The sequence below is a fragment of the Petromyzon marinus genome, chromosome 79, assembly GCF_048934315.1.
Source record: "Petromyzon marinus isolate PM22_M1 ecotype Great Lakes invasive population chromosome 79, UKy_Petmar_22M1.pri1.0, whole genome shotgun sequence".
NCBI classification, from domain to species: Eukaryota; Metazoa; Chordata; class Hyperoartia; order Petromyzontiformes; family Petromyzontidae; genus Petromyzon; species Petromyzon marinus.
In genome coordinates, this window is record NC_133745.1 from 2,999,797 (window position 1) to 3,128,926 (window position 129,130).

Genomic DNA, 129,130 nt, shown 5'->3' on the forward strand with positions numbered 1-129,130 from the left:
GAGCCGTTTTGCTAGGAGTTGATGGATTTTGATTTAAATCTTTCGTGACCGGAGGGATTCATATTCTTGGTTCTTTCGGTAAAGTCACGTAGAAGGGAAACAATAAAATAGTGACATTGGTTTCTCCAAGACAGGTTCTTTCCAAGCCATCTGGCTACCATGAGAGATTATTTCATGAGGCTATCCACATATACAAACACAGACGATTTCAACCGAGAATATGGATTCTGGCGTAGCAATCATTGGAAGGATTTGATACACCATTTCGGGTCTTAATTGATTGATCACGCTTAAGGTGGCTTTCAGACCACGTCCATTAGCTTTCGTCTCCCCCCCCCCCCTCTTTTCCGAACATATATGGATATATGGACTCGTCCATCTGAACAAATTGTCAAATCGCTATCCGTTGTGCTAACGTAAAAAAAAAACGCACTTTTTTAAATTTTCTTTTGGTTTTCACACTTTATTGCTTGTGTTGCAGTCGAAACGTCGTGAGAATTGTATTGGTTTATTTTTTTTATTATTGTTTCCCTTCTACGTGACTTTGCCGAAAGTACCAAGAATAGGAGTTGATGGAGTTTACCGTTTTGGGTATATTTTGATTACAAGTGTAAACTGTGTCGTCGGAATATCTGACTACTTGTACTCCTTTTGGAGGAGTTCGTGGATCGTGGAGGTAGGTGTTGAACAGCGTTAGGGATATTATGGAACCTTGTGGTACTCCTGCATGGATGTTTCGTGACGATAATTAAATATCACGCAAGAGTGTGTGATTGGTGGCCCCTTAGGTAATTGGCAAGCCAGCAAGCAAGGCCTAATGGTAGCAGAGAACCCTAGATGATGTTGATGAGCGTGAGGTGGTTAACGGTGTCGAAAGCCTTTGGAAGGTCAAAGGAAGCGACGATAGTGCAGAATGGTGGCTTTTTCTCATTGAAACCGTTTGCAATTTGAGTGGTGAGGTTGAGAAGAGCTGTTGTTGAGTGTGCAGGGAGAAAGCCATGTTGATGAGATGGCAAGTTGGTGGTGATGACTGGAAGGATGAGGGCCTCTAAAATCTTGATTGATGGGCAAAGTAGGGAAATCGGCCTGTAGGATGTTGCTTGATTTTGGTGTTTGCCGGGTTTTGGAAGTGGGATGATTGTCGATTATTTCCAGATGGCCTGGAATGAGGTTGCACTGGAGTGAGGCGTTAATGGTAGAGACGAGAAACCTTATGCCAAGGTGTTTGAGGTGGGGCATAGGTATGCCATCGGGGCCAAATGTGGAATAATATTTGGCTTTTTTGATAGCTCGTTTCACCTCTTCAAATTTAAATTGTAGGGGGGGGGGGGGCGTCGTTTAGAGGTATTTCCTTGATTTGACGGATTTTTGACGGGCTGATTTCTTTTTTTTTTAATGATGGAACTCTAATTTGGTTCTTTTCATTGAGTACCCCATAGACATAGAGAGAGCCGTTCAAGATATCGGCAATAAGGTTGCCACGTGCATCTGAAAGGGAAGAGTGCCAAAGTTTGTTGTGGGCGTTGAAATCCCCAATAACAATTGAGTCGTTGTTTGGTAAAAGTCGATTTATATTGAACTGATAGTTGCGAGGACAGGAACTGGTCGGTGGGATGTAGATATTGATTATAGTGAGTGGGCCAGATGGGATTTGATACGGATGATTAGGACTCCTGTGGTGATATCAGAAGGAGGCATTGGGATTTCAATTTCTTCAAATTGAATGCAGTTATGGATGAGGAAAGCTAGACCGCCACCAGCTGTTGGTCAGTCTCGACCGAGGAAAGTGAAATTTTGAAATTTGGGCGGGCAAGAAGTGGATTTTAATTTTGTTTCTTGGATGGAGGTTTAAATTAATGGAATTTTGTTGTAGGAAGATGCTGATTTCAAGAGATTTGTTGTTGATGCCGTTAATGTTTAGTTGATGGATTTTTAGGTCGTTTTTGTTGTGGACGTTTTGTTGTGGTTCAGGTGGTGGTGCTAGTGTGGTTGTGCAAGGTGGAGTTGTTGAAGTGGATGATATACAATATTTGCAGAACAAGCCGGAATTTGAACTGGGGATGCGGGCTAAAGTAGTGCAGCGTTTGTGGTACGAAGCTTTACAACCGTTGCATTGGATAGAATTTGCATTGACGTACTTGCCGCAGCCGCCACAATGGAAAAACGGGGCCTGGATTAAATTCGACGTCCTCAGCAATAATGAGAAGCCAGCTCGAGAATGCTGGGAGGCCTGGGCTGGCTGGCGATAAAATAGGAAAGTGCGAGGGGTGATGTTTCTATTTGCAAGTCTATCCACTTCGAACAAGCGGCAACACTGGAGAGACTGCAGAATCATAAATGCATGAACGGGGGGGGGGGGGGGGGGGGCGTGAGCCTTCCAGTTGCCCAATGTAGTCTTTCGTGCTATGATGTGAAAGTCTGGAGCAGGGAATGTTGAGGTCTCGTTACCGTGCCACGTTTAGACCCCCCAAAGTGTCTCCTATGGACGAGGAGATGTTTGTGCCACATAGATCATTAAAAAAAAGCTTGTGATCTCATGGTGGATTTTTGCAAAATCTATGCAGAGCCAGAAGGCCTGAGGATATGTTTCTTCCGTGACCAGGGCACCTTGGACAGCCTGGTGAGTCCTCCCTGAATTATTTTTTTCCCTCATTCGTCAAGTATGCTCGTGTGAATTTAAACTAAATGAGTCTTTAAGTGACAGAGCTCTTGGACCAACTCTTGCGGCTCGCCAGATCTGTCCATATCTCTGCGGTATAATCTCATAGGGCACAAATGTCCCACAGTTTCTTGGACCCAAACCTAATGACAGAAACCCCTCCTCCATTGAGATAATGTCTCGAAATGTCTATATTTAACCCTTTAGTGCTTAACAGTGAATGATTGGATAAACTAAAGCCCCCCTCTTCTTATCAATGGATTTATTTATGGCTTCTCTAATCTGAAGGTCTCTGAAATTGAGTGCGGATATTAGAGCGTCTGCAAGCTTTTAAAAGACCACCCTCCCGTTTGCATGAAAGAGGTCATAAACCCTTTCCAGCCCAGAGTCCCAACTACAATAGAATATCCGGTGGCTTAACGGAGAAGGGTGCGCCCGATTTTCACGTAGTTATTTAACAAATCCAATTGGCAAATTTGTGTATGGCATGTTTATTGGTGTGTGGATTTTTTGTGTAAAAAAAAAACTGATATTAACATCAGTAAACATGCAAGCAGACAAAAATAAATATCCGACTGCAAACAATTACTGTATTTACTTTATCATACCACTGCAATCTCGAAGACTGAATAGGGTAATATACGTACTATGCTCTTGTTTCAATCGCATTTTACGATCGCTGGACTCCAGTAAATACACGCACTCTCTCCGGATCGCACTGCATATATACATATATATATATATATTTCCTGTTTGTATTGCTTCAGTTATTACTAATGAAAAATGTATATACGTGCAGTGTTTTAAATTGTTTAGGTTGTATGTATGTCGTGTATAAAGTACTGTATGATAATATTTGACACTGAAATCAAGCGTAGCTACTTTTTTGTCACGCAATTGGTGCCGATCGCCAGACTGGTAGAGCCTTTGGAGACGTTTTCTGGTGATTTCTCAATTGCATGCCGGTTTCGCCAGAAAGGCCCAGGACCGGCAGATAATCACGCGCCAGATAATCGATGAACAAGTGCAGTCCATAGTATGACTTAGCCCCCAATTTCAGTGTCCTGTTTTCTCATAGCGTCGATCCTGTGTGTAGCGGAGTTTGGAGGAGGGTTTTTGCCATCTTTACAGCTCGCGAGTGATGAGACCGTCCACAGTGACTGTATACCTAGTGGTCTATTACGTGTAGCCAGGGTGAACCCCTGCAGAGGAACACGCTTAACCAATTATTTCTCCCAACTCTCGGCATTCCCCTGCTTTGGGAAGTTACATTTGGGAATGCAGTGGTTTCCATGCCGAGCTCCAAACCCAGCCACCAGAGGTATATTCCTGGCAATGGCTAACCTTGGTGGTGAGCAACCTTTTTGAATACACCCTGTTGCACCCGTTTACGAAATAGAAGGCAAGGAAAATGCCCCCCATGACCTACACGATACGTGGAAGCCGTAGTTTAATGGATTCAGTCACTCGCTCCCTTTCTCTTCACATCTCCTGTGGTTATGTGGTAAGTGCTGTTCCAGTCCTTGTTCTGGGAGTGGCTGCACTGGTGATGGCTGTCGCAGTAAGTTCCACGGTGGCTTTGTTTGTTTCGAAGAGGCGTTGCACAACTTCTTCAAGGGAATTGGAAACGAACTTCTGATCTGCACATTTGCATTGCTAAACTTGTAATAAAACTCTGGTGCCTTACCTATGCTCTTATTCTGTCACTTTTTGCTTGTTGCGTTTTCGTTGTGTAACTGCACCATAGCCTGGGCAGTTAGCACGATTGTATTAACCGGTCCTAGCCGTCCCCTAGATCTACTTAGCCTCAAGTGCTGTGTAAACTTCGTCAATGGGGAGACAAAGGCGGCCGGGCGTGGTGCTGACCACCCATCCCTGCGTGTGACGATTCGGGAATCGAACCCAGGCCCCTTCTTGCTGTGAGGCCACACGAGATGTTACCACTGCCCTCCACCACCCTGCTCCTCTACGTAGACAACGCTCACAATATATGCATATACTCACACGCACACACACGTGCACTTATCCAAAAATACACACGCATACATAAACCTATCCACGTCCACATACATGGGTATGTGTACACACACCTATCGATGTGTAGAAGACTTTACAAAGAAAGTGCTAGAAAGCACACGTTAAGATAATTGGGAACAGGTGGCCGGAAGGCACTGTACTCATTCAGTAAAGAATATACGTGTTGCAGTCGAGTGGAGGGGCCATTGTCCGATAGGGGCGGGGCTGAGCAAGTATATGAGGAGGAGCGATGCCTGCCGACGGGGCACTTGTTCAGGGACTAATCGACGGCCAAGGTGGACGACATTGGGGCCGGCTGTTCGAGAACAACTAAATTGAACCGTCGGGACTGACTGTTCGAGAAACAACTGAAAGAAAATCATTGGGACTGACTGTTCATTAAACAATTTGGTGGAAACCATCGGGGCTGAAGATAGTCATAGTAATTACGAGTGTGGCGGTTATTACACTCGGCACTAAATACGTTTCAATAGAAATAAAGGTTCTACTTTTTAAAAAAAAATGGTGGCAGTGGTGAGATTCAGTCTAGCGTATCCCCAATAAAGATCCGGAGGGGAGCTCCCATAGAGGAAGAGGTGTCATCCCTAAGTGCCCCGGGTCCCCGAGAACTGGAACCCATCAGGAACCGGAACCCGCTGATAGCTAAATTCCCGAAAGAGGTGGAGGCCCCGCCACGGACTAGGGAACAAGTATCGCCAAGACAAAAAGACTAGCAACACATAGTTAAGAGACTGGACCGCCATAACTCCGCCTTTGATTGGTTTCTGACGGCGATCTTTGAGGAGAGAGAGGGGAAAGGAGTAGATACTGTGCAACTTGAGCAGCCGCCGATCCCCGCAGTTCTAGGAGCCGAGGTCGACAAGCCAGAACAACACCAAATTCCTATACTCATTGTTTTTTTCGGTAAAGTCACATATGTAGAAATCAAATAAAAAAATGTAACTAAATAAAATTAAATTTAAAAAAATCACTACGTTTCGAATGCAACACAAGCGATCATCATCAGGTGGACATGGGGTAAAACACACAGCGAGGGAACAAATAGGGTGGACATCACGCACATAGCACATAGAGAACGGTAAACTGCACGGAGGTAAATACAAGATGAGAGACGAGACCTCAACAAACCTTACAAACAAAATGTTACGCAAAACTAATAGGCCAACAACACGGTTAGACATTAACCTGGTTGACCACGTATTTCAAAAGACTGCTAAATTTCGTCTTCCATCGCCACGCAGCGGACAGAGACACAGGAGCCACAGCCGCTGCCGTCACTTGATACGCAGTGAGCTAGAGCCCCAGGGATGCAGCCACCGCTCCCCCTCGCAGCACATCAGGCGGGAGCCGACCGACCTTTCTGGCCGCTGCTACAAGCTGCATCGCGGACCTTGACCACCTCGCCTATGCAGGAGCTACGCCCAACAGCAATCCCGGATGAAGATGTGCCGCCAGAGATACCACCTCGGACCTTCACTGAACCAACTTGAGCCCTGGCGGAGCACACATGAAAGCTGGGTTCCATGAAGGCATTTTTTTGGTGACCGTGTGTTGGTGTTAAATAAATGTGTTGCCTCCAAGAGGACGTATGTGACTCAGTTGAACTCACTACACACATATGTGCAGAATGCAGGTGTAAGAGTACTTGCTCATACCCGTAAGCGTCATTATATTACACCCATCTTACGGCCCCTCCACTGACTACCTATTCAGTCCAGAATACATTTTAAGATTGCACTTACTGTTTTTAAATATCTATCTTTCACATCGCATTTCAGTTTATTCCCCACGTTGTGTTCTCCACTCTGCTTCACTATGTTTGCTGTCCACCCCACAGCTTAAACAAATAAATTGCTGGACAAGCATTCAAATGTGCAGCCCCGACAGTCCAGAAACATTCATCGGCTCCACATCCGACAAATCAATTCAATCAACTTAGAAAAATCTGAACTAAAGTCCTATGTTCTTGGTTCTTTCGGTAAAGTCACGTAGAACCAATAATATGAATTCCTGCAATCACGGAAGCTTTAAATAAAAAAAAGTCCTATTTGTCATGGCATATGCTGGGGTATAAGAATTTGCATGATCCAAATGACTTGTAACATTTTGGCCTCTCGACCATCTCTACAATGAAGGTTATCCAAAATCGGGGGATTGTGGTGTGGGGTATGGAGACTGATTAGATTTACTAAATTAACTTCATCTGCAAAAAAAAAACACACTTGCATATTTTTTTCTATCATTATTTATGTATTTGTTTGTTCACCTGGTACATGTGTAGTGAGTTCTCGGAGACGACTTGTAGAGGCAACGCGTTTATTCAATAAACGCTTAACAGCAACAGTCTCAGCCCTTTTAATGTATTACCTGGGGAGGTACAGCCTCCGGACTAGCACGTATTAACACCGGGCTACCGCTCTCAGGTCCTCCGGCTATGAGTCACCTAGGGGAGGCTATTTTGACCCGACCCAGCCAAGGTACAGGTCCCGACCACTGGCCCACTTGGACCCGGCCCTTACAAGGACATCGGGCCGGGGGTTCCCAGGGTCTCACCACTGGCCCACAGAGTACCGGCCCTTACATAGACAGCGGGGCTAGGGGTCCCAGGGTCCTGGCTAGCTGCTCTTCTGGCTTTTGTCTTGGACTGGCCCAGGACTCGTTGAGAGGTCCGCTTTTATACACCTCCCAAGTGTGTCCGTCTCTGGCCACGCCTCCCTTCCAGAGAGTTCCAGGGGGTGGGGGTCTCGGGGAATCCCAGAACACCCCGCAGCCCCATCCTGCTATTGGGTTGGAGAACGTAGCGACCACTCTGCCGGTGCAAGGTACTGCTCCTGATGGGCCCTTTATGCCACTGCAGGTAAGTGCCCACAGCCCAATTACAGCACGACACGTGAACCCAAACAGAGGCACTTTCTTCTCAGCCAGGTGGAAACTGAAATATTCAACGCACCTCTGCAGAGTCCTCGGCCATCAAATGCCAGTGTCATGCAAAGAGTCGCCATAAATTTAACATCGCAAAGTATCGCTATAACGTCACTGCCAACAGGAGCGTTGCGAGGCAATGCTCCTTCGGTTCGCAGTGTATGTGGACATAATGTATGGTAAGTCCTCGATTTATTGAGATGCGTGGCTGAGCGACACGATACAATACGTGCGATGATCGTGTACGTAGGGGCATACCCTCATATGTTCTTTGTATGCTGTATTTGTTTTAATTTGCAGAATTATTTTTTTCACTGCATCACAACGAGTGCTAAATGACCAAAAAGTTCTGCTTCTGCTTCAATCGCCAATAAGTGTAGGAAGGTGATCACTTTGCAAACCAAATTAGAAGTGGTATACTCTTTGGTTCTATTCGGAAAAAGTCACGTAGGTAAAAACATAACTAAACAAAAATCACGAGGTTTCGGCCACAACACAAGCAGCCTTCATCAGGTGAAGGGACCAGACTGTCTCGAGGACAGAGCTGGAGTGAACACAGCTAAGCTCAGACCGCGACCTTAAAGCTGTGTGAGAGGAATCAAGCTGCCTTGACAAAGGAATTAGCATAAAAATTAGCATTTAATTGGCGGACTTAGCATGATGAACGGTGTAGAAAGGGTGAACATGTGCAGACCGGCGAGGGGGGGAGGTGTGAAAAGGGAAGAAAAGGGAAGCTGCGAAAGTTTGGGGTACCACTACTTGAAAAAATATACTGTACCATTGAAAATTAGTTTAATATTTGGTTCGATTTAGAACATCTTTCCAATGGTTGCTTAATTTGAAACCATCTTCTCGGTTGAAATTGTGTCAATTTGTAAATCTGAATTGCCTCGTGAACAAATCTCTGATAAAAACCCGTGGGTTTGCAAAGAACCTTGGTATCGGAGAAAATTATATCGTGATGACCCACAGCGTTGTAACAGTGATCAGCTACGGCAGAAGAATTCGTTCTGCCGTGTTTTAAATCTGATTTGTGCTCGCGAATTCGGTCAGAGACATGTCGCTTCATCTCTGCGATATAGCAATAAACGCAGGTACAACTCAATTTGTAAACCCCGGGGTACTGTAAGTCAGGAATGACATCCTTCACGGATGGGATCAGAACACGGATTTTGTGTACTTATTGAACCGGAACTGGATCTTGTGTTTGTTTAGAATTTTGGAAATCTTTTTAGTAACGCCTGCTATATATGGTAGTGTGATGGTTTTGATCGGAGTATCAAGTGGTTGTTTCTGTATGGAGGGAGAAACAGCTTGACGGATGGTACGGTCAGAATATCCGTTCCTCTTGAGGGCCAGATGTACATGTTTTAATTCTCTGGCCAGGTGGTGTTGGTCCGAAATGCAATGAGCCATGTGGTATAACGTTTTGATGAAATAATTCTTTTGGGCTGGGTGGTGGTGGGAATCAGGTTTCTTGTAGGAATCTGTGTGGGTGGGTTTCCTGTAAACAGAATGCCCCAATGAGCCATCAGGTCTCCTCTCAAACAGAACATCCAAGAATGGTTGCTTGCCATCTTTCTCCACTTCCATGGTGAATTTGATGGCAGGGCATCTGGAATTAATGTGGTGTAAGTAAATGTTCAAAGCTGGGAGGCCATGTGGCCAAATGACGAAAGTGTCGTCTACATATCTCTTCCACAGGGAAGGTTTGAGGATGCCGTCCAATTCAAATTTCTCCATGAAAACATTGGGTATCACTGGCGACAAGGGGGAACCCATGGGGGTACCCTCATTTTGTTTGTAAAAGATGTCATTCCAAGTAAAGTAAGTGTTGAAAAGCGACAGGCGAGGTACAAAGCACCAAAAAGCTTTCCAAACGAGCTAAAAAGTTGATATAAAGCTTTCGTGAGTGCAGGGATTCATAATTCTTGGTTCTTTCAGTAAAGTCACGTAGAAAGAAAACATTAAAATAATAAAAAAATAAAATGACAATATTTTTATAGTTTCCCTTCTACGTGACTTTACTGAAAGAACCAAGAATGAGCTAGAAAGTGTTTTCTTAGCCCGTGCTGCAGAGGCAATTGTGCAGTCTGGCTTGTCTCCTTGCATGCTGTCCAGGATTGTCCTAAGCCTGTGCTCTTGCAACATTAATGGTGCTATCTCCGGCTTGTCTTGATGCAGGCTGCTCTGCAGTTTACACTCAGCCCGTGCTGCCAAACTTCATTGTTTGGTTGCTGTTGAGAGCCGCAGCTCCTCCTTTTGTTTTTCACGCCAAAACGCTGCCACTTTTTGTTTGGGAGGTTTTTTTAGTCATTTTTTTGTAAACAAAATGGCCACCGAGTCTTTAGCGCCACAGAACCTCCCGTCAACACCAAGCAACCGTTTGTATTGCTCGAGGCAACCACGCATGTGCAGATTGTTGTATATATAGGTGTTATGAAAATTGATGAAAATAATGAAAATTTAATGAAATTTGAGACTTGCATAATTTATCCGAAATTATGTTAATCAATGTAATTATGCGCATAAATTATGCTGATTCGAGAGATAATCGTATTAATTTCTGCGAGTGGGCCTGGTTATGATAATGCAGGTTGTTATGGATTATAAGGTCGAGCCTCGGTGACGAGGATTGTGTTATGAATTGGAATAACGCAATTAATCGTATGCAGTGACGCAGGCGTTGGGAGCGTGAATGAGAGAGAGTCGATTCGACTCTGCTCTTTAATTCCGTATTATCGATAAGGATACGATTACTCTCGATTGAACGTTACGAATTATGTGTGTTATGGATTATGTGTGGTGATAGTGTGGTTATGATAGGTCCCCAGGATTCAGATCTCATACGCAGATCAATATTAAGCAGAATTTCAGGAAGAATCACATACAAACCTTCTGCTTTGATCAATTTTATTTTCTAGCTAACTTTAATTTTTGGATAATATGAAAACTCAATCTCGGGATGTTGGAATTTCAACACAGCGTTAACATGATACCATCACGATTGCGTTGTTTCACCTCGATAGCGGCACCTGTGGTTAATTCCCGACGCGTAACGCAATCGATCGGTTGTTGAGAGAGAGATTAAAAACAAGCGAACTATTCTATCAAAACCTTAACCTTATAATATGCAAACTCGTATTCTTGAATGATTACACAACACGGCACTCGGTCTTTGATTCGTATCCAATCCTTAACACATTCTGATATGAGAAATTATTATGCTTGAAATCGTCAGTACAGTACCACGGCAATGTTCGTTCATTGATTCATCAACGATTATGCAATTAAAGCGTTCGACTGAAATAATTCTGATTGCCTCATCAACGTAACTCAATGGGTGGCGATGTTTTTCGTTATCAGCTAATAGTTGAAGGAGTTATCATAAGTCTTGTATCTTTAATGGGAGGGTTGTTGATTTCTTGCGTTGAGCAAACGCCTAGGTTGATTTCCTCGTCAAAAAAAATGTCTGTTCGTTGTGTAGCTGTGGGGGAGTGAGGAAGGAGTGTGGGGGAGGGGCATACGAACGACTGCCAGTTTCTGTCCACCGCTGGCTGGATGAGTCAGCACGACGCTCGCCGTCGTCGCGCCGATGGGTGTTGAGTGCGGGGCCGCTTCCCTCTCAGCCCTGGTGACGCGAAGTTGCGCGCTGTAGCACGCTGGTGGCACGCTGTTGGCACGCGCTGGTGCTGGTGGCACGCTGGTGGCGCGCTGTTGGCGCGCGCTCCCTCTCCTTGAAGATGCGCGAACGCGCCCGTGCTGATTCGCTGACAGCAGTTTCCTCCACTGCTGGATGAGCTGCGCCGGTGCGCGCTCTTTCCGCTGCTGTAGTATCTGACGCTGCGCTCGCGGGCGACAGGTCAAGATTTTCTTCTGCTGAGTGAGCCGAGTCGCACGCGCTCTCATTGTTGAGGTTGTTGGCGACTCTCTGAGAGCAGGTTTCCTCCACTGCTGTATGACTCAAGTCGCACGCGCTTGGTCACTGGTTTGCTGAAGTTGTTGGCGGCTGCTCGTGCTTTTCCGCTGCTGGTTGAGCCACGTTGCACGTGCTTTCTTTGTGGAGATGCTCGAGCGCTCTCAGCGCTGATTCGCTGATACTTTGTTGGCGGCTGGCCAAGCTTTTTCTTCAGTTGAGCGAGTTGAGTCGCACGTGCTCTCTCTGTTGAAGTGCGCAAACGCGCCCGTGCTGGTTCGCTGACAGCAGGTTTCCTCCACTGCTGTATGACTCACTTTTGTTGATACATCGCGACTCAGCGATCCCGCTACTCAGCGAGGCTCGGAGCCAGCCGCTCCATGCGACTGCTCGTCCTGTGGACGTCTTGACTCGCTGATCTGTCTTGACTCTTGACTTTTAACTTCACCGACTTTTGAAAATGCGGCTGACCGTCATATTCAAAGACAATTATCTCTGCGCAGTGGAAAAGGGGGGGCGGGGTCTGTGTGTGTGAGTTCGTGTGTGTGTACAGATGGATCCTGCGATAACAATCTGTTTGCCCTGGCGTGAAATTCCTCTCTCGCGCTCTTCGGGAGAGACAAAGGTGGTCGGGGTTGCTTGGGATATTGTTTAAACTCTTTCGTAAGTTTGCCCGTTTGCCTCATTCCTTCTCGAAAACCTTTGATGCAACTCTATTTTGTCTCCAAGCTTTGTTTTAACAGTCAAAGTATTAAAGGTGAAAATCATTTGATAGCGAATTAATTATTGGATAATAATTCACTGATGTATCTGGTGGCCTGGTCTTAATTGGAGTGAGCGCGAGGACCGTTAACTTTAGCTTATTCTTGTTATTGCATTTTAAATTTTTACCGTTTAAAAAAAATGGTTTAACCCGTGGGCGTCCTCATTTCTGGCTTGCGGAGGGCTTCCCTCTGCGTGACCTCCCTTAGGGCACAACAAACTCTTGTTCATCTGGAGATCTTCGCAGATAGCTGCTAACATCCTCGCCTCGAGAGTTTTATTATTTTTCTTTATTTATTAATGGCCTGTTTATGACCGACACCTGGTTTTGCGTGTGCCTGGCTTATGGGTTTTATTAATTATTATTTTTTTCGTTTGTTAAAAAATATGATATATATAACAGCAAATATTATTGTTAATATCAATTTTGGAAAAGGCTCATATACAACAAGATGCATCCTGTGGCTCAGTTATCATTAAAATCAGCATACATTGCAGTTTGATGTATTTAGTTCATCTTGGACCAAGGATACAAACAAATCGCGAGTGTTCATTTGGGGGCTTTAGTTTGGCTTTGTGCAAACCCAATAGTTTCAGTTTAAAACATCAAAAAGGAAGACCAATCATGTTCATTAGGCAAAGAGGGAGTTTATATGGGTGCCATTAGGCATTTATTTTACAAATGTTAGTTCAGGACAATGTTATTTTGTACCATGATATTTCAGGCTATAGGTCAAGAAGTTGTGGTTCGTGTATTTTCTATTATTTACAGGTAGGACTTGACGGAAATCACCGATAAAAATAGAGTACTGGTTCATTCGTCATCATGTCAGTTATTATGCAAGATTGAGCAAGTCCAGGAGAAATGGTATTTTCAGGTTGTCCGTCCTTCAAACAGTGTGAGGGCGTTTAGGAGAAACTGTTCAGGTTTACTTTTCAGGAAGGGAGGCTATGTCCAGGGAGATGGGCAAATGATTTCCAGGCCGTATTTGATGCAGCGGCCTTCATAACAGCCGAGTTTCAGGCAGATGGTTTAACACAGTTCAGGCAGTTGTAGACATGAGACTCCTGGCTATCAGCATTTGTGGTGGCCATGCCCAAAGCGTTAACCATTGAGGAACCGAGTTGAGGCAGAGTTTCTCCAGCAATCACCCTAATGCAGCTAGAGACGACACGTCGCCACTGTATCAGCATATAGGTGTCTGAAGCACCAAGCCGCTCTTGCACAAGGCCACAAAGAATGTCTAGTCAAGCCTCCATAGCGTGGTGGGGTGCTTGTCTTTTCCAGAGGAAAAGCACTTTTGACAATGTGGACAGATGCTTTGTAATGCCACAACCTAACCTTTACTTAAAGCTAGTTAAACTTGACAGCATACCTTTACCCCTTGCCCTACATTCTTCATGGACCTTTGATATAGTTCGTTAGGTGTGCGATGGAAATATCCCTGGAACATAAGGTCCACATTTGCATGTTTTAGGGGAAAAAGATTCATTAAGTAATAAAATACATCTGGATTCAGATTCATTAAGCATGGCAAGGTGCTTATGTTTGAAGGCAATGGCATAAACCTTGGTACAAGTTGCCACTATTGAGGGACTTGGCCAAATGCGGCACTAATTCTGCACACATACAATCCTTGTGAAAGGACAGAACAGCAGTAGCGAATTTCAGCATTTTATTTTATTAGACCACAATGGTCAGCAAGACATGCAAGTTCCAGCAAATCACAAATAGTCGTGATCAATAGCCACTCCCGTCAAGCGCCACAGCCCGGCTCCTGTGCCTCCTGACGGCAATGGCAGCAGACAGGAGAGCAACGACGGCTGTGGCAATGACGAGGAGAAAGGACAGAGTCCCAGCCGAGGCCCATGATGAGGAGGGAGTCTCCAGCAACAGCAGAGCTGCATCGTTAACATGAGCTTCTTCAAAGAGCACGGGGCCCTGCAGTGACACCACGTGCTTTCCTACCACGCTTGAAGCGTCAGAGACGGTGTTGCGCTCTGGAACAAAAACAGAAATTGGTTGATGACCACTGGCCCATACAAAAGGACGCTATATGCTTCAGGTCAAGTTCCTCAGAAACTCAAACGAGTAGGTCATTAATGGCATGCCACGGCTTGTCGAAAACGAGTCTGCAAAGTCACAGCTAATGTGATCTAAATAAGAACATAGCAACATTACCACAAGCAATGAAAACCCCTTTGTCATCTTGACAAAGGGTTACTCTGCGAGTCTTTGCTGGGTAAATAAGCGCAAGATATTTAATAGAGGTCGCGGTGGTACTCACTGTAGCGCCTGGTCTGCCCACACTGCCGATTGCACTCGGTGACAAAGTTGGGGCTGGAGCTGTCGCACACCACGATAGAGCAGTGTAGATAAACCTGTGGCAGACAGAATGCATCGCTCCAGTAAGTAAAGGTTCCCATGTTTTAGGTAGTCCTTCTGGCTGTCCAATTGTACAAAGTACACGTCATATTCTGGGTTTGTTCAGTAAAGTCACGTAGAAGGGAAATAATAAAAGAAAATAAAGTTACGTTTCGATTGCAACACAAGCAATTAGGTGTGAAATCAGTAACAATTTTGAAAAAAGCGTCAGTTTTAGCCAAATTTTCTTGCTGTTGTTTTCACACACCGATTGCTTGTTGCAATCGAAACGCCGTGAGAATTTGTTTTATTTTTATTATTTCCCTTCTACGCGAATTTACTGAAAGAACGTAGAATGAATCCCTGCAGTTATGAAAAGCTTTAAAAAAAACGAAATTAAAAGTACACTTCATCCAGGGGTGGAGCCAGGGGTGACATTCTACGTATAAGTGTACGACACTCGGTCTGGCGTACTCCGTGCAACTGCATTGTCAGAGTGTGTCACCAACCGATGGCGTCTAGTTCAGCCGACTCTGATGATTCTTGAGACTATAATGTTGAATCTCAGCCCGGCCTGAAATCCTGGCTCCGCCCCTGACTTCATCCCTCCATGGGGACCTGGTTTCTAATGGATGGAAAGAATCGGGCACTCACGAGGTCACGGGTGGTGCTGCGGTCAGAGTTCATGAAGACGAAGGCCTGGAGCGCCAGGCGCTTGTAGTGAGAAGGCAGCGGCAGGTCAGCGACACCAGGGAAGGAGACACTGCAACAAGGAGACTGCACGGGGCAGCTGCACAGGAAACAGTGCCGTTAAACCCTCAATTCTAAGCAAGTGTCATGTATCGGATTGAATGCACGCATCTTTATTTAAAATCTGCACGCGAGGATGAAGGCCAGCTTTAAAGTCAGGACGTGCTCACGACCAGCAAGGCAGCCCAATTGTCAATATGCATTGCACCATGTCCGATGCAACCATCACTGCATGTAGTCGGCCTTGTACAAACCACCATCTCTGGGATGCAGATGGTGGCCGTGTTAACATCCAGAACATCAACCCAAGGAGCATTGTGGTCATCGACATTTGGGGATGGCACTGTAATCTTGTTTAAAACGACACCAGTACTTGGTCACCATTACACGAACCGTTGTCATTGAAAAAGGGCCGTAATTAGCACAACTCTGCTTACGTGGGGGAAAAAACAGCTAACCAATGCCTTGAACGAGGTTGCCTCTGCAGGCCCTGCTGTGGCAGTGAGAGAGGGTTTAGAGAGCACTACCCCGCCCCCAGCCTTACCCATCCGCCACAAGCTTCCACTGCGTGGGGTCGGCGTCATCTGCCGTGGGCGTGGCCCAGCAGTCCTTCAGGAAGAGCGCCAGCGTGGGGTCAGAGCGGTGCAGCAGTGACGCCTGCACGTAGAGCGGCGTGCCCAGAAGCTTCACCAGTGGGTACTGCCATGGCTGGTACGGCGTGGTGTAGGAGTTGTCTGGCAGCGTGTGGAGACGGTTCACAAGGCATGTGGATTAGTGGTGTAAAAGGTCCTGTTTACAGCACATGGACAAGGCAAAAGCACAAAGCCCTCTAAAACGTGCGCATAACTTTGAATTGTAACTCGGGCACACATTATCGCAACATTTTCCTGGTATAGAAAGTGGTTAACATTTAACTTGTATTTTCAGAATAAATTCTGTCACCCTCACCTCCGATTAGCATGGTTGGCTACATGACGTGTATACAACAGCATCTCTCAATGTCTGTAGATGTTTTAAAGGGGCACGTGGTTTCACACGGAAGTGGTGGGAATCGGGTGGCAACAGTTGGCCAAGCTCCAAGTCCCATTTTTAGCCAATTGGTAACTAATTAAGCTATTGAAAAGTATTTGTTCAAGCAAAGGTGACCTGCACAAATGAGGCCAAGAAAGCAGTCCAATTTTCCTTCAAACAATGCCCTCAAGGAGACCGTTTTGGTTTGTGGGTTGTGCAAAAGACGCATTTGGTAGCACCATGGCAATTAAGGGAATTGTCATCCCTTTCAAGGTCGGCCCAACACTAACAAAAACGGTTTCAGCTGGTAGCTGCTAGATTCAAAACCTCAGCAGAAATTAGCATTTAAAGTTGCACGTCGTACCATGGAGAATGTGCAAGGCGTTCTAGTTCACTTGTGGCTGTGAACTCTGTTGGCAGGTTCACAATACTCTGGCAGCACGGCCTAGCATGTCATCCGTTTGTTGCAGTGGTTTGCAATTCAAGTCGAGCAGCCATGCCGATTAATGCTGCAGATGCATCCAAAAACCTCATGCAGCCTGCAATCGGTGGACATTAAACCAGCGTTGAGCTCCATCTCAGCACTGGATAAAATAAGCTCGAGCTAGAGCTAATACGGAGAAAACGACCCAAGTCTTTCCTGGGTAGAGCGACATCACAACCCGTGTTCCCCAAGGTGGCATTTGTTTGCTCCGAGGTGCATGGTGTGGGAGAGGGTAGCACTCACCAGTGAAGACCTGGAGCAGCAGGGAGAGGGGTCCAGTGGCAGTGGCTGGAGGTGGTGGTGGGAGAGTGCTCACCTGCACTCCAAGCTGCAGGTCGCCACTTCCAAGGAAGCGGCATTGAAGAACCATCCTGGTAAACAGACACCACCCGCCAAAGGCATGCACCACGCCCTCACGGCAGAAAGATTGCAGGGCGTTTTGCAGACGTACCAGTGAAGGGACCCACCTTGGTTAACACCGTGTTTACATTAGCCATAAACCACATTTCTACTTCTTCGGGAGACGTTAAAGATCCTGTGACAAAGACAAGATGCCCTTGTGCGTTGAATGTCCCAATTTGAAAATTAAATCGTTCAATATGGAAGCTCAGATTGGTCATGGTTCTGCAAATATTTAATGTCGCAGGGACAGTGGCGGGGGTGGGTCTCCTCTGCAAGACTCATGCTTGACCCTCATGAGCAGAGCACTTGCAGAGGGGTGGTGGCAGTGCTTACTTGTATGTGGACGACTTGGTGATTGCGACGTTTCCATCGACGCAGAGCTCCCGCTCAGAGGCCAACAGTAACTCGTACACGAGCTCTTGCCCACTCCACTGGACACAAAAAGTAGGTCACACAAAACGATAATGCCATCGAGTGATCAAGCAGAAGCATGATACCTGGTATTATCCAAGAGTCGAGATGGCTCAAAATGAGATATTATGATCCCCATAAATTCTGCTTGGCACTCGATTCATTTGACACTCAATCATAAAGGGACCCTGCTGTTCTTTAGAAACTCGTGCATTATTGTGCTCTGCACATCAAGGAGTTGTGCATCGTGAAGGGTCTGATGCAGCACGCGCCATCGTGTCTGTTCACCCATTTGATCTGGCACGTGGTGTTGTGTAATATACAAATAAACGTGCTTCTAAATGCACACACCTTAATAGATGGCATTCAATTAACAAACGTATTCTGTAGCGTCTTTCGTCTCGGAGATCATTTGCCCACCAATGTTTTAAATAGCTTGCTTGGATGGAAAAGTGTTCGAGAAAGTATGTCCTACAATTGATAAAATGTGTAGTTTAAGAAAATAGTTTAAATATTGTTCCTTGTAAGTATGTTAGGTTTCGTTGAAATTGTTTCTAAAATACGTGAAATTGATTATTGTAAGATAATAAATCATAAAACATCAAGTTTGTAATCTACAGTTGGCTGGCTCAAACATGGGCTGCATTTTTTACGAAAACAAGCCAGCTGGTTCAAACATTCAATACAAAAATGTTCCTTTAAGTCGGTGTGTTTAATTTGTTTTGATAGCATGGTAAAAATATTAAAGTTAAGGTGTTCTCCCTTTCCATAAGTTTGTGATTTTCATGGAGAGGTATGTACTTTTTCAGGTTCACAATTCTGCAAGACTTCCTGGAGCAATGATACTGAAAAATGTCGAATTGGTTCGATTTCTAATTTGTTCTGAGGAAATCTAACGTAACACATATCCATTAAGATAGCGACTCTATGGACAAAGCGACTATTTTTGGCTCGCTACGTCATTCCCTTACCGAGTTGCCAAAATCGACCTTACCTATAAGTGGGTTAAAGGCCAATACAGTGTTAGCACGTGATATATTACTCACAATTACCCACAGTGTTACCACGTTATACATTACTCATAATACCCCTACAGTGGTATCACGCGACACATTACTCACAATACACCCACAAGTGTTACAAAGTACCAAGACCTATGCAAAGTACTTGCGATAGTCTTCAGCAATGAATTAGCTATGATTGATATGGCCGCATCTAACTTGAAGGGACCACATTTTCCTGGTCCGACAGAGTTTGATGAACCTGGACACAACGCAAAACCAGACCAACGTTGGTGGTAGAAGTTTCGATATTTTTCGTAAGCTTGCCAAAAAAACCATCTCGACATGTCCATTCCCAAATCGTAAGTGGACGCACACTAGTGCAACGGATTGTCCACCTGGAAAATATTTCGTTCGGCGAGGGCTGTTTCCCAGACCAGTGTAAAATAATGAATGCAACACCCCTTTAAAATGTTGGCTTGAGCCATAGTGATCCCACCAACTAGTGCCCCATCCCACAGGTGATAAGTCGAGGGTCAGAGTGCATGTGAAGTAGTTTCTTGGCAATGTTGCTGCAACAGGCAGATTCAACCCATTGCAGTATTGATCTACCCGAAGTTATATAGAACGGAGGTAGCTTAACTAAAGAGCCCCAGTTAGGTCTCCAAGATCTTATATGACTGGATCACACGATATTTTGACACCATTGAACGAGGGCTACTAAAATCAGGCTTCCAAGGTTCGGTTTATCCAGTACGGCACTGGGGTGGATTGTCTCATAACTATATGGTCGATCAATTTATCAAGCTAGATGACGGCCATTACTTAGTTGGTGGACTACAAGAATCAATTCTCGGGCCCTTACCATTTTAAAGCATAGGTCTTTGTTTGCCAATATCATATTATCGCATGACAAAGTGCCATATGCCGACGATACACCGCAGTGAAGTCAATATTTGATATGGAGCCTCAGGAATATTGTAGATACACTAGCAGTGCACGAAACAGATGAATCGAGAAAACTATAAAAGGTTCTGCAGGTTGACATTGGAAAACCATTTGTGGGATGAACAGGCTTGGCAGACGCCAACTCCAAGATTGTTTGATACTCTTTTAGAGCCTTGGGCACCATACAACCCAAAAAGTTCAATTAACACCTTATGCAAAATATAGTCAGGTCCTGACATTTTTCATATCAGGCTCTACAACATACTAGACCATCATTGAGTCGTCACAGCCAAGTGGCATATAGCATCGTATCGACAAGGCGTGACTATTGCACTTCTCCATCTTACAGATCATCTGGTAGAAACATTATCACGCTGAAAAATGTACGAAGCGCTTTGGTACGTGTAGTTATGGTACTGCAAAATCCAACCAAATCCTTCCAGTGCTTGCCGTTCTGTACTCCCTTTCGGTTAATAAGTGAAGTTTAATTCGATTAATTTATGCTCTATTGCGACGTTTACCTGTGGCTACCAGAAGCATGACCATCAACCAGAACACCAAATTATGTCTGCAAGAATTGATTGTTCTCATTTGCGCAAGTCAAATCCTGTGCAATTAGCAAAATGTGCAAGCCACGACTAAGGAAAACATGGCAGCGAGTACATTACTGCATCAGGCACAAGTCCACTCGACCAGGAGTGAAGGCGTTGGGCTTGTTCACTGAAGGTTTTAGAATCGAATTCCGGATACCATAGTCATGAAATGAATTGCATTAAAGGGCAACCTTAATGACTGCACAAATTGGCACACGACATGTTCCCATGTGGTGCATTTAATCCCATTTCCCAGTTGGCATGAAGGTACGTCAATGCTATGAAGATTCAGGCATGCCGAACCAGTCGCTGGGTTTCATCATGGTCACTGCACCACAAGTTACCCATTTAACTACATCAAGATGGGGGCAGGGCAAAGCAGAGTACAGGAGCGTAGTACCTGCACAGTGGCACCACACGCTGCCATGGGTACATCAAAGACTGCAAGGTCTGCAGACACCAGCACAGGGCTGCACTGCGCACCGCTACCGCCAGTCAGGTGCACGGTGCTCAAGTCCAGCGGTGGAGACGTTAGGTTCCGAGACACAGGCACGACAAAGCGCCCATCTGTGGTGCACACTGTGTGGAGCATGGTGGGAGGGTATGGGAGAGTTCGGTGAATCACGAAAGATGCCCCATGTAACCCGTGGTGATGCAAAAAGTTCAAAAACCAGCACAGCAGGATGCAACTGTGCACCAACATAGAACCTCACAGCAAGAGTATAGTTCAGGTAAAGAATTATGGAACTTCCGTTGAATAAGCTACATACCAGCTTCACTGTAGAAGCAGCGGCGTAGAGTGGTGTCGTAGCAGCAGCCACTCTGTGCACAGACGTCCGCGCTCAGCACACTCTGCACAGAGTTGCATGGGAAGTTCCTGCTCTGACCAGAGCACGTGGCGATCTCTAACAGCAGGAGCACAACAGGTGATCGTACAAAAACCCACGTACTTAAATAAGTCATCGTTTGAGCCACGTGTCAAGTATGTGAATGAGTGTTACTTGGCACATGACCAAATCACTCGGGCAATGCACCCAATCTCGGAAGCGGAGCAGGGTTGTGTATAGCAAAGATAGGCAAACACCGTGCTCACTGGCTGTAAAGGCTATAGCAGTGCAGCACAGTTAGTTGCATTGCAGGTCAGTGCCACTCAACCTTTGCCAACGAGGAGCAGCGTCGTGAAGCATTGTCAATTTAACCCTCAAGACCCAGGGGCAGCACCAACCAGCAGTGCATTAGGCAAACGCGTTCATATGGTGCAACCATTGCAATTGCCCATTGGGGGAAAGTGCATCGAAAAGGATTCAAAACAGCAAGTTTGTCCAGTAAAAGCCAAGGGCATGAAACGCACTTGCAGGAAATGCAAAAGCACCAGGAGAGATGATCTAGGTCGATACAAAAGGCAGCCGTTGACCCAGACCAATTCTATAGCACCAAGTCATAGGCAGTGCAGTCTGTACGTCCGATTAGCAGAGTCAATGATACTGACCTCCGGCCCTCGCCGATCTTAGGTTCTCAGGGCAGTCGATGGTGAAAGCCCAGACGTGTCCATTTAGTCCCTGCCGCAACTCCACCTGGACCTTCCTTCTGCCGTCCTGGTGAAATCAGCAGCCCTCAAATCGGACTCGGGGCCAGCGCTCCACGAAGGCTCAAACAAAATCAGTAGATTTAGTGCATTCTAAATGTTTGGGTGAGGCCAGGTTAATGACAAGTAAGACTGTCGATAGGAAACCCGTCACCACCTGCCAGCCAGACAAAGATAGGCAGACCGCACGTGGGGGTTGCATTCCTGGGTCCGTAATCACTTTCCCAGGTTAACCGTTGTTATTGTACAAACGGACGCTGCCCTGCTCTCTACGCGTGTAATACACTTTCCATATTTACCTTTCCACAAAACCTCCATTGCTCTTCCCACAAACCACAGCACACAAATTATCACCCTTCACACGGGCATCACGATCCTTGGGCAGATAGCTCATTAGGTGTCAACGACACATTTATTATTTATTTTAACTTTCATGTTTTCTGCAAGCAACCTCAATTAGTGCACATCTTTCTGCACAAAGCTCGTATGTTGGTTAGGTCTTCAACTTACATTTTGCTGTTATACACCATACATGTCCAAGTTCGCCCTGTGTGCAATATTTTTCTTACATCTACGTTGGTCTCTTAGAGGCCAGCTTGGATAGTGACCTTTTGTAGTAATACATAGTGCCGTTTATTCTATACCTTGCATCAAACTGGTCCGATTCCATTCTTTGCATCGAATAGTATTGCGAAAGCTGCATCCATTGGCAGGCGTGAAATACACTGAAAGATTGTTTTCGTGTATTGTGATATAAACAACAGTTAACCGTTTACATAGTGCCTCTATCAAGGTGGCCACTTGGTGACATGGTCGTCTGGATGGCAAATCTTTACCGTTACGCACAGGTGGAGACCACTTATGCTAGAGATAATAATGATGGGACGGAGACTAAAGACAAGAAAGCAATGCAATGAAACTAGGACATGAGCAATAAAAGATACTTACTAATGGTTGGGAGAGTAATGTAGCAACATGGCATAACAGTGAGCAAGAAGACAAACCAAGGTAAACTGGTAAAAAGACGATGGCAAGATCTTGATAACAAGACAGATGGAATGAGCATGGCATCGATTGTACGGGAATACCAGTCAAGAGAAAGAGCTGCTGTATAAACCAGAAACAAAGTAGCTACCACCGAGGAATGATCGAATTCATAACATCTTAAGAAAAAATAGAAAAGGCAATAAAACCCATCTGAAAACAAATTCCAGAGTGGACGGTACGAGCTAAAACAAAGATTAAATCTTGGAAACTTTAAAAATGCACGAGCCAAGCAAATGTGGAGGGAAAATAACACGGTAGACAAAATCCAATTTGATTAAGGCCAGAAAACATCGTTGGCACGTGATAGCTGAACGGTTATGGATTGCAAAACATCAAATTCGCTACTATCACATCAGCCCCAGCGGGTACTAGTATCGACGCAAGTCACAACGGTCTCCTCGTGTTCACCTCCACGTGCACGTGGCAGGCATCACCAGCAGCGGTGAAGTGGAGCCCAGCACCGTCCCTCGCGATGGAGAAGCCGCACGCCCCCTGCAAAGACTCCACATCCACGGCCTCATTCCGCACCGCTGGACACAAGAACAAAGTTAGAAAAACCTTCGTTTGGATGGCTTGTACACCACAAGTTAATGTAGGCAGTGTGACTGCAAGGAGAACAATGGATGGTGTCAGTGTCAGCTCGAATAGGAAGTCTCCACAGTACCAGGAACGTCTTTAGGACACAGGATCCTCAAGACGCTGCTGGAATCACGGTACTCTCAAAACCTGCACAACGACCTTGTCTAATAGTTGCTAGCAAATAAGGCTGCGTGTCAGATTTCGCGACAAGATCTCCCAAGTAGTCAACTGAGGACTCAGGTGGGAAATGCAGACGATGCGAGTAGAGAACCAGAATCTGACAGGAGTCACCAGGTTCAGTTTACAACGAAAGTCGTCACCTTGCATGAAATGTTCCAATGAAACGAAGAGCCCATTGCACAGACACGCACAATGTGGCATTGATGAATAAGGGAATAACCCATCTAGTAAAAACACGCAATTATCCTATGGAAGAATAAGATAACATTTGATTCTCGTCATCTGCTGCATTAGACTATTTGAAATGAACCCCGAAGCCAAATCATTACCATGCTTCGAATCCCAGATTCTTAAATGTTCCATTGTTCATGTGAATTACATTTCACAACGCAGAATGAACCAAGAAACCTAAACAGCGACACCATAGAAGAGAAACTGCAGAGGTAAGAGCACATCGAAAACAAAGCAGTTGGGACCAAACAAGTGGCCAGAGAATTTCAGTCCAGAAGCAATTTGATCGTATCCTTGAGAAGCTCCATGTAAAGTCATCATACAATGGATCAAGATGCTTAATTTTTTCATCACGATTGAAGTGAACGCTCGTGGACTCACTCCGTACAAAGACACGGTAATCGTTGTCAGAGGAGCTGCTCCATCCCACAGAGAAACCCAGAGTGGAGGAGAGGCATTGCTTCAGCAGACCTGGGGGAGGCAGTTCAGAAGTTGGACAGGTCAACTACACCTTATGGAAAAATTGAAAAAAACAGCCCGTGCCGGTTGCTGGCTGGGCGCACATCAGTCCCTTCACTTGTCTGTGCACACAAGTCTGTAAGGTGCTGCGTTGTTCTAATTTGGCGCAAATTCCAAAAGGTCACGTGCACGACCCGACAGTATGAACCTCACACCAGAGATCGTCAACCTGCAGCTTCGAAGCCGCAGGTTGAAACATGGCTCATGATGTTTTGTTCATGGACGCCCCGCATTAGACTCTTGAAATTGTAGTGGAAAGTTTCCAAGGTAGATCCTAATATATGCAAATTATCAACGCGCGTGCACAGTTCGCCGTTACTACAATAGAAAGGAACTAGGCCATGACGATTTTGCCACGTGAGTGGTACGTATAGGTCGTGTGCGGTCAAACGGCGTACAATTGACTGTTTTAAGTAAAGTTGGAAGAGCCGTGCCAATCAGTCACAAGCCACATTTTTCGAAAGCGTTATTATCGTTAAAAGGAACGTGCATGGGAGCGTTAATGTCCCCGAACAACCCCTTTCCAATGCACTGGGGGACTATTAATCATCCCCATGGCGGCCACGTGCCCAGCAGCAGTGACGTCGGGTCACGTGACTGCTGCAGCGCACAACAAAGTCACCCCCCCCTCTTCGTCCAGGCAGCGCTCTCGTGGGCTACTCATGTCACCGGTCGCGTCTTCCAAGTCACCGAGACGCCGCCATTCTAGTTTTGCACACGGCAGTGTCTGTACACACGAGGTGGTATTGAGAGAATGGGCGATGTGGTTTGTCACGTGGCTATGGCAGCAGCAGCAGCGCCCCCTTACCACTCGGCTCCCCCAGCGTCCGCGGTCCCAGCGACTGGCGAAGCCTCGCGAGGACGGAGCCCAGGCAGAGGAAGCTGCGGTGGGGGGGGGGGGGGGGCACGAGAAACGTGACCGCCAAGACGAGAGAACGCAGGGGAAGGAGGGAGGCAAACACCGCCCCCCAAAAAATGTAGTGGCCAGTGGCGATTTTAGGGAGCACCTATTCAAGGCCACCACGGTGCACGATGGAGTTGGCGTGAACAGCGCCACGCAAAGCCACCTTTGGAACCCCTGCCACCCACAAATGGTGCACGCGAGACATTTCAGGACCGCATTTTTATCTCAATGCATTGAATGGACTTTGTATTTATTTACAATAATGTATAATAGTGTATTGCTCTTTGCTTTGTTTTACCATTTGTTGTTTCAGTGTATGTAATAGCAGAGATTAGGGATTAATAAAGTGCAACCATAACCACAATCATATAAACATAAATATATTTTACAGCAATATATGGGGGGGGGGGGGCGGGGGGACATTTTCAGCATATTTGAATATTGGGGGAGATATGTCCCCCCCAATATACATTACAACTACGCCCTTGGCCCTCTTATAAAAACTTACACAAGCCTTGATTAACCAGAGCTGTTGAGACACTAAAACCCGCCACCACTAAAACCCGCCACCACTAAAACCCGCCACCACTAAAACCCGCCACCACTAAAACCCGCCACCACTAAAACCCGCCACCACTAAAACCCGCCACCACTAAAACCCGCCACCACTAAAACCCGCCACCACTAAAACCCGCCACCACTAAAACCCGCCACCACTAAAACCCGCCACCACTAAAACCCGCCACCACTAAAACCCGCCACCACTAAAACCCGCCACCACTAAAACCCGCCACCACTAAAACCCGCCACCACGCTCCTCAGGCCTCCTCACCTGGTCAGGAGCAGTAGAAGAACTCGCAGGTTCGCCATCGTTAAACAAATCGGCTGCGTCGCCTCCCTTCGCCCACGGCACCCCCTTTTATATTGAGAGCCCTCAGCGATCCCGATCCAGATTAGATCAGAGCCACCCACGCATTGTCTCATCAGCGAGATTTTATCAGAGCGGATCCACTCACTCATTGTCACATCGGTAGATGTTTGCTCGATGTCGGCACAAGTGCATGGGTGAGAGCTGCACCGCAATCACGCAGCACGTACGCAGGAGTTAATTGGCTCATTACTGAAACCGAATGAGCCCGCGCGCAGATAAAAGCCACGAGTCGGGACAGTGGCTGCGTTGGCTCTGCTGGTGCCGTGCTAAGTCTCGGTTTTTGTTGTCCTTGCGATGGAGACTACGAGGGCTTTGTTCGCGGTCTTGGGGTTGTTATGTCTTGCCTCTGGTAAGTGGAGTTTGGTCGAAATATGCACTTACGAACTTGTTTTTTGTCGTTCTATGCAACTACCGTGTTGCCTGATAAGAACACCATAATATACCCGTACTAACAATGGGTTTGCTAATGTGGCGTGGTGGTTAATTCACTGTTCCATATACCTGAACACCAATTTGCGTCCCGGTAATGTTAACATCGGCGACAAGTGTCTAGACCTGGGCTTTGCCCTAATTCAGCCCGTACTGATCTGTATGGTCAAACTGACGACAGCAGTGTGCAAGACTTGATCCAATAGTGGATTGCCAAAACGTATTCTTAACCTGTCTTAACGCGTGTATTAAGTTACTGAGGTGCTACTGGGGAATTCGAACCCTAGTATTCGCAGCTCCGTGTGGATGATTGTGACTGCGAGTTTCTGAGACTTTCTACGGCTTCACTGACCACCTGTGTCACTGTTTGGGTAACTCTCGCGCCTCGTCCCGTGTGGCACTGCCAGCTACAGTGGCCACCTCCGCCACGGTGAGTGTGGTGTGTGACGAGGCGACGCTCACGCTGACCGTGAGCAGGGACCTGTTCGGCACGGGTCACCTGGCCCAGGCGAGTGACCTATCCCTGGGGGTGCCAGCCTGCCCCGTCACTGGGAGCGACGCGCTTGCTGGGACGGTGACGTTCCTCTACGCACTGGAAAGCTGTGGCAGCAGCCTCCAGGTAACTGGCTGCTAATGCTGCTGTAACATAATCTTCGCAATCCAACTGCTTTATTTTTTTGGCCGAGTGTAGATGCATAAGAACTACAATTCCGCATTCGAGTCGAGCCAGACTTCTTCAATAACAGCGGGGTGTATTGCTTTGAAGTCCCCTTGGTATTTGTAGATCGGTCATTGTATTATTATAAGGTCTGTTCTGGATGATCAGTCGTTCATTAGAGCGTTTTTATTCTCCCATAATACATCAGGAATCTGCATTTGCCATGGTTTGTGTGGATGTGTTTTTTTATGGTGGACATGAGCTAGGTAAATTATTTAAACCAAGGAACTGCTGCATTGGGTCTTTCAAGTTGTTTGAACTTTTATTTTATTCCAATAGTATCTCACTGGGTAATAAATCCCACGTCTTCCTCTCTTCTTAGATGAGTGCAGAGCTGCTGTCTTACGAGAACTACCTCTACTACCGCCCCACGTCCAACACGGGCATTATCCGCACAAACTACGTCGCCGTGCCGGTCGTTTGCCGCTATCCCAGGCGAGTTGACCAACAGTCTCTTGTTGAAAATTGCTTAATTTTGATCTCCAGCTAAACTTCTTGCTATTCTACCTCTGGCGTTAAAACTCCGTGCCTTTTTCTTATTGTTTAGCTTTGCAAGGCCTGAATTGCAATAAAGCCAAAATGACAGCGAATTAATCCACGCATGTAAAGTCTCCCTGTGCAGTCTGTCATGGTTTTTGGTGCAAAATTTACTATGCGTACACAGCAATCGCCTTTGTCGTGCCCTGCCTAAAACATCCTGCCTTGCACGTATCCACGCCTGAAGTGGTGCATGCATTGCACACTGTGTGAACCACGGTCCCCTTAATTCTACTCCATTGCATAGCATTCTTTGCACCAAGTTTCATACTTGCTCTTATTTGGTCCTCATCGGTTATACTTCTTGCACTTTGCGATGGTAAATATACTCTGAAAATATGGTTATGTATATCTTCGCTTGTCTATTTTTTGCAAGATGTTAACGGCATTGCCACAATAATCTGGTCACAATTAGTGCTATTGAGAATCACCCACCTCTGCTCGTTGTAGAGAATGTATGCCTGATCTTCTCCTCGCTGCAGGAAGGGAAACGTGTCCAGCAATGCCATCAAACCCACATGGATCCCCTTCAGCAGCGCCAAGGTTATGCAGCAGCAGCTGAGCTTCACGCTGAGGCTCATGACCGGTCAGTGGTGATGTTAGGACTTTGCCTATTCTGCACATGGCTGCTACAAAGGATGGCAGTTTAGATTATAAACCCTTCAAGATGTTTGCTTTGTATTAAAGAATAGGTCCGATATATGACCGAGGTCCCTAAAACTTTGAGGTTTAAGAATAGGTTTCTCTTTTCTGCCAACAAAACAGGTGTTAAGATGTTAAAACGCCAAACTGAAACGTTTTGCAAGGAATCTTGTCTGCATTTAAACACAATGCTTGTGGTCAGAATTCAAATAATAAATGCATTGCCTTTAAAACTGGTCCACACCAGACGGCTTTCTTTTGAGCCTAGAGACTCCGGTGCAAACCAGAGCTTTTTTTCGAGCAATCGGTTTATAAGTTAATGCATATATTATAAGAGTATTCTATTTCCATTATGACCACATTTTGTGGTTAATGCAGACATCATTCCTCGTTAAAGGTTTCAGTTTGGTGTTTTGACATCTTAACACCTGTTGCCAAAAAAAGGTAAACCTATTCTCATTTTGGTACTGACAGAAGATCCCATGATTTATCTGGGATTCTTCCACAAGCAGTGGCGTGAGCAAGCACTTTCCTAGCTGCGCTTTGAGTCTGCACTCGGCCTTGGTAATTGTGTTTTGATAGTGTCTAATTGTTTGTTTTTATTTAGACGACTGGAGTGTGGCGCGACCTTCCACCGTATACCAGCTGGGCCAGACTCTGAATGTCGAGGCGAGCGTGCAGACGGTGAACCACGTTCCACTCAGGATCTTCGTGGTCAGCTGCTTTGCAACCCCGGTTCCAGACAGGAACTCTCCCCTCAGCTACCAAATAATTTCTAACTCTGGGTGAGATTTCTCTCTCTCTCTCCTAATCCTGTCTGAATGTTTATGCTCCTTGTCGGAAAGGTGGCATTCCACTGCTTGAGCATACAACAGAGCCTGACCTTGGAATGTTGCTGAATCTTGCTGATGGTTAAGCCTGCCCAGGTATATGGTGAATGCTTTTTGTCATGGTGTCGGTCAATACACTACTGATCAGAGATGTTGTATTGTGCGTCATTGACTGCTTTGGTTTGTGGGTGGGAGGAGCCCCTGAAGCGGTGGGGCTCGGTGCAGCATTATACAGTGGAAGAGGAGTATGACATCTCCTAGCGCTGGCTTTCTGCTAGCCTGCCCTATGTAAAGCCACGTGTCATACGTCTACGGTGTCTGTGCAGGTGTCTGGTGGATGGCAAAGTCTCGTATGATGCTCACCTTACTTCTGGGTTCCTGCTCCGGCAAAGTGACAACGTCCTTCGCTTCTTCATAGATTCCTTCCGCTTCCTTGCGACGTTGACCAACAATGGCGATCAGGTGATCCACCGTCATGCAGGCTTCTACAGAAACCACGTTTCAACCACGTGGTAGGCAGTGTGGTTGAGTGAGAACCCATCTTCCTCTTCTCGGTCCAGGTTTTTGTCTTCTGCCAGCTGAAGGTTGCAGATGTTGCAACATCTCCAACGGCTGTCAATAAAGCTTGCACCTACAGCCCCTCGGCTGCATACAGGTTGGTCTGCTTCCTTGCATTGCCAAGAAATCTGTTTTTTTAGCGTCTCCCATACAATAGCTCAATCCATGCCTTGCATGTAGACTACCATATTGCATGCATGTGTGCTTAACTAGGATCCCCTAGACCTGACTTGGGTTTCTAGCTGCAACTGGTATCACAACAATTCCTGTGTAGTCCCGCGGGTCTGCTCTTGTTTAGATGTATTCAGGTGGCTATTGGTCATAGCCTGCACTTGTCTTGAGTTCAGCAACAAGTGCAGAAGCCTGCATGCGATGTCCGTAATTTGTTTGAGCTCGTTTTTAAAAATCTCGGAGCCTGGTAGACAGAGTTCAAATCTCACTCGTGGCTAATGTCAGGAGCATCATCTGAGATCTGCCTTCGTAGATTTTTCTCATGCTAATCACTTGGGCTGGCCACAGGCTGCCCCTTGATGCTACAGATACTTGCAATACTTTTCCTTGAAGGCTCTGACTTTACAGGTCGGGTGCTGTCCATACAGTTTAACAAAACTCCGCCCACAGTTGGATTCCTGGCCACTGCTCCCATCGAGTATGGTATTGTCGCCATCGGTCTGGTCGAACGTGGTGCTGGACAAATGGTACACCACTGTACGTTGCTTGCCCTAAACAGATGCTCGATTGGCACTTTCCTCAAATGTGAACAGATACGCGTGAGCATTGCCTGTGCAACTACAGACGCCGTTTGTGTGCAATGCAGGTGGGTCTCTGCTGATGGCTCGGACTCGGTGTGCAGCTGCTGCGAGTCCACGTGCCCCAGTGGAAGAAGGCGCAGGGATGTGGCAGCAGTGACTGGTGAGTACAACCGTTGTAATCGGCCATTTAGTCTTGTACAGAAGACCCTTGAATATCAAGGGAGTTTAGTTCATGGAAAGTGTCATTTAAAGCCAAACTGACTTTCACTATGTAAGCCTTGCCTAAATAATGGTGTTAGGTATGTGGCCATTAAAAATGGAGGCATCACCATTGAAATAAGTACTATAATGTGCCAAGTAAACTAAATTGACATTGTAAAAACATTCCCATACAATAAATGGCAGGTAAATACTGTCCTTGCAATATAAAGCAATTGCATGCGCGGATGAAGTAGTAGTACAATGCTAAAAACTCTCCAACCAGAAATCAATTTCTGCTTCTCCCTCCCCCCGCCCCAACACCAGGTAATGCTGCTCCGAACTGGTCTTGGGCCTCCCCAAGGTCTATTTAAGCCTTGTTAAATGAATACTTGGTGCAATGTGTAAAATGTCGCCCCAAGTGAAACCAACATGGCCAAGTCCAATTCTGTCTAACGGCACTTGCCCCAACAATGTAATAGGCAAGATGCTTACACGGCAAAGGTTGAAGTGTCACTGCCTGCCTCGCATCTGTCGTCCGCTCTGCATTTCTATTGGCTGATGATGCAGGAAATGTGGGAAAAAATATACCCATGGAAGGCTGACGCAAGCCCCGGTAATGGCTAAATTGGTATACAAAGCAATTGTGCATGATTGCTCAAACTATATAAAGCTACGGCATTTACGGGTCGCCTGTACTGCAAATTGCGTGGCATATGATTTGTGGGGATTTCCCTAGTAGGATGACTTTATTTTTGCAAAACGATGATGCTTTATGAAAGGACATTAATGTAATTTTCTTGCGTCTGAATTTGAGAGCTTGCATACAAAGGCTTTTAACATTAAGCTTTCCCGCGTAGGATTCTTTGCAAACTGCAAGTACTTAACACTTCCTCTGGAGCCGCATTAGGATGTGCCAATGCCCCTCCTACACTCCAAATGAACGCTGCTGTATATATTCTTGAGAAATTTTTTTTTAAAGTAATGAAATTATGTCAATTCATGGTCTGTATTACCAAATATTGCCAGTACAATGATTCTCGCTTTAACTGATTGTGTTTGAGTAATTCTGTGAGGTCCCAGAATTCAGATCTCACCACGGTCTAATTAAGATTACTATGCATGCACTTAGGAACCACTCACTCTTCTGTGCTAAGCAACCGTAATATCTAAGAACACTTTAATATGCGAACACCCTTATCGGAATTGTCAACACGGTACTCCTGAAAATGGCCTACTCATCCGTACAATTAACCATCATGGTTACGTTTGTTAATACTGAGCAACAGAACAATTGAACAACTCCTCGGAGCAGCGCGATAATAGATGTCTGTAACAATGACTATTCATACGGAACGTGCTAAAGAACATGTGCCCAAGGGCAAAAGTAAACGTCAATGAATTCATTGGTAAGATTGTGCACTTAACGAAATGCCCTGAAACAGTAGTGCGGATATGTGTGCCTGTTTGGCTATCAGATACTTAGCAATTGGATAATGGGGCATCAAAAAGAAGAATCTCAACGCCATAGTATTCCAATGAGTGGTAAATTCGTAACATAGATGCTTGTATATATTTAGCGTCAGCAATTAATTAATTGGTAAGGTTATGCAATTAACAAAACGAATGACTAAAATTACTTTTAAACGACCGTATTCGTGTAACGCAAGCGACGGAACAATGCTCTCCACGATCGGAAAATCCTTAACGTGCCACCTTGGCATGGCAACCCTCTTTGAAACGCAGAACTTTTTGTAACAATCTTCGTCCCATTATGCGCGTCTTGCCAACTGAGTTGGCGGCTTCCGAGGTTGTGGCATTCTTTCTACCGAAAATGCCTCTGTTCGGCGTGTCACACACGGCGCCCTCGCCTGCTGTTTGTCAGTCTCTCAACTGCCTGGTGGTTGAGTCGCCACGATGCTCATGCTGTCATCGGTGCCCGTGCTGGCAGGGATGATTGGGGTCTGCCTCGGGCTGCGTCAATGTGCGTGATGATGACGTCGGCACTCGCAGCTCATCCAATGGCTGCAAAGCTTCACCCCCCCCCCCCCCCCTCCTTGGCACCAGACCCTGTTGATCCTTGTAGACGCGACCTTTGCTGGAGTTTGCTCGGGTTTGCGAGTCCGCACGCGCGTGGTTAATCATTAGCTGCTGCGTTGCTGGTCCTCCGAAGTAGCAGCTGGCTAGCGCGACTACCCTTCCTTCAGGAGGGTTCCTGCCGCTGTCGGCTGCTATTCACAGCTCCTCGCTGAATTTTCAGACTTCTAAACATGTATTTGCACGCCATCTTAGCTTCTCGCAACTCTTTGAACTTGGTGCCAATACAACTGGTGGCAGTCTGCAACTCAACATCACGATGAAAGTAAAATAAAACATTCAGCAATACTCTGTCAGAGCCGCACTTGGCAACACGTCGCCCCTCTTCTGCGAGACTCCACATCCATGGTTGATTTCGCGGACCATACACGAGAGCTTGCCGTTGCAAGACTGATTTTCTTATTTGGCTTCTTAATTATATCCGAATTTCTCCCACCTCGGCTCGTCTTCTCATGGACTGGAATTCCTTTGATTTTTCGGCCAGCCGTTCTGACCGTTTGTTCGGTGTGCCTTCGAATTTATTTTTCAAGTAATTTCCTAAATCGCATCAAGGCCTGGCACCTCTTTCCCCCCTTCCTCCAGCCATCTGTGGAAACGTATGCTTTAAATTGCCACAAAGTAATTCTAGTTTCACAACTTTCAGCAGCAGTTGTGACTGACCATTTATGTGCCCCAGTGCTATAAGCCGATTAAATCATGAGAAAAAGAAATGGGCAAAATCACTAGTAATATGGACTACAAAAAAACCAAGCTCTAAAGCCTGGGCATTCGCCACATGACCAATGTGGTTCTCTTACTCAGGACCGTCGTATGCGGTTGAAGATGTGATGCTGGGCCCCATCGTGATTGCCAAGCCCTTCTCAGATAATGCTGAGCCAAGCAGCCCTGCAAAACAGCAGCAGCCACGGGTTTCTGCATCCAAAGGTAAAGCTACCAGATTTTTTTCATGGCACTTTTCCAGTCTCGGGGTAAAAGCAATTAGTTTTCATACTTTGATGCTGGCATGAAGGTGATGTATCTGCTCACCCAGAGATCTAAATGCTCTGATGCATGGATTGTCTTTGTACTGTTCGCCTTTTGCGGTTTTCTGGTTTGACTCGGACTAGGCCATGAAGGTTGTCTCTGTAGACCAATTCGTTTCAAAGATGATACCTTTATGTAAAAAGACTGTTCACCAAAAGTACGTGTGGTTAATCCAGACTTAATTCCTTGTAAAAGGTATCTATTTGGTGTAAATATATGACCACCTGTTTTATTGCCAGAAAGGATAAAACCTTTTTTACATACCAGCTGATTCAATTAAGGCTATACCAGGACGTCCATGAGGCAATGACTCTCTGGTTGACCTCTTGGATTAGCAGTCTGTAATACTTAATCTCTATACGGAACTTTATGCAATTTGGGGAGGAAGCAATTTTGTTTTTCGAGGTACAAAACACGGATATTACAGCAGTGCCTAACAGATATTGCCATGATCCTCCTTAAATGTCCTTTGGACGTCAGCTGTAAACATATTTAAGATAGCAAGCTGTTTTTTAAATGAGCTAAGATGTGTGACCATGCTGAACTCAACCCATCCACCAGTGTAAAATGGCCAACCCTTGGTGAGTGACATATTTGAACGGCACGCCTTTCACACCTTGACAAATACTTGGACAGGTCAAATTCCCCCACAACCTCCGGCATGTGGAAACCCTAGCTTAACAGCTCCGCAGTTAGCCACCAGCCCTTTCTCTCAATTGGTGTTTTACAGGTGCTGCTCCCATCCTTGGTCTGGGAGTGGCTGCGCTGGTGATGGCTGTCGCGGCAAGCGCCACGGTGGCTTTGTTTGTTTCGAAGAGGCATCACGCGACTCCTTCAAAGGGATTAGAAACGAGCTTCTAATCTTCAGTTGCTTTGCTTAACATATGATAATAAAACTCTGGTGCATTACTGCTTCTGGTCTTGTGGGGTCTTTGCTTGGTGTTGCGAGCACTTCGTGTAACTACGCCATACCGCAGTTCATGAGGGTGAGTATGGAAACGATTAGGTGGTCTCCAATTCATGCGTGCCAGGACTAGTGGGATGTACCTAAGTATGGACAATTTTTTTTAAACCTTCCCAATTGTCCTAACTGGCAGTCTTTCTTTGCCATGTACAATGGAGCAGTTGACCAATTTCACGTAAGAAATGCATTCTTATGCCACTTTACTCTGCTATAAAATGGCGCCTGAAGTTTACAACGGTTGCAGTAATTGGGCATTGTTGGTACATTACAAAGACGGGCAATGTGTAAGGTACAACAACCGTGCAAAAAAATAGGAGGGGGGCATGGGGGTAGATGGGCATTTCAAATGGAGGGTGTGAGGGGAAATGTAGCGAACCGAATGTGGGAGACTGAGGGCGGAGAAGGAAGAGTGGAAGGGGGGTGGGCAAATGAGGCCCCTAAAATCAAAGCATGTAGCTGATGGGCATATTATACTATCCGTACACCATTCCGTTTGTGCTCCTGATTTACCACTGAGGGGCTAGACCCCTCTTCGGTCCCTGGCTCCCCCAATCCGGCCAGCTCGTATCGGGCTCTGTATAAGAGGGGACCACCTGGCCTAGAACCTCTCCTTTTCCTTACGCTTAGAACTCAAATGTTCAAGGACTGCATGTGCTGTTTCTTTCTTCGCACTTTCTGTTTATAGGTGGCGTAGCCACTTCGAAAGGGTTTAGCCACAGATCAATCCATTACATTTTTGGTCCGCGTTTTGGGCAACTGAGAAAATTGGAGACGTTTTCTGGCGTTGCTTGGCACAAAGGGCAGCAGTTTGGGTCGATTCCATTTTGGTGATTGGCTAGCGCATGGAGCAGTAACCTGAACATAGTCGAGCCAGTTTTGTGCGAGTTGCCCGGGTCAGGGATTTTTCGTGGTCTCCTATGGGTGGGGGGCCAACCCCCTCACACAAAATTGGGGGCTTGTAGGTGTTTAGGCAGTGCATGGTGGCAGCGGTGTGCAAGTGGTTCAAATTTGATTTGGTGGTGGAGCGTTTAAAATAGATTGCACTTTGGCAGAGCTGAAAGAATGCAAGGCGTTTCGTTTTCCTAGCAGGTTGCAAGGATGCGTTGTAGAGTGGTATGAATCCAGATATTGATCGGTGAGAAGCTTGCAGTGCTTTTGAATCAGAACTTTGGTTTCTTGGTGGAGATTAATGGCCGCCATGATGTGGCATCCTGTGGCTAGGTGAAGTGCCTGGGGTTTTGGGCGGTTTGTAGCTTTTGGTAACCTGCAGAGGAGAGGTTTTGGACACCAACTGGAACTGGCAAAATTGATGATGGGACGTCCAATGGCTGTGTAGGTTAGGAGTAACGTTTCATTTTGTTGACCCCAAGATGTGCTGGCTATAGCTCGTAAGATGTCATTTCGTTTGGTAACTTTTGCATGGACGTTTCTGCCGTGTTGAGCAAAGCTGAACATGGTGTCAAAGGTTACACCTAGAATTTTGGGAGGTTTCGATAGTGGGAGGTGTTGGTTTATAATGACGTTGGGATGTAAGTTGGCTTGATGAGGATCAGGTGTGAAAAGGGTGACTTGATTTGGATGTTGAAAGTTGAAGCGATTAATTGGCTAGGAAAGTGCCGAGCCGTTTTGCTAGGAGTTGATGGATTTTGATTTAAATCTTTCGTGACCGGAGGGATTCATATTCTTGGTTCTTTCGGTAAAGTCACGTAGAAGGGAAACAATAAAATAGTGACATTGGTTTCTCCAAGACAGGTTCTTTCCAAGCCATCTGGCTACCATGAGAGATTATTTCATGAGGCTATCCACATATACAAACACAGACGATTTCAACCGAGAATATGGATTCTGGCGTAGCAATCATTGGAAGGATTTGATACACCATTTCGGGTCTTAATTGATTGATCACGCTTAAGGTGGCTTTCAGACCACGTCCATTAGCTTTCGTCTCCCCCCCCCCCCTCTTTTCCGAACATATATGGATATATGGACTCGTCCATCTGAACAAATTGTCAAATCGCTATCCGTTGTGCTAACGTAAAAAAAAAACGCACTTTTTTAAATTTTCTTTTGGTTTTCACACTTTATTGCTTGTGTTGCAGTCGAAACGTCGTGAGAATTGTATTGGTTTATTTTTTTTTTATTGTTTCCCTTCTACGTGACTTTGCCGAAAGTACCAAGAATAGGAGTTGATGGAGTTTACCGTTTTGGGTATATTTTGATTACAAGTGTAAACTGTGTCGTCGGAATATCTGACTACTTGTACTCCTTTTGGAGGAGTTCGTGGATCGTGGAGGTAGGTGTTGAACAGCGTTAGGGATATTATGGAACCTTGTGGTACTCCTGCATGGATGTTTCGTGACGATAATTAAATATCACGCAAGAGTGTGTGATTGGTGGCCCCTTAGGTAATTGGCAAGCCAGCAAGCAAGGCCTAATGGTAGCAGAGAACCCTAGATGATGTTGATGAGCGTGAGGTGGTTAACGGTGTCGAAAGCCTTTGGAAGGTCAAAGGAAGCGACGATAGTGCAGAATGGTGGCTTTTTCTCATTGAAACCGTTTGCAATTTGAGTGGTGAGGTTGAGAAGAGCTGTTGTTGAGTGTGCAGGGAGAAAGCCATGTTGATGAGATGGCAAGTTGGTGGTGATGACTGGAAGGATGAGGGCCTCTAAAATCTTGATTGATGGGCAAAGTAGGGAAATCGGCCTGTAGGATTTTGCTTGATTTTGGTGTTTGCCGGGTTTTGGAAGTGGGATGATTGTCGATTATTTCCAGATGGCCTGGAATGAGGTTGCACTGGAGTGAGGCGTTAATGGTAGAGGCGAGAAACCTTATGCCAAGGTGTTTGAGGTGGGGCATAGGTATGCCATCGGGGCCAAATGTGGAATAATATTTGGCTTTTTTGATAGCTCGTTTCACCTCTTCAAATTTAAATTGTAGGGGGGGGGGGGCGTCGTTTAGAGGTATTTCCTTGATTTGACGGATTTTTGACGGGCTGATTTCTTTTTTTTTTTAATGATGGAACTCTAATTTGGTTCTTTTCATTGAGTACCCCATAGACATAGAGAGAGCCGTTCAAGATATCGGCAATAAGGTTGCCACGTGCATCTGAAAGGGAAGAGTGCCAAAGTTTGTTGTGGGCGTTGAAATCCCCAATAACAATTGAGTCGTTGTTTGGTAAAAGTCGATTTATATTGAACTGATAGTTGCGAGGACAGGAACTGGTCGGTGGGATGTAGATATTGATTATAGTGAGTGGGCCAGATGGGATTTGATACGGATGATTAGGACTCCTGTGGTGATATCAGAAGGAGGCATTGGGATTTCAATTTCTTCAAATTGAATGCAGTTATGGATGAGGAAAGCTAGACCGCCACCAGCTGTTGGTCAGTCTCGACCGAGGAAAGTGAAATTTTGAAATTTGGGCGGGCAAGAAGTGGATTTTAATTTTGTTTCTTGGATGGAGGTTTATATTAATGGAATTTTGTTGTAGGAAGATGCTGATTTCAAGAGATTTGTTGTTGATGCCGTTAATGTTTAGTTGATGGATTTTTAGGTCGTTTTTGTTGTGGACGTTTTGTTGTGGTTCAGGTGGTGGTGCTAGTGTGGTTGTGCAAGGTGGAGTTGTTGAAGTGGATGATATACAATATTTGCAGAACAAGCCGGAATTTGAACTGGGGATGCGGGCTAAAGTAGTGCAGCGTTTGTGGTACGAAGCTTTACAACCGTTGCATTGGATAGAATTTGCATTGACGTACTTGCCGCAGCCGCCACAATGGAAAAACGGGGCCTGGATTAAATTCGACGTCCTCAGCAATAATGAGAAGCCAGCTCGAGAATGCTGGGAGGCCTGGGCTGGCTGGCGATAAAATAGGAAAGTGCGAGGGGTGATGTTTCTATTTGCAAGTCTATCCACTTCGAACAAGCGGCAACACTGGAGAGACTGCAGAATCATAAATGCATGAACGGGGGGGGGAGGGGGGGGGCGTGAGCCTTCCAGTTGCCCAATGTAGTCTTTCGTGCTATGATGTGAAAGTCTGGAGCAGGGAATGTTGAGGTCTCGTTACCGTGCCACGTTTAGACCCCCCAAAGTGTCTCCTATGGACGAGGAGATGTTTGTGCCACATAGATCATTAAAAAAAAGCTTGTGATCTCATGGTGGATTTTTGCAAAATCTATGCAGAGCCAGAAGGCCTGAGGATATGTTTCTTCCGTGACCAGGGCACCTTGGACAGCCTGGTGAGTCCTCCCTGAATTATTTTTTTCCCTCATTCGTCAAGTATGCTCGTGTGAATTTAAACTAAATGAGTCTTTAAGTGACAGAGCTCTTGGACCAACTCTTGCGGCTCGCCAGATCTGTCCATATCTCTGCGGTATAATCTCATAGGGCACAAATGTCCCACAGTTTCTTGGACCCAAACCTAATGACAGAAACCCCTCCTCCATTGAGATAATGTCTCGAAATGTCTATATTTAACCCTTTAGTGCTTAACAGTGAATGATTGGATAAACTAAAGCCCCCCTCTTCTTATCAATGGATTTATTTATGGCTTCTCTAATCTGAAGGTCTCTGAAATTGAGTGCGGATATTAGAGCGTCTGCAAGCTTTTAAAAGACCACCCTCCCGTTTGCATGAAAGAGGTCATAAACCCTTTCCAGCCCAGAGTCCCAACTACAATAGAATATCCGGTGGCTTAACGGAGAAGGGTGCGCCCGATTTTCACGTAGTTATTTAACAAATCCAATTGGCAAATTTGTGTATGGCATGTTTATTGGTGTGTGGATTTTTTGTGTAAAAAAAAAACTGATATTAACATCAGTAAACATGCAAGCAGACAAAAATAAATATCCGACTGCAAACAATTACTGTATTTACTTTATCATACCACTGCAATCTCGAAGACTGAATAGGGTAATATACGTACTATGCTCTTGTTTCAATCGCATTTTACGATCGCTGGACTCCAGTAAATACACGCACTCTCTCCGGATCGCACTGCATATATACATATATATATATTTCCTGTTTGTATTGCTTCAGTTATTACTAATGAAAAATGTATATACGTGCAGTGTTTTAAATTGTTTAGGTTGTATGTATGTCGTGTATAAAGTACTGTATGATAATATTTGACACTGAAATCAAGCGTAGCTACTTTTTTGTCACGCAATTGGTGCCGATCGCCAGACTGGTAGAGCCTTTGGAGACGTTTTCTGGTGATTTCTCAATTGCATGCCGGTTTCGCCAGAAAGGCCCAGGACCGGCAGATAATCACGCGCCAGATAATCGATGAACAAGTGCAGTCCATAGTATGACTTAGCCCCCAATTTCAGTGTCCTGTTTTCCCATAGCGTCGATCCTGTGTGTAGCGGAGTTTGGAGGAGGGTTTTTGCCATCTTTACAGCTCGCGAGTGATGAGACCGTCCACAGTGACTGTATACCTAGTGGTCTATTACGTGTAGCCAGGGTGAACCCCTGCAGAGGAACACGCTTAACCAATTATTTCTCCCAACTCTCGGCATTCCCCTGCTTTGGGAAGTTACATTTGGGAATGCAGTGGTTTCCATGCCGAGCTCCAAACCCAGCCACCAGAGGTATATTCCTGGCAATGGCTAACCTTGGTGGTGAGCAACCTTTTTGAATACACCCTGTTGCACCCGTTTACGAAATAGAAGGCAAGGAAAATGCCCCCCATGACCTACACGATACGTGGAAGCCGTAGTTTAATGGATTCAGTCACTCGCTCCCTTTCTCTTCACATCTCCTGTGGTTATGTGGTAAGTGCTGTTCCAGTCCTTGTTCTGGGAGTGGCTGCACTGGTGATGGCTGTCGCAGTAAGTTCCACGGTGGCTTTGTTTGTTTCGAAGAGGCGTTGCACAACTTCTTCAAGGGAATTGGAAACGAACTTCTGATCTGCACATTTGCATTGCTAAACTTGTAATAAAACTCTGGTGCCTTACCTATGCTCTTATTCTGTCACTTTTTGCTTGTTGCGTTTTCGTTGTGTAACTGCACCATAGCCTGGGCAGTTAGCACGATTGTATTAACCGGTCCTAGCCGTCCCCTAGATCTACTTAGCCTCAAGTGCTGTGTAAACTTCGTCAATGGGGAGACAAAGGCGGCCGGGCGTGGTGCTGACCACCCATCCCTGCGTGTGACGATTCGGGAATCGAACCCAGGCCCCTTCTTGCTGTGAGGCCACACGAGATGTTACCACTGCCCTCCACCACCCTGCTCCTCTACGTAGACAACGCTCACAATATATGCATATACTCACACGCACACACACGTGCACTTATCCAAAAATACACACGCATACATAAACCTATCCACGTCCACATACATGGGTATGTGTACACACACCTATCGATGTGTAGAAGACTTTACAAAGAAAGTGCTAGAAAGCACACGTTAAGATAATTGGGAACAGGTGGCCGGAAGGCACTGTACTCATTCAGTAAAGAATATACGTGTTGCAGTCGAGTGGAGGGGCCATTGTCCGATAGGGGCGGGGCTGAGCAAGTATATGAGGAGGAGCGATGCCTGCCGACGGGGCACTTGTTCAGGGACTAATCGACGGCCAAGGTGGACGACATTGGGGCCGGCTGTTCGAGAACAACTAAATTGAACCGTCGGGACTGACTGTTCGAGAAACAACTGAAAGAAAATCATTGGGACTGACTGTTCATTAAACAATTTGGTGGAAACCATCGGGGCTGAAGATAGTCATAGTAATTACGAGTGTGGCGGTTATTACACTCGGCACTAAATACGTTTCAATAGAAATAAAGGTTCTACTTTTTAAAAAAAAAATGGTGGCAGTGGTGAGATTCAGTCTAGCGTATCCCCAATAAAGATCCGGAGGGGAGCTCCCATAGAGGAAGAGGTGTCATCCCTAAGTGCCCCGGGTCCCCGAGAACTGGAACCCATCAGGAACCGGAACCCGCTGATAGCTAAATTCCCGAAAGAGGTGGAGGCCCCGCCACGGACTAGGGAACAAGTATCGCCAAGACAAAAAGACTAGCAACACATAGTTAAGAGACTGGACCGCCATAACTCCGCCTTTGATTGGTTTCTGACGGCGATCTTTGAGGAGAGAGAGGGGAAAGGAGTAGATACTGTGCAACTTGAGCAGCCGCCGATCCCCGCAGTTCTAGGAGCCGAGGTCGACAAGCCAGAACAACACCAAATTCCTATACTCATTGTTTTTTTCGGTAAAGTCACATATGTAGAAATCAAATAAAAAAATGTAACTAAATAAAATTAAATTTAAAAAAATCACTACGTTTCGAATGCAACACAAGCGATCATCATCAGGTGGACATGGGGTAAAACACACAGCGAGGGAACAAATAGGGTGGACATCACGCACATAGCACATAGAGAACGGTAAACTGCACGGAGGTAAATACAAGATGAGAGACGAGACCTCAACAAACCTTACAAACAAAATGTTACGCAAAACTAATAGGCCAACAACACGGTTAGACATTAACCTGGTTGACCACGTATTTCAAAAGACTGCTAAATTTCGTCTTCCATCGCCACGCAGCGGACAGAGACACAGGAGCCACAGCCGCTGCCGTCACTTGATACGCAGTGAGCTAGAGCCCCAGGGATGCAGCCACCGCTCCCCCTCGCAGCACATCAGGCGGGAGCCGACCGACCTTTCTGGCCGCTGCTACAAGCTGCATCGCGGACCTTGACCACCTCGCCTATGCAGGAGCTACGCCCAACAGCAATCCCGGATGAAGATGTGCCGCCAGAGATACCACCTCGGACCTTCACTGAACCAACTTGAGCCCTGGCGGAGCACACATGAAAGCTGGGTTCCATGAAGGCATTTTTTTGGTGACCGTGTGTTGGTGTTAAATAAATGTGTTGCCTCCAAGAGGACGTATGTGACTCAGTTGAACTCACTACACACATATGTGCAGAATGCAGGTGTAAGAGTACTTGCTCATACCCGTAAGCGTCATTATATTACACCCATCTTACGGCCCCTCCACTGACTACCTATTCAGTCCAGAATACATTTTAAGATTGCACTTACTGTTTTTAAATATCTATCTTTCACATCGCATTTCAGTTTATTCCCCACGTTGTGTTCTCCACTCTGCTTCACTATGTTTGCTGTCCACCCCACAGCTTAAACAAATAAATTGCTGGACAAGCATTCAAATGTGCAGCCCCGACAGTCCAGAAACATTCATCGGCTCCACATCCGACAAATCAATTCAATCAACTTAGAAAAAGCTGAACTAAAGTCCTATGTTCTTGGTTCTTTCGGTAAAGTCACGTAGAACCAATAATATGAATTCCTGCAATCACGGAAGCTTTAAATAAAAAAAAGTCCTATTTGTCATGGCATATGCTGGGGTATAAGAATTTGCATGATCCAAATGACTTGTAACATTTTGGCCTCTCGACCATCTCTACAATGAAGGTTATCCAAAATCGGGGGATTGTGGTGTGGGGTATGGAGACTGATTAGATTTACTAAATTAACTTCATCTGCAAAAAAAAAACACACTTGCATATTTTTTTCTATCATTATTTATGTATTTGTTTGTTCACCTGGTACATGTGTAGTGAGTTCTCGGAGACGACTTGTAGAGGCAACGCGTTTATTCAATAAACGCTTAACAGCAACAGTCTCAGCCCTTTTAATGTATTACCTGGGGAGGTACAGCCTCCGGACTAGCACGTATTAACACCGGGCTACCGCTCTCAGGTCCTCCGGCTATGAGTCACCTAGGGGAGGCTATTTTGACCCGACCCAGCCAAGGTACAGGTCCCGACCACTGGCCCACTTGGACCCGGCCCTTACAAGGACATCGGGCCGGGGGTTCCCAGGGTCTCACCACTGGCCCACAGAGTACCGGCCCTTACATAGACAGCGGGGCTAGGGGTCCCAGGGTCCTGGCTAGCTGCTCTTCTGGCTTTTGTCTTGGACTGGCCCAGGACTCGTTGAGAGGTCCGCTTTTATACACCTCCCAAGTGTGTCCGTCTCTGGCCACGCCTCCCTTCCAGAGAGTTCCAGGGGGTGGGGGTCTCGGGGAATCCCAGAACACCCCGCAGCCCCATCCTGCTATTGGGTTGGAGAACGTAGCGACCACTCTGCCGGTGCAAGGTACTGCTCCTGATGGGCCCTTTATGCCACTGCAGGTAAGTGCCCACAGCCCAATTACAGCACGACACGTGAACCCAAACAGAGGCACTTTCTTCTCAGCCAGGTGGAAACTGAAATATTCAACGCACCTCTGCAGAGTCCTCGGCCATCAAATGCCAGTGTCATGCAAAGAGTCGCCATAAATTTAACATCGCAAAGTATCGCTATAACGTCACTGCCAACAGGAGCGTTGCGAGGCAATGCTCCTTCGGTTCGCAGTGTATGTGGACATAATGTATGGTAAGTCCTCGATTTATTGAGATGCGTGGCTGAGCGACACGATACAATACGTGCGATGATCGTGTACGTAGGGGCATACCCTCATATGTTCTTTGTATGCTGTATTTGTTTTAATTTGCAGAATTATTTTTTTCACTGCATCACAACGAGTGCTAAATGACCAAAAAGTTCTGCTTCTGCTTCAATCGCCAATAAGTGTAGGAAGGTGATCACTTTGCAAACCAAATTAGAAGTGGTATACTCTTTGGTTCTATTCGGAAAAAGTCACGTAGGTAAAAACATAACTAAACAAAAATCACGAGGTTTCGGCCACAACACAAGCAGCCTTCATCAGGTGAAGGGACCAGACTGTCTCGAGGACAGAGCTGGAGTGAACACAGCTAAGCTCAGACCGCGACCTTAAAGCTGTGTGAGAGGAATCAAGCTGCCTTGACAAAGGAATTAGCATAAAAATTAGCATTTAATTGGCGGACTTAGCATGATGAACGGTGTAGAAAGGGTGAACATGTGCAGACCGGCGAGGGGGGGAGGTGTGAAAAGGGAAGAAAAGGGAAGCTGCGAAAGTTTGGGGTACCACTACTTGAAAAAATATACTGTACCATTGAAAATTAGTTTAATATTTGGTTCGATTTAGAACATCTTTCCAATGGTTGCTTAATTTGAAACCATCTTCTCGGTTGAAATTGTGTCAATTTGTAAATCTGAATTGCCTCGTGAACAAATCTCTGATAAAAACCCGTGGGTTTGCAAAGAACCTTGGTATCGGAGAAAATTATATCGTGATGACCCACAGCGTTGTAACAGTGATCAGCTACGGCAGAAGAATTCGTTCTGCCGTGTTTTAAATCTGATTTGTGCTCGCGAATTCGGTCAGAGACATGTCGCTTCATCTCTGCGATATAGCAATAAACGCAGGTACAACTCAATTTGTAAACCCCGGGGTACTGTAAGTCAGGAATGACATCCTTCACGGATGGGATCAGAACACGGATTTTGTGTACTTATTGAACCGGAACTGGATCTTGTGTTTGTTTAGAATTTTGGAAATCTTTTTAGTAACGCCTGCTATATATGGTAGTGTGATGGTTTTGATCGGAGTATCAAGTGGTTGTTTCTGTATGGAGGGAGAAACAGCTTGACGGATGGTACGGTCAGAATATCCGTTCCTCTTGAGGGCCAGATGTACATGTTTTAATTCACTGGCCAGGTGGTGTTGGTCCGAAATGCAATGAGCCATGTGGTATAACGTTTTGATGAAATAATTCTTTTGGGCTGGGTGGTGGTGGGAATCAGGTTTCTTGTAGGAATCTGTGTGGGTGGGTTTCCTGTAAACAGAATGCCCCAATGAGCCATCAGGTCTCCTCTCAAACAGAACATCCAAGAATGGTTGCTTGCCATCTTTCTCCACTTCCATGGTGAATTTGATGGCAGGGCATCTGGAATTAATGTGGTGTAAGTAAATGTTCAAAGCTGGGAGGCCATGTGGCCAAATGACGAAAGTGTCGTCTACATATCTCTTCCACAGGGAAGGTTTGAGGATGCCGTCCAATTCAAATTTCTCCATGAAAACATTGGGTATCACTGGCGACAAGGGGGAACCCATGGGGGTACCCTCATTTTGTTTGTAAAAGATGTCATTCCAAGTAAAGTAAGTGTTGAAAAGCGACAGGCGAGGTACAAAGCACCAAAAAGCTTTCCAAACGAGCTAAAAAGTTGATATAAAGCTTTCGTGAGTGCAGGGATTCATAATTCTTGGTTCTTTCAGTAAAGTCACGTAGAAAGAAAACATTAAAATAATAAAAAAATAAAATGACAATATTTTTATAGTTTCCCTTCTACGTGACTTTACTGAAAGAACCAAGAATGAGCTAGAAAGTGTTTTCTTAGCCCGTGCTGCAGAGGCAATTGTGCAGTCTGGCTTGTCTCCTTGCATGCTGTCCAGGATTGTCCTAAGCCTGTGCTCTTGCAACATTAATGGTGCTATCTCCGGCTTGTCTTGATGCAGGCTGCTCTGCAGTTTACACTCAGCCCGTGCTGCCAAACTTCATTGTTTGGTTGCTGTTGAGAGCCGCAGCTCCTCCTTTTGTTTTTCACGCCAAAACGCTGCCACTTTTTGTTTGGGAGGTTTTTTTAGTCATTTTTTTGTAAACAAAATGGCCACCGAGTCTTTAGCGCCACAGAACCTCCCGTCAACACCAAGCAACCGTTTGTATTGCTCGAGGCAACCACGCATGTGCAGATTGTTGTATATATAGGTGTTATGAAAATTGATGAAAATAATGAAAATTTAATGAAATTTGAGACTTGCATAATTTATCCGAAATTATGTTAATCAATGTAATTATGCGCATAAATTATGCTGATTCGAGAGATAATCGTATTAATTTCTGCGAGTGGGCCTGGTTATGATAATGCAGGTTGTTATGGATTATAAGGTCGAGCCTCGGTGACGAGGATTGTGTTATGAATTGGAATAACGCAATTAATCGTATGCAGTGACGCAGGCGTTGGGAGCGTGAATGAGAGAGAGTCGATTCGACTCTGCTCTTTAATTCCGTATTATCGATAAGGATACGATTACTCTCGATTGAACGTTACGAATTATGTGTGTTATGGATTATGTGTGGTGATAGTGTGGTTATGATAGGTCCCCAGGATTCAGATCTCATACGCAGATCAATATTAAGCAGAATTTCAGGAAGAATCACATACAAACCTTCTGCTTTGATCAATTTTATTTTCTAGCTAACTTTAATTTTTGGATAATATGAAAACTCAATCTCGGGATGTTGGAATTTCAACACAGCGTTAACATGATACCATCACGATTGCGTTGTTTCACCTCGATAGCGGCACCTGTGGTTAATTCCCGACGCGTAACGCAATCGATCGGTTGTTGAGAGAGAGATTAAAAACAAGCGAACTATTCTATCAAAACCTTAACCTTATAATATGCAAACTCGTATTCTTGAATGATTACACAACACGGCACTCGGTCTTTGATTCGTATCCAATCCTTAACACATTCTGATATGAGAAATTATTATGCTTGAAATCGTCAGTACAGTACCACGGCAATGTTCGTTCATTGATTCATCAACGATTATGCAATTAAAGCGTTCGACTGAAATAATTCTGATTGCCTCATCAACGTAACTCAATGGGTGGCGATGTTTTTCGTTATCAGCTAATAGTTGAAGGAGTTATCATAAGTCTTGTATCTTTAATGGGAGGGTTGTTGATTTCTTGCGTTGAGCAAACGCCTAGGTTGATTTCCTCGTCAAAAAAAATGTCTGTTCGTTGTGTAGCTGTGGGGGAGTGAGGAAGGAGTGTGGGGGAGGGGCATACGAACGACTGCCAGTTTCTGTCCACCGCTGGCTGGATGAGTCAGCACGACGCTCGCCGTCGTCGCGCCGATGGGTGTTGAGTGCGGGGCCGCTTCCCTCTCAGCCCTGGTGACGCGAAGTTGCGCGCTGTAGCACGCTGGTGGCACGCTGTTGGCACGCGCTGGTGCTGGTGGCACGCTGGTGGCGCGCTGTTGGCGCGCGCTCCCTCTCCTTGAAGATGCGCGAACGCGCCCGTGCTGATTCGCTGACAGCAGTTTCCTCCACTGCTGGATGAGCTGCGCCGGTGCGCGCTCTTTCCGCTGCTGTAGTATCTGACGCTGCGCTCGCGGGCGACAGGTCAAGATTTTCTTCTGCTGAGTGAGCCGAGTCGCACGCGCTCTCTTTGTTGAGGTTGTTGGCGACTCTCTGAGAGCAGGTTTCCTCCACTGCTGTATGACTCAAGTCGCACGCGCTTGGTCACTGGTTTGCTGAAGTTGTTGGCGGCTGCTCGTGCTTTTCCGCTGCTGGTTGAGCCACGTTGCACGTGCTTTCTTTGTGGAGATGCTCGAGCGCTCTCAGCGCTGATTCGCTGATACTTTGTTGGCGGCTGGCCAAGCTTTTTCTTCAGTTGAGCGAGTTGAGTCGCACGTGCTCTCTCTGTTGAAGTGCGCAAACGCGCCCGTGCTGGTTCGCTGACAGCAGGTTTCCTCCACTGCTGTATGACTCACTTTTGTTGATACATCGCGACTCAGCGATCCCGCTACTCAGCGAGGCTCGGAGCCAGCCGCTCCATGCGACTGCTCGTCCTGTGGACGTCTTGACTCGCTGATCTGTCTTGACTCTTGACTTTTAACTTCACCGACTTTTGAAAATGCGGCTGACCGTCATATTCAAAGACAATTATCTCTGCGCAGTGGAAAAGGGGGGGCGGGGTCTGTGTGTGTGAGTTCGTGTGTGTGTACAGATGGATCCTGCGATAACAATCTGTTTGCCCTGGCGTGAAATTCCTCTCTCGCGCTCTTCGGGAGAGACAAAGGTGGTCGGGGTTGCTTGGGATATTGTTTAAACTCTTTCGTAAGTTTGCCCGTTTGCCTCATTCCTTCTCGAAAACCTTTGATGCAACTCTATTTTGTCTCCAAGCTTTGTTTTAACAGTCAAAGTATTAAAGGTGAAAATCATTTGATAGCGAATTAATTATTGGATAATAATTCACTGATGTATCTGGTGGCCTGGTCTTAATTGGAGTGAGCGCGAGGACCGTTAACTTTAGCTTATTCTTGTTATTGCATTTTAAATTTTTACCGTTTAAAAAAAATGGTTTAACCCGTGGGCGTCCTCATTTCTGGCTTGCGGAGGGCTTCCCTCTGCGTGACCTCCCTTAGGGCACAACAAACTCTTGTTCATCTGGAGATCTTCGCAGATAGCTGCTAACATCCTCGCCTCGAGAGTTTTATTATTTTTCTTTATTTATTAATGGCCTGTTTATGACCGACACCTGGTTTTGCGTGTGCCTGGCTTATGGGTTTTATTAATTATTATTTTTTTCGTTTGTTAAAAAATATGATATATATAACAGCAAATATTATTGTTAATATCAATTTTGGAAAAGGCTCATATACAACAAGATGCATCCTGTGGCTCAGTTATCATTAAAATCAGCATACATTGCAGTTTGATGTATTTAGTTCATCTTGGACCAAGGATACAAACAAATCGCGAGTGTTCATTTGGGGGCTTTAGTTTGGCTTTGTGCAAACCCAATAGTTTCAGTTTAAAACATCAAAAAGGAAGACCAATCATGTTCATTAGGCAAAGAGGGAGTTTATATGGGTGCCATTAGGCATTTATTTTACAAATGTTAGTTCAGGACAATGTTATTTTGTACCATGATATTTCAGGCTATAGGTCAAGAAGTTGTGGTTCGTGTATTTTCTATTATTTACAGGTAGGACTTGACGGAAATCACCGATAAAAATAGAGTACTGGTTCATTCGTCATCATGTCAGTTATTATGCAAGATTGAGCAAGTCCAGGAGAAATGGTATTTTCAGGTTGTCCGTCCTTCAAACAGTGTGAGGGCGTTTAGGAGAAACTGTTCAGGTTTACTTTTCAGGAAGGGAGGCTATGTCCAGGGAGATGGGCAAATGATTTCCAGGCCGTATTTGATGCAGCGGCCTTCATAACAGCCGAGTTTCAGGCAGATGGTTTAACACAGTTCAGGCAGTTGTAGACATGAGACTCCTGGCTATCAGCATTTGTGGTGGCCATGCCCAAAGCGTTAACCATTGAGGAACCGAGTTGAGGCAGAGTTTCTCCAGCAATCACCCTAATGCAGCTAGAGACGACACGTCGCCACTGTATCAGCATATAGGTGTCTGAAGCACCAAGCCGCTCTTGCACAAGGCCACAAAGAATGTCTAGTCAAGCCTCCATAGCGTGGTGGGGTGCTTGTCTTTTCCAGAGGAAAAGCACTTTTGACAATGTGGACAGATGCTTTGTAATGCCACAACCTAACCTTTACTTAAAGCTAGTTAAACTTGACAGCATACCTTTACCCCTTGCCCTACATTCTTCATGGACCTTTGATATAGTTCGTTAGGTGTGCGATGGAAATATCCCTGGAACATAAGGTCCACATTTGCATGTTTTAGGGGAAAAAGATTCATTAAGTAATAAAATACATCTGGATTCAGATTCATTAAGCATGGCAAGGTGCTTATGTTTGAAGGCAATGGCATAAACCTTGGTACAAGTTGCCACTATTGAGGGACTTGGCCAAATGCGGCACTAATTCTGCACACATACAATCCTTGTGAAAGGACAGAACAGCAGTAGCGAATTTCAGCATTTTATTTTATTAGACCACAATGGTCAGCAAGACATGCAAGTTCCAGCAAATCACAAATAGTCGTGATCAATAGCCACTCCCGTCAAGCGCCACAGCCCGGCTCCTGTGCCTCCTGACGGCAATGGCAGCAGACAGGAGAGCAACGACGGCTGTGGCAATGACGAGGAGAAAGGACAGAGTCCCAGCCGAGGCCCATGATGAGGAGGGAGTCTCCAGCAACAGCAGAGCTGCATCGTTAACATGAGCTTCTTCAAAGAGCACGGGGCCCTGCAGTGACACCACGTGCTTTCCTACCACGCTTGAAGCGTCAGAGACGGTGTTGCGCTCTGGAACAAAAACAGAAATTGGTTGATGACCACTGGCCCATACAAAAGGACGCTATATGCTTCAGGTCAAGTTCCTCAGAAACTCAAACGAGTAGGTCATTAATGGCATGCCACGGCTTGTCGAAAACGAGTCTGCAAAGTCACAGCTAATGTGATCTAAATAAGAACATAGCAACATTACCACAAGCAATGAAAACCCCTTTGTCATCTTGACAAAGGGTTACTCTGCGAGTCTTTGCTGGGTAAATAAGCGCAAGATATTTAATAGAGGTCGCGGTGGTACTCACTGTAGCGCCTGGTCTGCCCACACTGCCGATTGCACTCGGTGACAAAGTTGGGGCTGGAGCTGTCGCACACCACGATAGAGCAGTGTAGATAAACCTGTGGCAGACAGAATGCATCGCTCCAGTAAGTAAAGGTTCCCATGTTTTAGGTAGTCCTTCTGGCTGTCCAATTGTACAAAGTACACGTCATATTCTGGGTTTGTTCAGTAAAGTCACGTAGAAGGGAAATAATAAAAGAAAATAAAGTTACGTTTCGATTGCAACACAAGCAATTAGGTGTGAAATCAGTAACAATTTTGAAAAAAGCGTCAGTTTTAGCCAAATTTTCTTGCTGTTGTTTTCACACACCGATTGCTTGTTGCAATCGAAACGCCGTGAGAATTTGTTTTATTTTTATTATTTCCCTTCTACGCGAATTTACTGAAAGAACGTAGAATGAATCCCTGCAGTTATGAAAAGCTTTAAAAAAAACGAAATTAAAAGTACACTTCATCCAGGGGTGGAGCCAGGGGTGACATTCTACGTATAAGTGTACGACACTCGGTCTGGCGTACTCCGTGCAACTGCATTGTCAGAGTGTGTCACCAACCGATGGCGTCTAGTTCAGCCGACTCTGATGATTCTTGAGACTATAATGTTGAATCTCAGCCCGGCCTGAAATCCTGGCTCCGCCCCTGACTTCATCCCTCCATGGGGACCTGGTTTCTAATGGATGGAAAGAATCGGGCACTCACGAGGTCACGGGTGGTGCTGCGGTCAGAGTTCATGAAGACGAAGGCCTGGAGCGCCAGGCGCTTGTAGTGAGAAGGCAGCGGCAGGTCAGCGACACCAGGGAAGGAGACACTGCAACAAGGAGACTGCACGGGGCAGCTGCACAGGAAACAGTGCCGTTAAACCCTCAATTCTAAGCAAGTGTCATGTATCGGATTGAATGCACGCATCTTTATTTAAAATCTGCACGCGAGGATGAAGGCCAGCTTTAAAGTCAGGACGTGCTCACGACCAGCAAGGCAGCCCAATTGTCAATATGCATTGCACCATGTCCGATGCAACCATCACTGCATGTAGTCGGCCTTGTACAAACCACCATCTCTGGGATGCAGATGGTGGCCGTGTTAACATCCAGAACATCAACCCAAGGAGCATTGTGGTCATCGACATTTGGGGATGGCACTGTAATCTTGTTTAAAACGACACCAGTACTTGGTCACCATTACACGAACCGTTGTCATTGAAAAAGGGCCGTAATTAGCACAACTCTGCTTACGTGGGGGAAAAAACAGCTAACCAATGCCTTGAACGAGGTTGCCTCTGCAGGCCCTGCTGTGGCAGTGAGAGAGGGTTTAGAGAGCACTACCCCGCCCCCAGCCTTACCCATCCGCCACAAGCTTCCACTGCGTGGGGTCGGCGTCATCTGCCGTGGGCGTGGCCCAGCAGTCCTTCAGGAAGAGCGCCAGCGTGGGGTCAGAGCGGTGCAGCAGTGACGCCTGCACGTAGAGCGGCGTGCCCAGAAGCTTCACCAGTGGGTACTGCCATGGCTGGTACGGCGTGGTGTAGGAGTTGTCTGGCAGCGTGTGGAGACGGTTCACAAGGCATGTGGATTAGTGGTGTAAAAGGTCCTGTTTACAGCACATGGACAAGGCAAAAGCACAAAGCCCTCTAAAACGTGCGCATAACTTTGAATTGTAACTCGGGCACACATTATCGCAACATTTTCCTGGTATAGAAAGTGGTTAACATTTAACTTGTATTTTCAGAATAAATTCTGTCACCCTCACCTCCGATTAGCATGGTTGGCTACATGACGTGTATACAACAGCATCTCTCAATGTCTGTAGATGTTTTAAAGGGGCACGTGGTTTCACACGGAAGTGGTGGGAATCGGGTGGCAACAGTTGGCCAAGCTCCAAGTCCCATTTTTAGCCAATTGGTAACTAATTAAGCTATTGAAAAGTATTTGTTCAAGCAAAGGTGACCTGCACAAATGAGGCCAAGAAAGCAGTCCAATTTTCCTTCAAACAATGCCCTCAAGGAGACCGTTTTGGTTTGTGGGTTGTGCAAAAGACGCATTTGGTAGCACCATGGCAATTAAGGGAATTGTCATCCCTTTCAAGGTCGGCCCAACACTAACAAAATCGGTTTCAGCTGGTAGCTGCTAGATTCAAAACCTCAGCAGAAATTAGCATTTAAAGTTGCACGTCGTACCATGGAGAATGTGCAAGGCGTTCTAGTTCACTTGTGGCTGTGAACTATGTTGGCAGGTTCACAATACTCTGGCAGCACGGCCTAGCATGTCATCCGTTTGTTGCAGTGGTTTGCAATTCAAGTCGAGCAGCCATGCCGATTAATGCTGCAGATGCATCCAAAAACCTCATGCAGCCTGCAATCGGTGGACATTAAACCAGCGTTGAGCTCCATCTCAGCACTGGATAAAATAAGCTCGAGCTAGAGCTAATACGGAGAAAACGACCCAAGTCTTTCCTGGGTAGAGCGACATCACAACCCGTGTTCCCCAAGGTGGCATTTGTTTGCTCCGAGGTGCATGGTGTGGGAGAGGGTAGCACTCACCAGTGAAGACCTGGAGCAGCAGGGAGAGGGGTCCAGTGGCAGTGGCTGGAGGTGGTGGTGGGAGAGTGCTCACCTGCACTCCAAGCTGCAGGTCGCCACTTCCAAGGAAGCGGCATTGAAGAACCATCCTGGTAAACAGACACCACCCGCCAAAGGCATGCACCACGCCCTCACGGCAGAAAGATTGCAGGGCGTTTTGCAGACGTACCAGTGAAGGGACCCACCTTGGTTAACACCGTGTTTACATTAGCCATAAACCACATTTCTACTTCTTCGGGAGACGTTAAAGATCCTGTGACAAAGACAAGATGCCCTTGTGCGTTGAATGTCCCAATTTGAAAATTAAATCGTTCAATATGGAAGCTCAGATTGGTCATGGTTCTGCAAATATTTAATGTCGCAGGGACAGTGGCGGGGGTGGGTCTCCTCTGCAAGACTCATGCTTGACCCTCATGAGCAGAGCACTTGCAGAGGGGTGGTGGCAGTGCTTACTTGTATGTGGACGACTTGGTGATTGCGACGTTTCCATCGACGCAGAGCTCCCGCTCAGAGGCCAACAGTAACTCGTACACGAGCTCTTGCCCACTCCACTGGACACAAAAAGTAGGTCACACAAAACGATAATGCCATCGAGTGATCAAGCAGAAGCATGATACCTGGTATTATCCAAGAGTCGAGATGGCTCAAAATGAGATATTATGATCCCCATAAATTCTGCTTGGCACTCGATTCATTTGACACTCAATCATAAAGGGACCCTGCTGTTCTTTAGAAACTCGTGCATTATTGTGCTCTGCACATCAAGGAGTTGTGCATCGTGAAGGGTCTGATGCAGCACGCGCCATCGTGTCTGTTCACCCATTTGATCTGGCACGTGGTGTTGTGTAATATACAAATAAACGTGCTTCTAAATGCACACACCTTAATAGATGGCATTCAATTAACAAACGTATTCTGTAGCGTCTTTCGTCTCGGAGATCATTTGCCCACCAATGTTTTAAATAGCTTGCTTGGATGGAAAAGTGTTCGAGAAAGTATGTCCTACAATTGATAAAATGTGTAGTTTAAGAAAATAGTTTAAATATTGTTCCTTGTAAGTATGTTAGGTTTCGTTGAAATTGTTTCTAAAATACGTGAAATTGATTATTGTAAGATAATAAATCATAAAACATCAAGTTTGTAATCTACAGTTGGCTGGCTCAAACATGGGCTGCATTTTTTACGAAAACAAGCCAGCTGGTTCAAACATTCAATACAAAAATGTTCCTTTAAGTCGGTGTGTTTAATTTGTTTTGATAGCATGGTAAAAATATTAAAGTTAAGGTGTTCTCCCTTTCCATAAGTTTGTGATTTTCATGGAGAGGTATGTACTTTTTCAGGTTCACAATTCTGCAAGACTTCCTGGAGCAATGATACTGAAAAATGTCGAATTGGTTCGATTTCTAATTTGTTCTGAGGAAATCTAACGTAACACATATCCATTAAGATAGCGACTCTATGGACAAAGCGACTATTTTTGGCTCGCTACGTCATTCCCTTACCGAGTTGCCAAAATCGACCTTACCTATAAGTGGGTTAAAGGCCAATACAGTGTTAGCACGTGATATATTACTCACAATTACCCACAGTGTTACCACGTTATACATTACTCATAATACCCCTACAGTGGTATCACGCGACACATTACTCACAATACACCCACAAGTGTTACAAAGTACCAAGACCTATGCAAAGTACTTGCGATAGTCTTCAGCAATGAATTAGCTATGATTGATATGGCCGCATCTAACTTGAAGGGACCACATTTTCCTGGTCCGACAGAGTTTGATGAACCTGGACACAACGCAAAACCAGACCAACGTTGGTGGTAGAAGTTTCGATATTTTTCGTAAGCTTGCCAAAAAAACCATCTCGACATGTCCATTCCCAAATCGTAAGTGGACGCACACTAGTGCAACGGATTGTCCACCTGGAAAATATTTCGTTCGGCGAGGGCTGTTTCCCAGACCAGTGTAAAATAATGAATGCAACACCCCTTTAAAATGTTGGCTTGAGCCATAGTGATCCCACCAACTAGTGCCCCATCCCACAGGTGATAAGTCGAGGGTCAGAGTGCATGTGAAGTAGTTTCTTGGCAATGTTGCTGCAACAGGCAGATTCAACCCATTGCAGTATTGATCTACCCGAAGTTATATAGAACGGAGGTAGCTTAACTAAAGAGCCCCAGTTAGGTCTCCAAGATCTTATATGACTGGATCACACGATATTTTGACACCATTGAACGAGGGCTACTAAAATCAGGCTTCCAAGGTTCGGTTTATCCAGTACGGCACTGGGGTGGATTGTCTCATAACTATATGGTCGATCAATTTATCAAGCTAGATGACGGCCATTACTTAGTTGGTGGACTACAAGAATCAATTCTCGGGCCCTTACCATTTTAAAGCATAGGTCTTTGTTTGCCAATATCATATTATCGCATGACAAAGTGCCATATGCCGACGATACACCGCAGTGAAGTCAATATTTGATATGGAGCCTCAGGAATATTGTAGATACACTAGCAGTGCACGAAACAGATGAATCGAGAAAACTATAAAAGGTTCTGCAGGTTGACATTGGAAAACCATTTGTGGGATGAACAGGCTTGGCAGACGCCAACTCCAAGATTGTTTGATACTCTTTTAGAGCCTTGGGCACCATACAACCCAAAAAGTTCAATTAACACCTTATGCAAAATATAGTCAGGTCCTGACATTTTTCATATCAGGCTCTACAACATACTAGACCATCATTGAGTCGTCACAGCCAAGTGGCATATAGCATCGTATCGACAAGGCGTGACTATTGCACTTCTCCATCTTACAGATCATCTGGTAGAAACATTATCACGCTGAAAAATGTACGAAGCGCTTTGGTACGTGTAGTTATGGTACTGCAAAATCCAACCAAATCCTTCCAGTGCTTGCCGTTCTGTACTCCCTTTCGGTTAATAAGTGAAGTTTAATTCGATTAATTTATGCTCTATTGCGACGTTTACCTGTGGCTACCAGATGCATGACCATCAACCAGAACACCAAATTATGTCTGCAAGAATTGATTGTTCTCATTTGCGCAAGTCAAATCCTGTGCAATTAGCAAAATGTGCAAGCCACGACTAAGGAAAACATGGCAGCGAGTACATTACTGCATCAGGCACAAGTCCACTCGACCAGGAGTGAAGGCGTTGGGCTTGTTCACTGAAGGTTTTAGAATCGAATTCCGGATACCATAGTCATGAAATGAATTGCATTAAAGGGCAACCTTAATGACTGCACAAATTGGCACACGACATGTTCCCATGTGGTGCATTTAATCCCATTTCCCAGTTGGCATGAAGGTACGTCAATGCTATGAAGATTCAGGCATGCCGAACCAGTCGCTGGGTTTCATCATGGTCACTGCACCACAAGTTACCCATTTAACTACATCAAGATGGGGGCAGGGCAAAGCAGAGTACAGGAGCGCAGTACCTGCACAGTGGCACCACACGCTGCCATGGGTACATCAAAGACTGCAAGGTCTGCAGACACCAGCACAGGGCTGCACTGCGCACCGCTACCGCCAGTCAGGTGCACGGTGCTCAAGTCCAGCGGTGGAGACGTTAGGTTCCGAGACACAGGCACGACAAAGCGCCCATCTGTGGTGCACACTGTGTGGAGCATGGTGGGAGGGTATGGGAGAGTTCGGTGAATCACGAAAGATGCCCCATGTAACCCGTGGTGATGCAAAAAGTTCAAAAACCAGCACAGCAGGATGCAACTGTGCACCAACATAGAACCTCACAGCAAGAGTATAGTTCAGGTAAAGAATTATGGAACTTCCGTTGAATAAGCTACATACCAGCTTCACTGTAGAAGCAGCGGCGTAGAGTGGTGTCGTAGCAGCAGCCACTCTGTGCACAGACGTCCGCGCTCAGCACACTCTGCACAGAGTTGCATGGGAAGTTCCTGCTCTGACCAGAGCACGTGGCGATCTCTAACAGCAGGAGCACAACAGGTGATCGTACAAAAACCCACGTACTTAAATAAGTCATCGTTTGAGCCACGTGTCAAGTATGTGAATGAGTGTTACTTGGCACATGACCAAATCACTCGGGCAATGCACCCAATCTCGGAAGCGGAGCAGGGTTGTGTATAGCAAAGATAGGCAAACACCGTGCTCACTGGCTGTAAAGGCTATAGCAGTGCAGCACAGTTAGTTGCATTGCAGGTCAGTGCCACTCAACCTTTGCCAACGAGGAGCAGCGTCGTGAAGCATTGTCAATTTAACCCTCAAGACCCAGGGGCAGCACCAACCAGCAGTGCATTAGGCAAACGCGTTCATATGGTGCAACCATTGCAATTTCCCATTGGGGGAAAGTGCATCGAAAAGGATTCAAAACAGCAAGTTTGTCCAGTAAAAGCCAAGGGCATGAAACGCACTTGCAGGAAATGCAAAAGCACCAGGAGAGATGATCTAGGTCGATACAAAAGGCAGCCGTTGACCCAGACCAATTCTATAGCACCAAGTCATAGGCAGTGCAGTCTGTACGTCCGATTAGCAGAGTCAATGATACTGACCTCCGGCCCTCGCCGATCTTAGGTTCTCAGGGCAGTCGATGGTGAAAGCCCAGACGTGTCCATTTAGTCCCTGCCGCAACTCCACCTGGACCTTCCTTCTGCCGTCCTGGTGAAATCAGCAGCCCTCAAATCGGACTCGGGGCCAGCGCTCCACGAAGGCTCAAACAAAATCAGTAGATTTAGTGCATTCTAAATGTTTGGGTGAGGCCAGGTTAATGACAAGTAAGACTGTCGATAGGAAACCCGTCACCACCTGCCAGCCAGACAAAGATAGGCAGACCGCACGTGGGGGTTGCATTCCTGGGTCCGTAATCACTTTCCCAGGTTAACCGTTGTTATTGTACAAACGGACGCTGCCCTGCTCTCTACGCGTGTAATACACTTTCCATATTTACCTTTCCACAAAACCTCCATTGCTCTTCCCACAAACCACAGCACACAAATTATCACCCTTCACACGGGCATCACGATCCTTGGGCAGATAGCTCATTAGGTGTCAACGACACATTTATTATTTATTTTAACTTTCATGTTTTCTGCAAGCAACCTCAATTAGTGCACATCTTTCTGCACAAAGCTCGTATGTTGGTTAGGTCTTCAACTTACATTTTGCTGTTATACACCATACATGTCCAAGTTCGCCCTGTGTGCAATATTTTTCTTACATCTACGTTGGTCTCTTAGAGGCCAGCTTGGATAGTGACCTTTTGTAGTAATACATAGTGCCGTTTATTCTATACCTTGCATCAAACTGGTCCGATTCCATTCTTTGCATCGAATAGTATTGCGAAAGCTGCATCCATTGGCAGGCGTGAAATACACTGAAAGATTGTTTTCGTGTATTGTGATATAAACAACAGTTAACCGTTTACATAGTGCCTCTATCAAGGTGGCCACTTGGTGACATGGTCGTCTGGATGGCAAATCTTTACCGTTACGCACAGGTGGAGACCACTTATGCTAGAGATAATAATGATGGGACGGAGACTAAAGACAAGAAAGCAATGCAATGAAACTAGGACATGAGCAATAAAAGATACTTACTAATGGTTGGGAGAGTAATGTAGCAACATGGCATAACAGTGAGCAAGAAGACAAACCAAGGTAAACTGGTAAAAAGACGATGGCAAGATCTTGATAACAAGACAGATGGAATGAGCATGGCATCGATTGTACGGGAATACCAGTCAAGAGAAAGAGCTGCTGTATAAACCAGAAACAAAGTAGCTACCACCGAGGAATGATCGAATTCATAACATCTTAAGAAAAAATAGAAAAGGCAATAAAACCCATCTGAAAACAAATTCCAGAGTGGACGGTACGAGCTAAAACAAAGATTAAATCTTGGAAACTTTAAAAATGCACGAGCCAAGCAAATGTGGAGGGAAAATAACACGGTAGACAAAATCCAATTTGATTAAGGCCAGAAAACATCGTTGGCACGTGATAGCTGAACGGTTATGGATTGCAAAACATCAAATTCGCTACTATCACATCAGCCCCAGCGGGTACTAGTATCGACGCAAGTCACAACGGTCTCCTCGTGTTCACCTCCACGTGCACGTGGCAGGCATCACCAGCAGCGGTGAAGTGGAGCCCAGCACCGTCCCTCGCGATGGAGAAGCCGCACGCCCCCTGCAAAGACTCCACATCCACGGCCTCATTCCGCACCGCTGGACACAAGAACAAAGTTAGAAAAACCTTCGTTTGGATGGCTTGTACACCACAAGTTAATGTAGGCAGTGTGACTGCAAGGAGAACAATGGATGGTGTCAGTGTCAGCTCGAATAGGAAGTCTCCACAGTACCAGGAACGTCTTTAGGACACAGGATCCTCAAGACGCTGCTGGAATCACGGTACTCTCAAAACCTGCACAACGACCTTGCCTAATAGTTGCTAGCAAATAAGGCTGCGTGTCAGATTTCGCGACAAGATCTCCCAAGTAGTCAACTGAGGACTCAGGTGGGAAATGCAGACGATGCGAGTAGAGAACCAGAATCTGACAGGAGTCACCAGGTTCAGTTTACAACGAAAGTCGTCACCTTGCATGAAATGTTCCAATGAAACGAAGAGCCCATTGCACAGACACGCACAATGTGGCATTGATGAATAAGGGAATAACCCATCTAGTAAAAACACGCAATTATCCTATGGAAGAATAAGATAACATTTGATTCTCGTCATCTGCTGCATTAGACTATTTGAAATGAACCCCGAAGCCAAATCATTACCATGCTTCGAATCCCAGATTCTTAAATGTTCCATTGTTCATGTGAATTACATTTCACAACGCAGAATGAACCAAGAAACCTAAACAGCGACACCATAGAAGAGAAACTGCAGAGGTAAGAGCACATCGAAAACAAAGCAGTTGGGACCAAACAAGTGGCCAGAGAATTTCAGTCCAGAAGCAATTTGATCGTATCCTTGAGAAGCTCCATGTAAAGTCATCATACAATGGATCAAGATGCTTAATTTTTTCATCACGATTGAAGTGAACGCTCGTGGACTCACTCCGTACAAAGACACGGTAATCGTTGTCAGAGGAGCTGCTCCATCCCACAGAGAAACCCAGAGTGGAGGAGAGGCATTGCTTCAGCAGACCTGGGGGAGGCAGTTCAGAAGTTGGACAGGTCAACTACACCTTATGGAAAAATTGAAAAAAACAGCCCGTGCCGGTTGCTGGCTGGGCGCACATCAGTCCCTTCACTTGTCTGTGCACACAAGTCTGTAAGGTGCTGCGTTGTTCTAATTTGGCGCAAATTCCAAAAGGTCACGTGCACGACCCGACAGTATGAACCTCACACCAGAGATCGTCAACCTGCAGCTTCGAAGCCGCAGGTTGAAACATGGCTCATGATGTTTTGTTCATGGACGCCCCGCATTAGACTCTTGAAATTGTAGTGGAAAGTTTCCAAGGTAGATCCTAATATATGCAAATTATCAACGCGCGTGCACAGTTCGCCGTTACTACAATAGAAAGGAACTAGGCCATGACGATTTTGCCACGTGAGTGGTACGTATAGGTCGTGTGCGGTCAAACGGCGTACAATTGACTGTTTTAAGTAAAGTTGGAAGAGCCGTGCCAATCAGTCACAAGCCACATTTTTCGAAAGCGTTATTATCGTTAAAAGGAACGTGCATGGGAGCGTTAATGTCCCCGAACAACCCCTTTCCAATGCACTGGGGGACTATTAATCATCCCCATGGCGGCCTCGTGCCCAGCAGCAGTGACGTCGGGTCACGTGACTGCTGCAGCGCACAACAAAGTCACCCCCCCCTCTTCGTCCAGGCAGCGCTCTCGTGGGCTACTCATGTCACCGGTCGCGTCTTCCAAGTCACCGAGACGCCGCCATTCTAGTTTTGCACACGGCAGTGTCTGTACACACGAGGTGGTATTGAGAGAATGGGCGATGTGGTTTGTCACGTGGCTATGGCAGCAGCAGCAGCGCCCCCTTACCACTCGGCTCCCCCAGCGTCCGCGGTCCCAGCGACTGGCGAAGCCTCGCGAGGACGGAGCCCAGGCAGAGGAAGCTGCGGTGGGGGGGGGGGGGGTGGGGGCACGAGAAACGTGACCGCCAAGACGAGAGAACGCAGGGGAAGGAGGGAGGCAAACACCGCCCCCCAAAAAATGAAGTGGCCAGTGGCGATTTTAGGGAGCACCTATTCAAGGCCACCACGGTGCACGATGGAGTTGGCGTGAACAGCGCCACGCAAAGCCACCTTTGGAACCCCTGCCACCCACAAATGGTGCACGCGAGACATTTCAGGACCGCATTTTTATCTCAATGCATTGAATGGACTTTGTATTTATTTACAATAATGTATAATAGTGTATTGCTCTTTGCTTTGTTTTACCATTTGTTGTTTCAGTGTATGTAATAGCAGAGATTAGGGATTAATAAAGTGCAACCATAACCACAATCATATAAACATAAATATATTTTACAGCAATATATGGGGGGGGGGGCGGGGGGACATTTTCAGCATATTTGAATATTGGGGGAGATATGTCCCCCCCAATATACATTACAACTACGCCCTTGGCCCTCTTATGAAAACGTACACAAGCCTTGATTAACCAGAGCTGTTGAGACACTAAAACCCGCCACCACTAAAACCCGCCACCACTAAAACCCGCCACCACTAAAACCCGCCACCACTAAAACCCGCCACCACTAAAACCCGCCACCACTAAAACCCGCCACCACTAAAACCCGCCACCACTAAAACCCGCCACCACTAAAACCCGCCACCACTAAAACCCGCCACCACTAAAACCCGCCACCACTAAAACCCGCCACCACTAAAACCCGCCACCACGCTCCTCAGGCCTCCTCACCTGGTCAGAAGCAGTAGAAGAACTCGCAGGTTCGCCATCGTTAAACAAATCGGCTGCGTCGCCTCCCTTCGCCCACGGCACCCCCTTTTATATTGAGAGCCCTCAGCGATCCCGATCCAGATTAGATCAGAGCCACCCACGCATTGTCTCATCAGCGAGATTTTATCAGAGCGGATCCACTCACTCATTGTCACATCGGTAGATGTTTGCTCGATGTCGGCACAAGTGCATGGGTGAGAGCTGCACCGCAATCACGCAGCACGTACGCAGGAGTTAATTGGCTCATTACTGAAACCGAATGAGCCCGCGCGCAGATAAAAGCCACGAGTCGGGACAGTGGCTGCGTTGGCTCTGCTGGTGTCGTGCTAAGTCTCGGTTTTTGTTGTCCTTGCGATGGAGACTACGAGGGCTTTGTTCGCGGTCTTGGGGTTGTTATGTCTTGCCTCTGGTAAGTGGAGTTTGGTCGAAATATGCACTTACGAACTTGTTTTTGTCGTTCTATGCAACTACCGTGTTGCCTGATAAGAACACCATAATATACCCGTACTAACAATGGGTTTGCTAATGTGGCGTGGTGGTTAATTCACTGTTCCATATACCTGAACACCAATTTGCGTCCCGGTAATGTTAACATCGGCGACAAGTGTCTAGACCTGGGCTTTGCCCTAATTCAGCCCGTACTGATCTGTATGGTCAAACTGACGACAGCAGTGTGCAAGACTTGATCCAATAGTGGATTGCCAAAACGTATTCTTAACCTGTCTTAACGCGTGTATTAAGTTACTGAGGTGCTACTGGGGAATTCGAACCCTAGTATTCGCAGCTCCGTGTGGATGATTGTGACTGCGAGTTTCTGAGACTTTCTACGGCTTCACTGACCACCTGTGTCACTGTTTGGGTAACTCTCGCGCCTCGTCCCGTGTGGCACTGCCAGCTACAGTGGCCACCTCCGCCACGGTGAGTGTGGTGTGTGACGAGGCGACGCTCACGCTGACCGTGAGCAGGGACCTGTTCGGCACGGGTCACCTGGCCCAGGCGAGTGACCTATCCCTGGGGGTGCCAGCCTGCCCCGTCACTGGGAGCGACGCGCTTGCTGGGACGGTGACGTTCCTCTACGCACTGGAAAGCTGTGGCAGCAGCCTCCAGGTAACTGGCTGCTAATGCTGCTGTAACATAATCTTCGCAATCCAACTGCTTTATTTTTTTGGCCGAGTGTAGATGCATAAGAACTACAATTCCGCATTCGAGTCGAGCCAGACTTCTTCAATAACAGCGGGGTGTATTGCTTTGAAGTCCCCTTGGTATTTGTAGATCGGTCATTGTATTATTATAAGGTCTGTTCTGGATGATCAGTCGTTCATTAGAGCGTTTTTATTCTCCCATAATACATCAGGAATCTGCATTTGCCATGGTTTGTGTGGATGTGTTTTTTTATGGTGGACATGAGCTAGGTAAATTATTTAAACCAAGGAACTGCTGCATTGGGTCTTTCAAGTTGTTTGAACTTTTATTTTATTCCAATAGTATCTCACTGGGTAATAAATCCCACGTCTTCCTCTCTTCTTAGATGAGTGCAGAGCTGCTGTCTTACGAGAACTACCTCTACTACCGCCCCACGTCCAACACGGGCATTATCCGCACAAACTACGTCGCCGTGCCGGTCGTTTGCCGCTATCCCAGGCGAGTTGACCAACAGTCTCTTGTTGAAAATTGCTTAATTTTGATCTCCAGCTAAACTTCTTGCTATTCTACCTCTGGCGTTAAAACTCCGTGCCTTTTTCTTATTGTTTAGCTTTGCAAGGCCTGAATTGCAATAAAGCCAAAATGACAGCGAATTAATCCACGCATGTAAAGTCTCCCTGTGCAGTCTGTCATGGTTTTTGGTGCAAAATTTACTATGCGTACACAGCAATCGCCTTTGTCGTGCCCTGCCTAAAACATCCTGCCTTGCACGTATCCACGCCTGAAGTGGTGCATGCATTGCACACTGTGTGAACCACGGTCCCCTTAATTCTACTCCATTGCATAGCATTCTTTGCACCAAGTTTCATACTTGCTCTTATTTGGTCCTCATCGGTTATACTTCTTGCACTTTGCGATGGTAAATATACTCTGAAAATATGGTTATGTATATCTTCGCTTGTCTATTTTTTGCAAGATGTTAACGGCATTGCCACAATAATCTGGTCACAATTAGTGCTATTGAGAATCACCCACCTCTGCTCGTTGTAGAGAATGTATGCCTGATCTTCTCCTCGCTGCAGGAAGGGAAACGTGTCCAGCAATGCCATCAAACCCACATGGATCCCCTTCAGCAGCGCCAAGGTTATGCAGCAGCAGCTGAGCTTCACGCTGAGGCTCATGACCGGTCAGTGGTGATGTTAGGACTTTGCCTATTCTGCACATGGCTGCTACAAAGGATGGCAGTTTAGATTATAAACCCTTCAAGATGTTTGCTTTGTATTAAAGAATAGGTCCGATATATGACCGAGGTCCCTAAAACTTTGAGGTTTAAGAATAGGTTTCTCTTTTCTGCCAACAAAACAGGTGTTAAGATGTTAAAACGCCAAACTGAAACGTTTTGCAAGGAATCTTGTCTGCATTTAAACACAATGCTTGTGGTCAGAATTCAAATAATAAATGCATTGCCTTTAAAACTGGTCCACACCAGACGGCTTTCTTTTGAGCCTAGAGACTCCGGTGCAAACCAGAGCTTTTTTTCGAGCAATCGGTTTATAAGTTAATGCATATATTATAAGAGTATTCTATTTCCATTATGACCACATTTTGTGGTTAATGCAGACATCATTCCTCGTTAAAGGTTTCAGTTTGGTGTTTTGACATCTTAACACCTGTTGCCAAAAAAAGGTAAACCTATTCTCATTTTGGTACTGACAGAAGATCCCATGATTTATCTGGGATTCTTCCACAAGCAGTGGCGTGAGCAAGCACTTTCCTAGCTGCGCTTTGAGTCTGCACTCGGCCTTGGTAATTGTGTTTTGATAGTGTCTAATTGTTTGTTTTTATTTAGACGACTGGAGTGTGGCGCGACCTTCCACCGTATACCAGCTGGGCCAGACTCTGAATGTCGAGGCGAGCGTGCAGACGGTGAACCACGTTCCACTCAGGATCTTCGTGGTCAGCTGCTTTGCAACCCCGGTTCCAGACAGGAACTCTCCCCTCAGCTACCAAATAATTTCTAACTCTGGGTGAGATTTCTCTCTCCCTCTCCTAATCCTGTCTGAATGTTTATGCTCCTTGTCGTAAAGGTGGCATTCCACTGCTTGAGCATACAACAGAGCCTGACCTTGGAATTTTGCTGAATCTTGCTGATGGTTAAGCCTGCCCAGGTATATGGTGAATGCTTTTTGTCATGGTGTCGGTCAATACACTACTGATCAGAGATGTTGTATTGTGCGTCATTGACTGCTTTGGTTTGTGGGTGGGAGGAGCCCCTGAAGCGGTGGGGCTCGGTGCAGCATTATACAGTGGAAGAGGAGTATGACATCTCCTAGCGCTGGCTTTCTGCTAGCCTGCCCTATGTAAAGCCACGTGTCATACGTCTACGGTGTCTGTGCAGGTGTCTGGTGGATGGCAAAGTCTCGTATGATGCTCACCTTACTTCTGGGTTCCTGCTCCGGCAAAGTGACAACGTCCTTCGCTTCTTCATAGATTCCTTCCGCTTCCTTGCGACGTTGACCAACAATGGCGATCAGGTGATCCACCGTCATGCAGGCTTCTACAGAAACCACGTTTCAACCACGTGGTAGGCAGTGTGGTTGAGTGAGAACCCATCTTCCTCTTCTCGGTCCAGGTTTTTGTCTTCTGCCAGCTGAAGGTTGCAGATGTTGCAACATCTCCAACGGCTGTCAATAAAGCTTGCACCTACAGCCCCTCGGCTGCATACAGGTTGGTCTGCTTCCTTGCATTGCCCAGAAATCTGTTTTTTTAGCGTCTCCCATACAATAGCTCAATCCATGCCTTGCATGTAGACTACCATATTGCATGCATGTGTGCTTAACTAGGATCCCCTAGACCTGACTTGGGTTTCTAGCTGCAACTGGTATCACAACAATTCCTGTGTAGTCCCGCGGGTCTGCTCTTGTTTAGATGTATTCAGGTGGCTATTGGTCATAGCCTGCACTTGTCTTGAGTTCAGCAACAAGTGCAGAAGCCTGCATGCGATGTCCGTAATTTGTTTGAGCTCGTTTTTAAAAATCTCGGAGCCTGGTAGACAGAGTTCAAATCTCACTCGTGGCTAATGTCAGGAGCATCATCTGAGATCTGCCTTCGTAGATTTTTCTCATGCTAATCACTTGGGCTGGCCACAGGCTGCCCCTTGATGCTACAGATACTTGCAATACTTTTCCTTGAAGGCTCTGACTTTACAGGTCGGGTGCTGTCCATACAGTTTAACAAAACTCCGCCCACAGTTGGATTCCTGGCCACTGCTCCCATCGAGTATGGTATTGTCGCCATCGGTCTGGTCGAACGTGGTGCTGGCCAAATGGTACACCACTGTACGTTGCTTGCCCTAAACAGATGCTCGATTGGCACTTTCCTCAAATGTGAACAGATACGCGTGAGCATTGCCTGTGCAACTACAGACGCCGTTTGTGTGCAATGCAGGTGGGTCTCTGCTGATGGCTCGGACTCGGTGTGCAGCTGCTGCGAGTCCACGTGCCCCAGTGGAAGAAGGCGCAGGGATGTGGCAGCAGTGACTGGTGAGTACAACCGTTGTAATCGGCCATTTAGTCTTGTACAGAAGACCCTTGAATATCAAGGGAGTTTAGTTCATGGAAAGTGTCATTTAAAGCCAAACTGACTTTCACTATGTAAGCCTTGCCTAAATAATGGTGTTAGGTATGTGGCCATTAAAAATGGAGGCATCACCATTGAAATAAGTACTATAATGTGCCAAGTAAACTAAATTGACATTGTAAAAACATTCCCATACAATAAATGGCAGGTAAATACTGTCCTTGCAATATAAAGCAATTGCATGCGCGGATGAAGTAGTAGTACAATGCTAAAAACTCTCCAACCAGAAATCAATTTCTGCTTCTCCCTCCCCCCGCCCCAACACCAGGTAATGCTGCTCCGAACTGGTCTTGGGCCTCCCCAAGGTCTATTTAAGCCTTGTTAAATGAATACTTGGTGCAATGTGTAAAATGTCGCCCCAAGTGAAACCAACATGGCCAAGTCCAATTCTGTCTAACGGCACTTGCCCCAACAATGTAATAGGCAAGATGCTTACACGGCAAAGGTTGAAGTGTCACTGCCTGCCTCGCATCTGTCGTCCGCTCTGCATTTCTATTGGCTGATGATGCAGGAAATGTGGGAAAAAATATACCCATGGAAGGCTGACGCAAGCCCCGGTAGTGGCTAAATTGGTATACAAAGCAATTGTGCATGATTGCTCAAACTATATAAAGCTACGGCATTTACGGGTCGCCTGTACTGCAAATTGCGTGGCATATGATTTGTGGGGATTTCCCTAGTAGGATGACTTTATTTTTGCAAAACGATGATGCTTTATGAAAGGACATTAATGTAATTTTCTTCCTTCTGAATTTGAGAGCTTGCATACAAAGGCTTTTAACATTAAGCTTTCCCGCGTAGGATTCTTTGCAAACTGCAAGTACTTACCACTTCCTCTGGAGCCGCATTAGGATGTGCCAATGCCCCTCCTACACTCCAAATGAACGCTGCTGTATATATTCTTGAGAATTTTTTTTTTAAAGTAATGAAATTATGTCAATTCATGGTCTGTATTACCAAATATTGCCAGTACAATGATTCTCGCTTTAACTGATTGTGTTTGAGTAATTCTGTGAGGTCCCAGAATTCAGATCTCACCACGGTCTAATTAAGATTACTATGCATGCACTTAGGAACCACTCACTCTTCTGTGCTAAGCAACCGTAATATCTAAGAACACTTTAATATGCTAACACCCTTATCGGAATTGTCAACACGGTACTCCTGAAAATGGCCTACTCATCCGTACAATTAACCATCATGGTTACGTTTGTTAATACTGAGCAACAGAACAATTGAACAACTCCTCGGAGCAGCGCGATAATAGATGTCTGTAACAATGACTATTCATATGGAACGTGCTAAAGAACATGTGCCCAAGGGCAAAAGTAAACGTCAATGAATTCATTGGTAAGATTGTGCACTTAACGAAATGCCCTGAAACAGTAGTGCGGATATGTGTGCCTGTTTGGCTATCAGATACTTAGCAATTGGATAATGGGGCATCAAAAAGAAGAATCTCAACGCCATAGTATTCCAATGAGTGGTAAATTCGTAACATAGATGCTTGTATATATTTAGCGTCAGCAATTAATTAATTGGTAAGGTTATGCAATTAACAAAACGAATGACTAAAATTACTTTTAAACGACCGTATTCGTGTAACGCAAGCGACGGAACAATGCTCTCCACGATCGGAAAATCCTTAACATGCCACCTTGGCATGGCAACCCTCTTTGAAACGCAGAACTTTTTGTAACAATCTTCGTCCCATTATGCGCGTCTTGCCAACTGAGTTGGCGGCTTCCGAGGTTGTGGCATTCTTTCTACCGAAAATGCCTCTGTTCGGCGTGTCACACACGGCGCCCTCGCCTGCTGTTTGTCAGTCTCTCAACCGCCTGGTGGTTGAGTCGCCACGATGCTCATGCTGTCATCGGTGCCCGTGCTGGCAGGGATGATTGGGGTCTGCCTCGGGCTGCGTCAATGTGCGTGATGATGACGTCGGCACTCGCAGCTCATCCAATGGCTGCAAAGCTTCACCCCCCCCCCCTCCTTGGCACCAGACCCTGTTGATCCTTGTAGACGCGACCTTTGCTGGAGTTTGCTCGGGTTTGCGAGTCCGCACGCGCGTGGTTAATCATTAGCTGCTGCGTTGCTGGTCCTCCGAAGTAGCAGCTGGCTAGCGCGACTACCCTTCCTTCAGGAGGGTTCCTGCCGCTGTCGGCTGCTATTCACAGCTCCTCGCTGAATTTTCAGACTTCTAAACATGTATTTGCACGCCATCTTAGCTTCTCGCAACTCTTTGAACTTGGTGCCAATACAACTGGTGGCAGTCTGCAACTCAACATCACGATGAAAGTAAAATAAAACATTCAGCAATACTCTGTCAGAGCCGCACTTGGCAACACGTCGCCCCTCTTCTGCGAGACTCCACATCCATGGTTGATTTCGCGGACCATACACGAGAGCTTGCCGTTGCAAGACTGATTTTCTTATTTGGCTTCTTAATTATATCCGAATTTCTCCCACCTCGGCTCGTCTTCTCATGGACTGGAATTCCTTTGATTTTTCGGCCAGCCGTTCTGACCGTTTGTTCGGTGTGCCTTCGAATTTATTTTTCAAGTAATTTCCTAAATCGCATCAAGGCCTGGCACCTCTTTCCCCCCTTCCTCCAGCCATCTGTGGAAACGTATGCTTTAAATTGCCCCAAAGTAATTCTAGTTTCACAACTTTCAGCAGCAGTTGTGACTGACCATTTATGTGCCCCAGTGCTATAAGCCGATTAAATCATGAGAAAAAGAAATGGGCAAAATCACTAGTAATATGGACTACAAAAAAACCAAGCTCTAAAGCCTGGGCATTCGCCACATGACCAATGTGGTTCTCTTACTCAGGACCGTCGTATGCGGTTGAAGATGTGATGCTGGGCCCCATCGTGATTGCCAAGCCCTTCTCAGATAATGCTGAGCCAAGCAGCCCTGCAAAACAGCAGCAGCCACGGGTTTCTGCATCCAAAGGTAAAGCTACCAGATTTTTTTCATGGCACTTTTCCAGTCTCGGGGTAAAAGCAATTAGTTTTCATACTTTGATGCTGGCATGAAGGTGATGTATCTGCTCACCCAGAGATCTAAATGCTCTGATGCATGGATTGTCTTTGTACTGTTCGCCTTTTGCGGTTTTCTGGTTTGACTCGGACTAGGCCATGAAGGTTGTCTCTGTAGACCAATTCGTTTCAAAGATGATACCTTTATGTAAAAAGACTGCATTAACCACACGTACTTTTGGTGACCAGACTTAATTCCTTGTAAAAGGTATCTATTTGGTGTAAATATATGAACACCTGTCGTATTGTCAGAAGGTATAAAACCTTTTCATACCAGCTGATTCAATTAAGGCTAAACCAGGACGTCCATTAGGCAATGACTCTGGTTGACCTCTTGGATTAGCAGTCTGTAATACTTAATCTCTATACGGAACTTTATGCAATTTGGGGAGGAAGCAATTTTTGTTTTTCGAGGTACAAAACACGGATATTGCAGCAGTGCCTAACTGATATTGCCATGATCCTCCTTAAATGTCCTTTGGACATCAGCTGTAACCATGTTTAAGATAGCAAGCTGTTTTTTAAATGAGATAAGATGTGTGAACATGCTGAACTCAACCCATCCACCAGTGTTAAATGGCCAACCTTTGAGTGACATATTTGAACGGCACGCCTTTCACTCCTTGACCAAAATACTTGGACAGGTCAAATGCCCCCACAATCTCCGGCATGTGGAAACCCTAGCTTAACAGCTCCGCAGTTAGCCACCAGCCCTTTCTCTCAATTGGTGTTTTACAGGTGCTGCTCCAATCCTTGGTCTGGGAGTGGCTGCGCTGGTGATGGCTGTCGCGGCAAGCGCCACGGTGGCTTTGTTTGCTTCGAAGAGGCGTCACGCGACTCCTTCAAAGGGATTGGAAACGAACTTCTAATCTTCAGTTGCTTTGCTTAACCTATGATAATAAAACTCTGGTGCATTACTGCTTCTGGTCTTGTGGGGTCTTTGCTTGGTGTTGCGAGCACTTCGTGTAACTACGCCATACCCCAGTTCATGAGGGTGAGTATGGAAACGATTAGGTGGTCTCCAATTCATGCGTGCCAGGACTAGTGGGATGTACCTAAATATGGACAAATGTTTTTTTTTTTAAACCTTCCCAATTGTCCTAACTGGCAGTCATTCTTTGTCATGTACAATGGAGCAGTTGACCAATTTCACGGAAGAAATGCATTCTTATGCCACTTTACTCTGCTGTAAAATGGCGCCTGAAGTTTACAACGGTTGCAGTAATTGGGCATTGTTGGTACATTACAAAGACGGGCAATGTGTAAGGTACAACAACCGTGCAAAAAAATAGGAGGGGGGGGGCATGGGGGTAGATGGGCATTTTAAATGGAGGGTGTTAGGGGAAATATAGTGAACCGAATGTGGGAGACTGAGGGCGGAGACGGAAGCGTGGAAGGGGGTGGGCAAAAGAGGCCCCTAAAATCAAAGCATGTAGCTAATGGGCATATTATACTATCCATACACCATTCCGTTTGTGCTCCTGCTTTACCACTGAGGGGCTAGACCCCTCTTCGGTCCCTGGCTCCCCCAATCCGGCCAGCTCGTATCGGGCTCTGTATAAGAGGGGACCACCTGGCCTAGAACCTCTCCTTTTTCTTACGCTTAGAACTCAAATGTTCAAGGACTGCATGTGCTGTTTCTTTCTTCGCACTTTCTGTTCATAGGTGGCGTTGTAGCCACTTCGAAAGGGTTTAGCCACCAATCAATCGTCCACGTACAAGTAAGCACTGCCACCACCCCTCAGCAAGTGCTCTGCTCATGAAGGTCAAGCATGAGTCTTGCAGAGGAGACCCACCCCCGTCACTGGCCACTGTCCCTGCGACATTAAATATTTGCAGAACCATGACCAATCTGAGCTTCCATATTGCACAATTTAATTTTCAAATTGGGACATTCAACGCGCAAGGTCATCTTGTCTTTGTCACAGGATCTTTAACGTCTCCCGAAATAGTAGAAATGCGGTTTATGGCTAATGTAAACACGGGGTTAACCAAGGTGGGTCCCTTCACTGGTACGTCTGCAAAACGCCCTGCAATCTTTCTGCCGTGAGGGCGTGGTGCATGCCTTTGGCGGGTGGTGTCTGTTTACCAGGATGGTTCTTCAATGCCGCTTCCTTGGAAGTGGAGACCTGCAGCTTGGAGTGCAGGTGAGCACTCTCCCACCGCCACCTCCAGCCACTGCCACTGGACCCCTCTCCCTGCTGCTCCAGGTCTTCACTGGTGAGTGCTGCCCTCTCCCACACCATGCACATCGGAGCAAACAAATTGCACTTTAGGGAACACGGGTTGTGATGTCGCTCTACCCAGGGAAGACTTGGGTCCGTATTTTCCGTATTAGCTCTGGCTCGAGCTTATTTTATCCAGTGCTGAGATGGAGCTCAACCCTGATTTAATGTCCACCGATTGCAGGCTGCATGAGATTTTTGGATCCATCTGCAGTATTAATCGGCAAACCACTGCAACAAACGGATGACATGCTAGGCTGTGCTGCCAGAGTATTGTGAACCTGCCAATATGGTTCATAGTTAGCCACAATTGAACTAGAACGACTTGCACATTCTCCATGGTACGACGTGCAACTTCAAATGCTATTTTCTGCTGAGGTTTTGAATCTAGCAGCTACCAGCTGAAACCATTTTGTTAGTGTGCAGCCGACATTGAAAGGGATGACGATTCCCTTAATTGCCATGGCGCTACCAAATGCGTCTTTTGCACAACCCATCAACCAAAACGGTCTCCTTGAGGGAACTTTGAAGGAAAATTGGACTGCTTTCTTGGCCTCATTTGTCCAGGTCACCTTTGCTTGTACGAATGCTTTTCAATAGCTTAATTAGTTACCAATTGGCTAAAAATGGGACTTGGCGCTTGGCCAACTGTTGCCACCCGATTCCCACCACCTCCGTGTGAAACCACGTGCCCGTTTAAAACATCTACAGGCATTGAGAGATGATGTTGTATACACAGCATGTAGCCAACCATGCTAATCGGAGGTGAGGGTGACAGAATTTATTCTGAAAATACAAATGAAATGTTAACCACTTTCTATACCAGGAAAATGTTGCGATAATGTGTGCCCGAGTAACAATTCAAAGTTATGCACACGTTTTAGAGGGCTTTGTGCTTTTGCCTTGTCCATGTGCTGTAAACAAGACCTTTTACACCACTAATCCACATGCCTTGTGAACCGTCTCCGCACGCTGCCAGACAACTCCTACACCACGCCGTACCAGCCCTGGCAGTACCCGCTGGTGACGCTTCTGGGCACGCCGCTCTACGTGCAGGCGTCACTGCTGCACCGCTCTGACCCCACGCTGGCACTCTTCCTGAAGGACTGCTGGGCCACGCCCACGGCAGATGACGCCGACCCCACGCAGTGGAAGCTTGTGGCGGATGGGTAAGGCTGGGGGTGGGGTAGTGCTCTCTAAACCCTCTCACTGCCACAGCAGGGCATGCAGAGGCAAACTCGTTCAAGGCATTGGTTAGTTGTTTTTCCCCCACGTAAGCAGAGTTTTGCTAATTACGTCCCTTTTTCAATGACAACGGTTCGTGTAATGGTGACCAAGTACTGGTGTCGTTTTAAAAAAAGATTACAGTGCCATCCCCAAATGTCGATGGCCACAATGCTCCTTGGGTTGATGTTCTGGATGTTAACACAGCCACCATCTGCCTCCCAAAGATGGTGGTTTGTACAAGGCCGACCACATGCAGTGATGGTTGCATCGGACATGGTGCACTGATATTGGCATTTGGGCTGCCTTGCTGGTAGTGAGCACGTCCTGACTTTAAAGCTGGTCTTCATCCTCGCGTGCAGATTTTAAATAAAGATGCGTGCATTCAATCCGATGCATGACACTCACTTGGACTTGATGGTTTAACGGCCCTGTTTCCTGTGCAGCTGCCCCGTGCAGTCTCCTTGTTGCAGTGTGTCCTTCCCTGGTGTCGCCGACCTGCCGCTGCCTTCTCACTACAAGCGCCTGGCGCTCCAGGCCTTCGCCTTCATGAACTCTGACCGCAGCACCACCCGTGACCTCGTGAGTGCCCGATTCTTTCCATCCATTTGAAACCAGGTCCCCATGGAGGGATGAAGTTAGGGGCGGAGCCAGGATTTCAGGCCGGGGTGACATTCAACATTATAGTTTCAAGAATGATCAGTCGGCTGAACTAGACGCCATCGGTTGGTGACACACTCTGACAATGCAATTGCACGGAGTACGCCAGACCGAATGTCGTACACTTATACGCAGAATGTCACCCCTGGCTCCGCCCCCGGATGAAGTGTACTTTTAATTTCGTTTTTTTTAAAGCTTTTCATAACTGCAGGGATTCATTCTATGTTCTTTCAGTAAATTCGCGTACAAGGGAAATAATAAAAATAAAACAAATTATCACGACGTTTCGATTGCAACACAAGCAATCGAGGTGTGAAAACAACAGCAAGAAAATTTGGTTAAAACTGACGCTTTTTTCAAAATTCTTACTGATTTCACACCTAATTGCTTGTGTTGCAATCGAAACGTAACTTTATTTTACTTTTATTATTTCCCTTCTACGTGCCTTTACTGAACAAACCCAGAATATGCCGTGTACTTTGTACAATTAGACAGCCAGAGGGACTACCTAAAACATGGGAACCTTTTATTACTGGAGCGATGCATTCTGTCTGCCACAGGTTTATCTACACTGCGCTATCGTGGTGTGCGACAGCTCCAGCCCCAACTTTGTCACCGAGTGCAATCGTCAGTGTGGGCGGACCAGGCGCTACAGTGAGTACCACCGCGACCTCTATTAAATATCTTGTGCTTATTTACCCAGCAAAGACTCGCAGAGTAACGATTTGTCAAGAGGACAAAGGGGTTTTCATGTTGGGGATAATGTTGCTATGTTATCGTTCCTATTTAGATCACATTAGCTGTGACTTTGCAGACTAGTTTTTGACAAGCCGTGGCGTGCCAAAAATGACCTACCCGTTTGAGTTTCTGAGGAACTTGACTTGAACCATTTGGCGTCCTTTTGTATGGACCAGTGGTCATCAACCAATTTCTGTTCTTGTTCCAGAGCGCAACACCGTCTCTGACGCTTCCAGCGTGGTAGGAAAGCACGTGGTGTCGCTGCAGGGCCCCGTGCTCTTTGAAGAAGCTCCTGTTAACGATGCTGTTCTGCTGTTGCTGGAGGCTCCCTCCTCATCGTGGGCCTCGGCTGGGACTCTGTCCTTTCTCCTCGTCATTGCCACAGCCGTCGTTGCGCTCCTGTCTGCTGCCATTGCCGTCAGGAGGCGCAGGAGTCGGGCTGTGGCGCTCGACGGGAGTGGCTATTGATGACGACTAATTGTGATTTGCTGGAACTTGCATGTCTTGCTGACCATTGTGGTCAAATAAAATGCTTAAATTCGCTACTGCTGTTCTGACCTTTCACAAGGATTGTATGTGTGCAGAATTAGTGCAGCATTTGGCCAAGTCCCTCAATAGCGGCAACTTGTACCAAGGTTTAGGCCATTGCCTTCTTCAAACATCAGCACCTTGCCATGCTTAATGAATCTGAATCCAGATGTATTTTATTGCTTGATGACTCTTTCTCCCCTAAAACATGCAAATATGGACATTATGTTCCAGGGGTATTTCCATCGCACACCTAACGAACTATATCAAAGGTACATGAAGAATGTGGGGCAAGGGGTAAAGGTATACTGTTAGCTTTAACTAGCTTTAAGCAAAGGTTAGGTTGTGGCATTACAAAGCATCTGTCCACATTGTCAAAAGTGCTTTTCCCCTGGAAAAGACGACCACCCCACCCCGCTATGGAGGCTTGACTAGACATTCTTTGTGGCCTTGTGCAAGAGCGGCTTGGTGCATCGGACACCTATATGCTGATGCAGTGGCGACGTGTCGTCTCTAGCTGCATTAGGGTGATTGCTGGAGAAACTCTGCTTCAAATCGGTTCCTCAATGGTTAACGCTTTGAGCATGGCCACCACAAATGCTGATAGCCAGGAGTCTCATGTCTACAACTGCCTGAACTGTGTTAAACCATCTGCCTGAAACTCGGCTGTTATGAAGGCCGCTGCATCAAACACAGCCTGGAAATCATTTGCCCATCTCCCTGGACATGGCCTCCCTTCCTGAAAAGTAAACCTGAACAGCGTTTCTCCTAAATGCCCTCGCACTGTATGAAGGACGGACAACCTGAAAATACCATTTCTCCTGGACTTGCTCAATCCTGCATAACTGACATGATGACGAATGAACCAGTACTCTATTTTTATCGGTGATTTCCTTCTAAGTCCTACCTGTAAATAATAGAAAATACACGAACCACGACTTCATAACCTATAGTCTGAAATATCATGGTACAAAATAACGTTGTCCTGAACTGATAACATTTGTAAAATAAATGCCTAATGGCACCCATATGCACTCCCTCTTTGCCTACTGAACGTGATTGGTCTTCCTTTTTGACGCTTTAAACTGAAACTATTGGGTTTACACAGCCAACAAACTAAAACCCCCGAATGAACACTCGCTATTTGTTTGTTTCCTTGGTCCAATATTAACTAAACGCATCAAACTACAATGTACGCTGATCTTGATGAGAACTGAGCCACATGACGCATCTGCACATGCGTGGTTGCCTCGAGCAATGCAAACGGTTGCTTGGTGTTGACGGGAGGTTCCGTGGCGCTAAAGACTCGGTGGCCATTTTGTTTACAAAAAATGTCAAAAAAAACCTCCCAAACAAAGAGTGGCAGGCATTGTGGCGTGAAAAACAAATAGAGGAGCTGCGGCTCTCAACAGCAACCAAACAATGAAGTTCGGCAGCACGGGCTGAGTGTAAACTGCAGAGCAGCCTGCATCAAGACAAGCCGGAGACTGCACCGTTAATGTGGCAAGAGCACAGGATTACGACAATCCTGGACAGGATGCATGGAGACAAGCCAGACTGCACAATTGCTTCTGTAGCACGGGCTAAGAAAACACTTTCCAACATGGACTGAACCCTGATGTACCTGCGCTGGTTATTCACTGCCTCACCAACACTTACTTTACCTGGAATGGTACCTTCTACAAACAAAATGAGGGTACCCCTATGGGTCCCCCCTTATCACCAGTGATAGCCAATGTTTTCATGGGGAATTTTGAATCGGACGCCATCCAGACATCCACCCTTCGTCCTTCCCTGTGGAAAAGATGTGGATGATACTTTCGTCATTTGGCCACATGGCCTCCCAGCATTAAACCATTTCCTAGACCACATCAATTCCAGACACCCATCCATCAAATTCACCATGGAAGTGGAGAAAGATGGCAAGTTGCCATTCTTGGATGTTCTTTTTGAGAGGAGGCCTGATGGCTCTTTGAGACATTCTGTTTACAGGAAGGTCACCCACACATTCCTACTTGAAACCTGATTCCCACCACCACCCGGCTCAAAATAATTATCTCATCAAAACACTATACCATAGGACTCATTGCATATCTGACCAACACCACCTGGCCAGTGAATTAAAACATGTACATCTGACCATCAAGATGAACGGATACTCAGACCATACTATCCGCCAAGCTGTTTCACCCACCATACAAAAACAACCACCTAGCAAAAAGTGTTTCGTTGGCTTATTAGCGTTGAGGCTTCTTTAGGGAGGCAGGGAAGGTGTTGCTTGTAGCAACCCGCCAGGATGGTGTGCTTGATGGTAGTTGCGATGATGTTTCTGAATTTTTCAGAGTTATGTGCGGATGTGTAGATATGGTTGATATTTTGAGCGATTAATGCTTCTGATTTCTGATGTAATAAATGGCCAGTTGGTTTTTTTAAAGTTGTAATACAAGCGGTTTTAAATAGTTTGTAAATGCTTGGTGGCGTTGAGGATCAACACAATAGGTAGGTGGTCGAATCCAAGGGCTGTAAAGACTTGCCAGTCGATTGATAAAAGAAGGTTTCCTAACGCAATTGAGATATCTGGTGAGGATGAAGGGCCAGATGACGGAATTATGGTTTGGTTCTTTTCATTGAGTACCCCATAGAGGGAGCCGTTCAAGATATCGGCAATGAGGTCGCCACGTGTATCTGAATGGGGAGAATGCCAAAGTTTGTTGTGGGCTTTGAAATCTCCAATAACAATTGAGTCGTTGTTTGGTAAAAATCGATTTATATTGAACTGATAGTTGCGAGGGCAAGAACTGGTCAGTGGAATGTTGACATTGATTATAGTGAATGGGTTTAGATGGGATTTGATACGGACGCTTGAGACTTCCGTGGTGATATCAGGAGGAGGCATTGGGATTTTAATTTCTTCAAATTGAATGCAGTTATGGATGAGGAACGCTAGACCGCCACCAGCTGTTGGTCAGTCTCGACCGAGGAAAGTGAAATTTTGAAAGTTGGGTGGGGGAGAAGTGGATTTTAATTTTGTTTCTTGGATGGCGGTTCATATGAATGGAATTTTGTTGTTGGAAGGTGCTGAGTTCAAGAGATTTGTTGTTGATGCCGTTAATGTTTAGTTAATGGATTTTTAGGTCGTTTAAGTTGTGGACGTTTTGTTGTGGTTGAGGTGGTGGTGCTAGTGTGGTTGTGCAAGGTGAAGTTGTTGAAGTTGATGATGTACAACATTTGCAGAACCAGCCGGAATTTGAACTGGTGATGCGGGCTAAATTAGTGCAGCGTTTGTGGTACCAAGCTTTACAACCGTTGCATTGGATAGAATTTGCATTGAAGTTTTTTGCATTAGCCGCCACAAGGGAAAACGGGCCTGGATTCAATTCTACATCCCGAGCAGCCAGCTCCAGTATTCTGGGAGGCCTGGGCTGGCTGGTGACAAAACAGGAAAGTGCGAGGGTTGATGTTTCCATTTGCAAGTGCTTTACTAGTCCCTTTGGTTCTATTCGGTAAAGTCACGTAGGTAAAAAAATAAAACAACAAAAAATCACGACATTTTGGCCACTTGGCCGAAACGTCGTGATTTTCGGCCACTTAGCCAAAACGTCGTGATTTTTGTTGTTTTATTTTTTACCTACGTGACTTTACCGAATAGAACCAAAGAGTATGGATCATTGCAGTCACGAAAGCTTCAAATCTAGAATTGCTTTCCGAGTACTTGTTCTCTCCACTTCGAACAAGCAGCAACACTGGAAAGACTGCATGTGCTTGGAGTGTTCTTTGCCACTTGTCATTAACGGGGGGGGGGGGGGGGGGGTGGGGGGGTGGGGGGTGATCCTTTCAGTTGCCCAATGTAGTCTTTCGTGCTATGATGTGAAAGTCTGGAGCAGGGAATGTTGAGGTCTCGTTACCGTGCCACGTTTAGACCCCCAAAGGGTCTCCTACAGACGAGATGTTTGTGCCACATAGATCATTAAAAAAAATCTTGTGGACTAATGGTGAAGTTTTGCAGAATCTAGGCAGAGCCAGAAGGCCTTTGGATATGTGTCTTCCGTGACCAGGGCACCTTGGAAAGCCTGGTGAGTCCTCCATGAATAATTATTTTCCTCATTCGTCAAGTATGCTCGTGTGTGACTTTAAACTGAATGAGTCTTTAAGTGAGAGCTATTGGAACAACTCTTCCGGCTCGTCAGATCTGTCCATATCTCTGCGGTATAATCTCATAGGGCACAAACCTGTCCCACAGTTTATTGGACCCAAACCTAATGACAGAAACCCCTCCTCCCTTGAGATAATAAGTCTCGGAATGTCTGTAATTAACCCTTTAGTACTTAAAACCAGTCAATGATTGGATAAACTAAAGCCCCCAGATTCTTATCTATGGATTCCTTTATGGCTTCTCTAATCTGAAGGTCTCTGAAATTGAGAGTGGGGATATTATAGCGTCCGCAAGCTTTTAAAAGACATCACCCTCCCGTTTGCATGCAAGAGGTCGTTAACCCTTTCCATCCCACAGGGAAGGGTGAGCCCGATTTCACGTAGTTATTTAAAATATATTTTTTTGGGGCAAATTTTGTATGGCATGTTTTTTGGTGCGTGGATTTTTTTGTGTTTAAAAATAATACTATGAAATTGACATCAATAAACATGCAAGCAGACAAAAACAAATATCCGACTGTCAACAGTTACTCTATTTACTGTATCATACTACTGCAATCTCGAAGACTGAATAGGGTGATATACATACTATGCATTTGTTTCAATCGCATTTGGCGATCGCTGGACTGATGCAACTTTTTAGACTGGTTCTCCAGTGAATACACGCACTTTTCTCCGGATCGCACTCCATGTATATTTCCTGTTTGTATTGCTTGAGTTATTAGTCATGAAACATTTATATGTGCAATGATTTTAATTGTTTAAGTTTTATGTATGTCGTGTATAAAGTACTGTATGATAATATTTGACACTTAAATCAATCGTAGCTACTTTTTTTGTCACGCAAATGGTGCCGATCGCCAGACTTTGGAGATGTTTTCTGGTGATTTCCCAATTGCATGCTGGTTTCGCCAGATAGGCCCAGGACCGCCAGATAATCACGCGCCAGATCATCGATGATCAAGTGCAGTCCATCATATGACTTTAGCCCCCAATTTCAGTGACCTGTTTCCCCATAGCGTCGATCCTCTGTGTAGGGGAGTTTGGAGGAGGGTTTATGCCATCTTTACAGCTCGCGAATGATGAGACCGTCCACAGTGGCTGTATTCCTCGTGGTCTATTATGTGTAGCCAGAGTGAACCCCTGCAGAGGAGCACGCTTAACCAATTATTTCTCCAAACTCTCGGCATTCCCATGCTTTGGGAAATTACATTTGGGAATGCAGTGGTTTCCATGCAGAGCTCCAAACCCAGCCACCAGAGGTATATGCCTGGCAATGGCTAACCTTGGTGGTGAGCAACCTTTTTGAATACAGCCTGTTGCACCCGTTTACGAAATAGTAGGCAAGGAAAATGCCCCCCATGACCTACACGGTACGTGGAAGCCGTAGTTTAATGGATTCAGTCACTCGCTCCCTTTCTCTTCACGTCTCCTGTGGTTGTGTGCCAAGTGCTGCTCCAGTCCTTGTTCTGGGAGTTGCTGCACTGGTGATGGCTGTTGTAGTAAGTGCCACGGTATTTTTTTTAAGAGGCGTTGCTCGACTCCTTCAAGGGAATTGGAAACGAACTTCTGATCTGCACAGTTTGCATTGCTAAACTTATAATAAAACTCTGTTGCATTACCTCTGCTCTTATTCTGTCACTTTTTGCCTGTTGCGTTTTCGTTGTGTAACCGGTCCTGGCCGTCCCCTAGATCTACTTGGCTTCAAGTGCTGTGTAAACATCGTTTCAGTTTCAGTTTATTTATTTGGCGTAGCCCTGTGAGCCATTCGGCTCTTGAATCGGGTGCAACCACAACAAACAAAAAAACACGAACAAGAATACATCTTAAAGTGACTATGTGACTGTGCAAACAGAAAATTCATGAAAAAAACAGCAACATATTCCTGAAAAAGCACCGTACACCAACGCTGTGTGCAAAAATCCCAGTGGGAAGCAAGTCAAACAACAACAACAACAACCACAAGAAAACTTAGATTAAGGCCATCAGTCTAACTCCATACTACAACAAAACAAACATGTCCAAACCAAAAAACGTTTTCGAAATCACCAAAAAATAAAGCAATAATTGCAATGTAACAGTGATCATAGGGACTGTGACCGAAATTTTTACAATAAACTACATACGTAACATTTAACACCAAACCCTAGAGCCATAGCTGGCTGCATGAGTTACTCCACAACAAATGAAGCATCAGTCGGAGTACCAATTTTTTCAATGCACCTCTAAGATCAGCACGCTAAATCAAAATACAGATAATACTTTGCAGCGTCATCCGTAGCGAAACATTTTATTTATTTTACGCCAATGAATCGCAGTGGTATCTAGGGGTGTACACCTCCTCTAGAGCAGCTTTGAGAGAAGATCTCATTTGTAGCGATTCAAGTTGCAGTTTATTGGTAATAGCATTCCAGACCCTGGGGGCATCAATAGCAAAGGCCCTTCCTCCAGTTTTTGTACGGCAATAAGGAATGTAGAGCTGGTAAATGAGTGAAGACCTGAGGTCAAATTAGTTATTTGAAACAGAGAGGAGATCCAGTAGGTGGTTTGCGGATTTTTTTGTAAGTACATCGTGAACAAAAAAGATCTGGTGCATAAGCCATCGAACATTAAGAGATGTAAAGATTGACCCAATGTAGAGATCACAGTGGTGAGTCCTATATGGGCAGTTCAATGTAAATCTTAAGGCTTCTTCAGTACAGTACTTGGGGCTCATTTATACACGATGTCACAGTAGTCAAGTAGAGGCAGTATGGTAGCTTTTATAAATTCCAAACGAAACATAGGGGGGAAGCAGTGCTTGTGTCGATACAGAAATCCTATTTTTATTTTTTATCTTTTTACCAATATAATCAATGTGATCGTCAAAATTCAGTTTGGAATCCAGGATGACCCCAAGATACTTATAGATCTTGACTTGCCCTATTTGATTATTATTTAAGGAATGTAATTGGGGAAAAATAACTTCCTGCTTTAGTCCTGGTGAGAAGCATAGCACCTTGGTTTTGGAGGTATTCAGGACTAGTTTAAGAGCAACTAGCTGATGTTGTAGTTTGTTGAAATCACCCTGTAGCATAGCAATGACGTCATCTGGAGAGCGGCCAGCAGTAATCAGTATCGTGTCATCTGCAAAAAGATTTACCCTGGAATGATCCAGGTCAGTGCCCAAGTCATTGACATAAAGAGAGAACAAAAGGGGGCCGAGGATGGAACCCTGTGGAACCCCTTTTGTTATCTTAACACTGTTTGACCTCCAACCATCTGTGAATACAGTTTGGGTGCGAGAAAAGAATTAATTTTGTAACCATTTTACTGCGTTTTCGGAAAAACCGAGGCAATTCAGTATACTAAGCAGGGTGTTGTGGTCTACTGTATCAAAAGCTTTGGACAGGTCAAGAAAAAGACAGGCACTTTACTACTTATTATCAAGGCTACTGAAAATGTGATTCAGAGAGTATAATGCAGCAGATGTGGTGCTGTATTATTTTCAGAACTCAGATTGTAATAGATGAAGTATATTGTTGGTGAACAGGAAACTGCTAATTTGGTAGTTCAATAATTTTTCAAAAATTTCATCAATGGGGACAAAATTGAGATAGGTCGGTAGTTATTTGGATCATCTTTAGGGCCCCCTTTGTGAAATGGACGGACATAGGAATGTTTCCATTCTAGAGGAACTGATGCTTCTTTGATGGGCAGGTTGAGAATATGGGCTATAGTTTTGTATATTAGGTGATCAACAGTTAGTAGAGCAAAGACGGGAATACTATCTGCTCCAGTAGAGGACCACCCTTTGAGATAGGACAGTTGTTTCAGAACATTACTTTCTTGGATTGGCTGGAAACTAAATTCGTTTAATGTTTGGACAGGGGTGTCGGAATTTGCATGAGCAAGGGTGACTCCCAATGCATTATCAAAAAGATTACCAGCTTCAGAAAAATGAAGGTTAAAATTGGCAAATATTTTTTTGGGATCTGAAAAATATTTCCCCATTTTGGTTAAGCTCAACGGGCAGATTGTCTGTTTTAGATGCCTATTCGATACATTTGATTGTTTTCCAGAAAATCCTGGCATTTCGATGTTATTCCAGGAGAGTGGAGGAAAAGTAGGCATTTTTTGCATGCCGTATTTTTCTGACGCATCTATTCCTTAAAATCCTGCATTCTAGCCAGTCATTGACCAAATTACTTTTCTGAGCACATGCCCAAGCCTTGTCCCTAGTTTTCATTAGCTTTGTAATCAAAGGATCAAACCATAGTGGGCGGTTACCTTTGTCGAGTGGAGAGGCCATTGTCCGATAGGGGCGGGGCTAAGCAAGTATATGAGGAGGAGCGAGGCCTGCTGACGGGGCACTTGTTCAGGGACTAATCGATGGCCAAGGTGGACGACATTGGGGCCGGCTGTTCGAGAACAACTAAATCGAACCGTCGGGACTGACTTATAGAAACAATTTAATGGAAATCATTGGGACTGACTGTTCATGAAACAATTTGTTGGAAACCACCGGGGCTGAAGATAGTCATAATAATTAAGAGTGTGGCGGTTATTACACTCGGCACTAAATACGTTTCAATAGAAATATAGGTTCTACTTAAAAAAATGGATGTCTGCAAAGAGCTTCTTTACACTTGTGGCAGTGGTGGGATTCAGTCTAGGGTATCCAAAAAGAAGACCCGGAGGTGAGCTCCCTTAGAGGAAGCGGTGTCATCCCTAAGTGCCCCGGGTCCCCGACAACTGGAATCCATCAGGAACCGGAACCCACTCATAGCTAAATTCCCGAAAGAGGTGGAGGCCCCGCCACGGACCAGTGAAGCAGTATCGCCAAGACAAAAATAATGGCAGAACATAGTAAAGAGACTGGACCGCCATTCCTCCACCATTGATTGGTTTCTGACGGCGATCGTCGAGGAGAGTGAGGGGAAAGAGTAGATACTGTGCAACTTGAGCAGCTGCCGATCCCCGCAGTTCTAGGAGCCGAGGTCGACAAGCCAGAACAGCAAATTCAGGTGGAGTACCGAGTCGACATCGTTGGCCTGGAGACGGAGCTGTCGATTCTCCTTGGCACACGTCAAGTGGAGCTCGTAGAGACAGAGCCGCCATCTGCACCCGCCATGTGGCGAGCTGGAGCTCCGAGGATGCAGCCACTGTCTTCCATCGGACGCAGTGGACAGAGACACCAGAGCAACAGCCGCTGCCGCCACTTGATACACAGTCAGCTAGAGCACCGGGGATGCAGCTACCGCTCCCGCTCGCACCACATCAGGCGGGAATCGACCGATCTTTCTGGCCGCTTCTACAAGCTGCATCACCTCGCCTATGCAGGAGCTACGTCCAACAGCAATCCCGGATGAAGATGTGTCGCCCGAGATACCACCTCGGACCTTCACTGAACCAAGTTGAGGCCTGGCGGAGCACACATGAAAGCTGGGTTCCATGAAGGAATTTTTTTGGTGACCATGTGTTGGTGTTAAATAAATGTGTTGCCTCCAAGAGGACGTCTGCGACTCAGTTGAACTCACTACACATATATGTGCAGAATGCAGCTGTAAGAGTACTTTCTCATACCCGTATGCGTCATTATATTACACCCATCTTACGATCCCGCCACTGACTACCTATTCAGTCCAGAATACATTTTAAGATTGCACTTACTGTTTTTAAATAATCTTAATGTGCTGGCCCCTGACAATCTTTCACATCGCATTTTAGTTTATTCCCCACGTCGGGTTCTCCACTCTGCTTCACTATGTTTGCTGTCCACCCCACAACTTAAACAAGTCAATTGCTGGACGAGCATTCAAAAAACAAGAATATGAATCCCTGCAGTCACGAAAGCTTTAAATCAAAAGTCCTATTTGTCGTGGCATATGCTGGAATATAAGAATTTACATGATCCAAATGGCTTGTAACATTTTGGCCTCTCGACCACCCCTCCAATGAAAGTTATCCAAAATCGGGGGATTGTGGCCTGGGGTATGGAGACTGATTGGATTTATTTAATTAAATTTATCTGCAAAAAAAACATTTGCGTAATTTTTTTTCTATCGTTATTTATGAATTCGTTTGTTCACCTGGTACATGTGTAGTGAGTTCTCGGAGACGACTTGTAGAGGCAACGCGTTTATTCAATAAACGCTTAACAGCAACAGTCTCAGCCTTCATTAAGGCAACAGCCCTTTTTATTTATTACCTGGGGAGGTACAGCCTCCGGACTAGCGCATATTAAAATCGGGCTACCGCTCTCAGGTCCTCCGGCTATGAGTCACCTAGGTGAGGCTATTCTGACACGACCCAGCCAAGGTATGGGTCCCGACCACTGGCCCACTCGGACACGGCCCTTCCAAGGACGTCGGTACATAGACAGCGGGGCTAAGGGTCCCAGGGTCCTGGCTAGCTGGTCTTCTGGCTTCTGTCTTGGAATGGGCCAGGACCCGTTGAGAGGTCCGGCTTTATTACACCTCCCAGGTGTGTCCGTCTCTCGCCACGCTGCCGGTGCAAGGTACTGCCCCTGATGGGCCCTTTATGCCACTGCAGGTAAGTGCCCACAGCCCATTTACAGCACGACACATGAACCCAAACAGAGGCACTTTCTTCTCAGCCAGGTGGAAACTGAAATATTCAACGCACCTCTGCAGAGTCCTCGGGCATCAAATGCCAGTGTCATGCACAAAGTCGCCATACATTTAACATCGCGAGGTATCGCTATAACGTCACTGCCAGCAGGAGCGTTGGGAGGCAATGCTCCTTCCGTTCGCAGTGTATGCAAGCATAATGTATGGTAAGTCCTCGATTTATTGAGATGCTTGGCTGAGCGGCACAATACAATACGTGTGATGATCGTGTATGTCGGGGAATACCCTCATGTTCTTTGTATGCTGTCTTTGTTTAAATTTGCAAACGTATTTTTTCACTGCATCATAACGAGTGCTAAATGACCAAAAAGTTATGCTTCCGCTTCAATCGCCAAGAAGTGTAGGAAGGTGATCACTTTGCAAACCAAATTAGAACTTGTATGCCGCTTTTGCAGAGGTAGATATTGACTGCCCTTTATCAGTGGATAACCGATTAAAATCAGGCACCTCATTATGCAGTTTACTGGTGATCCAGGCAAGAGGCATGACATTTGTTTGAGGACTTCAAGGCTCGTGAATCAGGCTATCATTGCAGATTGCAAAGCCGAGTGTAGAGCATGCCTTCAGTCATTTTTTCTTCATTTAACGATTGGTTTAATTGTCAAACTGATATAGAACGCTATACAAGCAGTATACATTTTTTTTCTAATTGGCATGATAATATAAACGTGTTCAAACTTTGCTTAAGAATTACATCGTTAATGCATTTAAATTCCTTGGTCTGTGGATTGATGAGAAGGTACATTTTAAGCCGCATTGAACGCATTGATCTTAAGTGAAGGCAGTATCTGGGTATTTGATATAATCACAAGTTGGCAATAAAACGTACAGCGATGCATAATTGATTTAAGGCAGTGATACTCCCCATCTTTGACTATGCCAATAAATTATATCAATGCAACGCAGTGAGGACCTTGCAGTCTTGTTGTTACATTTTATTGCCTCCATTTCATCTCAGATGCCAGGTACTTCACTCCACCAAAGCACCTTAAAGAGCACAATAAATAAAATCTCAACAGATCGAAGACAAAGTAAACATCTTGTTTACACACAAGATTTAACACGATAAAAAAATGTGTTCTAAATTATCATGAGTCAAAAAATACATTCTGTACTCCTCCAGCTTGATTAAGTTCAAGTACTACTTTTAAATTGCGATACTTTTCCTCACTGCACGTGGTATTTTAAGCAGCCTGATTGCCCGCTGTTAAAGACCATTGATAGCATTTTACGTTTGAAAACATGTTGTTTAATTATTTTTATTCATATATATGTAGTTTGTCTCTTAACTATGATTCCAAAATATATTATTGTTACGTTTAATGTTACATCAGAAACACTCAATCTGGGGTCTCAACTTGCTTGGGTCAAACGATGGGCCTACATTTTGCCCATTCCTGGTCAGTTATCTCAAACACATAAGCAAACAAAAGCTTATTACTTTTTCTGCAGTTCTAACAAGACTACAGGAATAATAGAGATGGGTTTTCTGGCAGTGTGGCACGGCCGCGTGGTAGTCACAAATTTAATTTCAAAAGGCAGGCACCTCAATCCACCCTCGTCACGTGCTGCTGGTACCGCAGTGCACTCGAGGAGTGCGACGCTGGGCTGGCTGCAGCATGGCGGGAGCTGCGGCCTGACGCCAAATGGAAGCCCGACCTCGCCTGAAAACACAAGCGAGGCGCCATCTTCCAGGAGCCGGTTTCAAACATCTTTATTTTATACTAGTAGGAAGTACCCCTTCTTTGCCTTGGGAAAATAGAAATATATTTGAAAACTTGTCCTCTCTCAAAAAAACATAACATATGCATGCAAACACTAAGCTAATATAAAAGTGTTCAGTTTGTCTGGACATTTGTCCATCAACAAAACTATGAGAGCCTTCCACAAGGCCTGAATAAAAAAGTTATAGAAAGTGGGGGTAAAAACTTTTTTTTCAACAGGTTTCCAAAAACTGTCGACCCCCCTCCAAAAAGTTTACCTCCCAGCCACTCAATTTTATTTAATGTTGTAGGCATATATACCTACACACCGTACATGCAATATGATCAGCAGTGTTTACCGACTCTATAGTAGTATCTACTGACTCTCGAATCGTATTTCCTGACTCTACAGTAGTATCTGTTGACTATAGTAGTATCTAATGAATATAGTGGTATCTACTGATTCCACAGTAGTATCTAATTACTCTACAGTCGTTTCTACTGCCTATGCGTTGGTGGTTGTCTCAAACACCAGGGTGAAGTTATGCACCTAGTGCAGTAATCATGATGAGCGTAGGTGTATGACCACTTGCTTGCTTGCCTGCCTGCTTGCTGTGTTGCTTGCATGCTCGCTTGCTTGCTGTGTTTTTCTACAAGTGCTGTCAAATGCTGCCAATGGATAGCCATCATCGTGAAACAGGAAACCGAGTGCATACGTTTTCCTTGGCAGTACAGAGCCTTTCCATCACCAAGACTCCTACTGTGCCTCCCCATTGGCAGCTCATGGAAACTGGTGTCCCACAACACCAGGCCAAACCAGTAGGGGATCTTGGAGCTGCAGTGGTCCCCAGAGGCATCTACAACTTGTGAACCACTGCCCCACTGCCTTATGGGTAAGCTTTGGCTAGTGTAAAAAAACTCTGACTCCAAATCTGTGGTTGGGACCTGCAACGGCGGTATTTAGCAAATTAATCTCCGATTGTCCCCTATAGCTCTGGCCAGATGAAGGTCGTCGTGAGTTCCTCATGCCACCTGAATCGGTTTGGCTTGACTGAAGATGGTGGGCGTAGGGACTGCGCACCCCTCCCCTCGCCTTAATCAACTTCTAGTGCAGGCTTCTTGACAGCAAATAGCGGAAGGTGCAGGTCAAGGATGTGACTGGAATATCTTTCCAAACTTTGCACAGATACGGGGAGGGCCAGCATGTCTCCTTGGCAGCTTCCATCGTTTCTGAACAGCCCCGCACTGCTCATCCCTGATGGGGAAGGTCCTAAAAAAGGTGATCTAAATTTATCTGTTCCACTCACTCCGGGTTGTTAGCCGCTACCACCAGGGCATCCCATTCAGTGTCTGAAACTCAAGTTAATCCAATACTTGTTTACCCCTTAAAGATGCTTCATGGAACGTCAGCACCCACCTGGACTCTGACGTAAAAAAAACGAGAGACCGCACAGAAGGACAGCCCTCGTGGCCCATGAACTCAGAAAATACAACATGAACATTGTAGCGCTTAATGAAACCCTCTTACATGGAGAAGACTCTCTCACAGAGGCTTGTGAGGGCTACTCCTTCTTCTGGAACGGTGATCCAGAAGATGCTCGCCACCTCCAAGGTGTGGGTTTTGCTGTGCAAACCTCAATCATCCAATGCGTCGCTGAATTCACTGTTGGTATTAGTGAGCGGCTGGGGAGAGGGCGCATTCCATTGGCCGGGGGGCGTTCTGCCACACTCATCAGTGCGTATGGGCCTACACTGGACGCAGACAATGATGCCAAGGAGGCTTTCAATAAAGCTCTCGTCACTGCCTTTAAAAACACACTGCGTACCGACAAGCTACTCCTCATTGGAGACTTTAATGCCAGGGTGTGCTCGGAACACCAGGCCTATGACCGTGTACTAGGTCGACATGGGCTGGGTAAGTAGAACAGCAGCGGGCTGCGGCTACTCTCCCCATGGTCCGAACAACAGCCTGTTCCAATTGAAGCACAAACACAATAACTCATGGCAACACTCCTGCTATAAACACTGACACCTGCTAGATGACATCATCAACCGTCAATGCGACAACAAGGGGGTGCTAGTAACCCGAGCCATGCGTGGAGTGGAATATTGGACTGATCACCGTATGATCAGAGCCAAGTTCCGCGTTGAGATCTGTCCAAGACATCCAAGGAAGGCCCCAAATAATAGACTGAACTTGCAATGCTCTCAAACATCCAGTTGTCACGAAAAAAAAAACTCCCCCCAAACGCCCTCGACTCAAACAACACATGGACTGAGTTGAATTCATTCATCCTAGAGGTTGCCTCCGAATCAGACCGGGAACATCAAAAGCATCACATAGACTGATTTGAGGAGAATGCTGCCAACATCCACACACCACTACAGACCAAATGCCAAGCCCACAAAGCTGTCCTTTCCGACCGAGACTCTGCCACTCTCCAATCCTCCCTCTCTAAGGTCAACGCAGAGTGCCAGTGTGCTCTCCATGCCATGGAGGACACCTGGTCCGTCCAAACAGCAGATGAGATCCAAAGCCGCCTCGCAGATGGAAACAACACCCAAGGGTTTTATGATGCCGTCAAAGCCCTCTATGGCCACCAAAACAAGTAATTACACCGGTCAGGTCTGCCGATGGCAACGCACTTTTCAAGGACCACCAAAAGTTCTTGGACAGATGGGCAGAGGATTTTTATAATCACCTCAACAACATAAACCCCACAGACCCACTCATCTTCGAGTCACTGCCTGATATCCCGCCCATTCATGAAATTGACACTCCACCGCGATTTTATAAGGTCGGCCAGGCAGTCAAAGGCCTGGAAAACAATGAAAGTGCTGGACCAAACGGCCTCCAAGCTGAGATGCCGAAGCACGAGGGATACCTTCTCCATCACTGCTTGCAACTTCTCATCAAGTTCATCTGGCTGTCTAAAACCATCCCACAGGAATGGAAGGACGTGAATATTGTAGTTATCTACAAGAAGAAGTTGACAAAGAGGCTTGCGGTAACAGCAGAGGTATCTCACTTATTTCCGTCGACGGGAAGGTCCTTGCCAGGATAATGCACTACTGGCTTTCAGAGCAGATATCCGAAAACATCTTCCCAGAATCCCAGTGGGGCTTCAGGAAAGGCAGATCTTTGTGCCACAACAACTGCAGGAAAAATGCCGGGATCAAGACAAAGAACCTCTTAAAACCTTTCATCGACCTCACCAAAGCATCCGAGACCATAAACAGCGAGATACCCTGGCAGCAGCTAATCAAACTTGGGGTGCTTCGCAAGTGCCAAAGCATTCTAAAACAGTTCAATGAACGAATGCCTGCCAGAGTGGTGCTTAATGGACTTCAATCAGAGCCCTTCAACGTGGAGGTCGGGGTCAGGCAAGGCTGTGTTCTGGCTCCGGTAATATTCAACATGCTCCTTGCTGCCATCACAAACCTTGCACACAACTCCCTCAACTCAATCGACAGAATCCAGCTACAGTACTATCTGGATGGAAATCTCTTCAACCTAAAACGCCTCCAAGCCCAAACAGAAACCAGACGCCAACAGTTATTTGAACTGCAATATGCAGATGACTGTGCACCCATGGTTCATACCCCAGAATCCATGCAACACGACCTCAACCGTGTCTCCTCCGACCACTCTGTCGACCTCCAAATCAATACTTAGAAGACAGAAATAATTGCTCAACTCTCATACACATGCACCTCACTGCCTATCTTCAATATCGGTGGTGTTCACCTCAAATTGGTTACCCCATTTCACCTATCTCGGTTCTGTCCTCTCCCCTACGTGCACCAAGTCTTCCTGCATTGAGGTAAGCATGGCTACATGACATCTCCACTTGCTTGACCATGTGATCCGCATGCCTGATCACCTGCTCCCCCGTCGCATTCTCTAACGACAACTCACCTCAGCCAAACGCTCAACTAAAGGACAGAATAAGTGCTTCGAGGACAACAGCAAGGACCTGCTGAAGCGCTGTAACATCAATCCCTCCAGCCTGGAACCTCTGGCGCTGGACAGGTTCACCTGGTGGTCCACCTGTGCCAAAGGGGTTCAGCACATGGAAGATGCCATGTCACTGTGGAGATGCGAGAGATGCACCCAGAGACACTCCCAGACACCAACGCACAACTGGGATAAGGCCATCCGAGATCCAACACACGTGTCCGATCTGCAGCATAGTGTGCGGTTGTCGCATCGGCATCCACAGCCACATGACGTGGCACAAACGCCGAAAGTGCAACCCACCCACAAGAGGAGCAATCGTCGTCTTTTTCGATGGACAGCCAAGAGAGAGGTCTAGTAACTATAGTAGTTTCTACCGACGATAGCAGTAACTACACATTTCAACGGGGGGAGTGGGGGTGGGAAGAGGACATCAGTGGGGGCGACAGGCGATGCACACAGCACCAAAAAGCCTTCCAACGAGCTAAAGTGTTTTCTTAGCCTGTGCTGCAGAAGATTTTGTGCAGTCTGGCTTGTCTCCATGCACGCCGTCCAGGATTATCCTCAGCGCGTGCTCTTGCAACATTAATGGTGCAGTCTCTGGCTTGTCTTGATGCAGGCTGCTCTGCTGTTTACAAAGCGCGTGCTGTCGAAATGCCTTCATTGTTTGGTTGCTGTTGAGCGCGGCAACTCCTCCTCGTTTTGCACGTCACAATGCTTCCACTCGTTTGTCGAGGTTTTTTTCTTGGCATTTTTTGTTAACAAAATGACCACCGAGTCTTTAGCGCCAGAACCTCCCGTCAACACTAAACAACCGTTTGCATTGCTCGAGGAAACCACGCATGTGCTGATGCGTCGTGGCTCAGTTATCATCAAGATCAGCGTACATTGTATTTTGAATTACTTTGTTTATATCCTTGGTCCAATACAAACTAACAGCGAGTGTTCATTCGGGGGCTTAATTTGTTGGCTTAGTGTACCTTATTGCAATGTAAACCCAGTTTCATTTTAAAGCGTTACAAGGCAGACAAAATGACGTTCACAGGCAGAGGAGTGCGTATATGTGTGCCAGGCATTAATATTACAAATATTATCAGTTCAGGATAAAGTAATTGAATACCATGATATTTCAAGCTATAGGGCAAGTATTTTGATTTAAAGCTTTCTTGACTGCAGTAATTAATATTCTTGGTTCTTTCGGTAAAGTCACGTTGCAGGGAAATAAAATATATGAAACAATAAAATTATCACGACGTTTCGACTGTAGCAAACTGTGTGTTAGCCGAAACGTCGTGAGCATTTTATATATATTATTATTTCCCTTCAACGTGACTTTACCGAAGGAACCAAGAATAGGTCAAGTAGTTAGTCATGCCTGTTACTAGAAAAATGCACCGAGATGGAATATTCAAATCTTCCCGACAAAATAGAGTACTGGTTCATGCGTCATCATACGTCTGTTATTATGCAGGATTGAGTCCATGAGAAATGGTCTTCACAGGTTGTCCGTTCTTCATACAGTGCGAAGGAGTTTTGTAGAAACGCTATTCAGGTTTACTTTTCAGGAAGGGAGGCCATGTTCTGTGAGGGGGTCCGATTTCCAGGCTGTTTGGATGCAAACGGTCTTCCTAACAGCCGAGCTTTCCAGGCAGATGGATTAACACAGGTCCCAGAGTTCAGGCAGGTGTAGACGGGAGACTCCTGGCTATTAGCATTTGTGGTGGCCATGCCCAAGGAATTGACCATGAGGAACCGCGTTGAGGCAGAGTTTCTCCAGCAATTACCCTAATGCAGCTAGAGACGGACGTGTCGCCACTGCATCAGCACCAAGGCACGCTTGCGCACGGCCACAAAGAATATCTAGTCAAGCGTCCATAGCGTGGTGGGGTGGTCGTCTTTTCCAGGAGACGAGCCCTTTTGACAATGTGGACATGCTTTGTAATGTCACAACCTAACCTTGATGCTAGTTAAAGTTAAGACTTCGTTTCTCCCCCCTTGCCCCACATTATTGATTGACCTTTGATATAGTTTGTTAGTGTGATGGGAAAGGTCCCTGGAACATAATGTCCACATTTGCATGTTTTAAGGGCATTTTTTTTATTACATATTAAATACAATAAATCTAGATTCAGATTATTTATGCATCGCAAGGTGCTCTTGTTTAAAGAAGCCAATGGCCGAAACGTTAGTACAAGTTGCTGCCATTGAGGGACTTTCATTTTAGGAAATGTGGCCAAATGCAGCACTAATACTTCCTACATATTGCATGCATTCAATCCTAGTAAATGGTCAGAACAGCAGTAGCGCATGTCAGAATTTTATTTGACAATGGTCAGCAAGCTATGCAAGTTCCAGCAATCACAGCCGTCATCAATAGCCACTCCCGTCGAGCACCACAGCCCGGCTCCTGCGCCTCCTGACGGCAATGGCAGCAGACAGGAGCGCAACGACTGCTGTGCCAATGACGAGGAGAACGGACAGAGTCCCAGCCGAGGCCCACGATGAGGAGGGAGCCTCCAGCAGCAGCAGAGCAGCGTCGTTAACAGGAGCTTCTTCAAAGAGCACGGGGCCCTGCAGCGACACCACGTGCTTTCCTACCACGCTGGAAGCGTCAGAGACAGCGTTGCGCTCTGGAGAAACAAGAACAATCGGTTGATGACCACTGGCCCATACAAAAGGACACCATTTGCTTCAGGTGAAGTTCCTCAGAAAAATCAAACGAGTAGGTTATTAATGGCATGCCACGGCTTGTCAAAAACTAGTCTGCAAAGTCAGTGAACGTGATCTAAATAAGAAAAACATAGCAACATTACCACCAACAATGAAAACCCCTTTGTCATCTTGGCAAAGGGTTACTCTGCGAGTCTTTTCTAGGAAAAGAAGCGCAAGATATTAAATAGAGGTTGCATTGGTGCTCACTGTAGCGCCTGGTCTGTCCACACTGCCGATTGCACTCGGTGATGAAGTTGGGGCTGGAGCTGTCGCACACCAGGATAGAGCAGTGTAGGTACACCTGTGGCAGACAGAATGCATCGCGCCAGCAAGTAAAGTTTGACATGTATTAGGTAGTCCTTCTGCCCTCTTCAGTTGTATAAAGTACATGTTATCCCTCCATGAGAACCTGGTTTTAAAGTGGAAATAATCAGGCACTCACGAGGTCACGGGTGGTGCTGCGGTCAGAGTTCATGAAGGCGAAGGCCTGGAGTGCCAGACGCTTGTAGTGAGAAGGCAGTGGCAGGTCAGCGACACCAGGGAAGAACACACTGCAACAAGGAGACTGCACGGGGCAGCTGCACATGCAAAAAAGTGCCGTTTACCCTTAAGCCAACGCAAGTGTCATGCATTGGATTGAATGCACGTATCTTTATTGAAATCTGCACGCGAGGATTAAGGTCAGCTTTACACAGTCAAGACATGTTCCCGATGAGCCAGGCAGCCCAAATGCCAATTTGCAGTGCATCTGTGCGATGCAACCATCACTGCATGTAGCCGGCCTTGTACAAACCACCAGCTCTGGGAGGCAGAGGGTGGCTGTGTTAACATTCAGAACATCAACCCAAGGAGCATTGTGGCCATCGACATTTTGGATGGCACTGCAATCTTGTTTAAACGACGCCAGTACACAAGCCGTTGTCATTTAAAAAAGGACGTAATTAGCACAACTCTGCTTACGTGGGGGATTAAAAAAAAGACAACCAATGCCTCGAACCAGGTTACCTCTGCAGGCCCTGCTGTGGCAGTGAGAGGGTTTAGCGCGAACTACCCCGCCCAGCCTCACCCATCCGTCACAAGCTTCCACTGCGTGGGGTCGGTGTCAACTGCCGTGGGCGTGGCCCAGCAGTCCTTCAGGAAGAGCACCAGTGTGGGGTCAGAGCGGTGCAGCAGTGATGCCTGCACGTAGAGCGGCGTTCCCAGAAGCGTTACCAGCGGGTACTGCCAGGGCTGGTACGGCGTGGTGTAGGAGTTGTCTGGCAGAGTGCGGACATGGTTCACAAGGAATTTGGATTAGAGGCGTAAAAGTCCTGTTTAGAGAGCACATTAGATAAGGCAAAGCACAAATCCTCCAAAACGTGTGCATTACTTTTGAATTGAACCAGGGCACAAGATCAACATTTTCCTGGCATAGAAACCATGGTTGATATTTCATTTGTATTTTCAAAATAAATTGTCACCCTCACCTCCGATTAGCATGGTTGGCAAAATACGGTGTATACAACGGCATCTCTAAATGACTGTAGATGTTGTAAGGGGCACGGTTTCACACGGAGGGGTGGGAATCAGGTGCTAAAAGTTGGCCAAGTTCTAGTCCCATTTAGGCAATTAGTAACCAATGAAGCTATTGGCAACCATTCGTTCATGCAAATGTGACCTGGACAAATGAGGCCAAGAAAGCAGTCCAATTTTGCTTTAAACAATGCCCTCAAGGAGACCGTTATGGTTGATAGTTTGTGCAAACAGATGCATTTGGTAGAGCCATGGGAATTAAGGGTCTTGTCATCCCTTTCAATGTTGACCCCACACTAACATGGTTTCAGCTGGTAGCTGCTAGATTCAAAACCTCAGCAGAAATTAGCATTTGAAGTTACACGTCGTACCATGGAGAATGTGCAAGTCGTTCTAGTTCACTTGTGGCTAACTAAGAACTATGTTTGCAGGTTCACAATACTCTGGCAGCACAGCCTAGCACGTTGTCCGTTTGTTGCAGTGGTTTGCAGTTCAAGTCGAGCAGCCATGCCGGTTAATTCTGCAGATGCATCCAAAAATCTCATGCAGCCTGAATAAGTGGAAATTAAACCAGGGTTGAGCTCCATCTCAGCACTGGATAAAATAAGCACGAATTACAGCTGGCATCCAGCCAGAGGAAATATGGAGAATACAGACCCAAGTCTTCCCTGGGTAGAGCGACACCACAACCTGTGTTCCCCTAAGGTGGCATTTGGCCACTCAGATGTGCACGTTGTGGGAGAGGGCAGCACTCACCAGTGAAGACCTGGAGCAGCAGGGAGAGGGGTCCAGTGGCCGTGGCTGGAGGTGGCGGTGGCAGAGTGCTCACCTGCACTCCAAGCTGCAGGTCGCCACTTCCAAGGAAGCGGCATTGAAGAACCATCCTGGTAAACAGACAACATCTGCCATAAAGGTATGCACCATGCCCTCACGGCAGAAAGAGATTGCAGGGTGTTTTGCAGACGTACCAGTCAAGGGACCACCTTGGTTAACACCGTGTTTACATTAGCTATAAATCATATTTATACTACTTCAGGATATGTAAAAATCACGTGAGACGAAGATAAGTCTCCCTTGTGCGTTGAATGTCCCAATTTGAAAATTAAATCGTTGATTATGGAAGCCGGTTGGTTATGGTTCTGCAGGCGAATGCTGCAAATATTTAATGTCGCAGGGACAGTGGCCATTGATTGGGGTGGGTCTCCTCTGCAAGACTCGTGCTTGACCCTCATGAGCAGAGCACTTGCTGAGGGGTGGTGGCAGTGCTTACTTGTATGTGGACGACTTGGTGATTGCGACGTTTCCATCGACGCAGAGCTCCCGCTCAGAGGCCAACAGTAACTCGTACACGAGCTCTTGCCCACTCCACTGGACACACCAACAAGTAGGTCACACACACGATAATGCCATCGAGTGATCAAGCAGAAGAATACCTGGTGCTAGCCAAGAGTCGAGATGGCTCAAAATTAGATATTATGATCCTCCTAAATTCTGCTTTGGCGCTCGATTCATTTGACACTCAATAATAAAGTGACCATGCTGTTCTTTATAAACTCGTGCATGATTGTGCTCTGCACATCAAGGAGTTGATCATCGCGAAGGGTCTGATGCTGCACTTCACCAAGACCTATGCAAAGTACTTGCGAGAGTTTTTAACAATAAAATAGCTATGATTGATGGCCGCATTTAACTTGAAGGGACCACATTTTCCTGGTCCGACATCCGAGTTTGAGGAACCTGGACAACGCAAAACCAGACCAACGTTATGGTGGTAGAGGTTTCGATATTTTTTGTAAATTTGCCAAAAAACATCTCGACACGTCCATTCCCAAATCGAAAGTGGACGCACAAGTGCAACGGATTGTCCACCTGGAAAATATTGCATTCGGCGAGGGCTGTTTCCCAGACCAGTGTAAAATAATGAATGCAACACCCCTTTAAAATGTTGGCTTGAGCCATAGTGATCCCACCAACTAGTGCCCCATCCCACAGGTGATAAGTCGAGGGTCAGAGTGCATGTGAAGTAGTTTCTTGGCAATGTTGCTGCAACAGGCAGATTCAACCCATTGCAGTATTGATCTACCCGAAGTTATATAGAACGGAGGTAGCTTAACTAAAGAGCCCCAGTTAGGTCTCCAAGATCGTATATGACTGGATCACACGATATTTTGACACCATTGAACGAGGGCTACTAAAATCGGGCAGCCAAGGTTCGGTTTATCCAGTACGGCACTGGGGTGGATCGTCTCAAGTATATGGTCGATCAATTCATCAAGCTGGATGACGGCCATCACTTAGTTGGCGGACTACAAGAATTAATCCTCGGGCCCTTCCCATTTTAAAGCATAGGTCTTTGTTTGCCAATATCATTATCGCATGACAAAGTGCCATCAATATGCCGACGATACACCGCAGTGAAGTCAATATTTTTGATATGGAGCCTCAGGAATATCGTAGATACACTAGCAGTGCACGAAACAGATGAAGAGAAAACTATCAAAGGTTCTGCAGGTTCACATTGGAAAACCATTTGTGGGATGAACAGGTGTGGCAGACGCCAACTCCAAGACTGTTTGATACTCTTTTAGAGCCTTGGGCACCATACAACCCAAAAAGTTCAATTAACACCTTATGCAACATATAGTTAGGTCCTGACATTTTTCATATCAGGCTCTACAACATACTAGATCATCATTGAGTCGTCACAGCCAAGTGGCATATAGCATTGTATCGACAAAGCATTTGCACTTCTCCATCTTACACTTATATTGCACTTCTGCATCTTACAGATCATCTGGTAGAAACATTATCACGCTGAAAAATGTACGAAGCGCTTTGGTATGTGTCATTATGGTACTGCAAAATCCAACCAAATCTTTCCAGTGCTTGCCGTTCTGTACTCCCTTTCGGTTAATAAGTGAAGTTTAAGTCGATTAATTTATGCTCTATTGCGATGGTTACCTGTGGCTACCAGAAGCATGACCATAAACCAGAACACCAAATTATGTCTGCAAGAATTGATTGTTCTCATTTGCGAGAGTCAAATCCTATGCAATTAGCAAAATGAGCAAGCCACGACGAAGGAAAATATGGCAGCGAGTACATTACTGCATCAGGCACAAGTCCACTCGACCAGGAGTGAAGGCGTTGGGATTGTTCTCTGAAGGTTTTAGAATCGAATTCCGGAGACCATAGTCATGAATAAATTGCATTAAAGGGCAACCTTAATGACTGCACAAATTGGCACACGCCACGTTCCCATGTGGTGCATTCAATCCCATTTCCCAGTTGGTATGAAGGTACGTCAATGCTATGAAGATTCAGGAGTGTGCCGAACCAGTCGCTGGGTTTCATCATGGTCACTGCACCACAAGTTACCCATTTAACTACATCAGGATGGGGGCAGAGCAAAGCAGAGTACAGGAGCGCAGTACCTGCACAGTGGCACCACACGCTGCCATGGGTACATCAAAGACTGCAAGGTCTGCAGACACCAGCACGGGGCTGCACTGCGCACCGCTACCGCCAGTCAAGTGCACGGTGTTCAAGTCCAGCGGTGGAGACGTTAGGTTCCGAGACACAGGCACCACAAAGCGCCCATCTGTGGTGCACACTGGGTGGAGCATGGTGGGAGGGTATGGGAGAGTTTGGTGAATCACGAAAGATACCCCATGTAGCCCGTGGTGATGCAACAAGTTCAAAAAACAGCACAGCAGGATGCTACTGTGCACCAACATAGAACCTCACAGCAAGAGCTGCATACCAGCTTCACTGTAGAAGCAGCGGCGTAGAGTGGTGTCGTAGCAGCAGCCACTCTGTGCACAGACGTCCGCGCTCGGGACACTCTGCACAGCGTTGCATGGGAAGTTCCTGCTCTGACCAGAGCACGTGGCGATCTCTAACAGCAGGAGCACAACAGGTGATCGTACAAAAACCCCCACGTACTTAAATAAGTCATCGTTTGAGCCACGTGTCAAGTATGTTAATGAGTGTTACTTGGCACATGAACAAATCACCCAGGCAATGCACCCAATTGCGGAAGTGGAGCAGGGTTAGGTGTACAGCAAAGATAGGCAACGACCGTGCTCATTGGCTGTAAAGGCTATGGCAGTGAAGCACAGTTTGTTGCATTGCATGTCAGTGAAACTCAACCTTGGCCAACGAGGAGAAGCATGGTCAAATTAACCCAAGACCTAGGTGCAGCACCAACCAGCAGTGCATTAGGAAAACGCGTTTATATGGTGCAACTATTGCAATCAGCCATTTGGGGAAATTGCATCGGAAAATTATTCAAACAGCAATTTGTCCAGTAAAAGCCAAGGGCATGAAACGCAGTGGCAGGAAATGCAAAAGCACCAGGAGAGATGTAGGTTGATACAAAAAGGCAGCTGTTGACCCAGCAGACCCATTCTACAGCACCAAGTCATAGGTAGTGCAGTCTGTATGTCAGATTACCAAAGTCAATGGTACTCACCTCCAGCCCTCGCCGATCTTAGGTTCTCAGGGCAGTCGATGGTGAAAGCCCAGACGAGTCCATTTAGTTCCTGCCGCATCTCCACCTGGACCTTCCTCCTGCCGTCCTGGTGAAATCAGCAGCCCTCAAATCAGACTCGGGGCCAGCGCTCCAGGAAGGCTCAAACAAGTCAGTAGATTTGTTAGTGCATTATAAATGTTTGTGCGAGGCCAGGTTAATGACAAGTAAGACTGTCGATAGGAAACCCGTCACCACCTGCCAGCCAGACAAAGATAGGCAGACCGCACGTGGGGGTTGCATTCCTGGGTCCGTAATCACTTTCCCAGGTTAACCGTTGTTATTGTACAAACGGACGCTGCCCTGCTCTCTACGCGTGTAATACACTTTCCATATTTACCTTTCCACAAAACCTCCATTGCTCTTCCCACAAACCACAGCACACAAATTATCACCCTTCACACGGGCATCACGATCCTTGGGCAGATAGTTGACACCTAATGAGCTACACATTTATTATTTATTTTAACTTTCATGTTTTCTGCAAGCAACCTCAATTAGTGCACATCTTTCTGCACAAAGCTCGTATGTTGGTTAGGTCTTCAACTTACATTTTGCTGTTATACACCATACATGTCCAAGTTCGCCCTGTGTGCAATATTTTTCTTACATCTACGTTGGTCTCTTAGAGGCCAGCTTGGATAGTGACCTTTTGTAGTAATACATAGTGCAGTTTATTCTACACCTAGCATCAAACTGCTCCGATTCCAATCTTTGCATCGAATAGTATTGCGAAAGCTGCATCCATTGGCAGGCGTGAAATACACTGAAAGATTGTTTTCGTGTATTGTGATATAAACAGTTAACCGTTCACATATTGCCTCTATCAAGATGGCCACTTGGTGACATGGTCGTCTGGATGGCAAATCTTTACCGTTACGCACAGGTGGAGACCACTTATGCTAGAGATAATAATGATGGGACGGAGACTAAAGACAAGAAAGCAATGCAATGAAACTAGGACATGAGCAATAAAAGATACTTACTAATGGTTGGGAGAGTAATGTAGCAACATGGCATAACAGTGAGCAAGAAGACAAACCAAGGTAAACTGGTAAAAAGACGATGGCAAGATCTTGATAACAAGACAGATGGAATGAGCATGGCATCGATTGTACGGGAATACCAGTCAAGAGAAAGAGCTGCTGTATAAACCAGAAACAAAGTAGCTACCACCGAGGAATGATCGAATTCATAACATCTTAAGAAAACATAGAAAAGGCAATAAAACCCATCTGAAAACAAATGCCAGAGTGGACGGTACGAGCTAAAACAAAGATTAAATCTTGGAAACTTTAAAAATGCACGAGCCAAGCAAATGTGGAGGGAAAATAACACGGTAGACAAAATCCAATTTGATTAAGGCCAGACAACATCGTTGGCACGTGATAGCTGAACGGTTATGGATTGCAAAACATCAAATTCGCTACTATCACATCAGCCCCAGCGGGTACTAGTATTGACGCAAGTCACAACGGTCTCCTCGTGTTCACCTCCACGTGCACGTGGCAGGCATCACCAGCAGCGGTGAAGTGGAGCCCAGCACCGTCCCTCGCGATGGAGAAGCCGCACGCCCCCTGCAAAGACTCCACATCCACGGCCTCATTTCGCACCGCTGGACACAAGAACAAAGTTAGAAAAACCTTCGTTTGGATGGCTTGTACACCACAAGTTAATGTTGGCAGTGTGACTGCAAGGAGAACAAAGCATTTTCAGTGTCAGCTCGAATAGGAAGTCTCCACAGTACCAGGAACGTCTTTAGGACACAGGATCCTCAAGACGCTGCTGGAATCACGGTACTCCCAAAACCTGCACAACGACCTCGTCTAATAGTTGCTAGCAAATAAGGCTGCGTGTCAGATTTCGCGACAAGATCTCCCAAGTAGTCAACTGAGGACTCAGGTGGGAAATGCAGACGATGCGAGTAGAGAACCAGAATCTGACAGGAGTCACCAGGTTCAGTTTACAACGAAAGTCGTCACCTTGCATGAAATGTTCCAATGAAACGAAGAGCCCATTGCACAGACACGCACAATGTGGCATTGATGAATAAGGGAATAACCCATCTAGTAAAAACACGCAATTATCCTATGGAAGAATAAGATAACATTTGATTCTCGTCATCTGCTGCATTAGACTATTTGAAATGAACCCCGAAGCCAAATCATTACCATGCTTCGAATCCCAGATTCTTAAATGTTCCATTGTTCATGTGAATTACATTTCACAACGCAGAATGAACCAAGAAACCTAAACAGCGACACCATAGAAGAGAAACTGCAGAGGTAAGAGCACATCGAAAACAAAGCAGTTGGGACCAAACAAGTGGCCAGAGAATTTCAGTCCAGAAGCAATTTGATCGTATCCTTGAGAAGCTCCATGTAAAGTCATCATACAATGGATCAAGATGCTTAATTATTTCATCACGATTGAAGTGAACGCTCGTGGACTCACTCCGTACAAAGACACGGTAATCGTTGTCAGAGGAGCTGCTCCATCCCACAGAGAAACCCAGAGTGGAGGAGAGGCATTGCTTCAGCAGACCTGGGGGAGGCAGTTCAGAAGTTGGACAGGTCAACTACACCTTATGGAAAAATTGAAAAAACAGCCCGTGCCGGTTGCTGGCTGGGCGCACATCAGTCCCTTCACTTGTCTGTGCACACAAGTCTGTAAGGTGCTGCGTTGTTCTAATTTGGCGCAAATTCCAAAAGGTCACGTGCACGACCCGACAGTATGAACCTCACACCAGAGATCGTCAACCTGCAGCTTCGAAGCCGCAGGTTGAAACATGGCTCATGATGTTTTGTTCGTGGACGCCCCGCATTAGACTCTTGAAATTGTAGTGGAAAGTTTCCAAGGTAGATCCTAATATGTGCAAATTATCAACGCGCGTGCACAGTTCGCCGTTACTACAATAGAAAGGAACTAGGCCATGACGATTTTGCCACGTGAGTGGTACGTATAGGTCGTGTGCGGTCAAACGGCGTACAATTGACTGTTTTAAGTAAAGTTGGAAGAGCCGTGCCAATCAGTCACAAGCCACATTTTTCGAAAGCGTTATTATCGTTAAAAGGAACGTGCATGGGAGCGTTAATGTCACCGAACAACCCCTTTCCAATGCACTGGGGGACTATTAATCATCCCCATGGCGGCCTCGTGCCCAGCAGCAGTGACGTCGGGTCACGTGACTGCTGCAGCGCACAACAAAGTCACCCCCCCCCTCTTCGTCCAGGCAGCGCTCTCGTGGGCTACTCATGTCACCGGTCGCGTCTTCCAAGTCACCGAGACGCCGCCATTCTAGTTTTGCACACGGCAGTGTCTGTACACACGAGGTGGTATTGAGAGAATGGGCGATGTGGTTTGTCACGTGGCTATGGCAGCAGCAGCAGCGCCCCCTTACCACTCGGCTCCCCCAGCGTCCGCGGTCCCAGCGACTGGCGAAGCCTCGCGAGGACGGAGCCCAGGCAGAGGAAGCTGCGGTGGGGGGGGGTGGGGGCACGAGAAACGTGACCGCCAAGACGAGAGAACGCAGGGGAAGGAGGGAGGCAAACACCGCCCCCCAAAAAATGAAGTGGCCAGTGGCGATTTTAGGGAGCACCTATTCAAGGCCACCACGGTGCACGATGGAGTTGGCGTGAACAGCGCCACGCAAAGCCACCTTTGGAACCCCTGCCACCCACAAATGGTGCACGCGAGACATTTCAGGACCGCATTTTTATCTCAATGCATTGAATGGACTTTGTATTTATTTACAATAATGTATAATAGTGTATTGCTCTTTGCTTTGTTTTACCATTTGTTGTTTCAGTGTATGTAATAGCAGAGATTAGGGATTAATAAAGTGCAACCATAACCACAATCATATAAACATAAATATATTTTACAGCAATATATGGGGGGGGGGGGGGGGCGGGGGGACATTTTCAGCATATTTGAATATTGGGGGAGATATGTCCCCCCCAATATACATTACAACTACGCCCTTGGCCCTCTTATAAAAACGTACACAAGCCTTGATTAACCAGAGCTGTTGAGACACTAAAACCCGCCACCACTAAAACCCGCCACCACTAAAACCCGCCACCACTAAAACCCGCCACCACTAAAACCCGCCACCACTAAAACCCGCCACCACTAAAACCCGCCACCACTAAAACCCGCCACCACTAAAACCCGCCACCACTAAAACCCGCCACCACTAAAACCCGCCACCACTAAAACCCGCCACCACTAAAACCCGCCACCACTAAAACCCGCCACCACTAAAACCCGCCACCACTAAAACCCGCCACCACTAAAACCCGCCACCACTAAAACCCGCCACCACTAAAACCCGCCACCACTAAAACCCGCCACCACTAAAACCCGCCACCACTAAAACCCGCCACCACTAAAACCCGCCACCACTAAAACCCGCCACCACGCTCCTCAGGCCTCCTCACCTGGTCAGGAGCTGTAGAAGAACTCGCAGGTTCGCCATCGTTAAACAAATCGGCTGCGTCGCCTCCCTTCGCCCACGGCACCCCCTTTTATATTGAGAGCCCTCAGCGATCCCGATCCAGATTAGATCAGAGCCACCCACGCATTGTTTCATCAGCGAGATTTTATCAGAACATATCCACCCACGCATTGTCTCATCAGCGAAATTTTATCAGAACATATCCACCCACGCATTGTCTCATCAGCGAGATTTTATCAGAGCAGATCCACTCACTCATTGTCACATCGGTAGATGTTTGCTCGATGTCGGCACAAGTGCATGGGTGAGAGCTGCACCGCAATCACGCAGCACGTACGCAGGAGTTAATTGGCTCATTACTGAAACCGAATGAGCCCGCGCGCAGATAAAAGCCACGAGTCGGGACAGTGGCTGCGTTGGCTCTGCTGGTGCCGTGCTAAGTCTCGGTTTTTGTTGTCCTTGCGATGGAGACTACGAGGGCTTTGTTCGCGGTCTTGGGGTTGTTATGTCTTGCCTCTGGTAAGTGGAGTTTGGTCGAAATATGCACTTACGAACTTGTTTTTTGTCGTTCTATGCAACTACCGTGTTGCCTGATAAGAACACCATAATATACCCGTACTAACAATGGGTTTGCTAATGTGGCGTGGTGGTTAATTCACTGTTCCATATACCTGAACACCAATTTGCGTCCCGGTAATGTTAACATCGGCGACAAGTGTCTAGACCTGGGCTTTGCCCTAATTCAGCCCGTACTGATCTGTATGGTCAAACTGACGACAGCAGTGTGCAAGACTTGATCCAATAGTGGATTGCCAAAACGTATTCTTAACCTGTCTTAACGCGTGTATTAAGTTACTGAGGTGCTACTGGGGAATTCGAACCCTAGTATTCGCAGCTCCGTGTGGATGATTGTGACTGCGAGTTTCTGAGACTTTCTACGGCTTCACCGACCACCTGTGTCACTGTTTGGGTAACTCTCGCGCCTCGTCCCGTGTGGCACTGCCAGCTACAGTGGCCACCTCCGCCACGGTGAGTGTGGTGTGTGACGAGGCGACGCTCACGCTGACCGTGAGCAGGGACCTGTTCGGCACGGGTCACCTGGCCCAGGCGAGTGACCTGTCCCTGGGGGTGCCAGCCTGCCCCGTCACTGGGAGCGACGCCCTTGCTGGGACGGTGACGTTCCTCTACGCACTGGAAAGCTGTGGCAGCAGCCTCCAGGTAACTGGCTGCTAATGCTGCTGTAACATAATCTTCGCAATCCAACTGCTTTATTTTTTTGGCCGAGTGTAGATGCATAAGAACTACAATTCCGCATTCGAGTCGAGCCAGACTTCTTCAATAACAGCGGGGTGTATTGCTTTGAAGTCCCCTTGGTATTTGTAGATCGGTCATTGTATTATTATAAGGTCTGTTCTGGATGATCAGTCGTTCATTAGAGCGTTTTTATTCTCCCATTCTACATCAGGAATCTGCATTTGCCATGGTTTGTGTGGATGTGTTTTTTTTATGGTGAACATGAGCTAGGTAAATTATTTAAACCAAGGAACTGCTGCATTGGGTCTTTCAAGTTGTTTGAACTTTTATTTTATTCCAATAGTATCTCACTGGGTAATAAATCCCACGTCTTCCTCTCTTCTTAGATGAGTGCAGAGCTGCTGTCTTACGAGAACTACCTCTACTACCGCCCCACGTCTAACACGGGCATTATCCGCACAAACTACGTCGCCGTGCCGGTCGTTTGCCGCTATCCCAGGCGAGTTGACCAACAGTCTCTTGTTGAAAATTGCTTAATTTTGATCTCCAGCTAAACTTCTTGCTATTCTACCTCTGGCGTTAAAACTCCGTGCCTTTTTCTTATTGTTTAGCTTTGCAAGGCCTGAATTGCAATAAAGCCAAAATTACAGCGATTTAATCCACGCATGGAAAGTCTCCCTGTGCAGTCTGTCATGGTTTTTGGTGCAAAATTTACTGATGCGTACACAGCAATCGCCTGTGTCGTGCCCTGCCTAAAACATCCTGCCTTGCACGTATCCACGCCTGAAGTGGTGCATGCATTGCATACTGTGTGAACCACGGTCCCCTTAATTCTACTCCATTGCATAGCATTCTTTGCACCAAGTCTCGTACTTGCTCTTATTTGGTCCTCATCGGTTATACTTCTTGCACTTTGCGATGGTAAATATACTCTGAAAATATGGTTATGTATATCTTCGCTTGTCTATTTTTTGCAAGATGTTAACGGCATTGCCACAATAATCTGGTCACAATTAGTGCTATTGAGAATCACCCACCTCTGCTCGTTGTAGAGAATGTATGCCTGATCTTCTCCTCGCTGCAGGAAGGGAAACGTGTCCAGCAATGCCATCAAACCCACATGGATCCCCTTCAGCAGCGCCAAGGTTATGCAGCAGCAGCTGAGCTTCACGCTGAGGCTCATGACCGGTCAGTGGTGATGTTAGGACTTTGCCTATTCTGCACATGGCTGCTACAAAGGATGGCAGTTTAGATTATAAACCCTTCAAGATGTTTGCTTTGTATTAAAGAATAGGTCCGATATATGACCGAGGTCCCTAAAACTTTGAGGTTTAAGAATAGGTTTCTCTTTTCTGCCAACAAAACAGGTGTTAAGATGTTAAAACGCCAAACTGAAACGTTTTGCAAGGAATCTTGTCTGCATTTAAACACAATGCTTGTGGTCAGAATTCAAATAATAAATGCATTGCCTTTAAAACTGGTCCACACCAGACGGCTTTCTTTTGAGCCTAGAGACTCCGGTGCAAACCAGAGCTTTTTTTCGAGCAATCGGTTTATAAGTTAATGCATATATTATAAGAGTATTCTATTTCCATTATGACCACATTTTGTGGTTAATGCAGACATCATTCCTCGTTAAAGGTTTCAGTTTGGTGTTTTGACATCTTAACACCTGTTGCCAAAAAAAGGTAAACCTATTCTCATTTTGGTACTGACAGAAGATCCCATGATTTATCTGGGATTCTTCCACAAGCAGTGGCGTGAGCAAGCACTTTCCTAGCTGCGCTTTGAGTCTGCACTCGGCCTTGGTAATTGTGTTTTGATAGTGTCTAATTGTTTGTTTTTATTTAGACGACTGGAGTGTGGCGCGACCTTCCACCGTATACCAGCTGGGCCAGACTCTGAATGTCGAGGCGAGCGTGCAGACAGTGAACCACGTTCCACTCAGGATCTTCGTGGTCAGCTGCTTTGCAACCCCGGTTCCAGACAGGAACTCTCCCCTCAGCTACCAAATAATTTCTAACTCTGGGTGAGATTTCTCTCTCTCTCCTAATCCTGTCTGAATGTTTATGCTCCTTGTCGTAAAGGTGGCATTCCACTGCTTGAGCATACAACAGAGCCTGACCTTGGAATGTTGCTGAATCTTGCTGATGGTTAAGCCTGCCCAGGTATATGGTGAATGCTTTTTGTCATGTGGTGTCGGTCAATACACTACTGATCAGAGATGTTGTATTGTGCGTCATTGACTGCTTTGGTTTGTGGGTGGGAGGAGCCCCTGAAGCGGTGGGGCTCGGTGCAGCATTATACAGTGGAAGAGGAGTATGACATCTCCTAGCGCTGGCTTTCTGCTAGCCTGCCCTATGTAAAGCCACGTGTCATACGTCTACGGTGTCTGTGCAGGTGTCTGGTGGATGGCAAAGTCTCGTATGATGCTCACCTTACTTCTGGGTTCCTGCTCCGGCAAAGTGACAACGTCCTTCGCTTCTTCATAGATTCCTTCCGCTTCCTTGCGACGTTGACCAACAATGGCGATCAGGTGATCCACCGTCATGCAGGCTTCTACAGAAACCACCTTTCAACCACGTGGTAGGCAGTGTGGTTGAGTGAGAAACTCTCTTCCTCTTCTCGGTCCAGGTTTTTGTCTTCTGCCAGCTGAAGGTTGCAGATGTTGCAACATCTCCAACAGCTGTCAATAAAGCTTGCACCTACAGCCCCTCGGCTGCATACAGGTTGGTCTGCTTCCTTGCATTGCCCAGAAATGTTTTTTTTTTTGGCGTCTCCCATCCAATAGCTCAATCCATGCCTTGCATGTGGACTACCATATTGCATGCATGTGTGCTTAACTAGGATCCCCTAGACCTGACTTGGGTTTCTAGCTGCAACTGGTATCATAATTCCTGTGTAGTCCCGCGGGTCTGCTCTTGTTTAGATGTATTCAGGTGGTTATTGGTCATAGCCTGCACTTGCCTTGAGTTTAGCAACAAGTGCAGAAGCCTGCATGCGGTGTCCGTAATTCGTTTGAGCTCCTTTTTAAAAATCTCGGAGCCTGGTAGCCAGAGTTCAAATCTCACTCGTGGCTAATATCAGGAGCATCAACTGAGATCTGCCTTCGTAGATTTTTTTCTCATGCTAATCACTTGGGCTGGCCACAGGCTGCCCCTTGATGCTACAAATACTTGCAATCCTTTTCCTTGAAGGCTCTGACTTTACAGGTCGGGTGCTGTCCATACAGTTTAACAAAACTACGCCCAGAGTTGGATTCCTGGCCACTGCTCCCATCGAGTGGTATTGTCGCCATCAGTCTGGTCGAGCGTGGTGCTGGCCCAATGGTACACCACTGTACGTTGCTTGCCCTAAACAGGTGCTCGATTGGCACTTTCCTCAAATGTGAACGGATACGCGTGAGCATTGCCTATGCCACTACAGACGCCGTTTGTGTGCAATGCAGGTGGGTCTCTGCTGATGGCTTGGACTCGGTGTGCAGCTGCTGCGAGTCCACGTGCCCCAGTGGAAGAAGGCGCAGGGATGCGGCAGCAGTGACTGGTGAGTACAGCCGTCATCATCGGCCATTTTTAGTCTTGTACAGGAGACCCTTGAATATCAAGGGAGTGTAGTTCTTGGAAAGTGTCATTTAAAGCCAAACTGACTTTCACTATGTAAACCTTACCTAGATAATGGTGTTAGGTATGTGGCAATTAAAAATGGAGGCATCACCATTGAAATAAGTACTATAATGTGCCAAGTAAACTAAATTGACATTGTAAAAAACATTCCCATACAATAAATGGCAGGTAAATACTGTCCTTGCAATTGTATGCGCGGATGAAGTAGTAGTACAATGCTAAAAACTCTCCAACCAGAATTCAATTTCTGCTTCTCCCTCCCCCCGCCCCAACACCAGGTAATACTGCTCCGAACTGGTCTTGGGCCTCCCCAAGGTCTATTTAAGCCTTGTTAAATGAATACTTGGTGCAATGTGTAAAATGTCGCCCCAAGTGAAACCAACATGGCCAAGTCCAATTCTGTCTAACGGCACTTGCCCCAACAATGTAATAGGCAAGATGCTTACACGGCAAAGGTTGAAGTGTCGCTGCCTGCCTCGCATCTGTCGTCCGCTCTGCATTTCTATTGGCTGATGATGCAGGAAATGTGGGAAAAAATATACCCATGGAAGGCTGACGCAAGCCCCCGTAATGGCTAAATTGGTATACAAAGCAATTGTGCATGATTGCTCAAACTATATAAAGCTACGGCATTTACGGGTCGCCTGTACTGCAAATTGCGTGGCATATGATTTGTGGGGATTTCCCTAGTAGGATGACTTTATTTTTGCAAAACGATGATGCTTTATGAAAGGACATTAATGTAATTTTCTTGCGTCTGAATTTGATAGCTTGCATACAAAGGCTTTAACATTAAGCTTTGCTGCGTAGGATTCTTTGCAAACTGCAAGTATTCTTAGTTTTTTCGGTAAAGTCACGTTGAAGAGAAACAACAAAATAACAAAATATATATTATTTTGTTGTTTCTCTTCAACGTGACTTTACCGAAAAAACTAAGAATATGAATTACTGCAGTCACGAAAGCTTTAAATCAAAATTTAAACTGCAAGTACTTAACATTTCCTCCGTGGAGCCGCATTAGGATGTGCTAATGCCCCCTCCTACACTCCAAATGGACGCTGCTGCATATATTCTTGAGAAAAAAATGTCTAAATTAATGAAATTATGTCAATTCATGGTCTGTATTACCAAATATTGCCAGTGCAATGATTCTCGCTTTAACTGATTGTGTTTGAGTAATTCCGTGAGGTCCCAGAATTCAGATCTCACCACGGTCTAATTAAGATTACTATGCATGCACTTAGGAACCACTCACTCTTCTGTGCTAAGCAACCGTAATATCTAAGAACACTTTAATTTGCGAACACCCTTATCGGAATTGTCAACACGGTACTCCTGAAAATGGCCTACTTATCCGTACAATTAACCATCATGGTTACGTTTGTTAATACTGAGCAACAGAACAATTGACCAACTCCTCGGAGCAGCGCGATAATAGATGTCTGTAACAATGATTATTCATACGGAACGTGCTAAAGAACATGTGCCCAAGGGCAAAAGTAAACGTCAATGAATTCATTGGTAAGATTGTGCACTTAACGAAATGCCCTGAAACGGTAAAGGGGATGTGTGCCTGTTTGGCTATCAGATACTTAGCAATTGGCTAATGGGGCATCAAAAAGAAGAATCTCAACGCCATAGTATTCCAATGAGTGGTAAATTCGTAACATAGATGCTTGTATATATTTAGCGTCAGCAATTAATTGGTAAGGTTATGCAATTAACAAAACGAATGACTAAAATTACTTTTAAACGACCGTATTCGTGTAACGCAAGCGACGGAACAATGCTCTTCACGATCGGAAAATCCTTAACATGCCACCTTGGCATGGCAACCCTCTTTGAAACGCAGAACTTTTTGTAACAATCTTCGTCCCATATTCTTAGTTTTTTCGGTAAAGTCACGTTGAAGAGAAACAACAAAATAATAAAATATATATATATAACAATAAAAAAATTCTCACGACGTTTCGACCACAACTCAAACGGTCATCTTCAGATGTGGTGGTTTGCATAAATTTAGTTTTAAACGGCGCATTTATTTATTTAAAAAAAACGTTAGCGTCACGCGCAGCGATTTGGCAGTTTACCCAGGACTAGTCCATCTATATTTTGAAAAGAGGAGGGGGGGAGAATTTTTTTATAATGTATGCTGTCTGAAAGCCACTAAGCGTGAACAATCAATTAAGAACTGAAATGGTTTATCAAATCTTTCCAATGATTGCTAAGATAGAATCCATCTTCTCGGTTGAAATTGTCTCTGCTTGTATATGTGGATAGCCTCATGAACGAATCTCTCATGGAAGCCAGATGGCTTACAAAGAACCTCTGTCTTGGAAAAGTCAATGGCATGTGAGCCTACTGAATTAGAACAATGATCTGCTACGGCCGAGGTGTTGGTCCTACCGTGTTTAAGGTCTGCTTTGTGTTCATGAATGCGGTCCGAGACATGGCGTTTGGTTTCTCCAATGTAACTACTACCACAGAGGCAACTTGGTTTGTAGACACCAAGGTATTGTATGTCCGGACTCGCATCTTTTACAGACGGAACCAGATCACGGATTTTATGTAATGTGTTGAAACGGACCTGGATCTTGTGTTTATTCAAGATTTTGGAGATCTTTTTTTGTGATCCCAGCAATGTAGGGTAAAGTGGTGGTTTTGAAAGGCTCCTCAAGAGGGTTCTTCTTCATGGTTTGAGTGATAGCTTTGCGGATTGTATAGTCGGAGTAACCATTGGCCCTAAGAGCTTGGTGTACGTGCTTGAGTTCACTGCTTATGTGTTCCTGGTCGGATATGCATTGGGCTCTATGATACAGAGTCTTGATGAAAGAATTATTCTGTGATGGATGGTGGTGGGAATCCGGTTTCAGATAAGCATCCGTATGGGTAGCTTTCCTGTAGACAGATTGGCTCATTGAACCATCAGGTCTCTTTTTAATTAGGACATCCAAAAAAGGTATATTGCCATCTATTTCGACTTCCATGGTAAATCTGATGGCTGGGTGTATGGAATTGATGTGGTCGAAGAATTGGTCTAGAGCAGGCCGGCCATGTGGCCAGATGACAAGTGTCATCCACGTACCTCTTCCATAAGGTTGGGCGCAGAGTTGCAGTCTGGATGGCGTCAGTCTCAAATTTCTCCATGAAAATGTTAGCTATAACTGGAGAAAGGGGGGAGCCCATTGGGGTGCCCACAGTTTGTTTGTAGAAAGTTCCATTCCAAGTGAAGTATGTATTGGTTAAACAGTGTCTCACCAGGGGGGGTACCTCAGTGTTTAGTCCTTGATGAACCAAGTCTTCAATGATTGCAATGGTGTCAGGTACAGGAACCTTGGTGAATAAGGAAACTACATCAAAACTGACAAGCAGGTCGTCTGGGGACAGGGAAATACCCTTGATTGTCGATACCAGGTGAGTAGAATTTTGTACCGCAGAGGTGGTCTTTCCAGTGAAAGGACGCAAAAAGATGACCGTTTGAGTTATGGTAGAAACGTCGTGAGAATTTTTTATTGTTTATATATTTTATTATTTTGTTTCTCTTCAACGTGATTTTACCGAAAAAACTAAGAATATAAATTACTGCAGTCACGAAAGCTTTAAATCAAAATCTTCGTCCCGTTATGCGCGTCTTGCCAACTGAGTTGGCGGCTTCCAAGGTTGTGGCGTTCTTTCTACCGAAAATGCCTCGGTTCGGCGTGTCACACACGGCGCCCTCACCTGCTGTTTGTCAGTCTCTCAACCGCTCGGTGGTTGAGTCGCCACGATGCTCATGCTGTCATCGGTGCCCGTGCTGGCAGGGATGATGGGGGTCTGCCTCGGGCTGCGTCAATGTGCGTGATGATGACGTCGGCACTCGCAGCTCATCCAATGGCTGCAAAGCTTCACCCCCCCCCCCCCCCCTCCTTGGCACCAGACCCTGTTGATCCTTGTAGACGCGACCTTTGCTGGAGTTTGCTCGGGTTTGCGAGTCCGCACGCGCGTGGTTAATCATTAGCTGCTGCGTTGCTGGTCCTAAGAAGTAGCAGCTGGCTAGCGCGACTACCCTTCCTTCAGGAGGGTTCCTGCCGCTGTCGGCTGCTATTCACAGGTCCTCGCTGAATTTGCAGACTTCTAAACATGTATTTGCACGCCATCTTAGCTTCTCGCAACTCTTTGAACTTGGTGCAATACAACTGGTGGCAGTCCTCAACTCAACATCACGACGAAAGTAAAATAAGACTTTCAGCGATACTCTGTCAGAGCCGCACTTGGCAACACGTCGCCCCTCTTCTGCGAGACTCCACATCCATGGTTGATTTCGCGGACCATACACGGGAGCTTGCCGTTGCAAGACTGATTTTCTTATTTGGCTTAATTATATCCGAATTTCTCCCACCTCGGCTCGTCTTCTAATGGACTGGAATTCCTTTGATTTTTCGGCCAGCCTTTCTGACCGTTTGTTCGGTGTGCCTTCGAATTTATTTTTCAAGTAATTTCCTAAATCGCATCAAGGCCTGGCACCTCTTTCCCCCCTTCCTCCAGCCATCTGTGGAAACGTATGCTTTAAATTGCCCCAAAGTAATTCTAGTTTCACAACTTTCAGCAGCAGTTGTGACTGACCATTTATGTGCCCCAGTGCTATAAGCCGATTAAAGCATGAGAAAAAGAAATGGGCAAAATCACTGGTAATATGGACTACAAAAAACCAAGCTCTAAAGCCTGGGCATTCGCCACATGACCAATGTGGTTCTCTTACTCAGGACCGTCGTATGCGGTTGAAGATGTGATGCTGGGCCCCATCGTGATTGCCAAGCCCTTCTCAGATAATGCTGAGCCAAGCAGCCCTGCAAAACAGCAGCAGCCACGGGTTTCTGCATCCAAAGGTAAAGCTACCAGATTTTTTCATGGCACTTTTCTAGTCTCAGGGTAAAAGCGATTAGTTTTCATACTTTGATTCTGGCATGAAGGTGATGTATCTGCTCACCCAGAGATCTAAATGCTCTGATGCATGGATTGTCTTTGTACTGTTCGCCTTTTGCGGTTTTCTGGTTTGACTCGGACTAGGCCATGAAGGTTGTCTCTGTAGACCAATTCGTTTCGAAGATGATACCTTTATGTAAAAAGACTGTTCACCAAAAGTACGTGTGGTTAATCCAGACTTAATTCCTTGTAAAAGGTATCTATTTGGTGTAAATATATGACCACCTGTTTTATTGCCAGAAAGGATAAAACCTTTTTTACATACCAGCTGATTCAATTAAGGCTATACCAGGACGTCCATGAGGCAATGACTCTCTGGTTGACCTCTTGGATTAGCAGTCTGTAATACTTAATCTCTATACGGAACTTTATGCAATTTGGGGAGGAAGCAATTTTGTTTTTCGAGGTACAAAACACGGATATTACAGCAATGCCTAACAGATATTGCCATGATCCTCCTTAAATGTCCTTTGGACGTCAGCTGTAAACATATTTAAGATAGCAAGCTGTTTTTTAAATGAGCTAAGATGTGTGACCATGCTGAACTCAACCCATCCACCAGTGTTAAATGGCCAACCCTTGGTGAGTGACATATTTGAACGGCACGCCTTTCACACCTTGACAAATACTTGGACAGGTCAAATTCCCCCACAACCTCCGGCATGTGGAAACCCTAGCTTAACAGCTCCGCAGTTAGCCACCAGCCCTTTCTCTCAATTGGTGTTTTACAGGTGCTGCTCCCATCCTTGGTCTGGGAGTGGCTGCGCTGGTGATGGCTGTCGCGGCAAGCGCCACGGTGGCTTTGTTTGTTTCGAAGAGGCGTCACGCGACTCCTTCAAAGGGATTAGAAACGAGCTTCTAATCTTCAGTTGCTTTGCTTAACATATGATAATAAAACTCTGGTGCATTACTGCTTCTGGTCTTGTGGGGTCTTTGCTTGGTGTTGCGAGCACTTCGTGTAACTACGCCATACCGCAGTTCATGAGGGTGAGTATGGAAACGATTAGGTGGTCTCCAATTCATGCGTGCCAGGACTAGTGGGATGTACCTAAGTATGGACAATTTTTTTTTAAACCTTCCCAATTGTCTTAACTGGCAGTCATTCTTTGCCATGTACAATGGAGCAGTTGACCAATTTCACGTAAGAAATGCATTCTTATGCCACTTTACTCTGCTATAAAATGGCGCCTAAAGTTTACAACGGTTGCAGTAATTGGGCATTGTTGGTACATTACAAAGACGGGCAATGTGTAAGGTACAACAACCGTGCAAAAAAATAGGAGGGGGGCATGGGGGTAGATGGGCATTTCAAATGGAGGGTGTGAGGGGAAATGTAGCGAACCGAATGTGGGAGACTGAGGGCGGAGAAGGAAGAGTGGAAGGGGGGTGGGCAAATGAGGCCCCTAAAATCAAAGCATGTAGCTGATGGGCATATTATACTATCCGTACACCATTCCGTTTGTGCTCCTGATTTACCACTGAGGGGCTAGACCCCTCTTCGGTCCCTGGCTCCCCCAATCCGGCCAGCTCGTATCGGGCTCTGTATAAGAGGGGACCACCTGGCCTAGAACCTCTCCTTTTCCTTACGCTTAGAACTCAAATGTTCAAGGACTGCATGTGCTGTTTCTTTCTTCGCACTTTCTGTTTATAGGTGGCGTAGCCACTTCGAAAGGGTTTAGCCACAGATCAATCCATTACATTTTTGGTCCGCGTTTTGGGCAACTGAGAAAATTGGAGACGTTTTCTCTCGTTGCTTGGCACAAAGGGCAGCAGTTTGGGTCGATTCCATTTTGGTGATTGGCTAGCGCATGGAGCAGTAACCTGAACATAGTCGAGCCAGTTTTGTGCGAGTTGCCCGGGTCAGGGATTTTTCGTGGTCTCCTATGGGTGGGGGGCCAACCCCCTCACACAAAATTGGGGGCTTGTAGGTGTTTAGGCAGTGCATGGTGGCAGCGGTGTGCAAGTGGTTCAAATTTGATTTGGTGGTGGAGCGTTTAAAATAGATTGCACTTTGGCAGAGCTGAAAGAATGCAAGGCGTTTCGTTTTCCTAGCAGGTTGCAAGGATGCGTTGTAGAGTGGTATGAATCCAGATATTGATCGGTGAGAAGCTTGCAGTGCTTTTGAATCAGAACTTTGGTTTCTTGGTGGAGATTAATGGCCGCCATGATGTGGCATCCTGTGGCTAGGTGAAGTGCCTGGGGTTTTGGGCGGTTTGTAGCTTTTGGTAACCTGCAGAGGAGAGGTTTTGGACACCAACTGGAACTGGCAAAATTGATGATGGGACGTCCAATGGCTGTGTAGGTTAGGAGTAACGTTTCATTTTGTTGACCCCAAGATGTGCTGGCTATAGCTCGTAAGATGTCATTTCGTTTGGTAACTTTTGCATGGACGTTTCTGTTGTGTTGAGCAAAGCTGAACATGGTGTCAAAGGTTACACCTAGAATTTTGGGAGGTTTCGATAGTGGGAGGTGTTGGTGTATAATGACGTTGGGATGTAAGTTGGCTTGATGAGGATCAGGTGTGAAAAGGGTGACTTGATTTGGATGTTGAAAGTTGAAGCGATTAATTGGCTAGGAAAGTGCCGAGCCGTTTTGCTAGGAGTTGATGGATTTTGATTTAAATCTTTCGTGACCGGAGGGATTCATATTCTTGGTTCTTTCGGTAAAGTCACGTAGAAGGGAAACAATAAAATAGTGACATTGGTTTCTCCAAGACAGGTTCTTTCCAAGCCATCTGGCTACCATGAGAGATTATTTCATGAGGCTATCCACATATACAAACACAGACGATTTCAACCGAGAATATGGATCTGGCGTAGCAATCATTGGAAGGATTTGATACACCATTTCGGGTCTTAATTGATTGATCACGCTTAAGGTGGCTTTCAGACCACGTCCATTAGCTTTCGTCTCCCCCCCCCCCCCCCCTCTTTTCCGAACATATATGGATATATGGACTCGTCCATCTGAACAAATTGTCAAATCGCTATCCGTTGTGCTAACGTAAAAAAAAAACCGCACTTTTTTAAATTTTCTTTTGGTTTTCACACTTGATTGCTTGTGTTGCAGTCGAAACGTCGTGAGAATTGTATTGGTTTATTTTTTTTTATTGTTTCCCTTCTACGTGACTTTGCCGAAAGTACCAAGAATAGGAGTTGATGGAGTTTACCGTTTTGGGTATATTTTGATTACAAGTGTAAACTGTGTCGTCGGAATATCTGACTACTTGTACTCCTTTTGGAGGAGTTCGTGGATCGTGGAGGTAGGTGTTGAACAGCGTTAGGGATATTATGGAACCTTGTGGTACTCCTGCATGGATGTTTCGTGACGATAATTAAATATCACGCAAGAGTGTGTGATTGGTGGCCCCTTAGGTAATTGGCAAGCCAGCAAGCAAGGCCTAATGGTAGCAGAGAACCCTAGATGATGTTGATGAGCGTGAGGTGGTTAACGGTGTCGAAAGCCTTTGGAAGGTCAAAGGAAGCGACGATAGTGCAGAATGGTGGCTTTTTCTCATTGAAACCGTTTGCAATTTGAGTGGTGAGGTTGAGAAGAGCTGTTGAGTGTGCAGGGAGAAAGCCATGTTGATGAGATGGCAAGTTGGTGGTGATGACTGGAAGGATGAGGGCCTCTAAAATCTTGATTGATGGGCAAAGTAGGGAAATCGGCCTGTAGGATGTTGCTTGATTTTGGTCTTTGCCGGGTTTTGGAAGTGGGATGATTGTCGATTATTTCCAGATGGCCTGGAATGAGTTTGCACTGGAGTGAGGCGTTAATGGTAGAGGCGAGAAACCTTATGCCAAGGTGTTTGAGGTGGGGCATAGGTATGCCATCGGGGCCAAATGTGGAATAATATTTGGCTTTTTTGATAGCTCGTTTCACCTCTTCAAATTTAAATTGTAGGGGGGGGGGGGGGGGCGTCGTTTAGAGGTATTTCCTTGATTTGACGGATTTTTGACGGGCTGATTTGTTTTTTTTTAATGATGGAACTCTAATTTGGTTCTTTTCATTGAGTACCCCATAGACATAGAGAGAGCCGTTCAAGATATCGGCAATAAGGTTGCCACGTGCATCTGAAAGGGAAGAGTGCCAAAGTTTGTTGTGGGCGTTGAAATCCCCAATAACAATTGAGTCGTTGTTTGGTAAAAGTCGATTTATATTGAACTGATAGTTGCGAGGACAGGAACTGGTCGGTGGGATGTAGATATTGATTATAGTGAGTGGGCCAGATGGGATTTGATACGGATGATTAGGACTCCTGTGGTGATATCAGAAGGAGGCATTGGGATTTCAATTTCTTCAAATTGAATGCAGTTATGGATGAGGAAAGCTAGACCGCCACCAGCTGTTGGTCAGTCTCGACCGAGGAAAGTGAAATTTTGAAATTTGGGCGGGCAAGAAGTGGATTTTAATTTTGTTTCTTGGATGGAGGTTTATATTAATGGAATTTTGTTGTAGGAAGATGCTGATTTCAAGAGATTTGTTGTTGATGCCGTTAATGTTTAGTTGATGGATTTTTAGGTCGTTTTTGTTGTGGACGTTTTGTTGTGGTTCAGGTGGTGGTGCTAGTGTGGTTGTGCAAGGTGGCGTTGTTGAAGTGGATGATATACAATATTTGCAGAACAAGCCGGAATTTGAACTGGGGATGCGGGCTAAAGTAGTGCAGCGTTTGTGGTACGAAGCTTTACAACCGTTGCATTGGATAGAATTTGCATTGACGTACTTGCCGCAGCCGCCACAAGGGAAAAACGGGGCCTGGATTAAATTCGACGTCCTCAGCAATAATGAGAAGCCAGCTCGAGAATGCTGGGAGGCCTGGGCTGGCTGGCGATAAAATAGGAAAGTGCGAGGGGTGATGTTTCTATTTGCAAGTCTATCCACTTCGAACAAGCGGCAACACTGGAGAGACTGCAGAATCATAAATGCATGAACGGGGGGGGGGGGGGGAGGGGGGGGGCGTGAGCCTTCCAGTTGCCCAATGTAGTCTTTCGTGCTATGATGTGAAAGTCTGGAGCAGGGAATGTTGAGGTCTCGTTACCGTGCCACGTTTAGACCCCCCAAAGTGTCTCCTATGGACGAGGAGATGTTTGTGCCACATAGATCATTAAAAAAAAGCTTGTGATCTCATGGTGGATTTTTGCAAAATCTATGCAGAGCCAGAAGGCCTGAGGATATGTTTCTTCCGTGACCAGGGCACCTTGGACAGCCTGGTGAGTCCTCCCTGAATTATTTTTTTCCCTCATTCGTCAAGTATGCTCGTGTGAATTTAAACTAAATGAGTCTTTAAGTGACAGAGCTCTTGGACCAACTCTTGCGGCTCGCCAGATCTGTCCATATCTCTGCGGTATAATCTCATAGGGCACAAATGTCCCACAGTTTCTTGGACCCAAACCTAATGACAGAAACCCCTCCTCCATTGAGATAATGTCTCGAAATGTCTATATTTAACCCTTTAGTGCTTAACAGTGAATGATTGGATAAACTAAAGCCCCCCTCTTCTTATCAATGGATTTATTTATTGCTTCTCTAATCTGAAGGTCTCTGAAATTGAGTGCGGATATTAGAGCGTCTGCAAGCTTTTAAAAGACCACCCTCCCGTTTGCATGAAAGAGGTCATAAACCCTTTCCAGCCCAGAGTCCCAACTACAATAGAATATCCGGTGGCTTAACGGAGAAGGGTGCGCCCGATTTTCACGTAGTTATTTAACAAATCCAATTGGCAAATTTGTGTATGGCATGTTTATTGGTGTGTGGATTTTTTGTGTAAAAAAAAAAACTGATATTAACATCAGTAAACATGCAAGCAGACAAAAATAAATATCCGACTGCAAACAATTACTGTATTTACTTTATCATACCACTGCAATCTCGAAGACTGAATAGGGTAATATACGTACTATGCTCTTGTTTCAATCGCATTTTACGATCGCTGGACTCCAGTAAATACACGCACTCTCTCCGGATCGCACTGCATATATACATATATATTTCCTGTTTGTATTGCTTCAGTTATTACTAATGAAAAATGTATATACGTGCAGTGTTTTAAATTGTTTAGGTTGTATGTATGTCGTGTATAAAGTACTGTATGATAATATTTGACACTGAAATCAAGCGTAGCTACTTTTTTGTCACGCAATTGGTGCCGATCGCCAGACTGGTAGAGCCTTTGGAGACATTTTCTGGTGATTTCTCAATTGCATGCCGGTTTCGCCAGAAAGGCCCAGGACCGGCAGATAATCACGCGCCAGATAATCGATGAACAAGTGCAGTCCATAGTATGACTTAGCCCCCAATTTCAGTGTCCTGTTTTCCCATAGCGTCGATCCTGTGTGTAGCGGAGTTTGGAGGAGGGTTTTTGCCATCTTTACAGCTCGCGAGTGATGAGACCGTCCACAGTGACTGTATACCTAGTGGTCTATTACGTGTAGCCAGGGTGAACCCCTGCAGAGGAACACGCTTAACCAATTATTTCTCCCAACTCTCGGCATTCCCCTGCTTTGGGAAGTTACATTTGGGAATGCAGTGGTTTCCATGCCGAGCTCCAAACCCAGCCACCAGAGGTATATTCCTGGCAATGGCTAACCTTGGTGGTGAGCAACCTTTTTGAATACACCCTGTTGCACCCGTTTACGAAATAGAAGGCAAGGAAAATGCCCCCCATGACCTACACGATACGTGGAAGCCGTAGTTTAATGGATTCAGTCACTCGCTCCCTTTCTCTTCACATCTCCTGTGGTTATGTGGTAAGTGCTGTTCCAGTCCTTGTTCTGGGAGTGGCTGCACTGGTGATGGCTGTCGCAGTAAGTTCCACGGTGGCTTTGTTTGTTTCGAAGAGGCGTTGCACAACTTCTTCAAGGGAATTGGAAACGAACTTCTGATCTGCACATTTGCATTGCTAAACTTGTAATAAAACTCTGGTGCCTTACCTATGCTCTTATTCTGTCACTTTTTGCTTGTTGCGTTTTCGTTGTGTAACTGCACCATAGCCTGGGCAGTTAGCACGATTGTATTAACCGGTCCTAGCCGTCCCCTAGATCTACTTAGCCTCAAGTGCTGTGTAAACTTCGTCAATGGGGAGACAAAGGCGGCCGGGCGTGGTGCTGACCACCCATCCCTGCGTGTGACGATTCGGGAATCGAACCCAGGCCCCTTCTTGCTGTGAGGCCACACGAGATGTTACCACTGCCCTCCACCACCCTGCTCCTCTACGTAGACAACGCTCACAATATATGCATATACTCACACGCACACACACGTGCACTTATCCAAAAATACACACGCATACATAAACCTATCCACGTCCACATACATGGGTATGTGTACACACACCTATCGATGTGTAGAAGACTTTACAAAGAAAGTGCTAGAAAGCACACGTTAAGATAATTGGGAACAGGTGGCCGGAAGGCACTGTACTCATTCAGTAAATAATATACGTGTTGCAGTCGAGTGGAGGGGCCATTGTCCGATAGGGTCGGGGCTGAGCAAGTATATGAGGAGGAGCGATGCCTGCCGACGGGGCACTTGTTCAGGGACTAATCGACGGCCAAGGTGGACGACATTGGGGCCGGCTGTTCGAGAACAACTAAATTGAACCGTCGGGACTGACTGTTCGAGAAACAACTGAAAGAAAATCATTGGGACTGACTGTTCATTAAACAATTTGGTGGAAACCATCGGGGCTGAAGATAATCATATTAATTACGAGTGTGGCGGTTATTACACTCGGCACTAAATACGTTTCAATAGAAATAAAGGTTCTACTTTTAAAAAAAAAATGGTGGCAGTGGTGAGATTCAGTCTAGCGTATCCCCAATAAAGATCCGGAGGGGAGCTCCCATAGAGGAAGAGGTGTCATCCCTAAGTGCCCCGGGTCCCCGAGAACTGGAACCCATCAGGAACCGGAACCCGCTGATAGCTAAATTCCCGAAAGAGGTGGAGGCCCCACCACGGACTAGGGAACAAGTATCGCCAAGACAAAAAGACTAGCAACACATAGTTAAGAGACTGGACCGCCATAACTCCGCCTTTGATTGGTTTCTGACGGCGATCTTTGAGGAGAGAGAGGGGAAAGGAGTAGATACTGTGCAACTTGAGCAGCCGCCGATCCCCGCAGTTCTAGGAGCCGAGGTCGACAAGCCAGAACAACACCAAATTCCTATACTCATTGTTTTTTTCGGTAAAGTCACATATGTAGAAATCAAATAAAAAAATGTAACTAAATAAAATTAAATTTAAAAAAATCACTACGTTTCGAATGCAACACAAGCGATCATCATCAGGTGGACATGGGGTAAAACACACAGCGAGGGAACAAATAGGGTGGACATCACGCACATAGCACATAGAGAACGGTAAACTGCACGGAGGTAAATACAAGATGAGAGACGAGACCTCAACAAACCTTACAAACAAAATGTTACGCAAAACTAATAGGCCAACAACACGGTTAGACATTAACCTGGTTGACCACGTATTTCAAAAGACTGCTAAATTTCGTCTTCCATCGCCACGCAGCGGACAGAGACACAGGAGCCACAGCCGCTGCCGTCACTTGATACGCAGTGAGCTAGAGCCCCAGGGATGCAGCCACCGCTCCCCCTCGCAGCACATCAGGCGGGAGCCGACCGACCTTTCTGGCCGCTGCTACAAGCTGCATCGCGGACCTTGACCACCTCGCCTATGCAGGAGCTACGCCCAACAGCAATCCCGGATGAAGATGTGCCGCCAGAGATACCACCTCGGACCTTCACTGAACCAACTTGAGCCCTGGCGGAGCACACATGAAAGCTGGGTTCCATGAAGGCATTTTTTTGGTGACCGTGTGTTGGTGTTAAATAAATGTGTTGCCTCCAAGAGGACGTATGTGATTCAGTTGAACTCACTACACACATATGTGCAGAATGCAGGTGTAAGAGTACTTGCTCATACCCGTAAGCGTCATTATATTACACCCATCTTACGGCCCCTCCACTGACTACCTATTCAGTCCAGAATACATTTTAAGATTGCACTTACTGTTTTTAAATATCTATCTTTCACATCGCATTTCAGTTTATTCCCCACGTTGTGTTCTCCACTCTGCTTCACTATGTTTGCTGTCCACCCCACAGCTTAAACAAATACATTGCTGGACAAGCATTCAAATGTGCAGCCCCGACAGTCCAGAAACATTCATCGGCTCCACATCCGACAAATCAATTCAATCAACTTAGAAAAAGCTGAACTAAAGTCCTATGTTCTTGGTTCTTTCGGTAAAGTCACGTAGAACCAATAATATGAATTCCTGCAATCACGGAAGCTTTAAATAAAAAAAGTCCTATTTGTCATGGCATATGCTGGGGTATAAGAATTTGCATGATCCAAATGACTTGTAACATTTTGGCCTCTCGACCATCTCTACAATGAAGGTTATCCAAAATCGGGGGATTGTGGTGTGGGGTATGGAGACTGATTAGATTTACTAAATTAACTTCATCTGCAAAAAAAAAACACACTTGCATATTTTTTTCTATCATTATTTATGTATTTGTTTGTTCACCTGGTACATGTGTAGTGAGTTCTCGGAGACGACTTGTAGAGGCAATGCGTTTATTCAATAAACGCTTAACAGCAACAGTCTCAGCCCTTTTAATGTATTACCTGGGGAGGTACAGCCTCCGGACTAGCGCGTATTAACACCGGGCTACCGCTCTCAGGTCCTCCGGCTATGAGTCACCTAGGGGAGGCTATTTTGACCCGACCCAGCCAAGGTACAGGTCCCGACCACTGGCCCACTTGGACCCGGCCCTTACAAGGACATCGGGCCGGGGGTTCCCAGGGTCTCACCACTGGCCCACAGAGTACCGGCCCTTACATAGACAGCGGGGCTAGGGGTCCCAGGGTCCTGGCTAGCTGCTCTTCTGGCTTTTGTCTTGGACTGGCCCAGGACTCGTTGAGAGGTCCGCTTTTATACACCTCCCAAGTGTGTCCGTCTCTGGCCACGCCTCCCTTCCAGAGAGTTCCAGGGGGTGGGGGTCTCGGGGAATCCCAGAACACCCCGCAGCCCCATCCTGCTATTGGGTTGGAGAACGTAGCGACCACTCTGCCGGTGCAAGGTACTGCTCCTGATGGGCCCTTTATGCCACTGCAGGTAAGTGCCCACAGCCCAATTACAGCACGACACGTGAACCCAAACAGAGGCACTTTCTTCTCAGCCAGGTGGAAACTGAAATATTCAACGCACCTCTGCAGAGTCCTCGGCCATCAAATGCCAGTGTCATGCAAAGAGTCGCCATAAATTTAACATCGCAAAGTATCGCTATAACGTCACTGCCAACAGGAGCGTTGCGAGGCAATGCTCCTTCGGTTCGCAGTGTATGTGGACATAATGTATGGTAAGTCCTCGATTTATTGAGATGCGTGGCTGAGCGACACAATACAATACGTGCGATGATCGTGTACGTAGGGGCATACCCTCATATGTTCTTTGTATGCTGTATTTGTTTTAATTTGCAGAATTATTTTTTTCACTGCATCACAACGAGTGCTAAATGACCAAAAAGTTCTGCTTCTGCTTCAATCGCCAATAAGTGTAGGAAGGTGATCACTTTGCAAACCAAATTAGAAGTGGTATACTCTTTGGTTCTATTCGGAAAAAGTCACGTAGGTAAAAACATAACTAAACAAAAATCACGAGGTTTCGGCCACAACACAAGCAGCCTTCATCAGGTGAAGGGACCAGACTGTCTCGAGGACAGAGCTGGAGTGAACACAGCTAAGCTCAGACCGCGACCTTAAAGCTGTGTGAGAGGAATCAAGCTGCCTTGACAAAGGAATTAGCATAAAAATTAGCATTTAATTGGCGGACTTAGCATGATGAACGGTGTAGAAAGGGTGAACATGTGCAGACCGGCGAGGGGGGGAGGTGTGAAAAGGGAAGAAAAGGGAAGCTGCGAAAGTTTGGGGTACCACTACTTGAAAAAAATATACTGTACCATTGAAAATTAGTTTAATATTTGGTTCGATTTAGAACATCTTTCCAATGGTTGCTTAATTTGAAACCATCTTCTCGGTTGAAATTGTGTCAATTTGTAAATCTGAATTGCCTCGTGAACAAATCTCTGATAAAAACCCGTGGGTTTGCAAAGAACCTTGGTATCGGAGAAAATTATATCGTGATGACCCACAGCGTTGTAACAGTGATCAGCTACGGCAGAAGAATTCGTTCTGCCGTGTTTTAAATCTGATTTGTGCTCGCGAATTCGGTCAGAGACATGTCGCTTCATCTCTGCGATATAGCAATAAACGCAGGTACAACTCAATTTGTAAACCCCGGGGTACTGTAAGTCAGGAATGACATCCTTCACGGATGGGATCAGAACACGGATTTTGTGTACTTATTGAACCGGAACTGGATCTTGTGTTTGTTTAGAATTTTGGAAATCTTTTTAGTAACGCCTGCTATATATGGTAGTGTGATGGTTTTGATCGGAGTATCAAGTGGTTGTTTCTGTATGGAGGGAGAAACAGCTTGGCGGATGGTACGGTCAGTATATCCGTTCCTCTTGAGGGCCAGATGTACATGTTTTAATTCACTGGCCAGGTGGTGTTGGTCCGAAATGCAATGAGCCATGTGGTATAACGTTTTGATGAAATAATTCTTTTGGGCTGGGTGGTGGTGGGAATCAGGTTTCTTGTAGGAATCTGTGTGGGTGGGTTTCCTGTAAACAGAATGCCCCAATGAGCCATCAGGTCTCCTCTCAAACAGAACATCCAAGAATGGTTGCTTGCCATCTTTCTCCACTTCCATGGTGAATTTGATGGCAGGGCATCTGGAATTAATGTGGTGTAAGTAAATGTTCAAAGCTGGGAGGCCATGTGGCCAAATGACGAAAGTGTCGTCTACATATCTCTTCCACAGGGAAGGTTTGAGGATGCCGTCCAATTCAAATTTCTCCATGAAAACATTGGGTATCACTGGCGACAAGGGGGAACCCATGGGGGTACCCTCATTTTGTTTGTAAAAGATGTCATTCCAAGTAAAGTAAGTGTTGAAAAGCGACAGGCGAGGTACAAAGCACCAAAAAGCTTTCCAAACGAGCTAAAAAGTTGATATAAAGCTTTCGTGAGTGCAGGGATTCATAATTCTTGGTTCTTTCAGTAAAGTCACGTAGAAAGAAAACATTAAAATAATAAAAAAATAAAATGACAATATTTTTATAGTTTCCCTTCTACGTGACTTTACTGAAAGAACCAAGAATGAGCTAGAAAGTGTTTTCTTAGCCCGTGCTGCAGAGGCAATTGTGCAGTCTGGCTTGTCTCCTTGCATGCTGTCCAGGATTGTCCTAAGCCTGTGCTCTTGCAACATTAATGGTGCTATCTCCGGCTTGTCTTGATGCAGGCTGCTCTGCAGTTTACACTCAGCCCGTGCTGCCAAACTTCATTGTTTGGTTGCTGTTGAGAGCCGCAGCTACTCCTTTTGTTTTTCACGCCAAAACGCTGCCACTTTTTGTTTGGGAGGTTTTTTTAGTCATTTTTTTGTAAACAAAATGGCCACCGAGTCTTTAGCGCCACAGAACCTCCCGTCAACACCAAGCAACCGTTTGTATTGCTCGAGGCAACCACGCATGTGCAGATTGTTGTATATATAGGTGTTATGAAAATTGATGAAAATAATGAAAATTTAATGAAATTTGAGACTTGCATAATTTATCCGAAATTATGTTAATCAATGTAATTATGCGCATAAATTATGCTGATTCGAGAGATAATCGTATTAATTTCTGCGAGTGGGCCTGGTTATGATAATGCAGGTTGTTATGGATTATAAGGTCGAGCCTCGGTGACGAGGATTGTGTTATGAATTGGAATAACGCAATTAATCGTATGCAGTGACGCAGGCGTTGGGAGCGTGAATGAGAGAGAGTCGATTCGACTCTGCTCTTTAATTCCGTATTATCGATAAGGATACGATTACTCTCGATTGAACGTTACGAATTATGTGTGTTATGGATTATGTGTGGTGATAGTGTGGTTATGATAGGTCCCCAGGATTCAGATCTCATACGCAGATCAATATTAAGCAGAATTTCAGGAAGAATCACATACAAACCTTCTGCTTTGATCAATTTTATTTTCTAGCTAACTTTAATTTTTGGATAATATGAAAACTCAATCTCGGGATGTTGGAATTTCAACACAGCGTTAACACGATACCATCACGATTGCGTTGTTTCACCTCAATAGCGGCACCTGTGGTTAATTCCCGACGCGTAACGCAATCGATCGGTTGTTGAGAGAGAGATTAAAAACAAGCGAACTATTCTATCAAAACCTTAACCTTATAATATGCAAACTCGTATTCTTGAATGATTACACAACACGGCACTCGGTCTTTGATTCGTATCCAATCCTTAACACATTCTGATATGAGAAATTATTATGCTTGAAATCGTCAGTACAGTACCACGGCAATGTTCGTTCATTGATTCATCAACGATTATGCAATTAAAGCGTTCGACTGAAATAATTCTGATTGCCTCATCAACGTAACTCAATGGGTGGCGATGTTTTTCGTTATCAGCTAATAGTTGAAGGAGTTATCATAAGTCTTGTATCTTTAATGGGAGGGTTGTTGATTTCTTGCGTTGAGCAAACGCCTAGGTTGATTTCCTCGTCAAAAAAAATGTCTGTTCGTTGTGTAGCTGTGGGGGAGTGAG

General features: G+C 45.9%; 10 protein-coding genes across 10 annotated transcripts; 7 read left to right on the forward strand and 3 right to left on the reverse strand.

Moving 5' to 3' along the window:
• Positions 1 to 13,959: 13,959 nt before the first annotated feature.
• Positions 13,960 to 26,264, reverse strand: LOC142907421 (zona pellucida sperm-binding protein 4-like). Its single transcript, XM_076056914.1, has 13 exons — positions 26,139 to 26,264; positions 25,211 to 25,284; positions 24,265 to 24,354; positions 23,302 to 23,423; positions 21,751 to 21,856; positions 21,032 to 21,166; positions 20,662 to 20,840; positions 17,642 to 17,739; positions 17,150 to 17,277; positions 15,956 to 16,145; positions 15,316 to 15,451; positions 14,585 to 14,678; positions 13,960 to 14,297 (listed from the first exon to the last, which is right to left on the reverse strand). Exons 1-13 carry the CDS (start codon positions 26,174 to 26,176, stop codon positions 14,038 to 14,040), a joined length of 1,650 nt encoding a protein of 549 aa, XP_075913029.1. The 5' UTR covers positions 26,177 to 26,264; the 3' UTR covers positions 13,960 to 14,037.
• Positions 26,265 to 26,453: 189 nt separating this feature from the next.
• LOC142907426 (zona pellucida sperm-binding protein 3-like) lies at positions 26,454 to 27,978 on the forward strand. Its single transcript, XM_076056919.1, has 3 exons — positions 26,454 to 26,586; positions 27,074 to 27,285; positions 27,707 to 27,978. Exons 1-3 carry the CDS (start codon positions 26,532 to 26,534, stop codon positions 27,872 to 27,874), a joined length of 435 nt encoding a protein of 144 aa, XP_075913034.1. The 5' UTR covers positions 26,454 to 26,531; the 3' UTR covers positions 27,875 to 27,978.
• Positions 27,979 to 28,376: 398 nt separating this feature from the next.
• LOC142907424 (zona pellucida sperm-binding protein 3-like) lies at positions 28,377 to 34,930 on the forward strand. Its single transcript, XM_076056917.1, has 7 exons — positions 28,377 to 28,507; positions 29,171 to 29,348; positions 29,720 to 29,855; positions 29,954 to 30,048; positions 30,769 to 30,863; positions 33,800 to 33,922; positions 34,752 to 34,930. The coding sequence occupies exons 1-7, from the start codon at positions 28,468 to 28,470 to the stop codon at positions 34,880 to 34,882; spliced, it is 798 nt and encodes a 265-aa protein (XP_075913032.1). The 5' UTR covers positions 28,377 to 28,467; the 3' UTR covers positions 34,883 to 34,930.
• A 15,627-nt stretch (positions 34,931 to 50,557) lies between these two features.
• Positions 50,558 to 62,743, reverse strand: LOC142907422 (zona pellucida sperm-binding protein 4-like). Its single transcript, XM_076056915.1, has 13 exons — positions 62,691 to 62,743; positions 61,809 to 61,882; positions 60,863 to 60,952; positions 59,900 to 60,021; positions 58,349 to 58,454; positions 57,630 to 57,764; positions 57,260 to 57,438; positions 54,240 to 54,337; positions 53,748 to 53,875; positions 52,554 to 52,743; positions 51,914 to 52,049; positions 51,183 to 51,276; positions 50,558 to 50,895 (listed from the first exon to the last, which is right to left on the reverse strand). The coding sequence occupies exons 1-13, from the start codon at positions 62,726 to 62,728 to the stop codon at positions 50,636 to 50,638; spliced, it is 1,650 nt and encodes a 549-aa protein (XP_075913030.1). The 5' UTR covers positions 62,729 to 62,743; the 3' UTR covers positions 50,558 to 50,635.
• Positions 62,744 to 63,020: 277 nt separating this feature from the next.
• On the forward strand, positions 63,021 to 64,529 carry LOC142907427 (zona pellucida sperm-binding protein 3-like). The gene is made up of 3 exons (XM_076056920.1): positions 63,021 to 63,138; positions 63,625 to 63,836; positions 64,258 to 64,529. The coding sequence occupies exons 1-3, from the start codon at positions 63,084 to 63,086 to the stop codon at positions 64,423 to 64,425; spliced, it is 435 nt and encodes a 144-aa protein (XP_075913035.1). The 5' UTR covers positions 63,021 to 63,083; the 3' UTR covers positions 64,426 to 64,529.
• A 398-nt stretch (positions 64,530 to 64,927) lies between these two features.
• On the forward strand, positions 64,928 to 71,471 carry LOC142907425 (zona pellucida sperm-binding protein 3-like). Its single transcript, XM_076056918.1, has 7 exons — positions 64,928 to 65,058; positions 65,722 to 65,899; positions 66,271 to 66,406; positions 66,505 to 66,599; positions 67,320 to 67,414; positions 70,346 to 70,468; positions 71,293 to 71,471. Exons 1-7 carry the CDS (start codon positions 65,019 to 65,021, stop codon positions 71,421 to 71,423), a joined length of 798 nt encoding a protein of 265 aa, XP_075913033.1. The 5' UTR covers positions 64,928 to 65,018; the 3' UTR covers positions 71,424 to 71,471.
• A 739-nt stretch (positions 71,472 to 72,210) lies between these two features.
• On the forward strand, positions 72,211 to 75,897 carry LOC142907423 (zona pellucida sperm-binding protein 2-like). Its single transcript, XM_076056916.1, has 6 exons — positions 72,211 to 72,275; positions 72,647 to 72,774; positions 73,759 to 73,948; positions 74,450 to 74,585; positions 75,224 to 75,317; positions 75,610 to 75,897. Exons 2-6 carry the CDS (start codon positions 72,648 to 72,650, stop codon positions 75,867 to 75,869), a joined length of 807 nt encoding a protein of 268 aa, XP_075913031.1. The 5' UTR covers positions 72,211 to 72,275; position 72,647; the 3' UTR covers positions 75,870 to 75,897.
• An 18,781-nt stretch (positions 75,898 to 94,678) lies between these two features.
• On the reverse strand, positions 94,679 to 104,636 carry LOC142907428 (zona pellucida sperm-binding protein 4-like). The gene is made up of 12 exons (XM_076056921.1): positions 104,530 to 104,636; positions 103,584 to 103,673; positions 102,623 to 102,744; positions 101,073 to 101,178; positions 100,362 to 100,496; positions 100,033 to 100,211; positions 97,869 to 97,966; positions 97,355 to 97,482; positions 96,153 to 96,342; positions 95,529 to 95,664; positions 95,294 to 95,387; positions 94,679 to 95,004 (listed from the first exon to the last, which is right to left on the reverse strand). Exons 4-12 carry the CDS (start codon positions 101,149 to 101,151, stop codon positions 94,745 to 94,747), a joined length of 1,299 nt encoding a protein of 432 aa, XP_075913036.1. The 5' UTR covers positions 101,152 to 101,178; positions 102,623 to 102,744; positions 103,584 to 103,673; positions 104,530 to 104,636; the 3' UTR covers positions 94,679 to 94,744.
• Positions 104,637 to 105,974: 1,338 nt separating this feature from the next.
• Positions 105,975 to 107,495, forward strand: LOC142907430 (zona pellucida sperm-binding protein 3-like). The gene is made up of 3 exons (XM_076056923.1): positions 105,975 to 106,107; positions 106,595 to 106,806; positions 107,229 to 107,495. Exons 1-3 carry the CDS (start codon positions 106,053 to 106,055, stop codon positions 107,394 to 107,396), a joined length of 435 nt encoding a protein of 144 aa, XP_075913038.1. The 5' UTR covers positions 105,975 to 106,052; the 3' UTR covers positions 107,397 to 107,495.
• A 402-nt stretch (positions 107,496 to 107,897) lies between these two features.
• LOC142907429 (zona pellucida sperm-binding protein 3-like) lies at positions 107,898 to 116,337 on the forward strand. Its single transcript, XM_076056922.1, has 7 exons — positions 107,898 to 108,030; positions 108,694 to 108,871; positions 109,243 to 109,378; positions 109,477 to 109,571; positions 110,291 to 110,385; positions 115,208 to 115,330; positions 116,159 to 116,337. The coding sequence occupies exons 1-7, from the start codon at positions 107,991 to 107,993 to the stop codon at positions 116,287 to 116,289; spliced, it is 798 nt and encodes a 265-aa protein (XP_075913037.1). The 5' UTR covers positions 107,898 to 107,990; the 3' UTR covers positions 116,290 to 116,337.
• Positions 116,338 to 129,130: the final 12,793 nt, after the last annotated feature.

What these genes read in the sequence shown, in the direction of transcription:
- LOC142907422 (XM_076056915.1), bottom strand. Translation starts at nt 62,728, where the DNA reads ATGGCGAACCTGCGAGTTCTTCTACTGCTTCTGACCAG. An exon ending in CCTGCCACGTGCACGTGGAG is followed by an intron (nt 58,455 to 59,899) that starts GTGAACACGAGG and finishes TGATTTCACCAG; the next exon opens with GACGGCAGAAGGAAGGTCCA. An exon ending in CGTGTGGTGCCACTGTGCAG is followed by an intron (nt 54,338 to 57,259) that starts GTACTGCGCTCC and finishes TTTTGTGTCCAG; the next exon opens with TGGAGTGGGCAAGAGCTCGT.
- LOC142907423 (XM_076056916.1), top strand. Translation starts at nt 72,648, where the DNA reads ATGGTTCTTCAATGCCGCTTCCTTGGAAGTGGAGACCTGCAGCTTGGA. An exon ending in GCTGCTCCAGGTCTTCACTG is followed by an intron (nt 72,775 to 73,758) that starts GTGAGTGCTGCC and finishes GCACGCTGCCAG; the next exon opens with ACAACTCCTACACCACGCCG. An exon ending in GCAGCACCACCCGTGACCTC is followed by an intron (nt 74,586 to 75,223) that starts GTGAGTGCCCGA and finishes TGTCTGCCACAG; the next exon opens with GTTTATCTACACTGCGCTAT.
- LOC142907429 (XM_076056922.1), top strand. Translation starts at nt 107,991, where the DNA reads ATGCAGCAGCAGCTGAGCTTCACGCTGAGGCTCATGACCG. An exon ending in CACGCTGAGGCTCATGACCG is followed by an intron (nt 108,031 to 108,693) that starts GTCAGTGGTGAT and finishes GTTTTTATTTAG; the next exon opens with ACGACTGGAGTGTGGCGCGA. An exon ending in CAAATAATTTCTAACTCTGG is followed by an intron (nt 108,872 to 109,242) that starts GTGAGATTTCTC and finishes GTGTCTGTGCAG; the next exon opens with GTGTCTGGTGGATGGCAAAG.
- LOC142907421 (XM_076056914.1), bottom strand. Translation starts at nt 26,176, where the DNA reads ATGGCGAACCTGCGAGTTCTTCTACTGCTCCTGACCAG. An exon ending in ACCAAGTCGTCCACATACAA is followed by an intron (nt 17,278 to 17,641) that starts GTAAGCACTGCC and finishes TCTGTTTACCAG; the next exon opens with GATGGTTCTTCAATGCCGCT. An exon ending in GCAGCACCACCCGTGACCTC is followed by an intron (nt 14,679 to 15,315) that starts GTGAGTGCCCGA and finishes TGTCTGCCACAG; the next exon opens with GTTTATCTACACTGCTCTAT.
- LOC142907428 (XM_076056921.1), bottom strand. Translation starts at nt 101,151, where the DNA reads ATGCGGCAGGAACTAAATGGACTCGTCTGGGCTTTCACCATCGACTGC. An exon ending in CTGCTTCTACAGTGAAGCTG is followed by an intron (nt 100,212 to 100,361) that starts GTATGCAGCTCT and finishes TGCTCCACCCAG; the next exon opens with TGTGCACCACAGATGGGCGC. An exon ending in GCAGCACCACCCGTGACCTC is followed by an intron (nt 95,388 to 95,528) that starts GTGAGTGCCTGA and finishes TGTCTGCCACAG; the next exon opens with GTGTACCTACACTGCTCTAT.
- LOC142907427 (XM_076056920.1), top strand. Translation starts at nt 63,084, where the DNA reads ATGGAGACTACGAGGGCTTTGTTCGCGGTCTTGGGGTTGTTATGTCTT. An exon ending in GTTGTTATGTCTTGCCTCTG is followed by an intron (nt 63,139 to 63,624) that starts GTAAGTGGAGTT and finishes TGGCACTGCCAG; the next exon opens with CTACAGTGGCCACCTCCGCC. An exon ending in GCTGTGGCAGCAGCCTCCAG is followed by an intron (nt 63,837 to 64,257) that starts GTAACTGGCTGC and finishes CTCTCTTCTTAG; the next exon opens with ATGAGTGCAGAGCTGCTGTC.
- LOC142907430 (XM_076056923.1), top strand. Translation starts at nt 106,053, where the DNA reads ATGGAGACTACGAGGGCTTTGTTCGCGGTCTTGGGGTTGTTATGTCTT. An exon ending in GTTGTTATGTCTTGCCTCTG is followed by an intron (nt 106,108 to 106,594) that starts GTAAGTGGAGTT and finishes TGGCACTGCCAG; the next exon opens with CTACAGTGGCCACCTCCGCC. An exon ending in GCTGTGGCAGCAGCCTCCAG is followed by an intron (nt 106,807 to 107,228) that starts GTAACTGGCTGC and finishes CTCTCTTCTTAG; the next exon opens with ATGAGTGCAGAGCTGCTGTC.
- LOC142907424 (XM_076056917.1), top strand. Translation starts at nt 28,468, where the DNA reads ATGCAGCAGCAGCTGAGCTTCACGCTGAGGCTCATGACCG. An exon ending in CAAATAATTTCTAACTCTGG is followed by an intron (nt 29,349 to 29,719) that starts GTGAGATTTCTC and finishes GTGTCTGTGCAG; the next exon opens with GTGTCTGGTGGATGGCAAAG. An exon ending in GGATGTGGCAGCAGTGACTG is followed by an intron (nt 30,864 to 33,799) that starts GTGAGTACAACC and finishes TCTCTTACTCAG; the next exon opens with GACCGTCGTATGCGGTTGAA.
- LOC142907425 (XM_076056918.1), top strand. Translation starts at nt 65,019, where the DNA reads ATGCAGCAGCAGCTGAGCTTCACGCTGAGGCTCATGACCG. An exon ending in GGATGTGGCAGCAGTGACTG is followed by an intron (nt 67,415 to 70,345) that starts GTGAGTACAACC and finishes TCTCTTACTCAG; the next exon opens with GACCGTCGTATGCGGTTGAA. An exon ending in ACGGGTTTCTGCATCCAAAG is followed by an intron (nt 70,469 to 71,292) that starts GTAAAGCTACCA and finishes GGTGTTTTACAG; the next exon opens with GTGCTGCTCCAATCCTTGGT.
- LOC142907426 (XM_076056919.1), top strand. Translation starts at nt 26,532, where the DNA reads ATGGAGACTACGAGGGCTTTGTTCGCGGTCTTGGGGTTGTTATGTCTT. An exon ending in GTTGTTATGTCTTGCCTCTG is followed by an intron (nt 26,587 to 27,073) that starts GTAAGTGGAGTT and finishes TGGCACTGCCAG; the next exon opens with CTACAGTGGCCACCTCCGCC. An exon ending in GCTGTGGCAGCAGCCTCCAG is followed by an intron (nt 27,286 to 27,706) that starts GTAACTGGCTGC and finishes CTCTCTTCTTAG; the next exon opens with ATGAGTGCAGAGCTGCTGTC.